This window comes from Macaca mulatta, chromosome 12 (genome assembly GCF_049350105.2).
Source record: "Macaca mulatta isolate MMU2019108-1 chromosome 12, T2T-MMU8v2.0, whole genome shotgun sequence".
Classification (NCBI taxonomy): Eukaryota; Metazoa; Chordata; class Mammalia; order Primates; family Cercopithecidae; genus Macaca; species Macaca mulatta.
The window spans coordinates 32,493,575-32,637,753 of NC_133417.1; positions in this window are offsets into that span (position 1 = coordinate 32,493,575).

Sequence of the window (144,179 nt, forward strand, 5' to 3'; positions counted from 1 at the left end):
ATATCACAGAGCAGTTTCTCAGAAAGCTTCTTTCCAGATTTCATCGGAGGATATTTCCTTTTTCACCGTAGCCCTCTAAGGGCTTCCAAATATCACTTTGCCAATTCCACAAGAACTGTCTTAGCGAAAGGCTTCTTGAGGGGAAAGCTGTAACTCTGTGAGATGATTTCACAGAACACAAAGAAGTTTCTCAGAAAGCTTCTTTCTCTTTGTTATGGGAGGATATTTCCTTTGGCCCTATATTCTTCAAAGGGATTCTTAATATCTGCTCTCAGATTCCACAGAAATAAGGCTAGCAAAGAGATCCACGAAATACAGATGTAACTCTGTGAGTGGAAGTCTCATATCCCAGAGCAGTTTCTCAGAAAGCTTCTTTCCAGATTTCATCGGAGGATATTTCCTTTTTCACCGTAGCCCTCTATGGGCTTCCAAATATCACTTTGCCAATTCCACAAGAACTGTCTTAGCGAAAGGCTTCTTGAGGGGAAAGCTGTAACTCTGTGAGATGATTTCACAGAACACAAAGAAGTTTCTCAGAAAGCTTTTTCTCTATGTTATCGGAGGATATTTCCTTTGGCCCTATAGTCTTCAAAGGGATCCGCAATATCTGTTCTCAGATTCCACAGAAATAAGGCTAGCAAAGAGATCCACGAAATACAGATGTAACTCTGTGAGTGGAAGTCACATATCACAGAGCAGTTTCTCAGAAAGCTTCTTTCCAGAATTCATCGGAGGATATTTCCTTTTTCACCGTAGCCCTCTAAGGGCTTCCAAATATCACTTTGCCAATTCCACAAAAACTGTCTTAGCGAAAGGCTTCTTGAGGGGAAAGCTGTAACTCTGTGAGATGATTTCACAGAACACAAAGAAGTTTCTCAGAAAGCTTCTTTCTCTTTGTTATGGGAGGATATTTCCTTTGGCCCTATATTCTTCAAAGGGATTCTAAATATCTGCTCTCAGATTCCACAGAAATAAGGCTAGCAAAGAGATCCACGATATACAGATGTAACTCTGTGAGTGGAAGTCACATATCCCAGAGCAGTCTCTCAGAAAGCTTCTTTCCAGATTTCATCGGAGGATATTTCCTTTTTCACCATAGCGCTCCATGGGCTTCCAAATATCACTTTGCCAATTCCACAAGAACTGTCTTAGCGAAAGGCTTCTTGAGGGGAAAGCTGTAACTCTGTGAGATGATTTCACAGAACACAAAGAAGTTTCTCAGAAAGCTTCTTTCTCTTTGTTATCGGAGGATATTTCCTTTGGCCCTATAGTCTTCAAAGGGATCCGAAATATCTGTTCTCAGATTCCACAGAAATAAGGCTAGCAAAGAGATCCACGAAATACAGATGTAACTCTGTGAGTGGAAGTCACATATCCCAGAGCTGTTTCTCAGAAAGCTTCTCTCCAGATTTCATCGGAGGATATTTCCTTTTTCACCGTAGCCCTCTAAGGGCTTCCAAATATCACTTTGCCAATTCCACAAGAACTGTCTTAGCGAAAGGCTTCTTGAGGGGAAAGCTGTAACTCTGTGAGATGATTTCACAGAACACAAAGAAGTTTCTCAGAAAGCTTCTTTCTCTTTGTTATGGGAGGATATTTCCTTTGGCCCTATATTCTTCAAAGGGATTCTAAATATCTGCTCTCAGATTCCACAGAAATAAGGCTAGCAAAGAGATCCACGAAATACAGATGTAACTCTGTGAGTGGAAGTCACATATCCCAGAGCAGTTTCTCAGAAAGCTTCTTTCCATATTTCATCGGAGGATATTTCCTTTTTCACCATACCCCTCTATGGGCTTCCAAATATCACTTTGCCAATTCCACAAGAACTGTTTTAGCGAAAGGCTTCTTGAGAGGAAAGCTGTAACTCTGTGATATGATTTCACAGAACACAAAGAAGTTTCTCAGAAAGCTTCTTTCTCTTTGTTATCGGAGGATATTTCCTTTGGCCCTATAGTCTTCAAAGGGATCCGAAATATCTGTTCTCAGATTCCACAGAAATAAGGCTAGCAAAGAGATCCACGAAATACAGATGTAACTCTGTGAGTGGAAGTCACATATCACAGAGCAGTTTCTCAGAAAGCTTCTTTCCAGATTTCATCGGAGGATATTTCCTTTTTCACCATAGCCCTCTATGGGCTTCCAAATATCACTTTGCCAATTCCACAAGAACTGTCTTAGCGAAAGGCTTCTTGAGGGGAAAGCTGTAACTCTGTGAGATGATTTCACAGAACACAAAGAAGTTTCTCAGAAAGCTTCTTTCTCTTTGTTATGGGAGGATATTTCCTTTGGCCCTATAGTCTTCAAGGGGATTCTAAATATCTGCTTTCAGATTCCACAGAAATAAGGCTAGCAAAGAGATCCACGAAATACAGATGTAACTCTGTGAGTGGAAGTCACATATCACAGAGCAGTTTCTCAGAAAGCTTCTTTCCAGATTTCATCGGAGGATATTTCCTTTTCCACCATAGCCCTCTATGGGGTTCCAAATATCACTTTGCCAATTCCACAAGAACTGTCTTAGCGAAAGGCTTCTTGAGGGGAAAGCTGTAATTCTGTGAGATGATTTCACAGAACACAAAGAAGTTTCTCAGAAAGCTTCTTTCTCTTTGTTATGGGAGGATATTTCCTTAGGCCCTATAGTCTTCAAGGGGATTCTAAATATCTGCTTTCAGATTCCACAGAAATAAGGCTAGCAAAGAGATCCACGAAATACAGATGTAACTCTGTGAGTGGAAGTCACATATCCCAGAGCAGTTTCTCAGAAAGCTTCTTTCCAGATTTCATCTGAGGATATTTCCTTTTTCACCATAGCCCTCTAAGGGCTTCCAAATATCACTTTGCCAATTCCACAAGAACTGTCTTAGCGAAAGGTTTCTTGAGGGGAAAGCTGTAACTCTGTGAGATGATTTCACAGAACACAAAGAAGTTTCTCAGAAAGCTTCTTTCTCTTTGTTATCGGAGGATATTTCCTTTGGCCCTATAGTCTTCAAAGGGATCCGAAATATCTGTTCTCAGATTCCACAGAAATAAGGCTAGCAAAGAGATCCACGAAATACAGATGTAACTCTGTAAGTGGAAGTCCCATATCACAGAGCAGTTTCTCAGAAAGCTTCTTTCCAGATTTCATCGGAGGATATTTCCTTTTTCACCGTAGCCCTCTAAGGGCTTCTAAATATCACTTTGCCAATTCCACAAGAACTGTCATAGCGAAAGGCTTCTTGAGGGGAAAGCTGTAACTCTGTGAGATGATTTCACAGAACACAAAGAAGTTTCTCAGAAAGCTTCTTTCTCTTTGTTATGGGAGGATATTTCCTTTGGCCCTATATTCTTCAAAGGGATTCTAAATATCTGCTCTCAGATTCCACAGAAATAAGGCTAGCAAAGAGATCCACGAAATACAGATGTAACTCTGGGAGTGGAAGTCACATATCCCAGAGCAGTTTCTCAGAAAGCTTCTTTCCATATTTCATCGGAGGATATTTCCTTTTTCACCATAGCCCTCTATGGGCTTCCAAATATCACTTTGCCAATTCCACAAGAACTGTCTTAGCGAAAGGCTTCTTGAGGGGAAAGCTGTAACTCTGTGATATGATTTCACAGAACACAAAGAAGTTTCTCAGAAAGCTTCTTTCTCTTTGTTATCGGAGGATATTTCCTTTGGCCCTATAGTCTTCAAAGGGATCCGAAATATCTGTTCTCAGATTCCACAGAAATAAGGCTAGCAAAGAGATCCACGAAATACAGATGTAACTCTGTGAGTGGAAGTCACATATCACAGAGCAGTTTCTCAGACAGCTTCTTTCCAGATTTCATCGGAGGATATTTCCTTTTTCACCGTAGCCCTCTAAGGCCTTCCAAATATCACTTTGCCAATTCCACAAGAACTGTCTTATCGAAAGGCTTCTTAAGGGGAAAGCTGTAACTCTGTGAGATGATTTCACAGAACACAAAGAAGTTTCTCAGAAAGCTTCTTTCTCTTTGTTATGGGAAGATATTTCCTTTGGCCCTATAGTCTTCAAAGAGATCCGAAATATCTGTTCTCAGATTCCACAGAAATAAGGGTAGCAAAGAGATCCACGAAATACAGATGTAACTCTGTGAGTGGAAGTCACATATCACAGAGCAGTTTCACAGAAAGCTTCTTTCCAGATTTCATCGGAGGATATTTCCTTTTTCAGCATAGCCGTCTATGGGCTTCCAAATATCACTTTGCCAATTCCACAAGAACTGTCTTAGCGAAAGGCTTCTTCAGGGGAAAGCTGTAACTCTGTGAGATGATTTCACAGAACACAAAGAAGTTTCTCAGAAAGCTTCTTTCTCTTTGGTATCGGAGGATATTTCCTTTGGCCCTGTAGTCTTCAAAGGGATCCGAAATATCTGTTCTCAGATTCCACAGAAATAAGGCTAGCAAAGAGATCCACGAAATACAGATGTAACTCTGTGAGTGGAAGTCACATATCACAGAGCAGTTTCTAAGAAAGCTTCCTTCCAGATTTCATCGGAGGATATTTCCTTTTTCACCATAGCCCTCTATGGGCTTCCAAATATCACTTTGCCAATTCCACAAGAACTGTCTTAGCGAAAGTCTTCTTGAGGGGAAAGCTGTAACTCTGTGAGATGATTTCACAGAACACAAAGAAGTTTCTCAGAAAGCTTCTTTCTCTTTGTTATCGGAGGATATTTCCTTTGGCCCTATAGTCTTCAAAGGGATCCGAAATATCTGTTCTCAGATTCCACAGAAATAAGGCTAGCAAAGAGATCCACGAAATACAGATGTAACTCTGTGAGTGGAAGTCACATATCACAGAGCAGTTTCTCAGAAAGCTTCTTTCCATATTTCATCGGAGGATATTTCCTTTTTCACCATAGCCCTCTATGGGCTTCCAAATATCACTTTGCCAATTCCACAAGAACTGTCTTAGCGAAAGTCTTCTTGAGGGGAAAGCTGTAACTCTGTGAGATGATTTCACAGAACACAAAGAAGTTTCTCAGAAAGCTTCTTTCTCTTTGTTATGGGAGGATATTTCCTTTGGCCCTATAGTCTTCAAGGGGATTCTAAATATCTGCTTTCAGATTCCACAGAAATAAGGCTAGCAAAGAGATCCACGAAATACAGATGTAACTCTGTGAGTGGAAGTCACATATCACAGAGCCGTTTCTCAGAAAGCTTCTTTCCAGATTTCATCGGAGGATATTTCCTTTTTCACCATAGCCCTCTATGGGGTTCCAAATATCACTTTGCCAATTCCACAAGAACTGTCTTAGCGAAAGGCTTCTTGAGGGGAAAGCTGTAATTCTGTGAGATGATTTCACAGAACACAAAGAAGTTTCTCAGAAAGCTTCTTACTCTTTGTTATGGGAGGATATTTCCTTAGGCCCTATAGTCTTCAAGGGGATTCTAAATATCTGCTTTCAGATTCCACAGAAATAAGGCTAGCAAAGAGATCCACGAAATACAGATGTAACTCTGTGAGTGGAAGTCACATATCCCAGAGCAGTTTCTCAGAAAGCTTCTTTCCAGATTTCATCTGAGGATATTTCCTTTTTCACCATAGCCCTCTAAGGGCTTCCAAATATCACTTTGCCAATTCCACAAGAACTGTCTTAGCGAAAGGCTTCTTGAGGGGAAAGCTGTAACTCTGTGAGATGATTTCACAGAACACAAAGAAGTTTCTCAGAAAGCTTCTTTCTCTTTGTTATCGGAGGATATTTCCTTTGGCCCTATAGTCTTCAAAGGGATCCGAAATATCTTTTCTCAGATTCCACAGAAATAAGGCTAGCAAAGAGATCCACGAAATACAGATGTAACTCTGTAAGTGGAAGTCCCATATCACAGAGCAGTTTCTCAGAAAGCTTCTTTCCAGATTTCATCGGAGGATATTTCCTTTTTCACCGTAGCCCTCTAAGGGCTTCCAAATATCACTTTGCCAATTCCACAAGAACTGTCTTAGCGAAAGGCTTCTTGAGGGGAAAGCTGTAACTCTGTGAGATGATTTCACAGAACACAAAGAAGTTTCTCAGAAAGCTTCTTTCTCTTTGTTATGGGAGGATATTTCCTTTGGCCCTATATTCTTCAAAGGGATTCTAAATATCTGCTCTCAGATTCCACAGAAATAAGGCTAGCAAAGAGATCCACGAAATACAGATGTAACTCTGTGAGTGGAAGTCACATATCCCAGAGCAGTTTCTCAGAAAGCTTCTTTCCATATTTCATCGGAGGATATTTCCTTTTTCACCATAGCCCTCTATGGGCTTCCAAATATCACTTTGCCAATTCCACAAGAACTGTCTTAGCGAAAGGCTTCTTGAGGGGAAAGCTGTAACTCTGTGATATGATTTCACAGAACACAAAGAAGTTTCTCAGAAAGCTTCTTTCTCTTTGTTATCGGAGGATATTTCCTTTGGCCCTATAGTCTTCAAAGGGATCCGAAATATCTGTTCTCAGATTCCACAGAAATAAGGCTAGCAAAGAGATCCACGAAATACAGATGTAACTCTGTGAGTGGAAGTCACATATCACAGAGCAGTTTCTCAGACAGCTTCTTTCCAGATTTCATCGGAGGATATTTCCTTTTTCACCGTAGCCCTCTAAGGGCTTCCAAATATCACTTTGCCAATTCCACAAGAACTGTCTTAGCGAAAGGCTTCTTAAGGGGAAAGCTGTAACTCTGTGAGATGATTTCACAGAACACAAAGAAGTTTCTCAGAAAGCTTCTTTCTCTTTGTTATGGGAAGATATTTCCTTTGGCCCTATAGTCTTCAAAGAGATCCGAAATATCTGTTCTCAGATTCCACAGAAAAAAGGCTAGCAAAGAGATCCACGAAATACAGATGTAACTCTGTGAGTGGAAGTCACATATCACAGAGCAGTTTCACAGAAAGCTTCTTTCCAGATTTCATCGGAGGATATTTCCTTTTTCACCATAGCCGTCTATGGGCTTCCAAATATCACTTTGCCAATTCCACAAGAACTGTCTTAGCGAAAGGCTTCTTCAGGGGAAAGCTGTAACTCTGTGAGATGATTTCCCAGAACTCAAAGAAGTTTCTCAGAAAGCTTCTTTCTCTTTGTTATCGGAGGATATTTCCTTTGGCCCTGTAGTCTTCAAAGGGATCCGAAATATCTGTTCTCAGATTCCACAGAAATAAGGCTAGCAAAGAGATCCACGAAATACAGATGTAACTCTGTGAGTGGAAGTCACATATCACAGAGCAGTTTCTCAGAAAGCTTCCTTCCAGATTTCATCGGAGGATATTTCCTTTTTCACCATAGCCCTCTATGGGCTTCCAAATATCACTTTGCCAATTCCACAAGAACTGTCTTAGCGAAAGGCTTCTTGAGGGGAAAGCTGTAACTCTGTGAGATGATTTCACAGAACACAAAGAAGTTTCTCAGAAAGCTTCTTTCTCTTTGTTATCGGAGGATATTTCCTTTGGCCCTATAGTCTTCAAAGGGATCCGAAATATCTGTTCTCAGATTCCACAGAAATAAGGCTAGCAAAGAGATCCACGAAATACAGATGTAACTCTGTGAGTGGAAGTCACATATCACAGAGCAGTTTCTCAGAAAGCTTCTTTCCATATTTCATCGGAGGATATTTCCTTTTTCACCATAGCCCTCTATGGGCTTCCAAATATCACTTTGCCAATTCCACAAGAACTGTCTTAGCGAAAGGCTTCTTGAGGGGAAAGCTGTAACTCTGTGAGATGATTTCACAGAACACAAAGAAGTTTCTCAGAAAGCTTCTTTCTCTTTGTTATGGGAGGATATTTCCTTTGGCCCTATAGTCTTCAAGGGGATTCTAAATATCTGCTTTCAGATTCCACAGAAATAAGACTAGCAAAGAGATCCACGAAATACAGATGTAACTCTGTGAGTGGAAGTCACATATCACAGAGCAGTTTCTCAGAAAGCTTCTTTCCAGATTTCATCGGAGGATATTTCCTTTTTCACCATAGCCCTCTATGGGGTTCCAAATATCACTTTGCCAATTCCACAAGAACTGTCTTAGCGAAAGGCTTCTTGAGGGGAAAGCTGTAATTCTGTGAGATGATTTCACAGAACACAAAGAAGTTTCTCAGAAAGCTTCTTTCTCTTTGTTATGGGAGGATATTTCCTTAGGCCCTATAGTCTTCAAGGGGATTCTAAATATCTGCTTTCAGATTCCACAGAAATAAGGCTAGCAAAGAGATCCACGAAATACAGATGTAACTCTGTGAGTGGAAGTCACATATCCCAGAGCAGTTTCTCAGAAAGCTTCTTTCCAGATTTCATCTGAGGATATTTCCTTTTTCACCATAGCCCTCTAAGGGCTTCCAAATATCACTTTGCCAATTCCACAAGAACTGTCTTAGCGAAAGGCTTCTTGAGGGGAAAGCTGTAACTCTGTGAGATGATTTCACAGAACACAAAGAAGTTTCTCAGAAAGCTTCTTTCTCTTTGTTATCGGAGGATATTTCCTTTGGCCCTATAGTCTTCAAAGGGATCCGAAATATCTGTTCTCAGATTCCACAGAAATAAGGCTAGCAAAGAGATCCACGAAATACAGATGTAACTCTGTGAGTGGAAGTCACATATCACAGAGCAGTTTCTCAGAAAGCTTCTTTCCAGATTTCATCGGAGGATATTTCCTTTTTCACCATAGCCCTCTATGGGCTTCCAAATATCACTTTGCCAATTCCACAAGAACTGTCTTAGCGAAAGGCTTCTTGAGGGGAAAGCTGTAACTCTGGGAGATGATTTCACAGAACACAAAGCAGTTTCTCAGAAAGCTTCTTTCTCTTTGTTATGGGAGGATATTTCCTTTGGCCCTATAGTCTTCAAAGGAATCCGAAATATCTGTTCTCAGATTCCACAGAAATAAGGCTAGCAAAGAGATCCACGAAATACAGATGTAACTCTGTGAGTGGAAGTCACGTATCACAGAGCAGTTTCTCAGAAAGCTTCTTTCCAGATTTCATCGGAGGATATTTCCTTTTTCACTGTAGCCCTCTAAGGGCTTCCAAATATCACTTTGCCAATTCCACAAGAACTGTCTTAGCGAAATGCTTCTTGAGGGGAAAGCTGTAACTCTGTGAGATGATTTCACAGAACACAAAGAAGTTTCTCAGAAAGCTTCTTTCTCTTTGTTTTGGGAGGATATTTCCTTTGGCCCTATAGTCTTCAAAGAGATCCGTAATATCTGTTCTCAGATTCCACAGAAATAAGGCTAGCAAAGAGATCCACGAAATACAGATGTAACTCTGTGAGTGGAAGTCATATATCACAGAGCAGTTTCTCAGAAAGCTTCTTTCCATATTTCATCGGAGGATATTTCCTTTTTCAGCATAGCCCTCTATGGGGTTCCAAATATCACTTTGCCAATTCCACAAGAACTGTCTTAGCGAAAGGCTTCTTGAAGGGAAAGCTGTAATTCTGTGAGATGATTTCAAAGAACACAAAGAAGTTTCTCAGAAAGCTTCTTTCTCTTTGTTATGGGAGGATATTTCCTTTGGCCCTATAGTCTTCAAGGGGATTCTAAATATCTGCTTTCAGATTCCACAGAAATAAGGCTAGCAAAGAGATCCACGAAATACAGATGTAACTCTGTGAGTGGAAGTCACATATCACAGAGCAGTTTCTCAGAAAGCTTCTTTCCAGATTTCATCGGAGGATATTTCCTTTTTCACCATAGCCCTCTATGGGCTTCCAAATATCACTTTGCCAATTCCACAAGAACTGTCTTAGCGAAAGGCTTCTTGAGGGGAAAGCTGTAACTCTGTGAGATGATTTCACAGAACACAAAGAAGTTTCTCAGAAAGCTTCCTTCTCTTTGTTATTGGAGGATATTTCCTTTGGCCCTATAGTCTTCAAAGGGTTCCGAAATATCTGTTCTCAGATTCCACAGAAATAAGGCTAGCAAAGAGATCCACGAAATACAGATGTAACTCTGTGAGTGGAAGTCACATATTACAGAGCAGTATCTCAGAAAGCTTCTTTCCAGATTTCATCGGAGGATATTTCCTTTTTCACCGTAGCCCTCTAAGGGCTTCCAAATATCACTTTGCCAATTCCACAAGAACTGTCTTAGCGAAAGGCTTCTTGAGGGGAAAGCTGTAACTCTGTGAGATGATTTCACAGAACACAAAGAAGTTTCTCAGAAAGCTTCATTCTCTTTGTTATCGGAGGATATTTCCTTTGGCCCTATAGTCTTCAAAGGGATCCGAAATATCTGTTCTCAGATTCCACAGAAATAAGGCTAGCAAAGAGATCCACGAAATACAGATGTAACTCTGTGAGTGGAAGTCACATATCACAGAGCAGTTTCTCAGAAAGCTTCTTTCCAGATTTCATCGGAGGATATTTCCTTTTTCACCGTAGCCCTCTAAGGGCTTCCAAATATTACTTTGCCAATTCCACAAGAACTGTCTTAGCGAAAGGCTTCTTGAGGGGAAAGCTGTAACTCTGTGAGATGATTTCACAGAACACAAAGAAGTTTCTCAGAAAGCTTCTTTCTCTTTGTTATGTGAGCATATTTCCTTTGGCCCTATATTCTTCAAAGGGATTCTAAATATCTGCTCTCAGATTCCACAGAAATAAGGCTAGCAAAGAGATCCACGAAATACAGATGTAACTCTGTGAGTGGAAGTCACATATCACAGAGCAGTTTCTCAGAAAGCTTCTTTCCAGATTTCATCGGAGGATATTTCCTTTTTCACCATAGCCCTCTATGGGCTTCCAAATATCACTTTGAAAATTCCACAAGAACTGTCTTAGCGAAAGGCTTCTTGAGGGGAAAGCTGTAACTCTGTGAGATGATTTCACAGAACACAAAGAAGATTCTCAGAGAACTTCTTTCTCTTTGTTATGGGAGGATATTTCCCTTGGCCCTATAGTCTTCAAAGGGATTCTAAATATCTGCTCTCAGATTCCACAGAAATAAGGCTAGCAAAGAGATGCACGAAATACCGATGTAACTCGGTGAGTGGAAGTCACATATCACAGAGCAGTTTCTCAGAAAGCTTCTTTCCAGATTTCATTGGAGGATATTTCCTTTTTCACCATAGCTCTCTAAGGGGTTCCAAATATCACTTTGCCAATTCCACAAGAACTGTCTTAGCGAAAGGCTTCTTGAGGGGAAAGCTGTAACTCTGTGAGATGATTTCACAGAACACAAAGAAGTTTCTCAGAAAGCTTCTTTCTCTTTGTTATCGGAGGATATTTCCTTTGGCCCTATAGTCTACAAGGGGATTCTAAATATCTGCTTTCAGATTCCACAGAAATAAGGCTGGCAAAGAGATCCACGAAATACAGATGTAACTCTGTGAGTGGAAGTCACATATCACAGAGCAGTTTCTCCGAAAGCTTCTTTCCAGATTTCATCGGAGGATATTTCCTTTTTCACCGTAGCCCTCTAGGGCAACCAAATATCACTTTGCCAATTCCACAAGAACTGTCTTAGCGAAAGGCTTCTTGAGGGGAATGCTGTAACTCTGTGAGATGATTTCACAGAACACAAAGAAGTTTCTCAGAAAGCTTCTTTCTCTTTGTTATCGGAGGATATTTCCTTTGGCCCTATATTCTTCAAAGGGATTCTAAATATCTGCTCTCAGATTCCACAGAAATAAGGCTAGCAAAGAGATCCACGAAATACAGATGTAACTCTGTGAGTGGAAGTCACATATCACAGAGCAGTTTCTCAGAAAGCTTCTTTCCAGATTTCCTCTGAGGATATTTCCTTTTTCACCATAGCCCTCTATGGGCTTCCAAATATCACTTTGCCAATTCCACAAGAACTGTCTTAGTGAAAGGCTTCTTGAGGGGAAAGCTGTAACTCTGTGAGATGATTTCACAGAACACAAAGAAGTTTCTCAGAAAGATTTTTTCTCTTTGTTATCGTTGGATATTTCCTTTGGTCCTATAGTCTTCAAAGGGATCCGAAATATCTGTTCTCAGATTCCACAGAAATAAGGCTAGCAAAGAGATCCACGAAATACAGATGTAACTCTGTGAGTGGAAGTCACATATCCCAGAGCAGTTTCTCAGAAAGCTTCTTTCCAGATTTCATCTGAGGATATTTCCTTTTTCACCATAGCCCTCTATGGGCTTCCAAATATCACTTTGCCAATTCCACAAGAACTGTCTTAGCGAAAGGCTTCTTGAGGGGAAAGCTGTAACTCTGTGAGATGATTTCACAGAACACAAAGAAGTTTCTCAGAAAGCTTCTTTCTCTTTGTTATCGGAGGATATTTCCTTTGGCCCTATAGTCTTCAAAGGGATCCGAAATATCTGTTCTCAGATTCCACAGAAATAAGGCTAGCAAAGAGATCCACGAAATACAGATGTAACTCTGTGAGTGGAAGTCACATATCACAGAGCTGTTTCTCAGAAAGCTTCTTTCCAGATTTCATCGGAGGATATTTCCTTTTTCACCATAGCCCTCTAAGGGCTTCCAAATATCACTTTGCCAATTCCACAAGAACTGTCATAGCGAAAGGCTTCTTGAGGGGAAAGCTGTAACTCTGTGAGATGATTTCACAGAACACAAAGAAGTTTCTCAGAAAGCTTCTTTCTCTTTGTTATGGGAGGATATTTCCTTTGGCCCTATATTCTTCAAAGGGATTCTAAATATCTGCTCTCAGATTCCACAGAAATAAGGCTAGCAAAGAGATCCACGAAATACAGATGTAACTCTGTGAGTGGAAGTCACATATCCCAGAGCAGTTTCTCAGAAAGCTTCTTTCCATATTTCATCGGAGGATATTTCCTTTTTCACCATAGCCCTCTATGGGCTTCCAAATATCACTTTGCCAATTCCACAAGAACTGTCTTAGCGAAAGGCTTCTTGAGGGGAAAGCTGTAACTCTGTGATATGATTTCACAGAACACAAAGAAGTTTCTCAGAAAGCTTCTTTCTCTTTGTTATCGGAGGATATTTCCTTTGGCCCTATAGTCTTCAAAGGGATCCGAAATATCTGTTCTCAGATTCCACAGAAATAAGGCTAGCAAAGAGATCCACGAAATACAGATGTAACTCTGTGAGTGGAAGTCACATATCACAGAGCAGTTTCACAGAAAGCTTCTTTCCAGATTTCATCGGAGGATATTTCCTTTTTCACCATAGCCCTCTATGGGCTTCCAAATATCACTTTGCCAATTCCACAAGAACTGTCTTAGCGAAAGTCTTCTTGAGGGGAAAGCTGTAACTCTGTGAGATGATTTCACAGAACACAAAGAAGTTTCTCAGAAAGCTTCTTTCTCTTTGTTATCGGAGGATATTTCCTTTGGCCCTATAGTCTTCAAAGGGATCCGAAATATCTGTTCTCAGATTCCACAGAAATAAGGCTAGCAAAGAGATCCACGAAATACAGATGTAACTCTGTGAGTGGAAGTCACATATCACAGAGCAGTTTCTCAGAAAGCTTCTTTCCATATTTCATCGGAGGATATTTCCTTTTTCACCATAGCCCTCTATGGGCTTCCAAATATCACTTTGCCAATTCCACAAGAACTGTCTTAGCGAAAGGCTTCTTGAGGGGAAAGCTGTAACTCTGTGAGATGATTTCACAGAACACAAAGAAGTTTCTCAGAAAGCTTCTTTCTCTTTGTTATGGGAGGATATTTCCTTTGGCCCTATAGTCTTCAAGGGGATTCTAAATATCTGCTTTCAGATTCCACAGAAATAAGGCTAGCAAAGAGATCCACGAAATACAGATGTAACTCTGTGAGTGGAAGTCACATATCACAGAGCAGTTTCTCAGAAAGCTTCTTTCCAGATTTCATCGGAGGATATTTCCTTTTTCACCATAGCCCTCTATGGGGTTCCAAATATCACTTTGCCAATTCCACAAGAACTGTCTTAGCGAAAGGCTTCTTGAGGGGAAAGCTGTAATTCTGTGAGATGATTTCACAGAACACAAAGAAGTTTCTCAGAAAGCTTCTTTCTCTTTGTTATGGGAGGATATTTCCTTAGGCCCTATAGTCTTCAAGGGGATTCTAAATATCTGCTTTCAGATTCCACAGAAATAAGGCTAGCAAAGAGATCCACGAAATACAGATGTAACTCTGTGAGTGGAAGTCACAAATCCCAGAGCAGTTTCTCAGAAAGCTTCTTTCCAGATTTCATCGGAGGATATTTCCTTTTTCACCATAGCCCTCTAAGGGCTTCCAAATATCACTTTGCCAATTCCACAAGAACTGTCTTAGCGAAAGGCTTCTTGAGGGGAAAGCTGTAACTCTGTGAGATGATTTCACAGAACACAAAGAAGTTTCTCAGAAAGCTTCTTTCTCTTTGTTATCGGAGGATATTTCCTTTGGCCCTATAGGCTTCAAAGGGATCCGAAATATCTTTTCTCAGATTCCACAGAAATAAGGCTAGCAAAGAGATCCACGAAATACAGATGTAACTCTGTAAGTGGAAGTCCCATATCACAGAGCAGTTTCTCAGAAAGCTTCTTTCCAGATTTCATCGGAGGATATTTCCTTTTTCACCGTAGCCCTCTAAGGGCTTCCAAATATCACTTTGCCAATTCCACAAGAACTGTCTTAGCGAAAGGCTTCTTGAGGGGAAAGCTGTAACTCTGTGAGATGATTTCACAGAACACAAAGAAGTTTCTCAGAAAGCTTCTTTCTCTTTGTTATGGGAGGATATTTCCTTTGGCCCTATATTCTTCAAAGGGATTCTAAATATCTGCTCTCAGATTCCACAGAAATAAGGCTAGCAAAGAGATCCACGAAATACAGATGTAACTCTGTGAGTGGAAGTCACATATCCCAGAGCAGTTTCTCAGAAAGCTTCTTTCCATATTTCATCGGAGGATATTTCCTTTTTCACCATAGCCCTCTATGGGCTTCCAAATATCACTTTGCCAATTCCACAAGAACTGTCTTAGCGAAAGGCTTCTTGAGGGGAAAGCTGTAACTCTGTGATATGATTTCACAGAACACAAAGAAGTTTCTCAGAAAGCTTCTTTCTCTTTGTTATCGGAGGATATTTCCTTTGGCCCTATAGTCTTCAAAGGGATCCGAAATATCTGTTCTCAGATTCCACAGAAATAAGGCTAGCAAAGAGATCCACGAAATACAGATGTAACTCTGTGAGTGGAAGTCACATATCACAGAGCAGTTTCTCAGACAGCTTCTTTCCAGATTTCATCGGAGGATATTTCCTTTTTCACCGTAGCCCTCTAAGGGCTTCCAAATATCACTTTGCCAATTCCACAAGAACTGTCTTAGCGAAAGGCTTCTTAAGGGGAAAGCTGTAACTCTGTGAGATGATTTCACAGAACACAAAGAAGTTTCTCAGAAAGCTTCTTTCTCTTTGTTATGGGAAGATATTTCCTTTGGCCCTATAGTCTTCAAAGAGATCCGAAATATCTGTTCTCAGATTCCACAGAAAAAAGGCTAGCAAAGAGATCCACGAAATACAGATGTAACTCTGTGAGTGGAAGTCACATATCACAGAGCAGTTTCACAGAAAGCTTCTTTCCAGATTTCATCGGAGGATATTTCCTTTTTCACCATAGCCGTCTATGGGCTTCCAAATATCACTTTGCCAATTCCACAAGAACTGTCTTAGCGAAAGGCTTCTTCAGGGGAAAGCTGTAACTCTGTGAGATGATTTCCCAGAACTCAAAGAAGTTTCTCAGAAAGCTTCTTTCTCTTTGTTATCGGAGGATATTTCCTTTGGCCCTGTAGTCTTCAAAGGGATCCGAAATATCTGTTCTCAGATTCCACAGAAATAAGGCTAGCAAAGAGATCCACGAAATACAGATGTAACTCTGTGAGTGGAAGTCACATATCACAGAGCAGTTTCTCAGAAAGCTTCCTTCCAGATTTCATCGGAGGATATTTCCTTTTTCACCATAGCCCTCTATGGGCTTCCAAATATCACTTTGCCAATTCCACAAGAACTGTCTTAGCGAAAGGCTTCTTGAGGGGAAAGCTGTAACTCTGTGAGATGATTTCACAGAACACAAAGAAGTTTCTCAGAAAGCTTCTTTCTCTTTGTTATCGGAGGATATTTCCTTTGGCCCTATAGTCTTCAAAGGGATCCGAAATATCTGTTCTCAGATTCCACAGAAATAAGGCTAGCAAAGAGATCCACGAAATACAGATGTAACTCTGTGAGTGGAAGTCACATATCACAGAGCAGTTTCTCAGAAAGCTTCTTTCCATATTTCATCGGAGGATATTTCCTTTTTCACCATAGCCCTCTATGGGCTTCCAAATATCACTTTGCCAATTCCACAAGAACTGTCTTAGCGAAAGGCTTCTTGAGGGGAAAGCTGTAACTCTGTGAGATGATTTCACAGAACACAAAGAAGTTTCTCAGAAAGCTTCTTTCTCTTTGTTATGGGAGGATATTTCCTTTGGCCCTATAGTCTTCAAGGGGATTCTAAATATCTGCTTTCAGATTCCACAGAAATAAGACTAGCAAAGAGATCCACGAAATACAGATGTAACTCTGTGAGTGGAAGTCACATATCACAGAGCAGTTTCTCAGAAAGCTTCTTTCCAGATTTCATCGGAGGATATTTCCTTTTTCACCATAGCCCTCTATGGGGTTCCAAATATCACTTTGCCAATTCCACAAGAACTGTCTTAGCGAAAGGCTTCTTGAGGGGAAAGCTGTAATTCTGTGAGATGATTTCACAGAACACAAAGAAGTTTCTCAGAAAGCTTCTTTCTCTTTGTTATGGGAGGATATTTCCTTAGGCCCTATAGTCTTCAAGGGGATTCTAAATATCTGCTTTCAGATTCCACAGAAATAAGGCTAGCAAAGAGATCCACGAAATACAGATGTAACTCTGTGAGTGGAAGTCACATATCCCAGAGCAGTTTCTCAGAAAGCTTCTTTCCAGATTTCATCTGAGGATATTTCCTTTTTCACCATAGCCCTCTAAGGGCTTCCAAATATCACTTTGCCAATTCCACAAGAACTGTCTTAGCGAAAGGCTTCTTGAGGGGAAAGCTGTAACTCTGTGAGATGATTTCACAGAACACAAAGAAGTTTCTCAGAAAGCTTCTTTCTCTTTGTTATCGGAGGATATTTCCTTTGGCCCTATAGTCTTCAAAGGGATCCGAAATATCTGTTCTCAGATTCCACAGAAATAAGGCTAGCAAAGAGATCCACGAAATACAGATGTAACTCTGTGAGTGGAAGTCACATATCACAGAGCAGTTTCTCAGAAAGCTTCTTTCCAGATTTCATCGGAGGATATTTCCTTTTTCACCATAGCCCTCTATGGGCTTCCAAATATCACTTTGCCAATTCCACAAGAACTGTCTTAGCGAAAGGCTTCTTGAGGGGAAAGCTGTAACTCTGGGAGATGATTTCACAGAACACAAAGCAGTTTCTCAGAAAGCTTCTTTCTCTTTGTTATGGGAGGATATTTCCTTTGGCCCTATAGTCTTCAAAGGAATCCGAAATATCTGTTCTCAGATTCCACAGAAATAAGGCTAGCAAAGAGATCCACGAAATACAGATGTAACTCTGTGAGTGGAAGTCACGTATCACAGAGCAGTTTCTCAGAAAGCTTCTTTCCAGATTTCATCGGAGGATATTTCCTTTTTCACTGTAGCCCTCTAAGGGCTTCCAAATATCACTTTGCCAATTCCACAAGAACTGTCTTAGCGAAATGCTTCTTGAGGGGAAAGCTGTAACTCTGTGAGATGATTTCACAGAACACAAAGAAGTTTCTCAGAAAGCTTCTTTCTCTTTGTTTTGGGAGGATATTTCCTTTGGCCCTATAGTCTTCAAAGAGATCCGTAATATCTGTTCTCAGATTCCACAGAAATAAGGCTAGCAAAGAGATCCACGAAATACAGATGTAACTCTGTGAGTGGAAGTCATATATCACAGAGCAGTTTCTCAGAAAGCTTCTTTCCATATTTCATCGGAGGATATTTCCTTTTTCAGCATAGCCCTCTATGGGGTTCCAAATATCACTTTGCCAATTCCACAAGAACTGTCTTAGCGAAAGGCTTCTTGAAGGGAAAGCTGTAATTCTGTGAGATGATTTCAAAGAACACAAAGAAGTTTCTCAGAAAGCTTCTTTCTCTTTGTTATGGGAGGATATTTCCTTTGGCCCTATAGTCTTCAAGGGGATTCTAAATATCTGCTTTCAGATTCCACAGAAATAAGGCTAGCAAAGAGATCCACGAAATACAGATGTAACTCTGTGAGTGGAAGTCACATATCACAGAGCAGTTTCTCAGAAAGCTTCTTTCCAGATTTCATCGGAGGATATTTCCTTTTTCACCATAGCCCTCTATGGGCTTCCAAATATCACTTTGCCAATTCCACAAGAACTGTCTTAGCGAAAGGCTTCTTGAGGGGAAAGCTGTAACTCTGTGAGATGATTTCACAGAACACAAAGAAGTTTCTCAGAAAGCTTCCTTCTCTTTGTTATTGGAGGATATTTCCTTTGGCCCTATAGTCTTCAAAGGGTTCCGAAATATCTGTTCTCAGATTCCACAGAAATAAGGCTAGCAAAGAGATCCACGAAATACAGATGTAACTCTGTGAGTGGAAGTCACATATTACAGAGCAGTATCTCAGAAAGCTTCTTTCCAGATTTCATCGGAGGATATTTCCTTTTTCACCGTAGCCCTCTAAGGGCTTCCAAATATCACTTTGCCAATTCCACAAGAACTGTCTTAGCGAAAGGCTTCTTGAGGGGAAAGCTGTAACTCTGTGAGATGATTTCACAGAACACAAAGAAGTTTCTCAGAAAGCTTCATTCTCTTTGTTATCGGAGGATATTTCCTTTGGCCCTATAGTCTTCAAAGGGATCCGAAATATCTGTTCTCAGATTCCACAGAAATAAGGCTAGCAAAGAGATCCACGAAATACAGATGTAACTCTGTGAGTGGAAGTCACATATCACAGAGCAGTTTCTCAGAAAGCTTCTTTCCAGATTTCATCGGAGGATATTTCCTTTTTCACCGTAGCCCTCTAAGGGCTTCCAAATATTACTTTGCCAATTCCACAAGAACTGTCTTAGCGAAAGGCTTCTTGAGGGGAAAGCTGTAACTCTGTGAGATGATTTCACAGAACACAAAGAAGTTTCTCAGAAAGCTTCTTTCTCTTTGTTATGTGAGCATATTTCCTTTGGCCCTATATTCTTCAAAGGGATTCTAAATATCTGCTCTCAGATTCCACAGAAATAAGGCTAGCAAAGAGATCCACGAAATACAGATGTAACTCTGTGAGTGGAAGTCACATATCACAGAGCAGTTTCTCAGAAAGCTTCTTTCCAGATTTCATCGGAGGATATTTCCTTTTTCACCATAGCCCTCTATGGGCTTCCAAATATCACTTTGAAAATTCCACAAGAACTGTCTTAGCGAAAGGCTTCTTGAGGGGAAAGCTGTAACTCTGTGAGATGATTTCACAGAACACAAAGAAGATTCTCAGAGAACTTCTTTCTCTTTGTTATGGGAGGATATTTCCCTTGGCCCTATAGTCTTCAAAGGGATTCTAAATATCTGCTCTCAGATTCCACAGAAATAAGGCTAGCAAAGAGATGCACGAAATACCGATGTAACTCGGTGAGTGGAAGTCACATATCACAGAGCAGTTTCTCAGAAAGCTTCTTTCCAGATTTCATTGGAGGATATTTCCTTTTTCACCATAGCTCTCTAAGGGGTTCCAAATATCACTTTGCCAATTCCACAAGAACTGTCTTAGCGAAAGGCTTCTTGAGGGGAAAGCTGTAACTCTGTGAGATGATTTCACAGAACACAAAGAAGTTTCTCAGAAAGCTTCTTTCTCTTTGTTATCGGAGGATATTTCCTTTGGCCCTATAGTCTACAAGGGGATTCTAAATATCTGCTTTCAGATTCCACAGAAATAAGGCTGGCAAAGAGATCCACGAAATACAGATGTAACTCTGTGAGTGGAAGTCACATATCACAGAGCAGTTTCTCCGAAAGCTTCTTTCCAGATTTCATCGGAGGATATTTCCTTTTTCACCGTAGCCCTCTAGGGCAACCAAATATCACTTTGCCAATTCCACAAGAACTGTCTTAGCGAAAGGCTTCTTGAGGGGAATGCTGTAACTCTGTGAGATGATTTCACAGAACACAAAGAAGTTTCTCAGAAAGCTTCTTTCTCTTTGTTATCGGAGGATATTTCCTTTGGCCCTATATTCTTCAAAGGGATTCTAAATATCTGCTCTCAGATTCCACAGAAATAAGGCTAGCAAAGAGATCCACGAAATACAGATGTAACTCTGTGAGTGGAAGTCACATATCACAGAGCAGTTTCTCAGAAAGCTTCTTTCCAGATTTCCTCTGAGGATATTTCCTTTTTCACCATAGCCCTCTATGGGCTTCCAAATATCACTTTGCCAATTCCACAAGAACTGTCTTAGTGAAAGGCTTCTTGAGGGGAAAGCTGTAACTCTGTGAGATGATTTCACAGAACACAAAGAAGTTTCTCAGAAAGATTTTTTCTCTTTGTTATCGTTGGATATTTCCTTTGGTCCTATAGTCTTCAAAGGGATCCGAAATATCTGTTCTCAGATTCCACAGAAATAAGGCTAGCAAAGAGATCCACGAAATACAGATGTAACTCTGTGAGTGGAAGTCACATATCCCAGAGCAGTTTCTCAGAAAGCTTCTTTCCAGATTTCATCTGAGGATATTTCCTTTTTCACCATAGCCCTCTATGGGCTTCCAAATATCACTTTGCCAATTCCACAAGAACTGTCTTAGCGAAAGGCTTCTTGAGGGGAAAGCTGTAACTCTGTGAGATGATTTCACAGAACACAAAGAAGTTTCTCAGAAAGCTTCTTTCTCTTTGTTATCGGAGGATATTTCCTTTGGCCCTATAGTCTTCAAAGGGATCCGAAATATCTGTTCTCAGATTCCACAGAAATAAGGCTAGCAAAGAGATCCACGAAATACAGATGTAACTCTGTGAGTGGAAGTCACATATCACAGAGCAGTTTCTCAGAAAGCTTCTTTCCAGATTTCATCGGAGGATATTTCCTTTTTCACCATAGCCCTCTAAGGGCTTCCAAATATCACTTTGCCAATTCCACAAGAACTGTCATAGCGAAAGGCTTCTTGAGGGGAAAGCTGTAACTCTGTGAGATGATTTCACAGAACACAAAGAAGTTTCTCAGAAAGCTTCTTTCTCTTTGTTATGGGAGGATATTTCCTTTGGCCCTATATTCTTCAAAGGGATTCTAAATATCTGCTCTCAGATTCCACAGAAATAAGGCTAGCAAAGAGATCCACGAAATACAGATGTAACTCTGTGAGTGGAAGTCACATATCCCAGAGCAGTTTCTCAGAAAGCTTCTTTCCATATTTCATCGGAGGATATTTCCTTTTTCACCATAGCCCTCTATGGGCTTCCAAATATCACTTTGCCAATTCCACAAGAACTGTCTTAGCGAAAGGCTTCTTGAGGGGAAAGCTGTAACTCTGTGATATGATTTCACAGAACACAAAGAAGTTTCTCAGAAAGCTTCTTTCTCTTTGTTATCGGAGGATATTTCCTTTGGCCCTATAGTCTTCAAAGGGATCCGAAATATCTGTTCTCAGATTCCACAGAAATAAGGCTAGCAAAGAGATCCACGAAATACAGATGTAACTCTGTGAGTGGAAGTCACATATCACAGAGCAGTTTCACAGAAAGCTTCTTTCCAGATTTCATCGGAGGATATTTCCTTTTTCACCATAGCCCTCTATGGGCTTCCAAATATCACTTTGCCAATTCCACAAGAACTGTCTTAGCGAAAGTCTTCTTGAGGGGAAAGCTGTAACTCTGTGAGATGATTTCACAGAACACAAAGAAGTTTCTCAGAAAGCTTCTTTCTCTTTGTTATCGGAGGATATTTCCTTTGGCCCTATAGTCTTCAAAGGGATCCGAAATATCTGTTCTCAGATTCCACAGAAATAAGGCTAGCAAAGAGATCCACGAAATACAGATGTAACTCTGTGAGTGGAAGTCACATATCACAGAGCAGTTTCTCAGAAAGCTTCTTTCCATATTTCATCGGAGGATATTTCCTTTTTCACCATAGCCCTCTATGGGCTTCCAAATATCACTTTGCCAATTCCACAAGAACTGTCTTAGCGAAAGGCTTCTTGAGGGGAAAGCTGTAACTCTGTGAGATGATTTCACAGAACACAAAGAAGTTTCTCAGAAAGCTTCTTTCTCTTTGTTATGGGAGGATATTTCCTTTGGCCCTATAGTCTTCAAGGGGATTCTAAATATCTGCTTTCAGATTCCACAGAAATAAGGCTAGCAAAGAGATCCACGAAATACAGATGTAACTCTGTGAGTGGAAGTCACATATCACAGAGCAGTTTCTCAGAAAGCTTCTTTCCAGATTTCATCGGAGGATATTTCCTTTTTCACCATAGCCCTCTATGGGGTTCCAAATATCACTTTGCCAATTCCACAAGAACTGTCTTAGCGAAAGGCTTCTTGAGGGGAAAGCTGTAATTCTGTGAGATGATTTCACAGAACACAAAGAAGTTTCTCAGAAAGCTTCTTTCTCTTTGTTATGGGAGGATATTTCCTTAGGCCCTATAGTCTTCAAGGGGATTCTAAATATCTGCTTTCAGATTCCACAGAAATAAGGCTAGCAAAGAGATCCACGAAATACAGATGTAACTCTGTGAGTGGAAGTCACAAATCCCAGAGCAGTTTCTCAGAAAGCTTCTTTCCAGATTTCATCGGAGGATATTTCCTTTTTCACCATAGCCCTCTAAGGGCTTCCAAATATCACTTTGCCAATTCCACAAGAACTGTCTTAGCGAAAGGCTTCTTGAGGGGAAAGCTGTAACTCTGTGAGATGATTTCACAGAACACAAAGAAGTTTCTCAGAAAGCTTCTTTCTCTTTGTTATCGGAGGATATTTCCTTTGGCCCTATAGTCTTCAAAGGGATCCGAAATATCTTTTCTCAGATTCCACAGAAATAAGGCTAGCAAAGAGATCCACGAAATACAGATGTAACTCTGTAAGTGGAAGTCCCATATCACAGAGCAGTTTCTCAGAAAGCTTCTTTCCAGATTTCATCGGAGGATATTTCCTTTTTCACCGTAGCCCTCTAAGGGCTTCCAAATATCACTTTGCCAATTCCACAAGAACTGTCTTAGCGAAAGGCTTCTTGAGGGGAAAGCTGTAACTCTGTGAGATGATTTCACAGAACACAAAGAAGTTTCTCAGAAAGCTTCTTTCTCTTTGTTATGGGAGGATATTTCCTTTGGCCCTATATTCTTCAAAGGGATTCTAAATATCTGCTCTCAGATTCCACAGAAATAAGGCTAGCAAAGAGATCCACGAAATACAGATGTAACTCTGTGAGTGGAAGTCACATATCCCAGAGCAGTTTCTCAGAAAGCTTCTTTCCATATTTCATCGGAGGATATATCCTTTTTCACCATAGCACTCTATGGGCTTCCAAATATCACTTTGCCAATTCCACAAGAACTGTCTTAGCGAAAGGCTTCTTGAGGGGAAAGCTGTAACTCTGTGAGATGATTTCACAGAACACAAAGAAGTTTCTCAGAAAGCTTCTTTCTCTTTGTTATCGGAGGATATTTCCTTTGGCCCTATAGTCTTCAAAGGGATCCGAAATATCTGTTCTCAGATTCCACAGAAATAAGGCTAGCAAAGAGATCCACGAAATACAGATGTAACTCTGTGAGTGGAAGTCACATATCACAGAGCAGTTTCTCAGACAGCTTCTTTCCAGATTTCATCGGAGGATATTTCCTTTTTCACCGTAGCCCTCTAAGGGCTTCCAAATATCACTTTGCCAATTCCACAAGAACTGTCTTAGCGAAAGGCTTCTTAAGGGGAAAGCTGTAACTCTGTGAGGTGATTTCACAGAACACAAAGAAGTTTCTCAGAAAGCTTCTTTCTCTTTGTTATGGGAAGATATTTCCTTTGGCCCTATAGTCTTCAAAGAGATCCGAAATATCTGTTCTCAGATTCCACAGAAAAAAGGGTAGCAAAGAGATCCACGAAATACAGATGTAACTCTGTGAGTGGAAGTCACATATCACAGAGCAGTTTCACAGAAAGCTTCTTTCCAGATTTCATCGGAGGATATTTCCTTTTTCACCATAGCCGTCTATGGGCTTCCAAATATCACTTTGCCAATTCCACAAGAACTGTCTTAGCGAAAGGCTTCTTCAGGGGAAAGCTGTAACTCTGTGAGATGATTTCACAGAACCCAAAGAAGTTTCTCAGAAAGCTTCTTTCTCTTTGTTATCGGAGGATATTTCCTTTGGCCCTGTAGTCTTCAAAGGGATCCGAAATATCTGTTCTCAGATTCCACAGAAATAAGGCTAGCAAAGAGATCCACGAAATACAGATGTAACTCTGTGAGTGGAAGTCACATATCACAGAGCAGTTTCTCAGAAAGCTTCCTTCCAGATTTCATCGGAGGATATTTCCTTTTTCACCATAGCCCTCTATGGGCTTCCAAATATCACTTTGCCAATTCCACAAGAACTGTCTTAGCGAAAGGCTTCTTGAGGGGAAAGCTGTAACTCTGTGAGATGATTTCACAGAACACAAAGAAGTTTCTCAGAAAGCTTCTTTCTCTTTGTTATCGGAGGATATTTCCTTTGGCCCTATAGTCTTCAAAGGGATCCGAAATATCTGTTCTCAGATTCCACAGAAATAAGGCTAGCAAAGAGATCCACGAAATACAGATGTAACTCTGTGAGTGGAAGTCACATATCACAGAGCAGTTTCTCAGAAAGCTTCTTTCCATATTTCATCGCAGGATATTTCCTTTTTCACCATAGCCCTCTATGGGCTTCCAAATATCACTTTGCCAATTCCACAAGAACTGTCTTAGCGAAAGGCTTCTTGAGGGGAAAGCTGTAACTCTGTGAGATGATTTCACAGAACACAAAGAAGTTTCTCAGAAAGCTTCTTTCTCTTTGTTATGGGAGGATATTTCCTTTGGCCCTATAGTCTTCAAGGGGATTCTAAATATCTGCTTTCAGATTCCACAGAAATAAGGCTAGCAAAGAGATCCACGAAATACAGATGTAACTCTGTGAGTGGAAGTCACATATCACAGAGCAGTTTCTCAGAAAGCTTCTTTCCAGATTTCATCGGAGGATATTTCCTTTTTCACCATAGCCCTCTATGGGGTTCCAAATATCACTTTGCCAATTCCACAAGAACTGTCTTAGCGAAAGGCTTCTTGAGGGGAAAGCTGTAATTCTGTGAGATGATTTCACAGAACACAAAGAAGTTTCTCAGAAAGCTTCTTTCTCTTTGTTATGGGAGGATATTTCCTTAGGCCCTATAGTCTTCAAGGGGATTCTAAATATCTGCTTTCAGATTCCACAGAAATAAGGCTAGCAAAGAGATCCACGAAATACAGATGTAACTCTGTGAGTGGAAGTCACATATCCCAGAGCAGTTTCTCAGAAAGCTTCTTTCCAGATTTCATCTGAGGATATTTCCTTTTTCACCATAGCCCTCTAAGGGCTTCCAAATATCACTTTGCCAATTCCACAAGAACTGTCTTAGCGAAAGGCTTCTTGAGGGGAAAGCTGAAACTCTGTGAGATGATTTCACAGAACACAAAGAAGTTTCTCAGAAAGCTTCTTTCTCTTTGTTATCGGAGGATATTTCCTTTGGCCCTATAGTCTTCAAAGGGATCCGAAATATCTGTTCTCAGATTCCACAGAAATAAGGCTAGCAAAGAGATCCACGAAATACAGATGTAACTCTGTGAGTGGAAGTCACATATCACAGAGCAGTTTCTCAGAAAGCTTCTTTCCAGATTTCATCGGAGGATATTTCCTTTTTCACCATAGCCCTCTATGGGCTTCCAAATATCACTTTGCCAATTCCACAAGAACTGTCTTAGCGAAAGGCTTCTTGAGGGGAAAGCTGTAATTCTGTGAGATGATTTCACAGAACACAAAGAAGTTTCTCAGAAAGCTTCTTTCTCTTTGTTATGGGAGGATATTTCCTTAGGCCCTATAGTCTTCAAGGGGATTCTAAATATCTGCTTTCAGATTCCACAGAAATAAGGCTAGCAAAGAGATCCACGAAATACAGATGTAACTCTGTGAGTGGAAGTCACATATCCCAGAGCAGTTTCTCAGAAAGCTTCTTTCCAGATTTCATCGGAGGATATTTCCTTTTTCACCATAGCCCTCTAAGGGCTTCCAAATATCACTTTGCCAATTCCACAAGAACTGTCTTAGCGAAAGGCTTCTTGAGGGGAAAGCTGTAACTCTGTGAGATGATTTCACAGAACACAAAGAAGTTTCTCAGAAAGCTTCTTTCTCTTTGTTATCGGAGGATATTTCCTTTGGCCCTATAGTCTTCAAAGGGATCCGAAATATCTTTTCTCAGATTCCACAGAAATAAGGCTAGCAAAGAGATCCACGAAATACAGATGTAACTCTGTAAGTGGAAGTCCCATATCACAGAGCAGTTTCTCAGAAAGCTTCTTTCCAGATTTCATCGGAGGATATTTCCTTTTTCACCGTAGCCCTCTAAGGGCTTCCAAATATCACTTTGCCAATTCCACAAGAACTGTCTTAGCGAAAGGCTTCTTGAGGGGAAAGCTGTAACTCTGTGAGATGATTTCACAGAACACAAAGAAGTTTCTCAGAAAGCTTCTTTCTCTTTGTTATGGGAGGATATTTCCTTTGGCCCTATATTCTTCAAAGGGATTCTAAATATCTGCTCTCAGATTCCACAGAAATAAGGCTAGCAAAGAGATCCACGAAATACAGATGTAACTCTGTGAGTGGAAGTCACATATCCCAGAGCAGTTTCTCAGAAAGCTTCTTTCCATATTTCATCGGAGGATATTTCCTTTTTCACCATAGCCCTCTATGGGCTTCCAAATATCACTTTGCCAATTCCACAAGAACTGTCTTAGCGAAAGGCTTCTTGAGGGGAAAGCTGTAACTCTGTGATATGATTTCACAGAACACAAAGAAGTTTCTCAGAAAGCTTCTTTCTCTTTGTTATCGGAGGATATTTCCTTTGGCCCTATAGTCTTCAAAGGGATCCGAAATATCTGTTCTCAGATTCCACAGAAATAAGGCTAGCAAAGAGATCCACGAAATACAGATGTAACTCTGTGAGTGGAAGTCACATATCACAGAGCAGTTTCTCAGACAGCTTCTTTCCAGATTTCATCGGAGGATATTTCCTTTTTCACCGTAGCCCTCTAAGGGCTTCCAAATATCACTTTGCCAATTCCACAAGAACTGTCTTAGCGAAAGGCTTCTTAAGGGGAAAGCTGTAACTCTGTGAGGTGATTTCACAGAACACAAAGAAGTTTCTCAGAAAGCTTCTTTCTCTTTGTTATGGGAAGATATTTCCTTTGGCCCTATAGTCTTCAAAGAGATCCGAAATATCTGTTCTCAGATTCCACAGAAAAAAGGGTAGCAAAGAGATCCACGAAATACAGATGTAACTCTGTGAGTGGAAGTCACATATCACAGAGCAGTTTCACAGAAAGCTTCTTTCCAGATTTCATCGGAGGATATTTCCTTTTTCACCATAGCCGTCTATGGGCTTCCAAATATCACTTTGCCAATTCCACAAGAACTGTCTTAGCGAAAGGCTTCTTCAGGGGAAAGCTGTAACTCTGTGAGATGATTTCACAGAACCCAAAGAAGTTTCTCAGAAAGCTTCTTTCTCTTTGTTATCGGAGGATATTTCCTTTGGCCCTGTAGTCTTCAAAGGGATCCGAAATATCTGTTCTCAGATTCCACAGAAATAAGGCTAGCAAAGAGATCCACGAAATACAGATGTAACTCTGTGAGTGGAAGTCACATATCACAGAGCAGTTTCTCAGAAAGCTTCCTTCCAGATTTCATCGGAGGATATTTCCTTTTTCACCATAGCCCTCTATGGGCTTCCAAATATCACTTTGCCAATTCCACAAGAACTGTCTTAGCGAAAGGCTTCTTGAGGGGAAAGCTGTAACTCTGTGAGATGATTTCACAGAACACAAAGAAGTTTCTCAGAAAGCTTCTTTCTCTTTGTTATCGGAGGATATTTCCTTTGGCCCTATAGTCTTCAAAGGGATCCGAAATATCTGTTCTCAGATTCCACAGAAATAAGGCTAGCAAAGAGATCCACGAAATACAGATGTAACTCTGTGAGTGGAAGTCACATATCACAGAGCAGTTTCTCAGAAAGCTTCTTTCCATATTTCATCGCAGGATATTTCCTTTTTCACCATAGCCCTCTATGGGCTTCCAAATATCACTTTGCCAATTCCACAAGAACTGTCTTAGCGAAAGGCTTCTTGAGGGGAAAGCTGTAACTCTGTGAGATGATTTCACAGAACACAAAGAAGTTTCTCAGAAAGCTTCTTTCTCTTTGTTATGGGAGGATATTTCCTTTGGCCCTATAGTCTTCAAGGGGATTCTAAATATCTGCTTTCAGATTCCACAGAAATAAGGCTAGCAAAGAGATCCACGAAATACAGATGTAACTCTGTGAGTGGAAGTCACATATCACAGAGCAGTTTCTCAGAAAGCTTCTTTCCAGATTTCATCGGAGGATATTTCCTTTTTCACCATAGCCCTCTATGGGGTTCCAAATATCACTTTGCCAATTCCACAAGAACTGTCTTAGCGAAAGGCTTCTTGAGGGGAAAGCTGTAATTCTGTGAGATGATTTCACAGAACACAAAGAAGTTTCTCAGAAAGCTTCTTTCTCTTTGTTATGGGAGGATATTTCCTTAGGCCCTATAGTCTTCAAGGGGATTCTAAATATCTGCTTTCAGATTCCACAGAAATAAGGCTAGCAAAGAGATCCACGAAATACAGATGTAACTCTGTGAGTGGAAGTCACATATCCCAGAGCAGTTTCTCAGAAAGCTTCTTTCCAGATTTCATCTGAGGATATTTCCTTTTTCACCATAGCCCTCTAAGGGCTTCCAAATATCACTTTGCCAATTCCACAAGAACTGTCTTAGCGAAAGGCTTCTTGAGGGGAAAGCTGAAACTCTGTGAGATGATTTCACAGAACACAAAGAAGTTTCTCAGAAAGCTTCTTTCTCTTTGTTATCGGAGGATATTTCCTTTGGCCCTATAGTCTTCAAAGGGATCCGAAATATCTGTTCTCAGATTCCACAGAAATAAGGCTAGCAAAGAGATCCACGAAATACAGATGTAACTCTGTGAGTGGAAGTCACATATCACAGAGCAGTTTCTCAGAAAGCTTCTTTCCAGATTTCATCGGAGGATATTTCCTTTTTCACCATAGCCCTCTATGGGCTTCCAAATATCACTTTGCCAATTCCACAAGAACTGTCTTAGCGAAAGGCTTCTTGAGGGGAAAGCTGTAACTCTGGGAGATGATTTCACAGAACACAAAGCAGTTTCTCAGAAAGCTTCTTTCTCTTTGTTATGGGAGGATATTTCCTTTGGCCCTATAGTCTTCAAAGGGATCCGAAATATCTGTTCTCAGATTCCACAGAAATAAGGCTAGCAAAGAGATCCACGAAATACAGATGTAACTCTGTGAGTGGAAGTCACGTATCACAGAGCAGTTTCTCAGAAAGCTTCTTTCCAGATTTCATCGGAGGATATTTCCTTTTTCACTGTAGCCCTCTAAGGGCTTCCAAATATCACTTTGCCAATTCCACAAGAACTGTCTTAGCGAAATGCTTCTTGAGGGGAAAGCTGTAACTCTGTGAGATGATTTCACAGAACACAAAGAAGTTTCTCAGAAAGCTTCTTTCTCTTTGTTTTGGGAGGATATTTCCTTTGGCCCTATAGTCTTCAAAGAGATCCGTAATATCTGTTCTCAGATTCCACAGAAATAAGGCTAGCAAAGAGATCCACGAAATACAGATGTAACTCTGTGAGTGGAAGTCACATATCACAGAGCAGTTTCTCAGAAAGCTTCTTTCCATATTTCATCGGAGGATATTTCCTTTTTCAGCATAGCCCTCTATGGGGTTCCAAATATCACTTTGCCAATTCCACAAGAACTGTCTTAGCGAAAGGCTTCTTGAAGGGAAAGCTGTAATTCTGTGAGATGATTTCAAAGAACACAAAGAAGTTTCTCAGAAAGCTTCTTTCTCTTTGTTATGGGAGGATATTTCCTTTGGCCCTATAGTCTTCAAGGGGATTCTAAATATCTGCTTTCAGATTCCACAGAAATAAGGCTAGCAAAGAGATCCACGAAATACAGATGTAACTCTGTGAGTGGAAGTCACATATCACAGAGCAGTTTCTCAGAAAGCTTCTTTCCAGATTTCATCGGAGGATATTTCCTTTTTCACCATAGCCCTCTATGGGCTTCCAAATATCACTTTGCCAATTCCACAAGAACTGTCTTAACGAAAGGCTTCTTGAGGGGAAAGCTGTAACTCTGTGAGATGATTTCACAGAACACAAAGAAGTTTCTCAGAAAGCTTCCTTCTCTTTGTTATTGGAGGATATTTCCTTTGGCCCTATAGTCTTCAAAGGGTTCCGAAATATCTGTTCTCAGATTCCACAGAAACAAGGCTAGCAAAGAGATCCACGAAATACAGATGTAACTCTGTGAGTGGAAGTCACATATCACAGAGCAGTATCTCAGAAAGCTTCTTTCCAGATTTCATCGGAGGATATTTCCTTTTTCACCGTAGCCCTCTAAGGGCTTCCAAATATCACTTTGCCAATTCCACAAGAACTGTCTTAGCGAAAGGCTTCTTGAGGGGAAAGCTGTAACTCTGTGAGATGATTTCACAGAACACAAAGAAGTTTCTCAGAAAGCTTCTTTCTCTTTGTTTTGGGAGGATATTTCCTTTGGCCCTATAGTCTTCAAAGAGATCCGTAATATCTGTTCTCAGATTCCACAGAAATAAGGCTAGCAAAGAGATCCACGAAATACAGATGTAACTCTGTGAGTGGAAGTCATATATCACAGAGCAGTTTCTCAGAAAGCTTCTTTCCATATTTCATCGGAGGATATTTCCTTTTTCACCATAGCCCTCTATGCGCTTCCAAATATCACTTTGCCAATTCCACAAGAACTGTCTTAGCGAAAGGCTTCTTGAGGGGAAAGCTGTAACTCTGGGAGTTGATTTCACAGAACACAAAGAAGTTTCTCAGAAAGCTTCTTTCTCTTTGTTATCGGAGGATATTTCCTTTGGCCCTATATTCTTCAAAGGGATACTAAATATCTGCTCTCAGATTCCACAGAAATAAGGCTAGCAAAGAGATCCACGAAATACAGATGTAACTCTGTGAGTGGAAGTCACATATCACAGAGCAGTTTCTCAGAAAGCTTCTTTCCAGATTTCATCGGAGGATAATTCCTTTTTCACCGTAGCCCTCTAAGGGCTTCCAAATATCACTTTGCCAATTCCACAAGAACTGTCTTAGCGAAAGGCTTCTTGAGGGGAAAGCTGTAACTCTGTGAGATGATTTCACAGAACACAAAGAAGTTTCTCAGAAAGCTTCTTTCTCTTTGTTATGGGAGGATATTTCCTTTGGCCCTATATTCTTCAAAGGGATTCTAAATATCTGCTCTCAGATTCCACAGAAATAAGGCTAGCAAAGAGATCCACGAAATACAGATGTAACTCTGTGAGTGGAAGTCACATATCCCAGAGCAGTTTCTCAGAAAGCTTCTTTCCAGATTTCATCGGAGGATATTTCCTTTTTCACCATAGCCCTCTATGGGCTTCCAAATATCACTTTGCCAATTCCAGAAGAACTGTCTTAGCGAAAGGCTTCTTGAGGGGAAAGCTGTAACTCTGTGAGATGATTTCACAGAACACAAAGAAGTTTCTCAGAAAGCTTCTTTCTCTTTGTTATCGGAGGATATTTCCTTTGGCACTATAGTCTTCAAAGGGATCCGAAATATCTGTTCTCAGATTCCACAGAAATAAGGCTAGCAAAGAGATCCACGAAATACAGATGTAACTCTGTGAGTGGAAGTCACATATCACAGAGCAGTTTCTCAGAAAGCTTCTTTCCAGATTTCATCGGAGGATATTTCCTTTTTCACCGTAGCCCTCTAAGGGCTTCCAAATATCACTTTGCCAATTCCACAAGAACTGTCTTAGCGAAAGGCTTCTTGAGGGGAAAGCTGTAACTCTGTGAGATGATTTCACAGAACACAAAGAAGTTTCTCAGAAAGCTTCTTTCTCTTTGTTATCGGAGGATATTTCCTTTGGCCCTATATTCTTCAAAGATTTCTAAATATCTGCTCTCAGATTCCACAGAAATAAGGCTAGCAAAGAGTTCCACGAAATACAGATGTAACTCTGTGAGTGGAAGTCACATATCCCAGAGCAGTTTCTCAGAAAGCTTCTTTCCAGATTTCATCGGAGGATATTTCCTTTTTCACCATAGCCCTCTATGCGCTTCCAAATATCACTTTGCCAATTCCACAAGAACTGTCTTAGCGAAAGGCTTCTTGAGGGGAAAGCTGTAACTCTGTTAGATGATTTCACAGAACACAAAGAAGTTTCTCAGAAAACTTCTTTCTCTTTGTTATGGGAGGATATTTCCTTTGGCCCTATAGTCTTCAAAGGGATTCTAATTATCTGCTCTCAGATTCCACAGAAATAAGGCTAGCAAAGAGATCCACGAAATACAGATGTAACTCTGTGAGTGGAAGTCACATATCCCAGAGCAGTTTCTCAGAAATCTTCTTTCCAGATTTCATTGGAGGATATTTCCTTTTTCACCATAGCACTCTAAGGGGTTCCAAATATCACTTTGCCAATTCCACAAGAACTGTCTTAGCGAAAGGCTTCTTGAGGGGAAAGCTGTAACTCTGTGAGATGATTTCACAGAACACAAAGAAGTTTCTCAGAAAGCTTCTTCCTCTTTGTTATCGGAGGATATTTCCTTTGGCCCTATAGTCTACAAGGGGATTCTAAATATCTGCTTTCAGATTCCACAGAAATAAGGCTAGCAAAGAGATCCACGAAATACAGATGTAACTCTGTGAGTGGAAGTCACATATCACAGAGCAGTTTCTCAGAAAGCTTCTTTCCAGATTTCATTGGAGGATATTTCCTTTTTCACCATAGTCCTCTATGGGCTTCCAAATATCACTTTGCCAATTCCACAAGAACTGTCTTAGCGCAAGGCTTCTTGAGGCGAAAGCTGTAACTCTGTGAGATGATTTCACAGAACACAAAGAAGTTTCTCAGAAACCTTCTTTCTCTTTGTTATGGGAGGATATTTCCTTTGGCCCTATAGTCTTCAAAGGGATCCGAAATATCTGTTCTCAGATTCCACAGAAATAAGGCTAGCAAAGAGATCCACGAAATACAGATGTAACTCTGTGAGTGGAAGTCACATATCACAGAGCAGTTTCTCAGACAGCTTCTTTCCAGATTTCATCGGAGGATATTTCCTTTTTCACCGTAGCCCTCTAAGTGCTTCCAAATATCACTTTGCCAATTCCACAAGAACTGTCTTAGCGAAAGGCTTCTTAAGGGGAAAGCTGTAACTCTGTGAGATGATTTCACAGAACACAAAGAAGTTTCTCAGAAAGCTTCTTTCTCTTTGTTATGGGAAGATATTTCCTTTGGCCCTATAGTCTTCAAAGAGATCCGAAATATCTGTTCTCAGATTCCACAGAAAAAAGGGTAGCAAAGAGATCCACGAAATACAGATGTAACTCTGTGAGTGGAAGTCACATATCACAGAGCAGTTTCACAGAAAGCTTCTTTCCAGATTTCATCGGAGGATATTTCCTTTTTCACCATAGCCGTCTATGGGCTTCCAAATATCACTTTGCCAATTCCACAAGAACTGTCTTAGCGAAAGGCTTCTTCAGGGGAAAGCTGTAACTCTGTGAGATGATTTCACAGAACCCAAAGAAGTTTCTCAGAAAGCTTCTTTCTCTTTGTTATCGGAGGATATTTCCTTTGGCCCTGTAGTCTTCAAAGGGATCCGAAATATCTGTTCTCAGATTCCACAGAAATAAGGCTAGCAAAGAGATCCACGAAATACAGATGTAACTCTGTGAGTGGAAGTCACATATCACAGAGCAGTTTCTCAGAAAGCTTCCTTCCAGATTTCATCGGAGGATATTTCCTTTTTCACCATAGCCCTCTATGGGCTTCCAAATATCACTTTGCCAATTCCACAAGAACTGTCTTAGCGAAAGGCTTCTTGAGGGGAAAGCTGTAACTCTGTGAGATGATTTCACAGAACACAAAGAAGTTTCTCAGAAAGCTTCTTTCTCTTTGTTATCGGAGGATATTTCCTTTGGCCCTATAGTCTTCAAAGGGATCCGAAATATCTGTTCTCAGATTCCACAGAAATAAGGCTAGCAAAGAGATCCACGAAATACAGATGTAACTCTGTGAGTGGAAGTCACATATCACAGAGCAGTTTCTCAGAAAGCTTCTTTCCAGATTTCATCGGAGGATATTTCCTTTTTCACCATAGCCCTCTATGGGCTTCCAAATATCACTTTGCCAATTCCACAAGAACTGTCTTAGCGAAAGGCTTCTTGAGGGGAAAGCTGTAACTCTGTGAGATGATTTCACAGAACACAAAGAAGTTTCTCAGAAAGCTTCTTTCTCTTTGTTATGGGAGGATATTTCCTTTGGCCCTATAGTCTTCAAGGGGATTCTAAATATCTGCTTTCAGATTCCACAGAAATAAGGCTAGCAAAGAGATCCACGAAATACAGATGTAACTCTGTGAGTGGAAGTCACATATCACAGAGCAGTTTCTCAGAAAGCTTCTTTCCAGATTTCATCGGAGGATATTTCCTTTTTCACCATAGCCCTCTATGGGGTTCCAAATATCACTTTGCCAATTCCACAAGAACTGTCTTAGCGAAAGGCTTCTTGAGGGGAAAGCTGTAATTCTGTGAGATGATTTCACAGAACACAAAGAAGTTTCTCAGAAACCTTCTTTCTCTTTGTTATGGGAGGATATTTCCTTAGGCCCTATAGTCTTCAAGGGGATTCTAAATATCTGCTTTCAGATTCCACAGAAATAAGGCTAGCAAAGAGATCCACGAAATACAGATGTAACTCTGTGAGTGGAAGTCACATATCCCAGAGCAGTTTCTCAGAAAGCTTCTTTCCAGATTTCATCTGAGGATATTTCCTTTTTCACCATAGCCCTCTAAGGGCTTCCAAATATCACTTTGCCAATTCCACAAGAACTGTCTTAGCGAAAGGCTTCTTGAGGGGAAAGCTGTAACTCTGTGAGATGATTTCACAGAACACAAAGAAGTTTCTCAGAAAGCTTCTTTCTCTTTGTTATCGGAGGATATTTCCTTTGGCCCTATAGTCTTCAAAGGGATCCGAAATATCTGTTCTCAGATTCCACAGAAATAAGGCTAGCAAAGAGATCCACGAAATACAGATGTAACTCTGTGAGTGGAAGTCACATATCACAGAGCAGTTTCTCAGAAAGCTTCTTTCCAGATTTCATCGGAGGATATTTCCTTTTTCACCATAGCCCTCTATGGGCTTCCAAATATCACTTTGCCAATTCCACAAGAACTGTCTTAGCGAAAGGCTTCTTGAGGGGAAAGCTGTAACTCTGGGAGATGATTTCACAGAACACAAAGCAGTTTCTCAGAAAGCTTCTTTCTCTTTGTTATGGGAGGATATTTCCTTTGGCCCTATAGTCTTCAAAGGGATCCGAAATATCTGTTCTCAGATTCCACAGAAATAAGGCTAGCAAAGAGATCCACGAAATACAGATGTAACTCTGTGAGTGGAAGTCACGTATCACAGAGCAGTTTCTCAGAAAGCTTCTTTCCAGATTTCATCGGAGGATATTTCCTTTTTCACTGTAGCCCTCTAAGGGCTTCCAAATATCACTTTGCCAATTCCACAAGAACTGTCTTAGCGAAATGCTTCTTGAGGGGAAAGCTGTAACTCTGTGAGATGATTTCACAGAACACAAAGAAGTTTCTCAGAAAGCTTCTTTCTCTTTGTTTTGGGAGGATATTTCCTTTGGCCCTATAGTCTTCAAAGAGATCCGTAATATCTGTTCTCAGATTCCACAGAAATAAGGCTAGCAAAGAGATCCACGAAATACAGATGTAACTCTGTGAGTGGAAGTCACATATCACAGAGCAGTTTCTCAGAAAGCTTCTTTCCATATTTCATCGGAGGATATTTCCTTTTTCAGCATAGCCCTCTATGGGGTTCCAAATATCACTTTGCCAATTCCACAAGAACTGTCTTAGCGAAAGGCTTCTTGAAGGGAAAGCTGTAATTCTGTGAGATGATTTCAAAGAACACAAAGAAGTTTCTCAGAAAGCTTCTTTCTCTTTGTTATGGGAGGATATTTCCTTTGGCCCTATAGTCTTCAAGGGGATTCTAAATATCTGCTTTCAGATTCCACAGAAATAAGGCTAGCAAAGAGATCCACGAAATACAGATGTAACTCTGTGAGTGGAAGTCACATATCACAGAGCAGTTTCTCAGAAAGCTTCTTTCCAGATTTCATCGGAGGATATTTCCTTTTTCACCATAGCCCTCTATGGGCTTCCAAATATCACTTTGCCAATTCCACAAGAACTGTCTTAGCGAAAGGCTTCTTGAGGGGAAAGCTGTAACTCTGTGAGATGATTTCACAGAACACAAAGAAGTTTCTCAGAAAGCTTCCTTCTCTTTGTTATTGGAGGATATTTCCTTTGGCCCTATAGTCTTCAAAGGGTTCCGAAATATCTGTTCTCAGATTCCACAGAAATAAGGCTAGCAAAGAGATCCACGAAATGCAGATGTAACTCTGTGAGTGGAAGTCACATATCACAGAGCAGTATCTCAGAAAGCTTCTTTCCAGATTTCATCGGAGGATATTTCCTTTTTCACCGTAGCCCTCTAAGGGCTTCCAAATATCACTTTGCCAATTCCACAAGAACTGTCTTAGCGAAAGGCTTCTTGAGGGGAAAGCTGTAACTCTGTGAGATGATTTCACAGAACACAAAGAAGTTTCTCAGAAAGCTTCTTTCTCCTTGTTTTGGGAGGATATTTCCTTTGGCCCTATAGTCTTCAAAGAGATCCGTAATATCTGTTCTCAGATTCCACTGAAAAAGGCTAGCAAAGAGATCCACGAAATACAGATGTAACTCTGTGAGTGGAAGTCATATATCACAGAGCAGTTTCTCAGAAAGCTTCTTTCCATATTTCATCGGAGGATATTTCCTTTTTCACCATAGCCCTCTATGCGCTTCCAAATATCACTTTGCCAATTCCACAAGAACTGTCTTAGCGAAAGGCTTCTTGAGGGGAAAGCTGTAACTCTGGGAGTTGATTTCACAGAACACAAAGAAGTTTCTCAGAAAGCTTCTTTCTCTTTGTTATCGGAGGATATTTCCTTTGGCCCTATATTCTTCAAAGGGATACTAAATATCTGCTCTCAGATTCCACAGAAATAAGGCTAGCAAAGAGATCCACGAAATACAGATGTAACTCTGTGAGTGGAAGTCACATATCACAGAGCAGTTTCTCAGAAAGCTTCTTTCCAGATTTCATCGGAGGATAATTCCTTTTTCACCGTAGCCCTCTAAGGGCTTCCAAATATCACTTTGCCAATTCCACAAGAACTGTCTTAGCGAAAGGCTTCTTGAGGGGAAAGCTGTAACTCTGTGAGATGATTTCACAGAACACAAAGAAGTTTCTCAGAAAGCTTCTTTCTCTTTGTTATGGGAGGATATTTCCTTTGGCCCTATATTCTTCAAAGGGATTCTAAATATCTGCTCTCAGATTCCACAGAAATAAGGCTAGCAAAGAGATCCACGAAATACAGATGTAACTCTGTGAGTGGAAGTCACATATCCCAGAGCAGTTTCTCAGAAAGCTTCTTTCCAGATTTCATCGGAGGATATTTCCTTTTTCACCATAGCCCTCTATGGGCTTCCAAATATCACTTTGCCAATTCCAGAAGAACTGTCTTAGCGAAAGGCTTCTTGAGGGGAAAGCTGTAACCCTGTGAGATGATTTCACAGAACACAAAGAAGTTTCTCAGAAAGCTTCTTTCTCTTTGTTATCGGAGGATATTTCCTTTGGCACTATAGTCTTCAAAGGGATCCGAAATATCTGTTCTCAGATTCCACAGAAATAAGGCTAGCAAAGAGATCCACGAAATACAGATGTAACTCTGTGAGTGGAAGTCACATATCACAGAGCAGTTTCTCAGAAAGCTTCTTTCCAGATTTCATCGGAGGATATTTCCTTTTTCACCGTAGCCCTCTAAGGGCTTCCAAATATCACTTTGCCAATTCCACAAGAACTGTCTTAGCGAAAGGCTTCTTGAGGGGAAAGCTGTAACTCTGTGAGATGATTTCACAGAACACAAAGAAGTTTCTCAGAAAGCTTCTTTCTCTTTGTTATCGGAGGATATTTCCTTTGGCCCTATATTCTTCAAAGGGATTCTAAATATCTGCTCTCAGATTCCACAGAAATAAGGCTAGCAAAGAGTTCCACGAAATACAGATGTAACTCTGTGAGTGGAAGTCACATATCCCAGAGCAGTTTCTCAGAAAGCTTCTTTCCAGATTTCATCGGAGGATATTTCCTTTTTCACCATAGCCCTCTATGCGCTTCCAAATATCACTTTGCCAATTCCACAAGAACTGTCTTAGCGAAAGGCTTCTTGAGGGGAAAGCTGTAACTCTGTTAGATGATTTCACAGAACACAAAGAAGTTTCTCAGAAAACTTCTTTCTCTTTGTTATGGGAGGATATTTCCTTTGGCCCTATAGTCTTCAAAGGGATTCTAATTATCTGCTCTCAGATTCCACAGAAATAAGGCTAGCAAAGAGATCCACGAAATACAGATGTAACACTGTGAGTGGAAGTCACATATCACAGAGCAGTTTCTCAGAAATCTTCTTTCCAGATTTCATTGGAGGATATTTCCTTTTTCACCATAGCACTCTAAGGGGTTCCAAATATCACTTTGCCAATTCCACAAGAACTGTCTTAGCGAAAGGCTTCTTGAGGGGAAAGCTGTAACTCTGTGAGATGATTTCACAGAACACAAAGAAGTTTCTCAGAAAGCTTCTTCCTCTTTGTTATCGGAGGATATTTCCTTTGGCCCTATAGTCTACAAGGGGATAATAAATATCTGCTTTCAGATTCCACAGAAATAAGGCTAGCAAAGAGATCCACGAAATACAGATGTAACTCTGTGAGTGGAAGTCGCATATCACAAAGCAGTTTCTCAGAAAGCTTCTTTCCAGATTTCATTGGAGGATATTTCCTTTTTCACCATAGCCCTCTATGGGCTTCCAAATATCACTTTGCCAATTCCACAAGAACTGTCTTAGCGCAAGGCTTCTTGAGGCGAAAGCTGTAACTCTGTGAGATGATTTCACAGAACACAAAGAAGTTTCTCAGAAACCTTCTTTCTCTTTGTTATGGGAGGATATTTCCTTTGGCCCTATAGTCTTCAAAGGGATCCGAAATATCTGTTCTCAGATTCCACAGAAATAAGGCTAGCAAAGAGATCCACGAAATACAGATGTAACTCACTGAGTGGAAGTCACATATCACAGAGCAGTTTCTCAGAAAGCTTCTTTCCAGATTTCATCGGAGGATATTTCCTTTTTCACCGTAGCCCTCTAAGGGCTTCCACATATCACATTGCCAATTCCACAAGAACTGTCTTAGCGAAAGGCTTCTTGAGGTTAAAGCTGTAACTCTGTCAGATGATTTCATAGAACACAAAGAAGTTTCTCAGAAAGCTTCTTTCTCTTTGTTATGGGAGGATATTTCCTTTGGCCCTGTAGTCTTCAAAGAGATCCGAAATATCTGTTCTCAGATTCCACAGAAATAAGGCTAGCAAAGAGATCCACGAAATACAGATGTAACTCTGTGAGTGGAAGTCACATATCACAGAGCAGTTTCTCAGAAAGCTTCTTTCCAGATTTCATCGGAGGATATTTCCTTTTTCACCATAGCCCTCTAAGGGCTTCCAAATATCACTTTGCCAATTCCAGAAGAACTGTCTTAGCGAAAGGCTTCTTGAGGGGAAAGCTGTAACCCTGTGAGATGATTTCACAGAACACAAAGAAGTTTCTCAGAAAGCTTCTTTCTCTTTGTTATCGGAGGATATTTCCTTTGGCACTATAGTCTTCAAAGGGATCCGAAATATCTGTTCTCAGATTCCACAGAAATAAGGCTAGCAAAGAGATCCACGAAATACAGATGTAACTCTGTGAGTGGAAGTCACATATCACAGAGCAGTTTCTCAGAAAGCTTCTTTCCAGATTTCATCGGAGGATATTTCCTTTTTCACCGTAGCCCTCTAAGGGCTTCCAAATATCACTTTGCCAATTCCACAAGAACTGTCTTAGCGAAAGGCTTCTTGAGGGGAAAGCTGTAACTCTGTGAGATGATTTCACAGAACACAAAGAAGTTTCTCAGAAAGCTTCTTTCTCTTTGTTATCGGAGGATATTTCCTTTGGCCCTATATTCTTCAAAGGGATTCTAAATATCTGCTGTCAGATTCCACAGAAATAAGGCTAGCAAAGAGTTCCACGAAATACAGATGTAACTCTGTGAGTGGAAGTCACATATCCCAGAGCAGTTTCTCAGAAAGCTTCTTTCCAGATTTCATCGGAGGATATTTCCTTTTTCACCATAGCCCTCTATGCGCTTCCAAATATCACTTTGCCAATTCCACAAGAACTGTCTTAGCGAAAGGCTTCTTGAGGGGAAAGCTGTAACTCTGTTAGATGATTTCACAGAACACAAAGAAGTTTCTCAGAAAACTTCTTTCTCTTTGTTATGGGAGGATATTTCCTTTGGCCCTATAGTCTTCAAAGGGATTCTAATTATCTGCTCTCAGATTCCACAGAAATAAGGCTAGCAAAGAGACCAAGAAATACAGATGTAACTCTGTGAGTGGAAGTCACATATCACAGAGCAGTTTCTCAGAAAGCTTCTTTCCAGATTTCCTCTGAGGATATTTCCTTTTTCACCATAGCCCTCTATGGGCTTCCAAATATCACTTTGCCAACTCCACAAGATCTGTCTTAGCGAAAGGCTTCTTGAGGGGAAAGCTGTAACTCTGTGAGATGATTTCACAGAACACAAAGAAGTTTCTCAGAAAGCTTTTTTCTCTTTGTTATCGTTGGATATTTCCTTTGGTCCTATAGTCTTCAAAGGGATCCGAAATATCTGTTCTCAGATTCCACAGAAATAAGGCTAGCAAAGAGATCCACGAAATACAGATGTAACTCTGTGAGTGGAAGTCACATATCACAGAGCACTTTCTCAGAAAGCTTCTCTCCAGATTTCATCAGAGGATATTTCCTTTTTCACCATAGCCGTCTATGGGCTTCCAAATATCACTTTGCCAATTCCACAAGAACTGTCTTAGCGAAAGGCTTCTTGAGGGGAAAGCTGCAACTCTGGGAGATGATTTCACAGAACACAAAGAAGTTTCTCAGAAAGCTTCTTTCTCTTTGTTATCGGAGGATATTTCCTTTGGCAATATAGTCTTCAAAGGGATCCGAAATATCTGTTCTCAGATTCCACAGAAATAAGGATAGCAAAGAGATCCACGAAATACAGATTTAACTCTGTGAGTGGAAGTCACATATCACAGAGCAGTTTCTCAGAAAGCTTCTTTCCAGATTTCATCGGAGGATATTTCCTTTTTCACCATAGCCCTCTATGGGCTTCCAAATATCACTTTGCCAATTCCACAAGAACTGTCTTAGCGAAAGGCTTCTTGAGGGGAAAGCTGTAACTCTATGAGATGATTTCACAGAACACAAAGGAGTTTCTCAGAAAGCTTTTTTCTCTTTGTTATCGTTGGATATTTCCTTTGGTCCTATAGTCTTCAAAGGGATCCGAAATATCTGTTCTCAGATTCCACAGAAATAAGGCTAGCAAAGAGATCCACGAAATACAGATGTAACTCTGTGAGTGGAAGTCACATATCCCAGAGCAGTTTCTCAGAAAGCTTCTTTCCAGATTTCATCGGAGGATATTTCCTTTTTCACCATAGCCCTCTATGGGCTTCCAAATATCACTTTGCCAATTCCACAAGAACTGTCTTAGCGAAAGGCTTCTTGAGGGGAAAGCTGTAACTCTGTGAGATGATTTCACAGAACACAAAGAAGTTTCTCAGAAAGCTTCTTTCTCTTTGTTATCGGAGGATATTTCCTTTGGCCCTATAGTCTTCAAAGGGATCCGAAATATCTGTTCTCAGATTCCACAGAAATAAGGCTAGCAAAGAGATCCACGAAATACAGATGTAACTCTGTGAGTGGAAGTCACATATCACAGAGCAGTTTCTCAGAAAGCTTCTTTCCAGATTTCATCGGAGGATATTTCCTTTTTCACCGTAGCCCTCTAAGGGCTTCCAAATATCACTTTACCAATTCCACAAGAACTGTCTTAGCGAAAGGCTTCTTTAGGGGAAAGCTGTAACTCTGTGAGATGATTTCACAGAACACAAAGAAGTTTCTCAGAAAGCTTCTTTCTCTTTGTTATGGGAGGATATTTCCTTTGGCCCTATATTCTTCAAAGGGATTCTAAATATCTGCTCTCAGATTCCACAGAAATAAGGGTAGCAAAGAGATCCACGAAATACAGATGTAACTCTGTGAGTGGAAGTCACATATCCCAGAGCAGTTTCTCAGAAAGCTTCTTTCCAGATTTCATCGGAGGATATTTCCTTTTTCACCATAGCCCTCTATGGGCTTCCAAATATCACTTTGCCAATTCCACAAGAACTGTCTTAGCGAAAGGCTTCTTGAGGGGAAAGCTGTAACTCTGTGAGATGATTTCACAGAACACAAAGAAGTTTCTCAGAAAACTTCTTTCTCTTTGTTATGGGAGGATATTTCCTTTGGCCCTATAGTCTTCAAAGGGATTCTAAATATCTGCTCTCAGATTCCACAGAAATAAGGCTAGCAAAGAGATCCACGAAATACAGATGTAACTCTGTGAGTGGAAGTCACATATCACAGAGCAGTTTTTCAGAAAGCTTCTTTCCAGATTTCATCGGAGGATATTTCCTTTTTCACCATAGCCCTGTAAGGGGTTCCAAATATCACTTTGCCAATTCCACAAGAACTGTATTAGCGAAAGGCTTCTTGAGGGGAAAGCTGTAACTCTCTGAGATGATTTCACAGAACACAAAGAAGTTTCTCAGAAAGCTTCTTCCTCTTTGTTATCGGAGGATATTTCCTTTGGCCCTATAGTCTACAAGGGGATTCTAAATATCTGCTTTCAGATTCCACAGAAATAAGGCTAGCAAAGAGATCCACGAAATACAGATGTAACTCTGTGAGTGGAAGTCACATATCACAGAGCAGTTTCTCAGAAAGCTTCTTTCCAGATTTCATTGGAGGATATTTCCTTTTTCACCATTGCCCTCTATGGGCTTCCAAATATCACTTTGCCAATTCCACAAGAACTCTCTTAGCGCAAGGCTTCTTGAGGCGAAAGCTGTAACTCTGTGAGATGATTTCACAGAACACAAAGAAGTTTCTCAGAAAGCTTCTTTCTCTTTGTTATGGGAGGATATTTCCTTTGGCCCTATAGTCTTCAAAGGGATCCGAAATATCTGTTCTCAGATTCCACAGAAATAAGGCTAGCAAAGAGATCCACGAAATACAGATGTAACTCTGTGAGTGGAAGTCACATATCACAGAGCAGTTTCTCAGAAAGCTTCTTTCCAGATTTCATCGGAGGATATTTCCTTTTTCACCGTAGCCCTCTAAGGGCTTCCAAATATCACTTTGCCAATTCCACAAGAACTGTCTTAGCGAAAGGCTTCTTGAGGTTAAAGCTGTAACTCTGTGAGATGATTTCACAGAACACAAAGAAGTTTCTCAGAAAGCTTCTTTCTCTTTGTTATGGGAGGATATTTCCTTTGGCCCTGTAGTCTTCAAAGAGATCCGAAATATCTGTTCTCAGATTCCACAGAAATAAGGATAGCAAAGAGATCCACGAAATACAGATTTAACTCTGTGAGTGGAAGTCACATATCACAGAGCAGTTTCTCAGAAAGCTTCTTTCCAGATTTCATCGGAGGATATTTCCTTTTTCACCATAGCCCTCTATGGGCTTCCAAATATCACTTTGCCAATTCCACAAGAACTGTCTTAGCGAAAGGCTTCTTGAGGGGAAAGCTGTAACTCTATGAGATGATTTCACAGAACACAAAGAAGTTTCTCAGAAAGCTTTTTTCTCTTTGTTATCGTTGGATATTTCCTTTGGTCCTATAGTCTTCAAAGGGATCCGAAATATCTGTTCTCAGATTCCACAGAAATAAGGCTAGCAAAGAGATCCACGAAATACAGATGTAACTCTGTGAGTGGAAGTCACATATCCCAGAGCAGTTTCTCAGAAAGCTTCTTTCCAGATTTCATCGGAGGATATTTCCTTTTTCACCATAGCCCTCTATGGGCTTCCTAATATCACTTTGCCAATTCCACAAGAACTGTCTTAGCGAAAGGCTTCTTGAGGGGAAAGCTGCAACTCTGGGAGATGATTTCACAGAACACAATGAAGTTTCTCAGAAAGCTTCTTTCTCTTTGTTATCGGAGGATATTTCCTTTGGCCCTATAGTCTTCAAAGGGATCCGAAATATCTGTTCTCAGATTCCACAGAAATAAGGCTAGCAAAGAGATCCACGAAATACAGATGTAACTCTGTGAGTGGAAGTCACATATCACAAGCAGTTTCTCAGAAAGATTCTTTCCAGATTTCATCTGAGGATATTTCCTTTTTCACCATAGCTCTCTATGGGCTTCCAAATATCACTTTGCCAATTCCACAAGAACTGTGTTAGCGAAAGGCTTCTTGAGGGGAAAGCTGTAACTCTGTGAGATCATTTCACAGAACACAAAGAACTTTCTCAGAAAGCTTCTATCTCTTTGTTATCTGAGGATATTTCCTTTGGCCCTATAGTCTTCAAAGGGATCCGAAATATCTGTTCTCAGATTCCACAGAAATAAGACTAGCAAAGAGATCCACGAAATACAGATGTAACTCTGTGAGTGGAAGTCTCATATCACAGAGCAGTTTCTCAGAAAGCTTCTTTCCAGATTTCATCGGAGGATATTTCCTTTTTCACCATAGCCGTCTATGGGCTTCCAAATATCACTTTGCCAATTCCACAAGAACTGTCTTAGCGAAAGGCTTCTTGAGGGGAAAGCTGTAACTCTGGGAGATGATTTCACAGAACACAAAGAAGTTTCTCAGAAAGCTTCTTTCTCTTTGTTATGGGAGGATATTTTCTTTGGCCCTATAGTCTTCAAAGGGATTCTAAATATCTGCTCTCAGATTCCACAGAAATAAGGCTAGCAAAGAGATCCACGAAATACAGATGTAACTCTGTGAGTGGAAGTAACATATCACAGAGCAGTTTCTCAGAAAGCTTCTTTCCAGATTTCATCTGAGGATATTTCCTTTTTCACCATAGCCCTCTATGGGCTTCCAAATATCACTTTGCCAATTCCACAAGAACTGTCTTAGCGAAAGGCTTCTTGAGGGGAAAGCTGTAACTCTGTGAGATGATTTCACAGAACACAAAGGAGTTTCTCAGAAAGCTTCTTTCTCTTTGTTATCGGAGGATATTTCCTTTGGCCCTATAGTATTCAATAGGATCCGAAATATCTGTTCTCAGATTCCACAGAAATAAGGCTAGCAAAGAGATCCACGAAATACAGATGTAACTCTGTGAGTGGAAGTCACATATCCCAGAGCAGTTTCTCAGAAAGCTTCTTTGCAGATTTCATCGGAGGATATTTCCTTTTTCACCATAGCCCTCTATGGGCTTCCAAATATCACTTTGCCAATTCCACAAGAACTGTCTTAGCGAAAGGCTTCTTGAGGGGAAAGCTCTAACTCTGTGAGTTGATTTCACAGAACACAAAGAAGTTTCTCAGAAAGCTTCTTTCTCTTTGTTATCGGAGGATATTTCCTTTGGCCCTATAGTCTTCAAAGGGATCCGAAGTATCTGTTCTCAGATTCCACAGAAATAAGGCTAGCAAAGAGATCCACGAAATACAGATGTAACTCTGTGAGTGGAAGTCACATATCACAGAGCAGTTTCTCAGAAAGCTTCTTTCCAGATTTCATCGGAGGATATTTCCTTTTTCACCATAGCCCTCTAGGGGCTTCCAAATATCACTTTGCCAATTCCAGAAGAACTGTCTTAGCGAAAGGCTTCCTGAGGGGAAAGCTGTAACTCTGTGAGATGATTTCACAGAACACAAAGAAGTTTTTCAGGAAGCTTCTTTCTCTTTGTTATGGGAGGATATTTCCTTTGGCCCTATAGACTTAAAGGGATTCTAAATATCTTCTCTCAGATTCCACAGAAATAAGGCTAGCAAAGAGATCCACGAAATGCTGATGTAACTCTGTGAGTGGAAATCACATATCACAGAGCAGTTTCTCAGAAAGCTTCTTTCCAGATTTCATCGGAGGATATTTCCTTTTTCACCACAGCCCTCTATGGGCTTCCAAATATCACTTTGCCAATTCCACAAGAACTGTCTTAGCGAAAGGCTTCTTGAGGGGAAAGCTGTAACTCTGTGAGATGATTTCACAGAACACAAAGAATTTTCTCAGAAAGCTTCTTTCTCTTTGTTATGGGAGGATATTTCCTTTGGCCCTATAGTCTTCAAAGGGATTCTAAATATCTGCTCTCAGATTCCACAGAAATAAGGCTAGCAAAGAGATCCACGAAATACAGATGTAACTCTGTGAGTGGAAGTCACATATCACAGAGCAGTTTCTCAGAAAGCTTCTTTCCAGATTTCATCTGAGGATATTTCCTTTTTCACCATAGCCCTCTAGGGGCTTCCAAATATCACTTTGCCAATTCCACAAGAACTGTCTTAGCGAAAGGCTTCTTGAGGGGAAAGCTGTAACTCTGTGAGATGATTTCACAGAACACAAAAAAAAGTTTCTCAGAAAGCTTCTTTCTCTTTGTTATCGTTGGATATTTCATTTGGCCCTATAGTCTTCAAAGGGATCCGAAATATCTGTTCTCAGATTCCACAGAAATAAGGCTAGCAAAGAGATCCACGAAATACAGATGTAACTCTGTGAGTGGAAGTCACATATCACAGAGCAGTTTCTCAGAAAGCTTCTTTCCAGATTTCATCTGAAGATATTTCCTTTTTCACCATAGCCCTCTATGGGCTTCCAAATATCACTTTGCCATTTCCACAAGAACTGTCTTAGCGAAAGGCTTCTTGAGGGGAAAGCTGTAACTCTGTGAGATGATTTCACAGAACACAAAGGAGTTTCTCAGAAAGCTTCTTTCTCTTTGTTATCGGAGGATATTTCCTTTGGCCCTATAGTCTTCAATAGGATCCGAAATATCTGTTCTCAGATTCCACAGAAATAAGGCTAGCAAAGAGATCCACGAAATACAGATGTAACTCTGTGAGTGGAAGTCACATATCACAGAGCAGTTTCTCAGAAAGCTTCTTTGCAGATTTCATCGGAGGATATTTCCTTTTTCACCATAGCCCTCTATGGGCTTCCAAATATCACTTTGCCAATTCCACAAGAACTGTCTTAGCGAAAGGCTTCTTGAGGGGAAAGCTCTAACTCTGTGAGTTGATTTCACAGAACACAAAGAAGTTTCTCCGAAAGCTTCTTTCTCTTAGTTATCGGAGGATATTTCCTTTGGCCATATAGTCTTCAAAGGGATCCGAAGTATCTGTTCTCAGATTCCACAGAAATAAGGCTAGCAAAGAGATCCACGAAATACAGATGTAACTCTGTGAGTGGAAGTCACATATCACAGAGCAGTTTCTCAGAAAGCTTCTTTCCAGATTTCATCGGAGGATATTTCCTTTTTCACCATAGCCCTCTAGGGGCTTCCAAATATCACTTTGCCAATTCCAGAAGAACTGTCTTAGCGAAAGGCTTCCTGAGGGGAAAGCTGTAACTCTGTGAGATGATTTCACAGAACACAAAAAAAAGTTTCTCAGAAAGCTTCTTTCTCTTTGTTATCGTTGGATATTTCATTTGGCCCTATAGTCTTCAAAGGGATCCGAAATATCTGTTCTCAGATTCCACAGAAATAAGGCTAGCAAAGAGATCCACGAAATACAGATGTAACTCTGTGAGTGGAAGTCACATATCACAGAGCAGTTTCTCAGAAAGCTTCTTTCCAGATTTCATCTGAAGATATTTCCTTTTTCACCATAGCCCTCTATGGGCTTCCAAATATCACTTTGCCAATTCCACAAGAACTGTCTTAGCGAAAGGCTTCTTGAGGGGAAAGCTGTAACTCTGTGAGATGATTTCACAGAACACAAAGGAGTTTCTCAGAAAGCTTCTTTCTCTTTGTTATCGGAGGATATTTCCTTTGGCCCTATAGTCTTCAAAGGGATTCTAAATATCTGCTCTCAGATTCCACAGAAATAAGGATAGCAAAGAGATCCACGAAATACAGATGTAACTCTGTGAGTGGAAGTCACATATCACAGAGCAGTTTCTCAGAATGCTTCTTTCCAGATTTCATCGGAGGATATTTCCTTTTTCACCATAGCCGTCTATGGCCTTCCAAATATCACTTTGCCAATTCCACAAGAACTGTCTTAGCGAAAGGCTTCTTGAGGGGAAAGCTGTAACTCTGTGAGATCATTTCACAGAACACAAAGAACTTTCTCAGAAAGCTTCTATCTCTTTGTTATCGGAGGATATTTCCTTTGGCCCTATAGTCTTCAAAGGGATCCGAAATATCTGTTCTCAGATTCCACAGAAATAAGACTAGCAAAGAGATCCACGAAATACAGATGTAACTCTGTGAGTGGAAGTCTCATATCACAGAGCAGTTTCTCAGAAAGCTTCTTTCCAGATTTCATCGGAGGATATTTCCTTTTTCACCATAGCCGTCTATGGGCTTCCAAATATCACTTTGCCAATTCGACAAGAACTGTCTTAGCGAAAGGCTTCTTGAGTGGAAAGCTGCAACTCTGGGAGATGATTTCACAGAACACAAAGAAGTTTCTCAGAAAGCTTCTTTCTCTTTGTTATCGGAGGATATTTCCTTTGGCCCTATAGTGTTCAAAGGGATTCTAAATATCTGCTTTCAGATTCCACAGAAATAAGGCTAGCAAAGAGATCCACGAAATACAGATGTAACTCTGTGAGTGGAAGTCACATATCCCAGAGCAGTTTCTCAGAAAGCTTCTTTCCAGATTTCATCGGAGGATATTTCCTTTTTCACCATAGCCCTCTATGGGCTTCCAAATATCACTTTGCCAATTCCACAAGAACTGTCTTAGCGAAAGGCTTCTTGAGGGGAAAGCTGTAACTCTGTGAGATGATTTCACAGAACACAAAGAAGTTTCTCAGAAAGCTTCTTTCTCTTTGTTATGGGAGGATATTTTCTTTGGCCCTATAGTCTTCAAAGGGATTCTAAATATCTGCTCTCAGATTCCACAGAAATAAGGCTAGCAAAGAGATCCACGAAATACAGATGTAACTCTGTGAGTGGAAGTAACATATCACAGAGCAGTTTCTCAGAAAGCTTCTTTCCAGATTTCATCTGAGGATATTTCCTTTTTCACCATAGCCCTCTATGGGCTTCCAAATATCACTTTGCCAATTCCACAAGAACTGTCTTAGCGAAAGGCTTCTTGAGGGGAAAGCTGTAACTCTGTGAGATGATTTCACAGAACACAAAGGAGTTTCTCAGAAAGCTTCTTTCTCTTTGTTATCGGAGGATATTTCCTTTGGCCCTATAGTCTTCAATAGGATCCGAAATATCTGTTCTCAGATTCCACAGAAATAAGGCTAGCAAAGAGATCCACGAAATACAGATGTAACTCTGTGAGTGGAAGTCACATATCCCAGAGCAGTTTCTCAGAAAGCTTCTTTGCAGATTTCATCGGAGGATATTTCCTTTTTCACCATAGCCCTCTATGGGCTTCCAAATATCACTTTGCCAATTCCACAAGAACTGTCTTAGCGAAAGGCTTCTTGAGGGGAAAGCTCTAACTCTGTGAGTTGATTTCACAGAACACAAAGAAGTTTCTCAGAAAGCTTCCTTCTCTTTGTTATCGGAGGATATTTCCTTTGGCCCTATAGTCTTCAAAGGGATCCGAAGTATCTGTTCTCAGATTCCACAGAAATAAGGCTAGCAAAGAGATCCACGAAATACAGATGTAACTCTGTGAGTGGAAGTCACATATCACAGAGCAGTTTCTCAGAAAGCTTCTTTCCAGATTTCATCGGAGGATATTTCCTTTTTCACCATAGCCCTCTAGGGGCTTCCAAATATCACTTTGCCAATTCCAGAAGAACTGTCTTAGCGAAAGGCTTCCTGAGGGGAAAGCTGTAACTCTGTGAGATGATTTCACAGAACACAAAGAAGTTTTTCAGGAAGCTTCTTTCTCTTTGTTATGGGAGGATATTTCCTTTGGCCCTATAGACTTAAAGGGATTCTAAATATCTTCTCTCAGATTCCACAGAAATAAGGCTAGCAAAGAGATCCACGAAATGCTGATGTAACTCTGTGAGTGGAAATCACATATCACAGAGCAGTTTCTCAGAAAGCTTCTTTCCAGATTTCATCGGAGGATATTTCCTTTTTCACCACAGCCCTCTATGGGCTTCCAAATATCACTTTGCCAATTCCACAAGAACTGTCTTAGCGAAAGGCTTCTTGAGGGGAAAGCTGTAACTCTGTGAGATGATTTCACAGAACACAAAGAAGTTTCTCAGAAAGCTTCTTTCTCTTTGTTATGGGAGGATATTTCCTTTGGCCCTATAGTCTTCAAAGGGATTCTAAATATCTGCTCTCAGATTCCACAGAAATAAGGCTAGCAAAGAGATCCACGAAATACAGATGTAACTCTGTGAGTGGAAGTCACATATCACAGAGCAGTTTCTCAGAAAGCTTCTTTCCAGATTTCATCTGAGGATATTTCCTTTTTCACCATAGCCCTCTAGGGGCTTCCAAATATCACTTTGCCAATTCCACAAGAACTGTCTTAGCGAAAGGCTTCTTGAGGGGAAAGCTGTAACTCTGTGAGATGATTTCACAGAACACAAAAAAAAGTTTCTCAGAAAGCTTCTTTCTCTTTGTTATCGTTGGATATTTCATTTGGCCCTATAGTCTTCAAAGGGATCCGAAATATCTGTTCTCAGATTCCACAGAAATAAGGCTAGCAAAGAGATCCACGAAATACAGATGTAACTCTGTGAGTGGAAGTCACATATCACAGAGCAGTTTCTCAGAAAGCTTCTTTCCAGATTTCATCTGAAGATATTTCCTTTTTCACCATAGCCCTCTATGGGCTTCCAAATATCACTTTGCCATTTCCACAAGAACTGTCTTAGCGAAAGGCTTCTGGAGGGGAAAGCTGTAACTCTGTGAGATGATTTCACAGAACACAAAGGAGTTTCTCAGAAAGCTTCTTTCTCTTTGTTATCGGAGGATATTTCCTTTGGCCCTATAGTCTTCAATAGGATCCGAAATATCTGTTCTCAGATTCCACAGAAATAAGGCTAGCAAAGAGATCCACGAAATACAGATGTAACTCTGTGAGTGGAAGTCACATATCACAGAGCAGTTTCTCAGAAAGCTTCTTTGCAGATTTCATCGGAGGATATTTCCTTTTTCACCATAGCCCTCTATGGGCTTCCAAATATCACTTTGCCAATTCCACAAGAACTGTCTTAGCGAAAGGCTTCTTGAGGGGAAAGCTCTAACTCTGTGAGTTGATTTCACAGAACACAAAGAAGTTTCTCCGAAAGCTTCTTTCTCTTAGTTATCGGAGGATATTTCCTTTGGCCATATAGTCTTCAAAGGGATCCGAAGTATCTGTTCTCAGATTCCACAGAAATAAGGCTAGCAAAGAGATCCACGAAATACAGATGTAACTCTGTGAGTGGAAGTCACATATCACAGAGCAGTTTCTCAGAAAGCTTCTTTCCAGATTTCATCGGAGGATATTTCCTTTTTCACCATAGCCCTCTAGGGGCTTCCAAATATCACTTTGCCAATTCCAGAAGAACTGTCTTAGCGAAAGGCTTCCTGAGGGGAAAGCTGTAACTCTGTGAGATGATTTCACAGAACACAAAAAAAAGTTTCTCAGAAAGCTTCTTTCTCTTTGTTATCGTTGGATATTTCATTTGGCCCTATAGTCTTCAAAGGGATCCGAAATATCTGTTCTCAGATTCCACAGAAATAAGGCTAGCAAAGAGATCCACGAAATACAGATGTAACTCTGTGAGTGGAAGTCACATATCACGGAGCAGTTTCTCAGAAAGCTTCTTTCCAGATTTCATCTGAAGATATTTCCTTTTTCACCATAGCCCTCTATGGGCTTCCAAATATCACTTTGCCAATTCCACAAGAACTGTCTTAGCGAAAGGCTTCTTGAGGGGAAAGCTGTAACTCTGTGAGATGATTTCACAGAACACAAAGGAGTTTCTCAGAAAGCTTCTTTCTCTTTGTTATCGGAGGATATTTCCTTTGGCCCTATAGTCTTCAATAGGATCCGAAATATCTGTTCTCAGATTCCACAGAAATAAGGATAGCAAAGAGATCCACGAAATACAGATGTAACTCTGTGAGTGGAAGTCACATATCACAGAGCAGTTTCTCAGAAAGCTTCTTTCCAGATTTCATCGGAGGATATTTCCTTTTTCACCATAGCCCTCTATGGGCTTCCAAATATCACTTTGCCAATTCCACAAGAACTGTCTTAGCGAAAGGCTTCTTGAGGGGAAAGCTGTAACTCTGTGAGATGATTTCACAGAACACAAAGAAGTTTCTCAGAAAGCTTCTTTCTCTTTGTTATCGGAGGATATTTCCTTTGGCCCTATAGTCTTCAAAGGGATCAGAAATATCTGTTCTCAGATTCCACAGAAATAAGGCTAGCAAAGAGATCCATAAAATACAGATGTAACTCTGTGAGTGGAAGTCACATATCACAGAGCAGTTTCTCAGAAAGCTTCTTTCCAGATTTCATTGGAGGGTATTTCCTTTATCACAATAGCCCTCTACGGGCTTCCAAATATCACTTTGCCAATTCCACAAAAACTGTCTTAGCGAAAGGCTTCTTCAGGGGAAAGCTGTAACTCTGGGAGATGATTTCACAGAACACAAAGAAGTTTCTCAGAAAGCTTCTTTCTCTTTGTTATCGGAGGATATTTCCTTTGGCCCTATAGTCTTCAAAGGGATCCGAAATATCTGTTCTCAGATTCCACAGAAATAAGGCTAGCAAAGAGATCCACGAAATACAGATGTAACTCTGTGAGAGGAAGTCTCATATCACAGAGCAGTTTCTCAGAAAGCTTCTTTGCAGATTTCATCGGAGGATATTTCCTTTTTCACCATAGCCCTCTATGGGCTTCCAAATATCACTTTGCCAATTCCACAAGAACTGTCTTAGCGAAAGGCTTCTTGAGGGGAAAGCTCTAACTCTGTGAGTTGATTTCACAGAACACAAAGAAGTTTCTCAGAAAGCTTCTTTCTCTTTGTTATCGGAGGATATTTCCTTTGGCCCTATAGTCTTCAAAGGGATCCGAAGTATCTGTTCTCAGATTCCACAGAAATAAGGCTAGCAAAGAGATCCACGAAATACAGATGTAACTCTGTGAGTGGAAGTCACATATCACAGAGCAGTTTCTCAGAAAGCTTCTTTCCAGATTTCATCGGAGGATGTTTCCTTTTTCACCATAGCCCTCTAGGGGCTTCCAAATATCACTTTGCCAATTCCAGAAGAACTGTCTTAGCGAAAGGCTCCTGAGGGGAAAGCTGTAACTCTGTGAGATGATTTCACAGAACACAAAGAAGTTTTTCAGGAAGCTTCTTTCTCTTTGTTATGGGAGGATATTTCCTTTGGCCCTATAGACTTAAAGGGATTCTAAATATCTGCTCTCAGATTCCACAGAAATAAGGCTAGCCAAGAGATCCAGGAAATGCTGATGTAACTCTGTGAGTGGAAATCACATATCACAGAGCAGTTTCTCAGAAAGCTTCTTTCCAGATTTCATCGGAGGATATTTCCTTTTTCACCATAGCCCTCTATGGGCTTCCAAATATCACTTTGCCAATTCCACAAGAACTGTCTTAGCGAAAGGCTTCTTGAGGGGAAAGCTGTAACTCTATGAGATGATTTCACAGAACACAAAGAAGTTTCTCAGAAAGCTTCTTTCTCTTTGTTATGGGAGGATATTTCCTTTGGCCCTATAGTCTTCAAAGGGATTCTAAATATCTGCTCTCAGATTCCACAGAAATAAGGCTAGCAAAGAGATTCACGAAATACAGATGTAACTCTGTGAGTGGAAGTCACATATCACAGAGCAGTTTCTCAGAAAGCTTCTTTCCAGATTTCATCTGAGGATATTTCCTTTTTCACCATAGCCCTCTATGGGCTTCCAAATATCACTTTGCCAATTCCACAAGAACTGTCTTAGCGAAAGGCTTCTTGAGGGGAAAGCTGTAACTCTGTGAGATGATTTCACAGAACACAAAAAAAAGTTTCTCAGAAAGCTTCTTTCTCTTTGTTATCGTTGGATATTTCATTTGGCCCTATAGTCTTCAAAGGGATCCGAAATATCTGTTCTCAGATTCCACAGAAATAAGGCTAGCAAAGAGATCCACGAAATACAGATGTAACTCTGTGAGTGGAAGTCACATATCACAGAGCAGTTTCTCAGAAAGCTTCTTTCCAGATTTCATCTGAAGATATTTCCTTTTTCACCATAGCCCTCTATGGGCTTCCAAATATCACTTTGCCAATTCCACAAGAACTGTCTTAGCGAAAGGCTTCTTGAGGGGAAAGCTGTAACTCTGTGAGATGATTTCACAGAACACAAAGGAGTTTCTCAGAAAGCTTCTTTCTCTTTGTTATCGGAGGATATTTCCTTTGGCCCTATAGTCTTCAATAGGATCCGAAATATCTGTTCTCAGATTCCACAGAAATAAGGCTAGCAAAGAGATCCACGAAATACAGATGTAACTCTGTGAGTGGAAGTCACATATCCCAGAGCAGTTTCTCAGAAAGCTTCTTTGCAGATTTCATCGGAGGATATTTCCTTTTTCACCATAGCCCTCTATGGGCTTCCAAATATCACTTTGCCAATTCCACAAGAACTGTCTTAGCGAAAGGCTTCTTGAGGGGAAAGCTCTAACTCTGTGAGTTGATTTCACAGAACACAAAGAAGTTTCTCAGAAAGCTTCTTTCTCTTTGTTATCGGAGGTTATTTCCTTTGGCCCTATAGTCTTCAAAGGGATCCGAAGTATCTGTTCTCAGATTCCACAGAAATAAGGCTAGCAAAGAGATCCACGAAATACAGATGTAACTCTGTGAGTGGAAGTCACATATCACAGAGCAGTTTCTCAGAAAGCTTCTTTCCAGATTTCATCTGAGGATATTTCCTTTTTCACCATAGCCCTCTATGGGCTTCCAAATATCACTTTGCCAATTCCACAAGAACTGTCTTAGCGAAAGGCTTCTTGAGGGGAAAGCTGTAACTCTGTGAGATGATTTCACAGAACACAAAGAAGTTTCTCAGAAAGCTTCTTTCTCTTTGTTATGGGAGGATATTTCCTTTGGCCCTATAGTCTTCAAAGGGATTCTAAATATCTGCTCTCAGATTCCACAGAAATAAGGCTAGCAAAGAGATTCACGAAATACAGATGTAACTCTGTGAGTGGAAGTCACATATCACAGAGCAGTTTCTCAGAAAGCTTCTTTCCAGATTTCATCTGAGGATATTTCCTTTTTCACCATAGCCCTCTATGGGCTTCCAAATATCACTTTGCCAATTCCACAAGAACTGTCTTAGCGAAAGGCTTCTTGAGGGGAAAGCTGTAACTCTGTGAGATGATTTCACAGAACACAAAAAAAAGTTTCTCAGAAAGCTTCTTTCTCTTTGTTATCGTTGGATATTTCATTTGGCCCTATAGTCTTCAAAGGGATCCGAAATATCTGTTCTCAGATTCCACAGAAATAAGGCTAGCAAAGAGATCCACGAAATACAGATGTAACTCTGTGAGTGGAAGTCACATATCACAGAGCAGTTTCTCAGAAAGCTTCTTTCCAGATTTCATCTGAAGATATTTCCTTTTTCACCATAGCCCTCTATGGGCTTCCAAATATCACTTTGCCAATTCCACAAGAACTGTCTTAGCGAAAGGCTTCTTGAGGGGAAAGCTGTAACTCTGTGAGATGATTTCACAGAACACAAAGGAGTTTCTCAGAAAGCTTCTTTCTCTTTGTTATCGGAGGATATTTCCTTTGGCCCTATAGTCTTCAATAGGATCCGAAATATCTGTTCTCAGATTCCACAGAAATAAGGCTAGCAAAGAGATCCACGAAATACAGATGTAACTCTGTGAGTGGAAGTCACATATCCCAGAGCAGTTTCTCAGAAAGCTTCTTTGCAGATTTCATCGGAGGATATTTCCTTTTTCACCATAGCCCTCTATGGGCTTCCAAATATCACTTTGCCAATTCCACAAGAACTGTCTTAGCGAAAGGCTTCTTGAGGGGAAAGCTCTAACTCTGTGAGTTGATTTCACAGAACACAAAGAAGTTTCTCAGAAAGCTTCTTTCTCTTTGTTATCGGAGGTTATTTCCTTTGGCCCTATAGTCTTCAAAGGGATCCGAAGTATCTGTTCTCAGATTCCACAGAAATAAGGCTAGCAAAGAGATCCACGAAATACAGATGTAACTCTGTGAGTGGAAGTCACATATCACAGAGCAGTTTCTCAGAAAGCTTCTTTCCAGATTTCATCGGAGGATATTTCCTTTTTCACCATAGCCCTCTATGGGCTTCCAAATATCACTTTGCTAATTCCAGAAGAACTGTCTTAGCGAACGGCTTCCTGAGGGGAAAGCTGTAACTCTGTGAGATGATTTCACAGAACACAAAGAAGTTTTTCAGGAAGCTTCTTTCTCTTTGTTATGGGAGGATATTTCCTTTGGCCCTATAGACTTAAAGGGATTCTAAATATCTGCTCTCAGATTCCACAGAAATAAGGCTAGCAAAGTGATCCACGAAATGCTGATGTAACTCTGTGAGTGGAAATCACATATCACAGAGCAGTTTCTCAGAAAGCTTCTTTCCAGATTTCATCTGAAGATAATTCCTTTTTCACCATAGCCCTCTATGGGCTTCCAAATATCACTTTGCCAATTCCACAAGAACTGTCTTAGCGATAGGCTTCTTGAGGGGAAAGCTGTAACTCTGTGAGATGATTTCACAGAACACAAAGGAGTTTCTCAGAAAGCTTCTTTCTCTTTGTTATCGGAGGATATTTCCTTTGGCCCTATAGTCTTCAATAGGATCCGAAATATCTGTTCTCAGATTCCACAGAAATAAGGCTAGCAAAGAGATCCACGAAATACAGATGTAACTCTGTGAGTGGAAGTCACATATCACAGAGCAGTTTCTCAGAAAGCTTCTTTCCAGATTTCATCGGAGGATATTTCCTTTTTCACCATAGCCCTCTATGGGCTTCCAAATATCACTTTGCCAATTCCACAAGAACTGTCTTAGCGAAAGGCTTCTTGAGGGGAAAGCTGTAACTCTGTGAGATGATTTCACAGAACACAAAGAAGTTTCTCAGAAAGCTTCTTTCTCTTTGTTATGGGAGGATATTTCCTTTGGCCCTATAGTCTTCAAAGGGATTCTAAATATCTGCTCTCAGATTCCACAGAAATAAGGCTAGCAAAGAGATCCACGAAATACAGATGTAACTCTGTGAGTGGAAGTCACATATCACAGAGCAGTTTCTCAGAAAGCTTCTTTCCAGATTTCATCTGAGGATATTTCCTTTTTCACCATAGCCCTCTATGGGCTTCCAAATATCACTTTGCCAATTCCACAAGAACTGTCTTAGCGAAAGGCTTCTTGAGGGGAAAGCTGTAACTCTGTGAGATGATTTCACAGAACACAAAAAAAAGTTTCTCAGAAAGCTTCTTTCTCTTTGTTATCGTTGGATATTTCATTTGGCCCTATAGTCTTCAAAGGGATCCGAAATATCTGTTCTCAGATTCCACAGAAAAAAGGCTAGCAAAGAGATCCACGAAATACAGATGTAACTCTGTGAGTGGAAGTCACATATCACAGAGCAGTTTCTCAGAAAGCTTCTTTCCAGATTTCATCTGAAGATATTTCCTTTTTCACCATAGCCCTCTATGGGCTTCCAAATATCACTTTGCCAATTCCACAAGAACTGTCTTAGCGAAAGGCTTCTTGAGGGGAAAGCTGTAACTCTGTGAGATGATTTCACAGAACACAAAGGAGTTTCTCAGAAAGCTTCTTTCTCTTTGTTATCGGAGGATATTTCCTTTGGCCCTATAGTCTTCAATAGGATCCGAAATATCTGTTCTCAGATTCCACAGAAATAAGGCTAGCAACGAGATCCACGAAATACAGATGTAACTCTGTGAGTGGAAGTCACATATCCCAGAGCAGTTTCTCAGAAAGCTTCTTTGCAGATTTCATCGGAGGATATATCCTTTTTCACCACAGCCCTCTATGGGCTTCCAAATATCACTTTGCCAATTCCACAAGAACTGTCTTACCGAAAGGCTTCTTGAGGGGGAAGCTCTAACTCTGTGAGTTGATTTCACAGAACACAAAGAAGTTTCTCCGAAAGCTTCTTTCTCTTAGTTATCGGAGGATATTTCCTTTGGCCCTATAGTCTTCAAAGGGATCCGAAGTATCTGTTCTCAGATTCCACAGAAATAAGGCTAGCAAAGAGATCCACGAAATACAGATGTAACTCTGTGAGTGGAAGTCACATATCACAGAGCAGTTTCTCAGAAAGCTTCTTTCCAGATTTCATCGGAGGATATTTCCTTTTTCACCATAGCCCTCTAGGGGCTTCCAAATATCACTTTGCCAATTCCAGAAGAACTGTCTTAGCGAAAGGCTTCCTGAGGGGAAAGCTGTAACTCTGTGAGATGATTTCACAGAACACAAAGAAGTTTTTCAGGAAGCTTCTTTCTCTTTGTTATGGGAGGATATTTCCTTTGGCCCTATAGACTTAAAGGGATTCCAAATATCTGCTCTCAGATTCCACAGAAATAAGGCTAGCAAAGAGATCCACGAAATGCTGATGTAACTCTGTGAGTGGAAATCACATATCACAGAGCAGTTTCTCAGAAAGCTTCTTTCCAGATTTCATCTGAAGATAATTCCTTTTTCACCATAGCCCTCTATGGGCTTCCAAATATCACTTTGCCAATTCCACAAGAACTGTCTTAGCGAAAGGCTTCTTGAGGGGAAAGCTGTAACTCTGTGAGATGATTTCACAGAACACAAAGGAGTTTCTCAGAAAGCTTCTTTCTCTTTGTTATCGGAGGATATTTCCTTTGGCCCTATAGTCTTCAATAGGATCCGAAATATCTGTTCTCAGATTCCACAGAAATAAGGCTAGCAAAGAGATCCACGAAATACAGATGTAACTCTGTGAGTGGAAGTCACATATCACAGAGCAGTTTCTCAGAAAGCTTCTTTCCAGATTTCATCGGAGGATATTTCCTTTTTCACCATAGCCCTCTATGGGCTTCCAAATATCACTTTGCCAATTCCACAAGAACTGTCTTAGCGAAAGGCTTCTTGAGGGCAAAGCTGTAACTCTGTGAGATGATTTCACAGAACACAAAAAAAAGTTTCTCATAAAGCTTCTTTCTCTTTGTTATCGTTGGATATTTCATTTGGCCCTATAGTCTTCAAAGGGATCAGAAATATCTGTTCTCAGATTCCACAGAAATAAGGCTAGCAAAGAGATCCACGAAATACAGATGTAACTCTGTGAGTGGAAGTCACATATCACAGAGCAGTTTCTCAGAAAGCTTCTTTCCAGATTTCATCTGAAGATATTTCCTTTTTCACCATAGCCCTCTATGGGCTTCCAAATATCACTTTGCCAATTCCACAAGAACTGTCTTAGCGAAAGGCTTCTTGAGGGGAAAGCTGTAACTCTGTGAGATGATTTCACAGAACACAAAGGAGTTTCTCAGAAAGCTTCTTTCTCTTTGTTATCGGAGGATATTTCCTTTGGCCCTATAGTCTTCAATAGGATCCGAAATATCTGTTCTCAGATTCCACAGAAATAAGGATAGCAAAGAGATCCACGAAATACAGATGTAACTCTGTGAGTGGAAGTCACATATCACAGAGCAGTTTCTCAGAAAGCTTCTTTCCAGATTTCATCGGAGGATATTTCCTTTTTCACCATAGCCCTCTATGGGCTTCCAAATATCACTTTGCCAATTCCACAAGAACTGTCTTAGCGAAAGGCTTCTTGAGGGGAAAGCTGTAACTCTGTGAGATGATTTCACAGAACACAAAGAAGTTTCTCAGAAAGCTTCTTTCTCTTTGTTATCGGAGGATATTTCCTTTGGCCCTATAGTCTTCAAAGGGATCAGAAATATCTGTTCTCAGATTCCACAGAAATAAGGCTAGCAAAGAGATCCATAAAATACAGATGTAACTCTGTGAGTGGAAGTCACATATCACAGAGCAGTTTCTCAGAAAGCTTCTTTCCAGATTTCATTGGAAGGTATTTCCTTTATCACAATAGCCCTCTACGGGCTTCCAAATATCACTTTGCCAATTCCACAAAAACTGTCTTAGCGAAAGGCTTCTTCAGGGGAAAGCTGTAACTCTGGGAGATGATTTCACAGAACACAAAGAAGTTTCTCAGAAAGCTTCTTTCTCTTTGTTATCGGAGGATATTTCCTTTGGCCGTATAGTCTTCAAAGGGATCCGAAATATCTGTTCTCAGATTCCACAGAAATAAGGCTAGCAAAGAGATCCACGAAATACAGATGTAACTCTGTGAGAGGAAGTCTCATATCACAGAGCAGTTTCTCAGAAAGCTTCTTTGCAGATTTCATCGGAGGATATTTCCTTTTTCACCATAGCCCTCTATGGGCTTCCAAATATCACTTTGCCAATTCCACAAGAACTGTCTTAGCGAAAGGCTTCTTGAGGGGAAAGCTCTAACTCTGTGAGTTGATTTCACAGAACACAAAGAAGTTTCTCAGAAAGCTTCTCTCTCTTTGTTATCGGAGGATATTTCCTTTGGCCCTATAGTCTTCAAAGGGATCCGAAGTATCTGTTCTCAGATTCCACAGAAATAAGGCTAGCAAAGAGATCCACGAAATACAGATGTAACTCTGTGAGTGGAAGTCACATATCACAGAGCAGTTTCTCAGAAAGCTTCTTTCCAGATTTCATCGGAGGATATTTCCTTTTTCACCATAGCCCTCTAGGGGCTTCCAAATATCACTTTGCCAATTCCAGAAGAACTGTCTTAGCGAAAGGCTTCCTGAGGGGAAAGCTGTAACTCTGTGAGATGATTTCACAGAACACAAAGAAGTTTTTCAGGAAGCTTCTTTCTCTTTGTTATGGGAGGATATTTCCTTTGGCCCTATAGTCTTCAAAGGGATCCGAAATATCTGTTCTCAGATTCCACAGAAATAAGGCTAGCAAAGAGATCCACGAAATACAGATGTAACTCTGTGAGTGGAAGTCACATATCACAGAGCAGTTTCTCAGAAAGCTTCTTTCCAGATTTCATCTGAAGATATTTCCTTTTTCACCATAGCCCTCTATGGGCTTCCAAATATCACTTTGCCAATTCCACAAGAACTGTCTTAGCGAAAGGCTTCTTGAGGGGAAAGCTGTAACTCTGTGAGATGATTTCACAGAAAAAAAGGAGTTTCTCAGAAAGCTTCTTTCTCTTTGTTATCGGAGGATATTTCCTTTGGCCCTATAGTCTTCAATAGGATCCGAAATATCTGTTCTCAGATTCCACAGAAATAAGGCTAGCAAAGAGATCCACGAAATACAGATGTAACTCTGTGAGTGGAAGTCACATATCACAGAGCAGTTTCTCAGAAAGCTTCTTTGCAGATTTCATCGGAGGATATTTCCTTTTTCACCATAGCCCTCTATGGGCTTCCAAATATCACTTTGCCAATTCCACAAGAACTGTCTTAGCGAAAGGCTTCTTGAGGGGAAAGCTCTAACTCTGTGAGTTGATTTCACAGAACACAAAGAAGTTTCTCCGAAAGCTTCTTTCTCTTAGTTATCGGAGGATATTTCCATTGGCCCTATAGTCTTCAAAGGGATCCGAAGTATCTGTTCTCAGATTCCACAGAAATAAGGCTAGCAAAGAGTTCCACGAAATACAGATGTAACTCTGTGAGTGGAAGTCACATATCACAGAGCAGTTTCTCAGAAAGCTTCTTTCCAGATTTCATCGGAGGATATTTCCTTTTTCACCATAGCCCTCTAGGGGCTTCCAAATATCACTTTGCCAATTCCAGAAGAACTGTCTTAGCGAAAGGCTTCCTGAGGGGAAAGCTGTAACTCTGTGAGATGATTTCACAGAACACAAAGAAGTTTTTCAGGAAGCTTCTTTCTCTTTGTTATGGGAGGATATTTCCTTTGGCCCTATAGACTTAAAGGGATTCTAAATATCTGCTCTCAGATTCCACAGAAATAAGGCTAGCAAAGAGATCCACGAAATGCTGATGTAACTCTGTGAGTGGAAATCACATATCACAGAGCAGTTTCTCAGAAAGCTTCTTTCCAGATTTCATCTGAAGATAATTCCTTTTTCACCATAGCCCTCTATGGGCTTCCAAATATCACTTTGCCAATTCCACAAGAACTGTCTTAGCGAAAGGCTTCTTGAGGGGAAAGCTGTAACTCTGTGAGATGATTTCACAGAACACAAAGGAGTTTCTCAGAAAGCTTCTTTCTCTTTGTTATCGGAGGATATTTCCTTTGGCCCTATAGTCTAAAATAGGATCCGAAATATCTGTTCTCAGATTCCACAGAAATAAGGCTAGCAAAGAGATCCACGAAATACAGATGTAACTCTGTGAGTGGAAGTCACATATCACAGAGCAGTTTCTCAGAAAGCTTCTTTCCAGATTTCATCGGAGGATATTTCCTTTTTCACCATAGCCCTCTATGGGCTTCCAAATATCACTTTGCCAATTCCACAAGAACTGTCTTAGCGAAAGGCTTCTTGAGGGGAAAGCTGTAACTCTGTGAGATGATTTCACAGAACACAAAAAAAAGTTTCTCAGAAAGCTTCTTTCTCTTTGTTATCGTTGGATATTTCATTTGGCCCTATAGTCTTCAAAGGGATCCGAAATATCTGTTCTCAGATTCCACAGAAATAAGGCTAGCAAAGAGATCCACGAAATACAGATGTAACTCTGTGAGTGGAAGTCACATATCACAGAGCAGTTTCTCAGAAAGCTTCTTTCCAGATTTCATCTGAAGATATTTCCTTTTTCACCATAGCCCTCTATGGGCTTCCAAATATCACTTTGCCAATTCCACAAGAACTGTCTTAGCGAAAGGCTTCTTGAGGGGAAAGCTGTAACTCTGGGAGATGATTTCACAGAACACAAAGGAGTTTCTCAGAAAGCTTCTTTCTCTTTGTTATCGGAGGATATTTCCTTTGGCCCTATAGTCTTCAATAGGATCCGAAATATCTGTTCTCAGATTCCACAGAAATAAGGATAGCAAAGAGATCCACGAAATACAGATGTAACTCTGTGAGTGGAAGTCACATATCACAGAGCAGTTTCTCAGAAAGCTTCTTTCCAGATTTCATCGGAGGATATTTCCTTTTTCACCATAGCCCTCTATGGGCTTCCAAATATCACTTTGCCAATTCCACAAGAACTGTCTTAGCGAAAGGCTTCTTGAGGGGAAAGCTGTAACTCTGTGAGATGATTTCACAGAACACAAAGAAGTTTCTCAGAAAGCTTCTTTCTCTTTGTTATCGGAGGATATTTCCTTTGGCCCTATAGTCTTCAAAGGGATCAGAAATATCTGTTCTCAGATTCCACAGAAATAAGGCTAGCAAAGAGATCCATAAAATACAGATGTAACTCTGTGAGTGGAAGTCACATATCACAGAGCAGTTTCTCAGAAAGCTTCTTTCCAGATTTCATTGGAGGGTATTTCCTTTATCACAATAGCCCTCTACGGGCTTCCAAATATCACTTTGCCAATTCCACAAAAACTGTCTTAGCGAAAGGCTTCTTCAGGGGAAAGCTGTAACTCTGGGAGATGATTTCACAGAACACAAAGAAGTTTCTCAGAAAGCTTCTTTCTCTTTGTTATCGGAGGATATTTCCTTTGGCCCTATAGTCTTCAAAGGGATCCGAAATATCTGTTCTCAGATTCCACAGAAATAAGGCTAGCAAAGAGATCCACGAAATACAGATGTAACTCTGTGAGAGGAAGTCTCATATCACAGAGCAGTTTCTCAGAAAGCTTCTTTCCAGATTTCATCGGAGGATATTTCCTTTTTCACCATAGCCCTCTATGGGCTTCCAAATATCTCTTTGCCAATTCCACAAGAACTGTCTTAGCGAAAGGCTTCTTGAGGGGAAAGCTGTAACTCTGGGAGATGATTTCACAGAACACAAAGAAGTTTCTCAGAAAGCTTCTTTCTCTTTGTTATCGGAGGATATTTCCTTTGGCCCTATAGTCTTCAAAGGGATCCGAAATATCTGTTCTCAGATTCCACAGAAATAAGCCTAGCAAAGAGATCCACGAAATACAGATGTAACTCTGTGAGTGGAAGTCTCATATCACAGAGCAGTTTCTCAGAATGCTTCTTTCCAGATTTCATCGGAGGATATTTCCTTTTTCACCATAGCCCTCTATGGGCTTCCAAATATCACTTTGCCAATTCCACAAGAACTGTCTTAGCGAAAGGCTTCTTGAGGGGAAAGCTGTAACTCTGTGAGATGATTTCACAGAACACAAAGAAGTTTCTCAGAAAGCTTCTTTCTCTTTGTTATCGGAGGATATTTCCTTTGGCCCTATACTATTCAAAGGGATCCGAAATATCTGTTCTCAGATTTCACAGAAATAAGGCTAGCAAAGAGATCCACGAAATACAGATGTAACTCTGTGAGTGGAAGTCACATATCACAGAGCAGTTTCTCAGAAAGCTTCTTTCCAGATTTCATCTGAGGATATTTCCTTTTTCACCATAGCCCTCTATGGGCTTCCAAATATCACTTTGCCAATTCCACAAGAACTGTCTTAGCGAAAGGCTTCTTGAGGCGACAGCTGTAACTCTATGAGATGATTTCACAGAACACAAAGAAGTTTCTCAGAAAGCTTCTTTCTCTTTGTTATCGGAGGATATTTCCTTTGGCCCTATAGTCTTCAAAGGGATCCGAAATATCTGTTCTCAAATTCCACAGAAATAAGGCTAGCAAAGAGATCCACGAAATACAGATGTAACTCTGTGAGTGGAAGTCACATATCACAGAGCAGTTTCTCAGAAAGCTTCTTTGCAGATTTCATCGGAGGATATTTCCTTTTTCACCATAGCCCTCTATGGGCTTCCAAATATCACTTTGCCAATTCCACAAGAACTGTCTTAGCGAAAGGCTTCTTGAGGGGAAAGCTCTAACTCTGTGAGATGATTTCACAGAACACAAAGAAGTTTCTCAGAAAGCTTCTTTCTCTTTGTTATCGGAGGATATTTCCTTTGGCCCTATAGTCTTCAAAGGGATCCGAAATATCTATTCTCAGATTCCACAGAAATAAGGCTAGAAAAGAGATCTACGAAAAACAGATATGACTCTGTGAGTGGAAGTCACATATCACAGAGCAGTTTCTCAGAAAGCTTCTTTCCAGATTTCATCGGAGGATATTTCCTTTTTCAAGATAGCCCTCTATGGGCTTCCAAATATCACTTTGCCAATTCCACAAGAACTGTCTTAGCGAAAGGCTTCTTGAGAGGAAAGCTGTAACTCTGGGAGATGATTTCACAGAACACAATGAAGTTTCTCAGAAAGCTTCTTTCTCTTTTTTATCGGAGGATATTTCCTTTGGCCCTGTAGTCTTCAAAGTTATCCGAAATATCTGTTCTCAGATTCCACAGAAATAAGGCTAGCAAAGAGATCCACGAAATACAGATGTAACTCTGTGAGTGGAAGTCACATATCACAGAGCAGTTTCTCAGAAAGCTTCTTTCCAGATTTCATCGGAGGATATTTCCTTTTTCACCGTAGCCCTCTAAGGACTTCCAAGTATCACTTTGCCAATTCCACAAGAACTGTCTTAGCGAAAGGCTTCTTGAGGGGAAAGCTGTAACTCTGTGAGATGATTTCACAGAACACAAAGAAGTTTCTCAGAAAGCTTCTTTCTCTTTGTTATGGGAGGATATTTCCTTTGGCCCTATAGTCTTCAAGGGGATTCTAAATATCTGCTTTCAGATTCCACAGACATAAGGCTAGCAAAGAGATCCATGAAATACAGATGTAACTCTGTGAGTGGAAGTCACATATCAAAGAGCAGTTTCTCAGAGAGCTTCTTTCCAGATTTCATCTGAGGATATTTCCTTTTACACCATAGCCCTCTATGGGCTTCCAAATATCCCTTTGCCAATTCCACAACAACTGTCTTAGCGAAAGGCTTCTTGAGGGGAAAGCTGTAACTCTGTGAGATGATTTCACAGAACACAAAGAAGTTTCTCAGAAAGCTTCTTTCTCTTTGTTATCGGAGGATATTTCCTTTGGCCCTATAGTCTTCAAAGGGATCCGAAATATCTGTTCTCAGATTCCACAGAAATAAGGCTAGCAAAGACATCCACGAAATACAGATGTAACTCTGTGAGTGGAAGTCACATATCACAGAGCAGTTTCTCAGAAAGCTTCTTTCCAGATTTCATCGGAGGATATTTCCTTTTTCACCGTAGCCCTCTATGGGCTTCCAAATATCACTTTGCCAATTCCACAAGAAGTGTCTTAGCGAAAGGCTTCTTGATGGGAAAGCTGTAACTCTGTGAGATGATTTCACAGAACACAAAGAAGTTTCTCAGAAAGCTTCTTTCTCTTTGTTATGGGAGGATATTTCCTTTGGCCCTATATTCTTCAAAGGGATTCTAAATATCTGCTCTCAGATTCCACAGAAATAAGGCTAGCAAAGAGATCCATGAAATACAGATGTAACTCTGTGAGTGGAAGTCACATATCACAGAGCAGTTTCTCAGAAAGCTTCTTTCCAGATTTCATCGGAGGATATTTCCTTTTTCCCCATAGCCCTCTATGGGCTTCCAAATATCACTTTGCCAATTCCACAAGAACTGTCTTAGCGAAAGGCTTCTTGAGGGGAAAGCTGTAACTCTGTGAGATGATTTCACAGAACACAAAGAAGTTTCTCAGAAAACTTCTTTCTCTTTGTTATGGGAGGATATTTCTTTTGGCCCTATAGTCTTCAAAGGGATTCTAAATATCTGCTTTCAGATTCCACAGAAATAAGGCTAGCAAAGAGATCCACGAAATACAGATGTAACTCTGTGAGTGGAAGTCACATATCACAGAGCAGTTTCTCAGAAGGCTTCTTTCCAGATTTCATTGGAGGATATTTCATTTTTCACCATAGCCCTGTAAGGGGTTCCAAATATCACTTTGCCAATTCCACAAGAACTGTCTTAGCGAAAGGCTTCTTGAGGGGAAAGCTGTAACTTTGTGAGATGATTTCACAGAACACAAAGAAGTTTCTCAGAAAGCTTCTTTCTCTTTGTTATCGGAGGATATTTCCTTTGGCCCTATAGTCTACAAGGGGATTCTAAATATCTGCTTTCAGATTCCACAGAAATAAGGCTAGCAAAGAGATCCACGAAATACAGATGTAACTCTGTGAGTGGAAGTCACATATCACAGAGCAGTTTCTCAGAAAGCTTCTTTCCAGATTTCATTGGAGGATATTTCCTTTATCACCATAGCCCTCTATGGGCTTCCAAATATCACTTTGCCAATTCCACAAGAACTGTCTTAGCGAAAGGCTTCTTGAGGGGAAAGCTGTAACTCTGTGAGATGATTTCACAGAACACAAAGAAGTTTCTCAGAAAGCTTCTTTCTCTTTGTTATCGGAGGATATTTCCTTTGGCCCTATAGTCTTCAAAGGGATCCGAAATATCTGTTCTCAGATTCCACAGAAATAAGGCTAGCAAAGAGATCCACGAAATACAGATGTAACTCTGTGAGAGGAAGTCACATATCCCAGAGCAGTTTCTCAGAAAGCTTCTTTCCAGATTTCATCGGAGGATATTTCCTTTTTCACCGTAGCCCTCTAAGGGCTTCCAAATATCACTTTGCCAATTCCACAAGAACTGTCTTAGCGAGAGGCTTCTTGAGGGGAAAGCTGTAACTCTGTGAGATGATTTCACAGAACACAAAGAAGTTTCTCAGAAAGCTTCTTTCTCTTTGTTATCGGAGGATATTTCCTTTGGCCCTATAGTCTTCAAAGGGATCCGAAATATCTGTTCTCAGATTCCACAGAAATAAGGCTAGCAAAGAGATCCACGAAATAGAGATGTAACTCTGTGAGTGGAAGTCACATATCACAGAGCAGTTTCTCAGAAAGCTTCTTTCCAGATTTCATCGGAGGATATTTCCTTTTTCACCGTAGCCCTCTAAGGGCTTCCAAATATCACTTTGCCAATTCCACAAGAACTGTCTTAGCGAAAGGCTTCTTGAGGTTAAAGCTGTAACTGTGTGAGATGATTTCACAGAACACAAAGAAGTTTCTCAGAAAGCTTCTTTCTCTTTGTTATGGGAGGATATTTCCTTTGGCCCTATATTCTTCAAAGGGATTCTAAATATCTACTCTCAGATTCCACAGAAATAAGGCTAGCAAAGAGATCCACGAAATACAGATGTAACTGTGTGAGTGGAAGTCACATATCCCAGAGCAGTTTCTCAGAAAGCTTCTTTCCAGATTTCATCGGAGGATATTTCCTTTTTCACCATAGCCCTCTATGGGCTTCCAAATATCACTTTGCCAATTCCACAAGAACTGTCTTAGCGAAAGGCTTCTTGAGGGGAAAGCTGTAACTCTGTGAGATGATTTCACAGAACACAAAGAAGTTTCTCAGAAAGCTTCTTTCTCTTTGTTATTGGAGGATATTTTCTTTGGCCCTATAGTCTTCAAAGGGATCCGAAATATCTGTTCTCAGATTCCACAGAAATAAGGATAGCAAAGAGATCCACGAAATACAGATGTAACTCTGTGAGTGGAAGTCACATATCACAGAGCAGTTTCTCAGAAAGCTTCTTTCCAGATTTCATCGGAGGATATTTCCTTTTTCACCGTAGCCCTCTAAGGGCTTCCAAATATCACTTTGCCAATTCCACAAGAACTGTCTTAGCGAAAGGCTTCTTAAGGGGAAAGCTGTAACTCCGTGAGATGATTTCACAGAACACAAAGAAGTTTCTCAGAAAGCTTCTTTCTCTTTGTTATGGGAGGATATTTCCTTTGGCCCTATAGTCTTCAAAGAGATCCGAAATATCTGATCTCAGATTCCACAGAAATAAGGCTAGCAAAGAGATCCACGAAATACAGATGTAACTCTGTGAGTGGAAGTCACATATAACAGAACAGTTTCTCAGAAAGCTTCTTTCCAGATTTCATCGGAGGATATTTCTTTTTCACCATACCCGTCTATGGGCTTCCAAATATCACTTTGCCAATTCCACAAGAACTGTCTTAGCGAAAGGCTTCTTCAGGAGAAAGCTGTAACTCTGTGAGATGATTTCACAGAACACAAAGAAGTTTCTCAGAAAGCTTCTTTCTCTTTGTTATCGGAGGATATTTCCTTTGGCCCTATAGTCTTCAAAGGGATCCGAAATATCTGTTCTCAGATTCCACAGAAATAAGGCTAGCAAAGAGATCCACGAAATACAGATGTAACTCTGTGAGTGGAAGTCACATATCACAGAGCAGTTTCTCAGAAAGCTTCCTTCCAGATTTCATCGGAGGATATTTCCTCTTTCACCATAGCCCTCTATGGGCTTCCAAATATCACTTTGCCAATTCCACAAGAACTGTCTAAGCGAAAGGCTTCTTGAGGGGAAAGCTGTAACTCTGTGAGAGGATTTCACATAACACAAAGAAGTTTCTCAGAAAGCTTCTATCTCTTTGTTATCGGAGGATATTTCCTTTGGCCCTATAGTCTTCAAAGGGATCCGAAATATCTGTTCTCAGATTCCACAGAAATAAGGCTAGCAAAGAGATCCACGAAATGCAGATGTAACTCTGTGAGTGGAAGTCACATATCACAGAGCAGTTTCTCAGAAAGCTTCTTTCCATATTTCATCGGAGGATATTTCCTTTTTCACCATAGCCCTCTATGGGCTTCCAAATATCACTTTGCCAATTCCACAAGAACTGTCTTAGCGAAAGGCTTCTTGAGGGGAAAGCTGTAACTCTGTGAGATGATTTCACAGAACACAAAGAAGTTTCTCAGAAAGCTTCTTTCTCTTTGTTATGGGAGGATATTTCCTTTGGCCCTATAGTCTTTAAGGGGATTCTAAATATCTGCTTTCAGATTCCACAGAAATAAGGCTAGCAAAGAGATCCACGAAATACAGATGTAACTCTGTGAGTGGAAGTCACATATCACAGAGCAGTTTCTCAGAAAGCTTCTTTCCAGATTTCATCGGAGGATATTTCCTTTTTCACCATAGCCCTCTATGGGGTTCCAAATATCACTTTGCCAATTCCACAAGAACTGTCTTAGCGAAAGGCTTCTTGAGGGGAAAGCTGTAATTCTGTGAGATGATTTCACAGAACACAAAGAAGTTTCTCAGAAAGCTTCTTTCTCTTTGTTATGGGAGGATATTTCCTTTGGCCCTATAGTCTTCAAGGGGATTCTAAATATCTGCTTTCAGATTCCACAGAAATAAGGCTAGCAAAGAGATCCACGAAATACAGATGTAACTCTGTGAGTGGAAGTCACATATCCCAGAGCAGTTTCTCAGAAAGCTTCTTTCCAGATTTCATCTGAGGATATTTCCTTTTTCACCATAGCCCTCTATGGGCTTCCAAATATCACTTTCCCAATTCCACAAGAACTGTCTTAGCGAAAGGCTTCTTGAGGGGAAAGCTGTAACTCTGTGAGATGATTTCACAGAACACAAAGAAGTTTCTCAGAAAGCTTCTTTCTATTTGTTATCGGAGGATATTTCCTTTGGCCCTATAGTCTTCAAAGGGATCCGAAATATCTGTTCTCAGATTCCACAGAAATAAGGCTAGCAAAGAGATCCACGAAATACAGATGTAACTCTGTGAGTGGAAGTCACATATCCCGGAGCAGTTTCTCAGAAAGCTTCTTTCCAGATTTCATCGGAGGACATTTCCTTTTTCACCATAGCCCTCTATGGGCTTCCAAATATCACTTTGACAATTCCACAAGAACTGTCTTAGCGAAAGGCTTATTGAGGGGAAAGCTGTAACTTTGTGAGATGATTTCACAGAACACAAAGAAGTTTTCAGAAAGCTTCTTTCTCTTTGTTATGGGAGGATATTTCCTTTGTACCTACAGTCTTCTAAGGGATCCGAAATATCTATTCTCAGATTCCACAGAAATAAGGCTAGCAAAGAGATCCACGAAATACAGATGTAACTCTGTGAGTGGAAGTCACATATCACAGAGCAGTTTCTCAGAAAACTTCTTTCCAGATTTCATCGGAGGATATTTCCTTTTTCACCATAGCCCTCTATGGCCTTCCAAATATCACTTTGCCAATTCCACAAGAACTGTCTTAGCGAAAGGCTTCTTGATGGGAAAGCTGTAACTCTGTGAGATGATTTCACAGAACACAAAGAAGTTTCTCAGAAAGCTTCTTTCTCTTTGTTATGGGAGGATATTTCCTTTGGCCTTATAGTCTTCAATGGGATCCGAAATATCTGTTCTCAGATTCCACAGAAATAAGGCTAGCAAAGAGATCCACGAAATACACATGTAACTCTGTGAGTGGAAGTCACATATCACAGAGCAGTTTCTCAGAAAGTTTCTTTGCAGATTTCATCGGAGGATATTTCCTTTATCACCATAGCCCTCTATGGGCTTCGAAATATCACTTTGCCAATTCCACAAGAACTGTCTTAGCGAAAAGCTTCTTGAGGGGAAAGCTGTAACTCTGTGAGATGATTTCACAGAACACAGTGAAGTTTCTCAGAAAGCTGCTTTCTCTTGGTAATCGGAGGATATTTCCTATGGCCCTATAGTCTTCAAAAGGATCCGAAATATCTGTTCTCAGATTCCACAGAAATAAGGCTAGCAAAGAGATCCACGAAATACAGATGTAACTCTGTGAGTGGAAGTCACATATCTCAGAGCAGTTTCTCAGAAAGCTTCTTTCCAGAATTCATCTGAGGATATTTCCTTTTTCACCATAGCCCTGTATTGGCTTCCAAATATCACTTTGCCAATTCCACAAGAACTGTCTTAGCGAAAGGCTTCTTGAGGGATAAGCTGTAACTCTGTGAGGTGATTTCACAGAACACAAAGAAGTTTCTCAGAAAGCTTCTTTCTCTTTGTTATCGGAGGGTATTTACTTTGTCCCTATAGCCTTCAAAGGGATCCGAAATATCTGTTCTCAGATTCCACAGAAATAAGGCTAGCAAAGAGATCCACGAAATATAGATGTAACTCTGTGAGTGGAAGTGACATATCACAGAGCAGTGTCTCAGAAAGCTTCTTTCCAGATTTCATCGGAGGATATTTCCTTTTTCACCATAGCCCTCTATGGGTTTCCAAGTATCACTTTTCAAATTCCACAAGAACTGTCTTAGCGAAAGGCTTCTTGAGGGGAAAGCTGTAACTCTGTGCGATGATTTCACAGAACACAAAGAAGTTTCTCAGAAAGCTTCTTTCTCTTTGTTATCGGAGAATATTTCCTTTGGCCCTATAGTCTTCAAAGGGATCCGAAATATCTGTTGTCAGATTCCACAGAAATAAGGCTAGCAAAGAGATCCACGAAATACAGATGTAACTCTGTGAGTGGAAGTCACATATCACAGAGCAGTTTCGCAGAAAGCTTCTTTCCAGATTTCATCTGAGGATATTTCCGTTTTCACCATAGCCCTCTATGGGCTTCCAAATATCACTTTGCCAATTCCACAAGAACTGTCTTAGCGAAAGGCTTCTTGAGGGGAAAGCTGTAACTCTGTGAGATGATTTCACAGAACACAAAGAAGTTTCTCAGAAAGTTTCTTTCTCTTTGTTATCGGAGGATATTTCCTTTGGCCCTACAGTCTTCAAAGGGATCCGAAATATCTGTTCTCAGATACCACAGAAATAAGGCTAGCAAAGAGATCCACGAAATACACATGTAACTCTGTGAGTGGAAGTCACATATCACAGAGGAGTTTCTCAGAAAGCTTCTTTCCAGATTTCATCTGAGGATATTTCCTTTTTCACCATTGCTATCTAAGGGCTTCCAAATATCACTTTGCCAATTCCACAAGAACTGTCTTAGCGAAAGGCTTCTTGAGGGGAAAGCTGTAACTCTGTGAGATGATTTCAGAGAACACAAAGACGTTTTTCAGAAAGCTTCTTTCTCTTTGTTATCGGAGGATATTTCCTTTGGCCCTATAGTCTTCAAAGGGATCCGAAATAACTGTTCTCAGATTCCACAGAAATAAGGCTAGCAAAGAGATCCACGAAATACAGATGTAACTCTGTGAGTGGAAGTCACATATCACAGAGCAGTTTCTCAGAAAGCTTCTTTCCAGATTTCATCTGAGGATATTTCCTTTTTCACCATAGCCCTCTATGGGCTTCCAAATATCACTTTGCCAATTCCACAAGAACTGTCTTTGCGAAAGGCTTCTTGAGGGGAAAGCTGTAACTCTATGAGATGATTTCACAGAACACAAAGAAGTTTCTCAGAAAGCTTCTTTCTCTTTCTTATCGGATGATATTTCCTTTGGCCCTATAGTCTTCAAAGGGATCCGAAATATCTGTTCTCAGATTCCACAGAAATAAGGCTAGCAAAGAGATCCACGAAATACAGATGTAACTCTGTGAGTGGAAGTCACATATCCCAGAGCAGTTTCTCAGAAAGCTTCTTTCCAGATTTCATCGGAGGATATTTCCTTTTTCACCATAGCCCTCTATGGGCTTCCAAATATCACTTTGCCAATTCCACAAGAACTGTCTTAGCGAAAGGCTTCTTGAGGGGAAAGCTGTAACTCTGTGAGATGATTTCACAGAACACAAAGAAGTTTCTCAGAAAGCTTCTTTCTCTTTGTTATCGGAGGATATTTCCTTTGGCCCTATAGTCTTCAAAGGGATCCGAAATATCTGTTCTCAGATTCCACAGAAATAAGGCTAGCAAAGAGATCCACAAAATACAGATGTAACTCTGTGAGTGGAAGTCACATATCACAGAGCAGTTTCTCAGAAAGCTTCTTTCCAGATTTCATTGGAGGGTATTTCCTTTATCACAATAGCCCTCTATGGGCTTCCAAATATCACTTTGCCAATTCCACAAAAACTGTCTTAGCGAAAGGCTTCTTCAGGGGAAAGCTGTAACTCTGGGAGATGATTTCACAGAACACAAAGAAGTTTCTCAGAAAGCTTCTTTCTCTTTGTTATCGGAGGATATTTCCTTTGGCCCTATAGTTTTCAAAGGGATCCTAAATATCTGTTCTCAGACTCCACAGAAATAAGGCTAGCAAAGACATCCACGAAATACAGATGAAACTCTGTGAGTGGAAGTCTCATATCACAGAGCAGTTTCTCAGAATGCTTGTTTCCAGATTTCATCGGAGGATATTTCCTTTTTCAACATAGCCCTCTAAGGGCTTCCAAATATCACTTTGCCAATTCCACAAGAACTGCCTTAGCGAAAGGCTTCTTGAGGGGAAAGCTGTAACTCTGGGAGATGATTTCACAGAACACAAAGAAGTTTCTCAGAAACCTTCTTTCTCTTTGTTATCGGAGTTTATATCCTTTTGTCCTATAGTCTTCAAAGGGATCCTAAATATCTGTTCTCAGACTCCACAGAAATAAGGCTAGCAAAGAGAACCACGAAATACAGATGAAACTCTGTGAGTGGAAGTCTCATATCACAGAGCAGTTTCTCAGAATGCTTCTTTCCAGATTTCATCGGAGGATATTTCCTTTTTCACCATAGCCCTCTATGGGCTTCCAAATATCACTTTGCCAATTCCACAAGAACTGTCTTAGCGAAAGGCTTCTTGAGGGGAAAGCTGTAACTCTGAGAGATGATTTCACAGAACACAAAGAAGTTTCTCAGAAATCTTCTTTCTCTTTCTTATCGGAGGATATTTCCTTTGGCCCTATAGTCTTCAAAGGGATCCGAAATATCTGTTGTCAGATTCCACAGAAATAAGGCTAGCAAAGAGATCCACGAAATACAGATGTAACTCTGTGAGTGGAAGTCACATATCACAGAGCAGTTTCTCAGAAAGCTTCTTTCCAAATTTCATCGTAGGATATTTCCTTTTTCACCATAGCCCTCTATGGGCTTCCAAATATCACTTTGCCAATTCCACAAGAACTGTCTTAGCGAAAGGCTTCTTGAGGGGAAAGCTGTAACTCTGGGAGATGATTTCACAGAACACAAAGAAGTTTCTCAGAAATCTTCTTTCTCTTAGTTATCGGAGGATATTTCCTTTGGCCCTATAGTCTTCAAAGGGATCCGAAATATCTGTTCTCAGATTCCACAGAAATAAGGCTAGCAAAGAGTTCCACGAGATACAGATGTAACTCTGTGAGTGGAAGTCTCATATCACAGAGCAGTTTCCCAGAATGCTTCCTTCCAGATTTCATCGGAGGATATTTCCTTTTTCACCATAGCCCTCTATGGGCTTCCAAATATCACTTTGCCAATTCCACAAGAACTGTCTTAGAGAAAGGCTTCTTGAGGGGAAAACTGTAACTCTGTGAGATGATTTCACAGAACACAAAGAAGTTTCTTAGAAAGCTTCTTTCTCTTTGTTATCGGAGGATATTTCCTTTGGCCCTATAGTCTTCAAAGGGATCCGAAATATCTGTTCTCAGATTCCACAGAAATAAGGCTAGCAAAGAGATCCACGAAATACAGATGTAACTCTGTGAGTGGAAGTCACATATCACAGAGCAGTTTCTCAGAAAGCTTCTTTGCAGATTTCATCGGAGGATACTTCCTTTTTCACCATAGCCCTCTAGGGGCTTCCAAATATCACTTTGCCAATTCCAGAAGAACTGTCTTAGCGAAAGGCTTCTTGAGGGGAAAGCTGTAACTCTGTGAGATGATTTCACAGAACACAAAGAAGTTTTTCAGGAAGCTTCTTTCTCTTTGTTATGGGAGGATATTTCCTTTGGACCTATAGTCTTCAAAGGGATTCTAAATATCTGCTCTCAGATTCCACAGAAATAAGGCTAGCAAAGAGATCCACGAAATGCTGATGTAACTCTGTGAGTGGAAATCACATATCACAGAGCAGTTTCTCAGAAAGCTTCTTTCCAGATTTCATTCGAGGATATATTCTTTTTCACCATAGCCCTCTATGGGCTTCCAAATATCACTTTGCCAATTCCACAAGAACTGTCTTAGCGAAAGGCTTCTTGAGGCGAAAGCTGTAACTCTGTGAGATGATTTCACAGAACACATAGAAGTTTCTCAGAAAGCTTCTTTCTCTTTGTTATCGGAGGATATTTCCTTTGGCCCTATAGTTTTCAAAGGGATCCGAAATATCTGTTCTCAGATTCCACAGAAATAAGGCTAGCAAAGAGATCCACGAAATGCTGATGTAACTCTGTGAGTGGAAATCACATATCACAGAGCAGTTTCTCAGAAAGCTTCTTTCCAGATTTCATTCGAGGATATTTCCTTTTTCACCATAGCCCTCTATGGGCTTCCAAATATCACTTTGCCAATTCCACAAGAACTGTCTTAGCGAAAGGCTTCTTGAGGGGAAAGGTGTAACTCTGGGAGATGATTTCACAGAACACAAAGAAGTTTCTCAGAAAGCTTCTTTCTCTTTGTTATCGGAGGATATTTCCTTTGGCCCTATAGTCTTCAAAGGGATCTGAAATATCTGTTCTCAGATTCCACAGAAATAAGGCTAGCAAAGAGATCCACGAAATACAGATGTAACTCTGTGAGTGGAAGTCACATATCACAGAGCAGTTTCTCAGAAAGCTTCTTTCCAGATTTCATCTGAATATATTTCCTTTTTCACCCTAGCCCTCTATGGGCTTCCAAATATCACTTTGCCAATTCCACAAGAACTGTCTTAGCGAAAGGCTTCTTGAGGGGAAAGCTGTAACTCTATGAGATGATTTCACAGAACACAAAGAAGTTTCTCAGAAAGCTTCTTTCTCTTTCTTATCGGAGGATATTTCCTTTGGCCCTATAGTCTTCAAAGGGATCCGAAATATCTGTTCTCAGATTCCACAGAAATAAGGCTAGCAAAGAGATCCACGAAATACAGATGTAACTCTGTGAGTGGAAGTCACATATCACAGAGCAGTTTCTCAGAAAGCTTCTTTCCAGATTTCATCGGAGGATATTTCCTTTTTCACCATAGCCCTCTATGGGCTTCCAAATATCACTTTGCCAATTCCACAAGAACTGTCTTAGCGAAAGGCTTCTTGAGGGGAAAGCTGTAACTCTGTGAGATGATTTCACAGAACATAAAGAAGTTTCTCAGAAAGCTTCTTTCTCTTTGTTATCGGAGGATATTTCCTTTGGCCCTATACTCTTCAAAGGGATCAGAAATATCTGTTCTCAGATTCCACAGAAATAAGGCTAGCAAAGAGATCCACAAAATACAGATGTAACTCTGGGAGTGGAAGTCACATATCACAGAGCAGTTTCTCAGAAAGCTTCTTTCCAGATTTCATTGGAGGGTATTTCCTTTATCACAATAGCCCTCTATGAACTTCCAAATATCACTTTGCCAATTCCACAAAAACTGTCTTAGCGAAAGGTTTCTTCAGGGGAAAGCTGTAACTCTGGGAGATGATTTCACAGAACACAAAGGAGTTTCTCAGAAAGCTTCTTTCTCTTTGTTATCGGAGTTTATATACTTTTGCCCTATTGTCTTCAAAGGGATCCTAAATATCTGTTCTCAGACTCCACAGAAATAAGGCTAGCAAAGACATCCACGAAATACAGATGAAACTCTGTGAGTGGAAGTCTCATATCACAGAGCAGTTTCTCAGAATGCTTCTTTCCAGATTTCATCGGAGGATATTTCCTTTTTCACCATAGCCCTCTATGGGCTTCCAAATATCACTTTGCCAATTCCACAAGAACTGTCTTAGCGAAAGGCTTCTTGAGGGGAAAGCTGTAACTCTGGGAGATGATTTCACAGAACACAAAGAAGTTTCTCAGAAAGCTTCTTTCTCTTTGTTATCGGAGGATATTTCCTTTGGCCCTATAGTCTTCAAAGGGATCCGAAATATCTGTTCTCAGATTCCACAGAAATAAGCCTAGCAAAGAGATCCACGAAATACAGATGTAACTCTGTGAGTGGAAGTCTCATATCACAGAGCAGTTTCTCAGAATGCTTCTTTCCAGATTTCATCGGAGGATATTTCCTTTTTCACCATAGCCCTCTATGGGCTTCCAAATATCACTTTGCCAATTCCACAAGAACTGTCTTAGCGAAAGGTTTCTTGAGGGGAAAGCTGTAACTCTGTGAGATGATTTCACAGAACACAAAGAAGTTTCTCAGAAAGCTTCTTTCTCTTTGTTATCGGAGGATATTTCCTTTGGCCCCATAGTCTTCAAAGGGATCCGAAATATCTGTTCTCAGATTAGACAGAAATAAGGCTAGCAAAGAGATCCACGAAATACAGATGTAACTCTGTGAGTGGAAGTCACATATCCCAGAGCAGTTTCTCAGAAAGCTTCTTTCCAGATTTCATCGGAGGATATTTCCTTTTTCACCATAGCCCTCTATGGGCTTCCAAATATCACTTTGCCAATTCCACAAGAACTGTCTTAGCGAAAGGCTTCTTGAGGGGAAAGCTGTAACTCTGTGAGATGATTTCACAGAACACAAAGAAGTTTCTCAGAAAGCTTCTTTCTCTTTGTTATGGGAGGATATTTCCTTTGGCCCTATAGTCTTCAAAGGGATTCTAAATATCTGCTCTCAGATTCCACAGAAATAAGGCTAGCAAAGAGATCCACGAAATACAGATGTAACTCTGTGAGTGGAAGTCACATATCACAGAGCAGTTTCTCAGAAAGCTTCTTTCCAGATTTCATCTGAGGATATTTCCTTTTTCACCATAGCCCTCTATGGGCTTCCAAATATCACTTTGCCAATTCCACAAGAACTGTCTTAGCGAAAGGCTTCTTGAGGGGAAAGCTGTAACTCTGTGAGATGATTTCACAGAACACAAAAAAAAGTTTCTCAGAAAGCTTCTTTCTCTTTGTTATCGTTGGATATTTCATTTGGCCCTATAGTCTTCAAAGGGATCCGAAATATCTGTTCTCAGATTCCACAGAAAAAGGCTAGCAAAGAGATCCACGAAATACAGATGTAACTCTGTGAGTGGAAGTCACATATCACAGAGCAGTTTCTCAGAAAGCTTCTTTCCAGATTTCATCTGAAGATATTTCCTTTTTCACCATAGCCCTCTATGGGCTTCCAAATATCACTTTGCCAATTCCACAAGAACTGTCTTAGCGAAAGGCTTCTTGAGGGGAAAGCTGTAACTCTGTGAGATGATTTCACAGAACACAAAGGAGTTTCTCAGAAAGCTTCTTTCTCTTTGTTATCGGAGGATATTTCCTTTGGCCCTATTGTCTTCAATAGGATCCGAAATATCTGTTCTCAGATTCCACAGAAATAAGGCTAGCAAAGAGATCCACGAAATACAGATGTAACTCTGTGAGTGGAAGTCACATATCACAGAGAAGTTTCTCAGAAAGCTTCTTTGCAGATTTCATCGGAGGATATTTCCTTTTTCACCATAGCCCTCTAGGGGCTTCCAAATATCACTTTGCCAATTCCAGAAGAACTGTCTTAGCGAAAGGCTTCCTGAGGGGAAAGCTGTAACTCTGTGAGATGATTTCACAGAACACAAAGAAGTTTTTCAGGAAGCTTCTTTCTCTTTGTTATGGGAGGATATTTCCTTTGGCCCCATAGACTTAAAGGGATTCTAAATATCTGCTCTCAGATTCCACAGAAATAAGGCTAGCAAAGAGATCCACGAAATACACATGTAACTCTGTGAGTGGAAGTCACATATCACAGAGCAGTTTCTCAGAAAGCTTCTTTCCAGATTTCATCAGAGGATATTTCCTTTTTCACCATAGCACTCTATGGGCTTCCAAATATCACTTTGCCAATTCCACAAGAACTGTCTTAGCGAAAGGCTTCTTGAGGGGAAAGCTGTAACTCTGTGAGATGATTTCACAGAACACAAAGAAGTTTCTCAGAAAGCTTCTATCTCTTTGTTATCGGAGGATATTTCCTTTGGCCCTATAGTCTTCAAAGGGATCCGAAATATCTGTTCTCAGATTCCACAGAAATAAGACTAGCAAAGAGATCCACGAAATACAGATGTAACTCTGTGAGTGGAAGTCTCATATCACAGAGCAGTTTCTCAGAAAGCTTCTTTCCAGATTTCATCGGAGGATATTTCCTTTTTCACCATAGCCGTCTATGGGCTTCCAAATATCACTTTGCCAATTCGACAAGAACTGTCTTAGCGAAAGGCTTCTTGAGGGGAAAGCTGCAACTCTGGGAGATGATTTCACAGAACACAAAGAAGTTTCTCAGAAAGCTTCTTTCTCTTTGTTATCGGAGGATATTTCCTTTGGCCCTATAGTCTTCAAAGGGATCCGAAATATCTGCTTTCAGATTCCACAGAAATAAGGCTAGCAAAGAGATGCACGAAATACAGATGTAACTCTGTGAGTGGAAGTCACATATCCCAGAGCAGTTTCTAAGAAAGCTTCTTTCCATATTTCATGTGAGGATATTTCCTTTTTCACCATAGCCCTCTATGGGCTTCCAAATATCACTTTGCCAATTCCACAAGAACTGTCTTAGCGAAAGGTTTCTTGAGGGGAAAGCTGTAACTCTGTGAGATGATTTCACAGAACACAAAGGAGTTTCTCAGAAAGCTTCTTTCTCTTTGTTATCGGAGGATATTTCCTTTGGCCCTATAGTCTTCAAAGGGATCCGAAGTATCTGTTCTCAGATTCCACAGAAATAAGGCTAGCAAAGAGATCCACGAAATAAAGATGTAACTCTCTGAGTGGAAGTCACATATCACAGAGCAGTTTCTCAGAAAGCTTCTTTCCAGATTTCATCGGAGGATATTTCCTTTTTCACCATAGCCCTCTAGGGGCTTCCTTAAATCACTTTGCCAATTCCAGAAGAACTGTCTTAGCGAAAGGCTTCCTGAGGGGAAAGCTGTAACTCTGTGAGATGATTTCACAGAACACAAAGAAGTTTTTCAGGAAGCTTCTTTCTCTTTGTTATGGGAGGATATTTCCTTTGGCCCTATAGTCTTAAAGGGATTCTAAATATCTGCTCTCAGATTCCACAGAAATAAGGCTAGCAAAGAGATCCACGAAATGCTGATGTAACTCTGTGAGTGGAAATCACATATCACAGAGCAGTTTCTCAGAAAGCTTCTTTCCAGATTTCATTCGAGGATATTTCCTTTTTCACCATAGTCCTCTATGGGCTTCCAAATATCACTTTGACAATTCCACAAGAACTGTCTTAGCGAAAGGCTTCTTGAGGGGAAAGCTGTAACTCTGTGAGATGATTTCACAGAACACAAAGAAGTTTCTCAGAAAACTTCTTTCTCTTTGTTATCGGAGGATATTTCCTTTGGCCCTATAGTCTTCAAAGGGATCCGAAATATCTGTTCTCAGATTCCACAGAAATAAGGCTAGCAAAGAGTTCCACGAGATACAGATGTAACTCTGTGAGTGGAAGTCTCATATCACAGAGCTGTTTCTCAGAATGCTTCTTTCCAGATTTCATCGGAGGATATTTCCTTTTTCACCATAGCCCTCTATGGGCTTCCAAATATCACTTTGCCAATTCCACAAGAACTGTCTTAGCGAAAGGCTTCTTGAGGGGAAAACTGTAACTCTGTGAGATGATTTCACAGAACACAAAGAAGTTTCTTAGAAAGCTTCTTTCTCTTTGTTATCGGAGGATATTTCCTTTGGCCCTATAGTCTTCAAAGGGATCCGAAATATCTGTTCTCAGATTCCACAGAAATAAGGCTAGCAAAGAGATCCACGAAATACAGATGTAACTCTGTGAGTGGAAGTCACATATCACAGAGCAGTTTCTCAGAAAGCTTCTTTCCAGATTTCATCGGAGGATATTTCCTTTTTCACCATAGCCCTCTAGGGGCTTCCAAATATCACTTTGCCAATTCCAGAAGAACTGTCTTAGCGAAAGGCTTCTTGAGGGGAAAGCTGTAACTCTGTGAGATGATTTCACAGAACACAAAGAAGTTTTTCAGGAAGCTTCTTTCTCTTTGTTATGGGAGGATATTTCCTTTGGCCCTATAGTCTTCAAAGGGATTCTAAATATCTGCTCTCAGATTCCACAGAAATAAGGCTAGCAAAGAGATCCACGAAATGCTGATGTAACTCTGTGAGTGGAAATCACATATCACAGAGCAGTTTCTCAGAAAGCTTCTTTCCAGATTTCATTCGAGGATATATTCTTTTTCACCATAGCCCTCTATGGGCTTCCAAATATCACTTTGCCAATTCCACAAGAACTGTCTTAGCGAAAGGCTTCTTGAGGCGAAAGCTGTAACTCTGTGAGATGATTTCACAGAACACATAGAAGTTTCTCAGAAAGCTTCTTTCTCTTTGTTATCGGAGGATATTTCCTTTTGCCCTATAGTTTTCAAAGGGATCCGAAATATCTGTTCTCAGATTCCACAGAAATAAGGCTAGCAAAGAGATCCACGAAATGCTGATGTAACTCTGTGAGTGGAAATCACATATCACAGAGCAGTTTCTCAGAAAGCTTCTTTCCAGATTTCATTCGAGGATATTTCCTTTTTCACCATAGCCCTCTATGGGCTTCCAAATATCACTTTGCCAATTCCACAAGAACTGTCTTAGCGAAAGGCTTCTTGAGGGGAAAGGTGTAACTCTGTGAGATGATTTCACAGAACACAAAGAAGTTTCTCAGAAAGCTTCTTTCTCTTTGTTATCGGAGGATATTTCCTTTGGCCCTATAGTCTTCAAAGGGATCTGAAATATCTGTTCTCAGATTCCACAGAAATAAGGCTAGCAAAGAGATCCACGAAATACAGATGTAACTCTGTGATTGGAAGTAACATATCACAGAGCAGTTTCTCAGAAAGCTTCTTTCAAGATTTCATCTGAAGATATTTCCTTTTTCACCATAGCCCTCTATGGGCTTCCAAATATCACTTTGCCAATTCCAGAAGAACTGTCTTAGCGAAAGGCTTCTTGAGGGGAAAGCTGTAACTCTGTGAGATGATATCACAGAACACAAAGAAGTTTTTCTGGAAGCTTCTTTCTCTTTGTTATGGGAGGATATTTCCTTTGGCCCTATAGTCTTCAAAGGGATTTTAAATATCTGCTCTGAGATTACACAGAAATAAGGCTAGCAAAGAGATCCACGAAATACAGATGTAACTCTGTGATTGGAAGTAACATATCACAGAGCAGTTTCTCAGAAAGCTTCTTTCCAGATTTCATCGGAGGATATTTCCTTTTTCACCATAGCCCTCTATGGGCTTCCAAATATCACTTTGCCAATTCCACAAGAACTGTCTTAGCGAAAGGCTTCTTGAGGGGAAAGCTGTAACTCTATGAGATGATTTCACAGAACACAAAGAAGTTTCTCAGAAAGCTTCTTTCTCTTTCTTATCGGAGGATATTTCCTTTGGCCCTATAGTCTTCAAAGGGATCCGAAATATCTGTTCTCAGATTCCACAGAAATAAGGCTAGCAAAGAGATCCACGAAATACAGATGTAACTCTGTGAGTGGAAGTCACATATCACAGAGCAGTTTCTCAGAAAGCTTCTTTCCAGATTTCATCGGAGGATATTTCCTTTTTCACCATTGCCCTCTAAGGGCTTCCAAATATCACTTTGCCAATTCCACAAGAACTGTCTTAGCGAAAGGCTTCTTGAGGGGAAAGCTGTAACTCTGTGAGATGATTTCACAGAACATAAAGAAGTTTCTCAGAAAGCTTCCTTCTATTTGTTATCGGAGGATATTTCCTTTGGCCCTATAGTCTTCAAAGGGATCAGAAATATCTGTTCTCAGATTCCACAGAATTAAGGCTAGCAAAGAGATCCAAAAAATACAGATGTAACTCTGTGAGTGGAAGTCACATATCACAGAGCAGTTTCTCAGAAAGCTTCTTTCCAGATTTCATTGGAGGGTATTTCCTTTATCACAATAGCCCTCTATGAACTTCCAAATATCACTTTGCCAATTCCACAAAAACTGTCTTAGCGAAAGGTTTCTTCAGGGGAAAGCTGTAACTCTGGGAGATGATTTCACAGAACACAAAGGAGTTTCTCAGAAAGCTTCTTTCTCTTTGTTATCGGAGTTTATATACTTTTGCCCTATTGTCTTCAAAGGGATCCTAAATATCTGTTCTCAGACTCCACAGAAATAAGGCTAGCAAAGACATCCAGGAAATACAGATGAAACTCTGTGAGTGGAAGTCTCATATCACAGAGCAGTTTCTCAGAAAGCTTCTTTCCAGATTTCATCGGAGGATATTTCCTTTTTCACCATAGCCCTCTGTGAGCTTCCAAATATCACTTTGCCAATTCCACAAGAACTGTCTTAGCGAAAGGCTTCTTGAGGGGAAAACTGTAACTCTGTGAGATGATTTCACAGAACACAAAGAAGTTTCTTAGAAAGCTTCTTTCTCTTTGTTATCGGAGGATATTTCCTTTGGCCCTATAGTCTTCAAAGGGATCCGAAATATCTGTTCTCAGATTCCACAGAAATAAGGCTAGCAAAGAGATCCACGAAATACAGATGTAACTCTGTGAGTGGAAGTCACATATCACAGAGCAGTTTCTCAGAAAGCTTCTTTCCAGATTTCATCGGAGGATATTTCCTTTTTCACCATAGCCCTCTAGGGGCTTCCAAATATCACTTTGCCAATTCCAGAAGAACTGTCTTAGCGAAAGGCTTCTTGAGGGGAAAGCTGTAACTCTGTGAGATGATTTCACAGAACACAAAGAAGTTTTTCAGGAAGCTTCTTTCTCTTTGTTATGGGAGGATATTTCCTTTGGCCCTATAGTCTTCAAAGGGATTCTAAATATCTGCTCTCAGATTCCACAGAAATAAGGCTAGCAAAGAGATCCACGAAATGCTGATGTAACTCTGTGAGTGGAAATCACATATCACAGAGCAGTTTCTCAGAAAGCTTCTTTCCAGATTTCATTCGAGGATATATTCTTTTTCACCATAGCCCTCTATGGGCTTCCAAATATCACTTTGCCAATTCCACAAGAACTGTCTTAGCGAAAGGCTTCTTGAGGCGAAAGCTGTAACTCTGTGAGATGATTTCACAGAACACATAGAAGTTTCTCAGAAAGCTTCTTTCTCTTTGTTATCGGAGGATATTTCCTTTTGCCCTATAGTTTTCAAAGGGATCCGAAATATCTGTTCTCAGATTCCACAGAAATAAGGCTAGCAAAGAGATCCACGAAATGCTGATGTAACTCTGTGAGTGGAAATCACATATCACAGAGCAGTTTCTCAGAAAGCTTCTTTCCAGATTTCATTCGAGGATATTTCCTTTTTCACCATAGCCCTCTATGGGCTTCCAAATATCACTTTGCCAATTCCACAAGAACTGTCTTAGCGAAAGGCTTCTTGAGGGGAAAGGTGTAACTCTGTGAGATGATTTCACAGAACACAAAGAAGTTTCTCAGAAAGCTTCTTTCTCTTTGTTATCGGAGGATATTTCCTTTGGCCCTATAGTCTTCAAAGGGATCTGAAATATCTGTTCTCAGATTCCACAGAAATAAGGCTAGCAAAGAGATCCACGAAATACAGATGTAACTCTGTGATTGGAAGTAACATATCACAGAGCAGTTTCTCAGAAAGCTTCTTTCAAGATTTCATCTGAAGATATTTCCTTTTTCACCATAGCCCTCTATGGGCTTCCAAATATCACTTTGCCAATTCCAGAAGAACTGTCTTAGCGAAAGGCTTCTTGAGGGGAAAGCTGTAACTCTGTGAGATGATATCACAGAACACAAAGAAGTTTTTCTGGAAGCTTCTTTCTCTTTGTTATGGGAGGATATTTCCTTTGGCCCTATAGTCTTCAAAGGGATTTTAAATATCTGCTCTGAGATTACACAGAAATAAGGCTAGCAAAGAGATCCACGAAATACAGATGTAACTCTGTGATTGGAAGTAACATATCACAGAGCAGTTTCTCAGAAAGCTTCTTTCCAGATTTCATCGGAGGATATTTCCTTTTTCACCATAGCCCTCTATGGGCTTCCAAATATCACTTTGCCAATTCCACAAGAACTGTCTTAGCGAAAGGCTTCTTGAGGGGAAAGCTGTAACTCTATGAGATGATTTCACAGAACACAAAGAAGTTTCTCAGAAAGCTTCTTTCTCTTTCTTATCGGAGGATATTTCCTTTGGCCCTATAGTCTTCAAAGGGATCCGAAATATCTGTTCTCAGATTCCACAGAAATAAGGCTAGCAAAGAGATCCACGAAATACAGATGTAACTCTGTGAGTGGAAGTCACATATCACAGAGCAGTTTCTCAGAAAGCTTCTTTCCAGATTTCATCGGAGGATATTTCCTTTTTCACCATTGCCCTCTAAGGGCTTCCAAATATCACTTTGCCAATTCCACAAGAACTGTCTTAGCGAAAGGCTTCTTGAGGGGAAAGCTGTAACTCTGTGAGATGATTTCACAGAACATAAAGAAGTTTCTCAGAAAGCTTCCTTCTATTTGTTATCGGAGGATATTTCCTTTGGCCCTATAGTCTTCAAAGGGATCAGAAATATCTGTTCTCAGATTCCACAGAATTAAGGCTAGCAAAGAGATCCAAAAAATACAGATGTAACTCTGTGAGTGGAAGTCACATATCACAGAGCAGTTTCTCAGAAAGCTTCTTTCCAGATTTCATTGGAGGGTATTTCCTTTATCACAATAGCCCTCTATGAACTTCCAAATATCACTTTGCCAATTCCACAAAAACTGTCTTAGCGAAAGGTTTCTTCAGGGGAAAGCTGTAACTCTGGGAGATGATTTCACAGAACACAAAGGAGTTTCTCAGAAAGCTTCTTTCTCTTTGTTATCGGAGTTTATATACTTTTGCCCTATTGTCTTCAAAGGGATCCTAAATATCTGTTCTCAGACTCCACAGAAATAAGGCTAGCAAAGACATCCAGGAAATACAGATGAAACTCTGTGAGTGGAAGTCTCATATCACAGAGCAGTTTCTCAGAAAGCTTCTTTCCAGATTTCATCGGAGGATATTTCCTTTTTCACCATAGCCCTCTGTGAGCTTCCAAATATCACTTTGCCAATTCCACAAGAACTGTCTTAGCGAAAGGCTTCTTGAGGGGAAAGCTGTAACTCTGGGAGATGATTTCACAGAACACAAAGAAGTTTCTCAGAAAGCTTCTTTCTCTTTGTTATCGGAGGATATTTCCTTTGGCCCTATAGTCTTCAAAGGGATCCGAAATATCTGTTCTCAGATTCCACAGAAATAAGCCTAGCAAAGAGATCCACGAAATACAGATGTAACTCTGTGAGTGGAAGTCTCATATCACAGAGCAGTTTCTCAGAATGCTTCTTTCCAGATTTCATCGGAGGATATTTCCTTTTTCACCATAGCCCTCTATGGGCTTCCAAATATCACTTTGCCAATTCCACAAGAACTGTCTTAGCGAAAGGCTTCTTGAGGGGAAAGCTGTAACTCTGTGAGATGATTTCACAGAACACAAAGAAGTTTCTTAGAAAGCTTCTTTTTCTTTTTTAACGGAGGATATTTCCTTTGGCCCTATAGTCTTCAAAGGGATCCGAAATATCTGTTCTCAGATTCCACAGAAATAAGGCTAGCAAAGAGATCCACGAGATACTGATGTAACTCTGTGAGTGGAAGTCACATATCACAGAGCAGTTTCTCAGAAAGCTTCTTTGCAGATTTCATCGTAGGATATTTCCTTTTTCACCATAGCCGTCTATGGGCTTCCAAATATCACTTTGCCAATTGCACAAGAAGTTTCTTAGCCAAAGGCTTCTTGAGGGGAAAGCTGTAACTCTGGGAGGTGATTTCACAGAACACAAAGAAGTTTCTCAGAAAGCTTCTTTCTCTTTGTTATCGGAGGATATTTCCTTTGGCCCTATAGTATTCAAAGGGATCCGAAATATCTGTTCTCAGATTTCACAGAAATAAGGCTAGCAAAGAGATCCACGAAATACAGATGTAACTCTGTGAGTGGAAGTCACATATCACAGAGCAGTTTCTCAGAAAGCTTCTTTCCAGATTTCATCTGAGGATATTTCCTTTTTCACCATAGCCCTCTATGGGCTTCCAAATATCACTTTGCCAATTCCACAAGAACTGTCTTAGCGAAAGGCTTCTTGAGGCGAAAGCTGTAACTCTATGAGATGATTTCACAGAACACAAAGAAGTTTCTCAGAAAGCTTCTTTCTCTTTGTTATCGGAGGATATTTCCTTTGGCCCTATAGTCTTCAAAGGGATCCGAAATATCTGTTCTCAGATTCCACAGAAATAAGGCTAGCAAAGAGATCCACGAAATACAGATGTAACTCTGTGAGTGGAAGTCACATATCACAGAGCAGTTTCTCAGAAAGCTTCTTTGCAGATTTCATCGGAGGATATTTCCTTTTTCACCATAGCCCTCTATGGGCTTCCAAATATCACTTTGCCAATTCCACAAGAACTGTCTTAGCGAAAGGCTTCTTGAGGGGAAAGCTCTAACTCTGTGAGATGATTTCACAGAACACAAAGAAGTTTCTCAGAAAGCTTCTTTCTCTTTGTTATCGGAGGATATTTCCTTTGGCCCTGTAGTCTTCAAAGGGATCCGAAGTATCTGTTCTCAGATTCCACAGAAATAAGGCTAGCAAAGAGATCCACGAAATACAGATGTAACTCTGTGAGTGGAAGGCACATATCACAGAGCAGTTTCTCAGAAATCTTCTTTCCAGATTTCATCGGAGGATATTTCCTTTTTCACCATAGCCCTCTAGGGGCTTCCAAATATCACTTTGCCAATTCCAGAAGAACTGTCTTAGCGAAAGGCTTCTTGAGGGGAAAGCTGTAACTCTGTGAGATGATTTCACAGAACACAAAGAAGTTTCTCAGGAAGCTTCTTTCTCTTTGTTATGGGAGGATATTTCCTTTGGCCCTATAGTTTTCAAAGGGATTCTAAATATCTGCTCTCAGATTCCACAGAAATAAGGCTAGCAAAGAGATCCACGAAATGCTGATGTAACTCTGTGAGTGGAAATCACATATCACAGAGCAGTTTCCCAGAAAGCTTCTTTCCAGATTTCATTCGAGGATATTTCCTTTTTCACCATAGCCCTCTATGGGCTTCCAAATATCACTTTGCCAATTCCACAAGAACTGTCTTAGCGAAAGGCTTCTTGAGGGGAAAGCTGTAACTCTGGGAGATGATTTCACAGAACACAAAGAAGTTTCTCAGAAAGCTTCTTTCTCTTTGTTATCGGAAGATATTTCCTTTGGCCCTATAGACTTCAAAGGGATCCGAAATATCTGTTCTCAGATTCCACAGATATAAGGCTAGCAAAGAGATCCATGAAATACAGATGTAACTCTGTGAGTGGAAGACACATATCACAGAGCAGTTTCTCAGAAAGCTTCTTTCCAGAATTCATCTGAAGATATTTCCTTTTTCACCATAGCCCTCTAAGGGCTTCCAAATATCACTTTGCCAATTCCAGAAGAACTGTCTTAGCGAAAGGATTCTTGAGGGGAAAGCTGTAACTCTGTGAGATGATTTCACAGAACACAAAGAAGTTTCTCAGGAAGCTTCTTTCTCTTTGTTATGGGAGGATATTTCCTTTGGCCCTATAGTCTTCAAAGGGATTCTAAATATCTGCTCTGAGATTCCACAGAAATAAGGCTAGCAAAGAGATGCACGAAATACAGATGTAACTCTGTGAGTGGAAATCACATATCACAGAGCAGTTTCTCAGAAAGCTTCTTTCCAGATTTCATTCGAGGATATTTCCTTTTTCACCATAGCCCTCTATGGGCTTCCAAATATCACTTTGCCAATTGCAGAAGAACTGTCTTAGCGAAAGGCTTCTTGAGGGGAAAGCTGTAACTCTGTGAGATGATTTCACAGAACACAAAGAAGTTTCTCAGAAAGCTTCTTTCTCTTTGTTATCGGAGGATATTTCCTTTGGCCCTATAGTGTTCAAAGGGATCCGAAATATCTATTCTCAGATTCCACAGAAATAAGGCTAGAAAAGAGATCCACGAAAAACAGATATGACTCTGTGAGTGGAAGTCACATATCACAGAGCAGTTTCTCAGAAAGCTTCTTTCCAGATTTCATCGGAGGATATTTCCTTTTTCAAGATAGCCCTCTATGGGCTTCGAAATATCACTTTGCCAATTCCACAAGAACTGTCTTAGCGAAAGGCTTCTTGAGAGGAAAGCTGTAACTCTGGGAGATGATTTCACAGAACACAATGAAGTTTCTCAGAAAGCTTCTTTCTCTTTGTTATCGGAGGATATTTCCTTTGGCCCTGTAGCCTTCAAAGGCATCCCAAATATCTGTTCTCAGATTCCACAGAAATAAGGCTAGCAAAGAGATCCACGAAATACAGATGTAACTCTGTGAGTGGAAGTCACATATCACAGAGCAGTTTCTCAGAAAGCTTCTTTCCAGATTTCATCGGAGGATATTTCCTTTTTCACCGTAGCCCTCTAAGGACTTCCAAGTATCACTTTGCCAATTCCACAAGAACTGTCTTAGCGAAAGGCTTCTTGAGGGGAAAGCTGTAACTCTGTGAGATGATTTCACAGAACACAAAGAAGTTTCTCAGAAAGCTTCTTTCTCTTTGTTATGGGAGGATATTTCCTTTGGCCCTATAGTCTTCAAGGGGATTCTAAATATCTGCTTTCAGATTCCACAGAAATAAGGCTAGCAAAGAGATCCACGAAATACAGATGTAACTCTGTGAGTGGAAGTCACATATCACAGAGCAGTTTCTCAGAAAGCTTCTTTCCAGATTTCATCTGAGGATATTTCCTTTTTCACCATAGCCCTCTATGGGCTTCCAAATATCCCTTTGCCAATTCCACAACAACTGTCTTAGCGAAAGGCTTCTTGAGGGGAAAGCTGTAACTCTGTGAGATGGTTTCACAGAACACAAAGAAGTTTCTCAGAAAGCTTCTTTCTCTTTGTTATCGGAGGATATTTCCTTTGGCCCTATAGTCTTCAAAGGGATCCGAAATATCTGTTCTCAGATTCCACAGAAATAAGGCTAGCAAAGATATCCACGAAATACAGATGTAACTCTGTGAGTGGAAGTCACATATCACAGAGCAGTTTCTCAGAAAGCTTCTTTCCAGATTTCATCGGAGGATATTTCCTTTTTCACCGTAGCCCTCTATGGGCTTCCAAATATCACTTTGCCAATTCCACAAGAAGTGTCTTAGCGAAAGGCTTCTTGAGGGGAAAGCTGTAACTCTGTGAGATGATTTCACAGAACACAAAGAAGTTTCTCAGAAAGCTTCTTTCTCTTTGTTATGCGAGGATATTTCCTTTGGCCCTATATTCTTCAAAGGGATTCTAAATATCTGCTCTCAGATTCCACAGAAATAAGGCTAGCAAAGAGATCCACGAAATACAGATGTAACTCTGTGAGTGGAAGTCACATATCACAGAGCAGTTTCTCAGAAAGCTTCTTTCCAGATTTCATCGGAGGATATTTCCTTTTTCCCCATAGCCCTCTATGGGCTTCCAAATATCACTTTGCCAATTCCACAAGAACTGTCTTAGCGAAAGGCTTCTTGAGGGGAAAGCTGTAACTCTGTGAGATGATTTCACAGAACACAAAGAAGTTTCTCAGAAAACTTCTTTCTCTTTGTTATGGGAGGATATTTCCTTTGGCCCTATAGTCTTCAAAGGGATTCTAAATATCTGCTTTCAGATTCCACAGAAATAAGGCTAGCAAAGAGATCCACGAAATACAGATGTAACTCTGTGAGTGGAAGTCACATATCACAGAGCAGTTTCTCAGAAAGCTTCTTTCCAGATTTCATTGGAGGATATTTCATTTTTCACCATAGCCCTGTAAGGGGTTCCAAATATCACTTTGCCAATTCCACAAGAACTGTCTTAGCGAAAGGCTTCTTGAGGGGAAAGCTGTAACTTTGTGAGATGATTTCACAGAACACAAAGAAGTTTCTCAGAAAGCTTCTTTCTCTTTGTTATCGGAGGATATTTCCTTTGGCCCTATAGTCTACAAGGGGATTCTAAATATCTGCTTTCAGATTCCACAGAAATAAGGCTAGCAAAGAGATCCACGAAATACAGATGTAACTCTGTGAGTGGAAGTCACATATCACAGAGCAGTTTCTCAGAAAGCTTCTTTCCAGATTTCATTGGAGGATATTTCCTTTATCAACATAGCCCTCAATGGGCTTCCAAATATCACTTTGCCAATTCCACAACAACTGTCTTAGCGAAAGGCTTCTTGAGGGGAAAGCTGTAACTCTGTGAGATGATTTCACAGAACACAAAGAAGTTTCTCAGAAAGCTTCTTTCTCTTTGTTATCGGAGGATATTTCCTTTGGCCCTATAGTCTTCAAAGGGATCCGAAATATCTGTTCTCAGATTCCACAGAAATAAGGCTAGCAAAGAGATCCACGAAATACAGATGTAACTCTGTGAGAGGAAGTCACATATCCCAGAGCAGTTTCTCAGAAAGCTTCTTTCCAGATTTCATCGGAGGATATTTCCTTTTTCACCGTAGCCCTCTAAGGGCTTCCAAATATCACTTTGCCAATTCCACAAGAACTGTCTTAGCGAAAGGCTTCTTGAGGGGAAAGCTGTAACTCTGTGAGATGATTTCACAGAACACAAAGAAGTTTCTCAGAAAGCTTCTTTCTCTTTGTTATGGGAGGATATTTCCTTTGGCCCTATATTCTTCAAAGGGATTCTAAATATCTGCTCTCACATTCCACAGAAATAAGGCTAGCAAGGAGATCCACGATATACAGATGTAACTCTGTGAGTGGAAGTCACATATCCCAGAGCAGTTTCTCAGAAAGCTTCTTTCCAGATTTCATCGGAGGATATTTCCTTTTTCACCATAGCCCTCTATGGGCTTCCAAATATCACTTTGCCAATTCCACAAGAACTGTCTTAGCGAAAGGCTTCTTGAGGGGAAAGCTGTAACTCTGTGAGATGATTTCACAGAACACAAAGAAGTTTCTCAGAAAGCTTCTTTCTCTTTGTTATTGGAGGATATTTTCTTTGGCCCTATAGTCTTCAAAGGGATCCGAAATATCTGTTCTCAGATTCCACAGAAATAAGGATAGCAAAGAGATCCACGAAATACAGATGTAACTCTGTGAGTGGAAGTCACATATCACAGAGCAGTTTCTCAGAAAGCTTCTTTCCAGATTTCATCGGAGGATATTTCCTTTTTCACCGTAGCCCTCTAAGGGCTTCCAAATATCACTTTGCCAATTCCACAAGAACTGTCTTAGCGAAAAGCTTCTTAAGGGGAAAGCTGTAACTCCGTGAGATGATTTCACAGAACACAAAGAAGTTTCTAAGAAAGCTTCTTTCTCTTTGTTATGGGAGGATATTTCCTTTGGCCCTATAGTCTTCAAAGAGATCCGAAATATCTGTTCTCAGATTCCACAGAAATAAGGCTAGCAAAGAGATCCACGAAATACAGATGTAACTCTGTGAGTGGAAGTCACATATAACAGAACAGTTTCTCAGAAAGCTTCTTTCCAGATTTCATCGGAGGATATTTCCTTTTTCACCATACCCGTCTATGGGCTTCCAAATATCACTTTGCCAATTCCACAAGAACTGTCTTAGCGAAAGGCTTCTTCAGGGGAAAGCTGTAACTCTGTGAGATGATTTCACAGAACACAAAGAAGTTTCTCAGAAAGCTTCTTTCTCTTTGTTATCGGAGGATATTTCCTTTGGCCCTGTAGTCTTCAAAGGGATCCGAAATATCTGTTCTCAGATTCCACATAAATAAGGCTAGCAAAGAGATCCACGAAATACAGATGTAACTCTGTGAGTGGAAGTCACATATCACAGAGCAGTTTCTCAGAAAGCTTCCTTCCAGATTGCATCGGAGGATATTTCCTCTTTCACCATAGCCCTCTATGGGCTTCCAAATATCACTTTGCCAATTCCACAAGAACTGTCTTAGCGAAAGGTTTCTTGAGGGGAAAGCTGTAACTCTGTGAGAGGATTTCACAGAACACAAAGAAGTTTCTCAGAAAGCTTCTTTCTCTTTGTTATCGGAGGATATTTCCTTTGGCCCTATAGTCTTCAAAGGGATCCGAAATATCTGTTCTCAGATTCCACAGAAATAAGGCTAGCAAAGAGATCCACGAAATACAGATGTAACTCTGTGAGTGGAAGTCACATATCACAGAGCAGTTTCTCAGAAAGCTTCTTTCCATATTTCATCGGAGGATATTTCCTTTTTCACCATTGCCGTCTATGGGCTTCCAAATATCACTTTGCCAATTCCACAAGAACTGTCTTAGCGAAAGGCTTCTTGAGGGGAAAGCTGTAACTCTGTGAGATGATTTCACAGAACACAAAGAAGTTTCTCCGAAAGCTTCTTTCTCTTTGTTATGGGAGGATATTTCCTTTGGCCCTATAGTCTTTAAGGGGATTCTAAATATCTGCTTTCAGATTCCACAGAAATAAGGCTAGCAAAGAGATCCACGAAATACAGATGTAACTCTGTGAGTGGAAGTCACATATCACAGAGCAGTTTCTCAGAAAGCTTCTTTCCAGATTTCATCGGAGGATATTTCCTTTTTCACCATAGCCCTCTATGGGGTTCCAAATATCACTTTGCCAATTCCACAAGAACTGTCTTAGCGAAAGGCTTCTTGAGGGGAAAGCTGTAATTCTGTGAGATGATTTCACAGAACACAAAGAGGTTTCTCAGAAAGCTTCTTTCTCTTTGTTATGGGAGGATATTTCCTTTGGCCCTATAGTCTTCAAGGGGATTCTAAATATCTGCTTTCAGATTCCACAGAAATAAGGCTAGCAAAGAGATCCACGAAATACAGATGTAACTCTGTGAGTGGAAGTCACATATCCCAGAGCAGTTTCTCAGAAAGCTTCTTTCCAGATTTCATCTGAGGATACTTCCTTTTTCACCATAGCCCTCTATGGGCTTCCAAATATCACTTTGCCAATTCCACAAGAACTGTCTCAGCGAAAGGCTTCTTGAGGGGAAAGCTGTAACTCTGTGAGATGATTTCACAGAACACAAAGAAGTTTCTCAGAAAGCTTCTTTCTCTTTGTTATCGGAGGATATTTCCTTTGGCCCTATAGTCTTCAAAGGGATCCGAAATATCTGTTCTCAGATTCCACAGAAATAAGGCTAGCAAAGAGATCCACGAAATACAGATGTAACTCTGTGAGGGGAAGTCACATATCACAGAGCAGTTTCTCAGAAAGCTTCTTTCCAGATTTCATCGGAGGATGTTTCCTTTTTCACCGTAGCCCTCTAAGGTCTTCCAAATATCACTTTGCCAATTCCACAAGAACTGTCTTAGCGAAAGGCTTCTTAAGGGGAAAGCTGTAACTCTGTGAGATGATTTCACAGAACACAAAGAAGTTTCTCAGAAAGCTTCTTTCTCTTTGTTATGGGAGGATATTTCCTTTGGCCCCATAGTCTTCAAAGAGATCCGAAATATCTGTTCTCAGATTCCACAGAAATAAGGCTAGCAAAGAGATCCACGAAATACAGATGTAACTCTGAGAGTGGAAGTCACATATAACAGAACAGTTTCTCAGAAAGCTTCTTTCCAGATTTCATCGGAGGATATTTCCTTTTTCACCATAGCCGTCTATGGGCTTCCAAATATCACTTTGCCAATTCCACAAGAACTGTCTTAGCGAAAGGCTTCTTCAGGGGAAAGCTGTAACTCTGTGAGATGATTTCACAGAACACAAAGAAGTTTCTCAGAAAGCTTCTTTCTCTTTGTTATCGGAGGATATTTCCTTTGGCCCTGTAGTCTTCAAAGGGATCCGAAATATCTGTTCTCAGATTCCACAGAAATAAGGCGAGCAAAGAGATCCACGAAATACAGATGTAACTCTGTGAGTGGAAGTCACATATCACAGAGCAGTTTCTCAGAAAGCTTCCTTCCAGATTTCATCGGAGGATATTTCCTCTTTCACCATAGCCCTCTATGGGCTTCCAAATATCACTTTGCCAATTCCACAAGAACTGTCTTAGCGAAAGGCTTCTTGAGGGGAAAGCTGTAACTCTGTGAGATGATTTCACAGAACACAAAGAAGTTTCTCAGAAAGCTTCTTTCTCTTTGTTATCGGAGGATATTTCCTTTGGCCCTATAGTCTTCAAAGGGATCCGAAATATCTGTTCTCAGATTCCACAGAAATAAGGCTAGCAAAGAGATCCACGAAATACAGATGTAACTCTGTGAGTGGAAGTCACATATCACAGAGCAGTTTCTCAGAAAGCTTCTTTCCATATTTCATCGGAGGATATTTCCTTTTTCACCATAGCCCTCTATGGGCTTCCAAATATCACTTTGCCAATTCCACAAGAACTGTCTTAGCGAAAGGCTTCTTGAGGGGAAAGCTGTAACTCTGTGAGATGATTTCACAGAACACAAAGAAGTTTCTCAGAAAGCTTCTTTCTCTTTGTTATGGGAGGACATTTCCTTTGGCCCTATAGTCTTTAAGGGGATTCTAAATATCTGCTTTCAGATTCCACAGAAATAAGGCTAGCAAAGAGATCCACGAAATACAGATGTAACTCTGTGAGTGGAAGTCACATATCACAGAGCAGTTTCTCAGAAAGCTTCTTTCCAGATTTCATCGGAGGATATTTCCTTTTTCACCATAGCCCTCAATGGGCTTCCAAATATCACTTTGCCAATTCCACAAGAACTGTCTTAGCGAAAGGCTTCTTGAGGGGAAAGCTGTAATTCTGTGAGATGATTTCACAGAACACAAAGAAGTTTCTCAGAAAGCTTCTTTCTCTTTGTTATGGGAGGATATTTCCTTTGGCCCTATAGTCTTCAAGGGGATTCTAAATATCTGCTTTCAGATTCCACAGAAATAAGGCTAGCAAAGAGATCCACGAAATACAGATGTAACTCTGTGAGTGGAAGTCACATATCCCAGAGCAGTTTCTCAGAAAGCTTCTTTCCAGATTTCATCTGAGGATATTTCCTTTTTCACCATAGCCGTCTATGGGCTTCCAAATATCACTTTCCCAATTCCACAAGAACTGTCTTAGCGAAAGGCTTCTTGAGGGGAAAGCTGTAACTCTGTGAGATGATTTCACAGAACACAAAGAAGTTTCTCAGAAAGCTTCTTTCTCTTTGTTATCGGAGGATATTTCCTTTGGCCCTATAGTCTTCAAAGGGATCCGAAATATCTGTTCTCAGATTCCACAGAAATAAGGCTAGCAAAGAGATCCACGAAATACAGATGTAACTCTGTGAGTGGAAGTCACATATCACAGAGCAGTTTCTCAGAAAGCTTCTTTGCAGATTTCATCGGAGGATATTTCCTTTTTCACCGTAGCCCTCTAAGGGCTTCCAAATATCACTTTGCCAATTCCACAAGGACTGTCTTAGCGAAAGGCTTCTTGAGGGGAAAGCTGTAACTCTGTGAGATGATTTCACAGAACACAAACAAGTTTCTCAGAAAGCTTCTTTCTCTTTGTTATGGGAGGATATTTCCTTTGGCCCTATATTCTTCAAAGGGATCCGAAATATCTGTTCTCAGATTCCACAGAAATAAGGCTAGCAAAGAGATCCACGAAATACAGATGTAACTCTGTGAGTGGAAGTCACATATCACAGAGCAGTTTCTCAGAAAGCTTCTTTCCATATTTCATCGGAGGATATTTCCTTTTTCACCATAGCCCTCTATGGGTTTCCAAATATCACTTTGCCAATTCCACAAGAACTGTCTTAGCGAAAGGCTTCTTGAGGGGAAAGCTGTAACTCTGTGAGATGATTTCACAGAACACAAAGAAGTTTCTCAGAAAGTTTCTTTGTCTTTGTTATCGGAGGATATTTCCTTTGGCCGTATAGTCTTCAAAGGGATCCGAAATATCTGTTCTCAGATTCCACAGAAATAAGGCTAGCAAAGAGATCCACGAAATACAGATGTAACTCTGTGAGTGGAAGTCACATATCACAGAGCAGTTTCTCAGAAAATGTTTTCCAGATTTCATCTGAGGATATTTCCTTTTTCACCATAGCCCTCAATGGGCTTCCAAATATCACTTTGCCAATTCCACAAGAACTGTCTTAGCGAAAGGCTTCTTGAGGGGAAAGCTGTAACTCTGTGAGATGATTTCACAGAACACAAAGAAGTTTTCAGAAAGCTTCTTTCTCTTTGTTATGGGAGGATATTTCCTTTGTACCTACAGTCTTCTAAGGGATCCGAAATATCTATTCTCACATTCCACAGAAATAAGGCTAGCAAAGAGATCCACGAAATACAGATGTAACTCTGTGAGTGGAAGTCACATATCACAGAGCAGTTTCTCAGAAAACTTCTTTCCAGATTTCATCGGAGGATATTTCCTTTTTCACCATAGCCCTTTATGGCCTTCCAAATATCACTTCGCCAGTTCCACAAGAACTGTCTTAGCGAAAGGCTTCTTGATGGGAAAGCTGTAACTCTGTGAGATGATTTCACAGAAGACAAAGAAGTTTCTCAGAAAGCTTCTTTCTCTTTGTTATGGGAGGATATTTCCTTTGGCCTTATAGTCTTCAATGGGATCCGAAATATCTGTTCTCAGATTCCACAGAAATAAGGCTAGCAAAGAGATCCAAGAAATACACATGTAACTCTGTGAGTGGAAGTCACATATCACAGAGCAGTTTCTCAGAAAGTTTCTTTGCAGATTTCATCGGAGGATATTTCCTTTATCACCATAGCCCTCTATGGGCTTCGAAATATCACTTTGCCAATTCCACAAGAACTGTCTTAGCGAAAAGCTTCTTGAGGGGAAAGCTGTAACTCTGTGAGATGATTTCACAGAACACAATGAAGTTTCTCAGAAAGCTGCTTTCTCTTTGTAATCGGAGGATATTTCCTATGGCCCTATAGTCTTCAAAAGGATCCGAAATATCTGTTCTCAGATTCCACAGAAATAAGGCTAGCAAAGAGATCCACGAAATACAGATGTAACTCTGTGAGTGGAAGTCACATATCTCAGAGCAGTTTCTCAGAAAGCTTCTTTCCAGATTTCATCTGAGGATATTTCCTTTTTCACCATAGCCCTGTATGGGCTTCCAAATATCACTTTGCCAATTCCACAAGAACTGTCTTAGCGAAAGGCTTCTTGAGGGATAAGCTGTAACTCTGTGAGGTGATTTCACAGAACACAAAGAAGTTTCTCAGAAAGCTTCTTTCTCTTTGTTATCGGAGGGTATTTACTTTGTCCCTATAGCCTTCAAAGGGATCCGAAATATCTGTTCTCAGATTCCACAGAAATAAGGCTAGCAAAGAGATCCACAAAATATAGATGTAACTCTGTGAGTGGAAGTGACATATCACAGAGCAGTGTCTCAGAAAGCTTCTTTCCAGATTTCATCGGAGGATATTTCCTTTTTCACCATAGCCCTCTATGGGTTTCCAAGTATCACTTTTCAAATTCCACAAGAACTGTCTTAGCGAAAGGCTTCTTGAGGAGAAAGCTGTAACTCTGTGCGATGATTTCACAGAACACAAAGAAGTTTCTCAGAAAGCTTCTTTCTCTTTGTTATCGGAGAATATTTCCTTTGGCCCTATAGTCTTCAAAGGGATCCGAAATATCTGTTGTCAGATTCCACAGAAATAAGGCTAGCAAAGAGATCCACGAAATACAGATGTAACTCTGTGAGTGGAAGTCACATATCACAGAGCAGTTTCGCAGAAACTTCTTTCCAGATTTCATCTGAGGATATTTCCGTTTTCACCATAGCCCTCTATGGGCTTCCAAATATCACTTTGCCAATTCCACAAGAACTGTCTTAGCGAAAGGCTTCTTGAGGGGAAAGCTGTAACTCTGTGAGATGATTTCACAGAACACAAAGAAGTTTCTCAGAAAGTTTCTTTCTCTTTGTTATCGGAGGATATTTCCTTTGGCCCTGTAGTCTTCAAAGGGATCCGAAATATCTGTTCTCAGATACCACAGAAATATTGCTAGCAAAGAGATCCACGAAATACACATGTAACTCTGTGAGTGGAAGTCACATATCACAGAGGAGTTTCTCAGAAAGCTTCTTTCCAGATTTCATCTGAGGATATTTCCTTTTTCACCATTGCTATCTAAGGGCTTCCAAATATCACTTTGCCAATTCCACAAGAACTGTCTTAGCGAAAGGCTTCTTGAGGGGAAAGCTGTAACTCTGTGAGATGATTTCAGAGAACACAAAGACGTTTCTCAGAAAGCTTCTTTCTCTTTGTTATCGGAGGATATTTCCTTTGGCCCTATAGTCTTCAAAGGGATCCGAAATAACTGTTCTCAGATTCCACAGAAATAAGGCTAGCAAAGAGATCCACGAAATACAGATGTAACTCTGTGAGTGGAAGTCACATATCACAGAGCAGTTTCTCAGAAATCTTCTTTCCAGATTTCATCTTAGGATATTTCCTTTTTCACCATAGCCCTCTATGGGCTTCCAAATATCACTTTGCCAATTCCACAAGAACTGTCTTAGCGAAAGGCTTCTTGAGGGGAAAGCTGTAACTCTGTGAGATGATTTCACAGAACACAAAGAAGTTTCTCAGAAAGCTTCTTTCTATTTGTTATCGGAGGATATTTCCTTTGGCCCTATAGTCTTCAAAGGGATCTGAAATATCTGTTCACAGATTCCACAGAAATAAGGCTAGCAAAGAGATCCACGAAATACAGATGTAACTCTGTGAGTGGAAGTCACATATCACAGAGCAGTTTCTCAGAAAGCTTCTTTCCATATTTCATCTGAGGATAATTCCTTTTTCACCATAGCCCTCTATGGGCTTCAAAATATCACTTTGACAATTCCACAAGAACTGTCTTAGCGAAAGGCTTCTTGAGGGGAAAGCTGTAACTCTGTGAGATGATTTCACAGAACACAAAGAAGTTTTCAGAAAGCTTCTTTCTCTTTTTTAAGGGAGGATATTTCCTTTGTACCTACAGTCTTCTAAGGGATCCGAAATGTCTATTCTCAGATTTCACAGAAATAAGGCTAGCAAAGAGATCCACGAAATACAGATGTAACTCTGTGAGTGGAAGTCACATATCACAGAGCAGTTTCTCAGAAAGCTTCTTTCCAGATTTCATCGGAGGATATTTCCTTTTTCACCATAGCCCTCTATAGCCTTCCAAATATCACTTTGCCAGTTCCACAAGAACTGTCTTAGCGAAAGGCTTCTTGAGGGGAAAGCTGTAACTCTGTGATATGATTACACAGAACACAAAGAAGTTTCTCAGAAAGCTTCTTTCTCTTTGTTATGGGAGGATATTTACTTTGGCCCTATAGTCTTCAAAGGGATCCGAAGTATCTGTTCTCAGATTCCACAGAAATAAGGCTAGCAAAGAGATCCACGAAATACAGATGTAACTCTGTGAGTGGAAGTCACATATCTCAGAGCAGTTTCTCAGAAAGCTTCTTTCCAGATTTCATCGGAGGATACTTCCTTTTTCACCATAGCCCTCTATGGGCTTCCAAATATCACTTTGCCAATTCCACAAGAACTGTCTTTACGAAAGGCTTCTTGAGGCGAAAGCTGTAACTCTGTGAGATGATTTCACAGAACACAAAGAAGTTTCTCAGAAAGCTTCTTTCTCTTTGTTATCGGAGGATATTTCCTTTGGCCCAATAGTCTTCAAAGGGATCCGAAATATCTGTTCTCATATTCCACAGAAAAAAGGCTAGCAAAGAGATCCACGAAATACAGATGTAACTCTGTGAGTGGAAGTCACATATCACAGAGCAGTTTCTCAGAAAGCTTCTTTCCAGATTTCATCTGAGGATATTTCCTTTTTCAACATAGCCCTCTATGGGCTTCCAAATATCACTTTGCCAATTCCACAAGAACTGTCTTAGCGAAAGGCTTCTTGAGGGGAAAGCTGTAACTCTGTGAGATGATTTCACAGAACACAAAGAGGTTTCTCAGAAAGCTTCTTTCTCTTTGTTATCGGAGGATATTTCCTTTGGCCCTATAGTCTTCAAAGGGATCCGAAATATCTGTTCTCAGATTCCACAGAAATAAGGCTAGCAAAGAGATCCACGAAATACAGATGTAACTCTGTGAGTGGAAGTCACATATCCCAAGGCAGTTTCTCAGAAAGCTTCTTTCCAGATCATCTGAGGATATTTCCTTTTTCACCAGAGCCCTCTATGGGCTTCCAAATATCCCTTTGACAATTCCACAAGAACTGTCTTAGCGAAAGCTTCGTGAGGGGAAAGCTGTAACTCTGTGAGATGATTTCACAGAACACAAAGAAGTTTTCAGAAAGCTTCTTTCTCTTTGTTATCGGAGGATATTTCCTTTGGCCCTATAGTCTTCAAAGGGATCCGAAATATCTGTTCTCAGATTCCACAGAAATAAGGCTAGCAAAGAGATCCACGAAATACAGATGTAACTCTGTGAGTGGAAGTCACATATCCCAGAGCAGTTTCTCAGAAACCTTCTTTCCAGATTTCATCGGAGGATATTTCCTTTTTCAACGTAGCCCTCTAAGGGCTTCCAAATATCACTTTGCCAATTCCACAAGAACTGTCTTAGCGAAAGGCTTCTTGAGGTTAAAGCTGTAACTCTGTGAGATGATTTCACAGAACACAAAGAAGTTTCTCAGAAAGCTTCTTTCTCTTTGTTATCGGAGGATATTTCCTTTGGCCCTGTAGTCTTCAAAGGGATCCGAAATATCTGTTCTCAGATTCCACAGAAATAAGGCTAGCAAAGAGATCCACGAAATACAGATGTAACTCTGTGAGTGGAAGTCACATATCACAGAGCAGTTTCTCAGAAAGCTTCTTTCCATATTTCATCGGAGGATATTTCCTTTTTCACCATTGCCGTCTATGGGCTTCCAAATATCACTTTGCCAATTCCACAAGAACTGTCTTAGCGAAAGGCTTCTTGAGGGGAAAGCTGTAACTCTGTGAGATGATTTCACAGAACACAAAGAAGTTTCTCCGAAAGCTTCTTTCTCTTTGTTATGGGAGGATATTTCCTTTGGCCCTATAGTCTTTAAGGGGATTCTAAATATCTGCTTTCAGATTCCACAGAAATAAGGCTAGCAAAGAGATCCACGAAATACAGATGTAACTCTGTGAGTGGAAGTCACATATCACAGAGCAGTTTCTCAGAAAGCTTCTTTCCAGATTTCATCGGAGGATATTTCCTTTTTCACCATAGCCCTCTATGGGGTTCCAAATATCACTTTGCCAATTCCACAAGAACTGTCTTAGCGAAAGGCTTCTTGAGGGGAAAGCTGTAATTCTGTGAGATGATTTCACAGAACACAAAGAGGTTTCTCAGAAAGCTTCTTTCTCTTTGTTATGGGAGGATATTTCCTTTGGCCCTATAGTCTTCAAGGGGATTCTAAATATCTGCTTTCAGATTCCACAGAAATAAGGCTAGCAAAGAGATCCACGAAATACAGATGTAACTCTGTGAGTGGAAGTCACATATCCCAGAGCAGTTTCTCAGAAAGCTTCTTTCCAGATTTCATCTGAGGATACTTCCTTTTTCACCATAGCCCTCTATGGGCTTCCAAATATCACTTTGCCAATTCCACAAGAACTGTCTCAGCGAAAGGCTTCTTGAGGGGAAAGCTGTAACTCTGTGAGATGATTTCACAGAACACAAAGAAGTTTCTCAGAAAGCTTCTTTCTCTTTGTTATCGGAGGATATTTCCTTTGGCCCTATAGTCTTCAAAGGGATCCGAAATATCTGTTCTCAGATTCCACAGAAATAAGGCTAGCAAAGAGATCCACGAAATACAGATGTAACTCTGTGAGGGGAAGTCACATATCACAGAGCAGTTTCTCAGAAAGCTTCTTTCCAGATTTCATCGGAGGATGTTTCCTTTTTCACCGTAGCCCTCTAAGGTCTTCCAAATATCACTTTGCCAATTCCACAAGAACTGTCTTAGCGAAAGGCTTCTTAAGGGGAAAGCTGTAACTCTGTGAGATGATTTCACAGAACACAAAGAAGTTTCTCAGAAAGCTTCTTTCTCTTTGTTATGGGAGGATATTTCCTTTGGCCCCATAGTCTTCAAAGAGATCCGAAATATCTGTTCTCAGATTCCACAGAAATAAGGCTAGCAAAGAGATCCACGAAATACAGATGTAACTCTGAGAGTGGAAGTCACATATAACAGAACAGTTTCTCAGAAAGCTTCTTTCCAGATTTCATCGGAGGATATTTCCTTTTTCACCATAGCCGTCTATGGGCTTCCAAATATCACTTTGCCAATTCCACAAGAACTGTCTTAGCGAAAGGCTTCTTCAGGGGAAAGCTGTAACTCTGTGAGATGATTTCACAGAACACAAAGAAGTTTCTCAGAAAGCTTCTTTCTCTTTGTTATCGGAGGATATTTCCTTTGGCCCTGTAGTCTTCAAAGGGATCCGAAATATCTGTTCTCAGATTCCACAGAAATAAGGCGAGCAAAGAGATCCACGAAATACAGATGTAACTCTGTGAGTGGAAGTCACATATCACAGAGCAGTTTCTCAGAAAGCTTCCTTCCAGATTTCATCGGAGGATATTTCCTCTTTCACCATAGCCCTCTATGGGCTTCCAAATATCACTTTGCCAATTCCACAAGAACTGTCTTAGCGAAAGGCTTCTTGAGGGGAAAGCTGTAACTCTGTGAGATGATTTCACAGAACACAAAGAAGTTTCTCAGAAAGCTTCTTTCTCTTTGTTATCGGAGGATATTTCCTTTGGCCCTATAGTCTTCAAAGGGATCCGAAATATCTGTTCTCAGATTCCACAGAAATAAGGCTAGCAAAGAGATCCACGAAATACAGATGTAACTCTGTGAGTGGAAGTCACATATCACAGAGCAGTTTCTCAGAAAGCTTCTTTCCATATTTCATCGGAGGATATTTCCTTTTTCACCATAGCCCTCTATGGGCTTCCAAATATCACTTTGCCAATTCCACAAGAACTGTCTTAGCGAAAGGCTTCTTGAGGGGAAAGCTGTAACTCTGTGAGATGATTTCACAGAACACAAAGAAGTTTCTCAGAAAGCTTCTTTCTCTTTGTTATGGGAGGACATTTCCTTTGGCCCTATAGTCTTTAAGGGGATTCTAAATATCTGCTTTCAGATTCCACAGAAATAAGGCTAGCAAAGAGATCCACGAAATACAGATGTAACTCTGTGAGTGGAAGTCACATATCACAGAGCAGTTTCTCAGAAAGCTTCTTTCCAGATTTCATCGGAGGATATTTCCTTTTTCACCATAGCCCTCAATGGGCTTCCAAATATCACTTTGCCAATTCCACAAGAACTGTCTTAGCGAAAGGCTTCTTGAGGGGAAAGCTGTAATTCTGTGAGATGATTTCACAGAACACAAAGAAGTTTCTCAGAAAGCTTCTTTCTCTTTGTTATGGGAGGATATTTCCTTTGGCCCTATAGTCTTCAAGGGGATTCTAAATATCTGCTTTCAGATTCCACAGAAATAAGGCTAGCAAAGAGATCCACGAAATACAGATGTAACTCTGTGAGTGGAAGTCACATATCCCAGAGCAGTTTCTCAGAAAGCTTCTTTCCAGATTTCATCTGAGGATATTTCCTTTTTCACCATAGCCGTCTATGGGCTTCCAAATATCACTTTGCCAATTCCACAAGAACTGTCTTAGCGAAAGGCTTCTTGAGGGGAAAGCTGTAACTCTGTGAGATGATTTCACAGAACACAAAGAAGTTTCTCAGAAAGCTTCTTTCTCTTTGTTATCGGAGGATATTTCCTTTGGCCCTATAGTCTTCAAAGGGATCCGAAATATCTGTTCTCAGATTCCACAGAAATAAGGCTAGCAAAGAGATCCACGAAATACAGATGTAACTCTGTGAGTGGAAGTCACATATCACAGAGCAGTTTCTCAGAAAGCTTCTTTGCAGATTTCATCGGAGGATATTTCCTTTTTCACCGTAGCCCTCTAAGGGCTTCCAAATATCACTTTGCCAATTCCACAAGGACTGTCTTAGCGAAAGGCTTCTTGAGGGGAAAGCTGTAACTCTGTGAGATGATTTCACAGAACACAAACAAGTTTCTCAGAAAGCTTCTTTCTCTTTGTTATGGGAGGATATTTCCTTTGGCCCTATATTCTTCAAAGGGATCCGAAATATCTGTTCTCAGATTCCACAGAAATAAGGCTAGCAAAGAGATCCACGAAATACAGATGTAACTCTGTGAGTGGAAGTCACATATCACAGAGCAGTTTCTCAGAAAGCTTCTTTCCATATTTCATCGGAGGATATTTCCTTTTTCACCATAGCCCTCTATGGGTTTCCAAATATCACTTTGCCAATTCCACAAGAACTGTCTTAGCGAAAGGCTTCTTGAGGGGAAAGCTGTAACTCTGTGAGATGATTTCACAGAACACAAAGAAGTTTCTCAGAAAGTTTCTTTGTCTTTGTTATCGGAGGATATTTCCTTTGGCCGTATAGTCTTCAAAGGGATCCGAAATATCTGTTCTCAGATTCCACAGAAATAAGGCTAGCAAAGAGATCCACGAAATACAGATGTAACTCTGTGAGTGGAAGTCACATATCACAGAGCAGTTTCTCAGAAAATGTTTTCCAGATTTCATCTGAGGATATTTCCTTTTTCACCATAGCCCTCAATGGGCTTCCAAATATCACTTTGCCAATTCCACAAGAACTGTCTTAGCGAAAGGCTTCTTGAGGGGAAAGCTGTAACTCTGTGAGATGATTTCACAGAACACAAAGAAGTTTTCAGAAAGCTTCTTTCTCTTTGTTATGGGAGGATATTTCCTTTGTACCTACAGTCTTCTAAGGGATCCGAAATATCTATTCTCACATTCCACAGAAATAAGGCTAGCAAAGAGATCCACGAAATACAGATGTAACTCTGTGAGTGGAAGTCACATATCACAGAGCAGTTTCTCAGAAAACTTCTTTCCAGATTTCATCGGAGGATATTTCCTTTTTCACCATAGCCCTTTATGGCCTTCCAAATATCACTTCGCCAGTTCCACAAGAACTGTCTTAGCGAAAGGCTTCTTGATGGGAAAGCTGTAACTCTGTGAGATGATTTCACAGAAGACAAAGAAGTTTCTCAGAAAGCTTCTTTCTCTTTGTTATGGGAGGATATTTCCTTTGGCCTTATAGTCTTCAATGGGATCCGAAATATCTGTTCTCAGATTCCACAGAAATAAGGCTAGCAAAGAGATCCAAGAAATACACATGTAACTCTGTGAGTGGAAGTCACATATCACAGAGCAGTTTCTCAGAAAGTTTCTTTGCAGATTTCATCGGAGGATATTTCCTTTATCACCATAGCCCTCTATGGGCTTCGAAATATCACTTTGCCAATTCCACAAGAACTGTCTTAGCGAAAAGCTTCTTGAGGGGAAAGCTGTAACTCTGTGAGATGATTTCACAGAACACAATGAAGTTTCTCAGAAAGCTGCTTTCTCTTTGTAATCGGAGGATATTTCCTATGGCCCTATAGTCTTCAAAAGGATCCGAAATATCTGTTCTCAGATTCCACAGAAATAAGGCTAGCAAAGAGATCCACGAAATACAGATGTAACTCTGTGAGTGGAAGTCACATATCTCAGAGCAGTTTCTCAGAAAGCTTCTTTCCAGATTTCATCTGAGGATATTTCCTTTTTCACCATAGCCCTGTATGGGCTTCCAAATATCACTTTGCCAATTCCACAAGAACTGTCTTAGCGAAAGGCTTCTTGAGGGATAAGCTGTAACTCTGTGAGGTGATTTCACAGAACACAAAGAAGTTTCTCAGAAAGCTTCTTTCTCTTTGTTATCGGAGGGTATTTACTTTGTCCCTATAGCCTTCAAAGGGATCCGAAATATCTGTTCTCAGATTCCACAGAAATAAGGCTAGCAAAGAGATCCACAAAATATAGATGTAACTCTGTGAGTGGAAGTGACATATCACAGAGCAGTGTCTCAGAAAGCTTCTTTCCAGATTTCATCGGAGGATATTTCCTTTTTCACCATAGCCCTCTATGGGTTTCCAAGTATCACTTTTCAAATTCCACAAGAACTGTCTTAGCGAAAGGCTTCTTGAGGAGAAAGCTGTAACTCTGTGCGATGATTTCACAGAACACAAAGAAGTTTCTCAGAAAGCTTCTTTCTCTTTGTTATCGGAGAATATTTCCTTTGGCCCTATAGTCTTCAAAGGGATCCGAAATATCTGTTGTCAGATTCCACAGAAATAAGGCTAGCAAAGAGATCCACGAAATACAGATGTAACTCTGTGAGTGGAAGTCACATATCACAGAGCAGTTTCGCAGAAACTTCTTTCCAGATTTCATCTGAGGATATTTCCGTTTTCACCATAGCCCTCTATGGGCTTCCAAATATCACTTTGCCAATTCCACAAGAACTGTCTTAGCGAAAGGCTTCTTGAGGGGAAAGCTGTAACTCTGTGAGATGATTTCACAGAACACAAAGAAGTTTCTCAGAAAGTTTCTTTCTCTTTGTTATCGGAGGATATTTCCTTTGGCCCTGTAGTCTTCAAAGGGATCCGAAATATCTGTTCTCAGATACCACAGAAATATTGCTAGCAAAGAGATCCACGAAATACACATGTAACTCTGTGAGTGGAAGTCACATATCACAGAGGAGTTTCTCAGAAAGCTTCTTTCCAGATTTCATCTGAGGATATTTCCTTTTTCACCATTGCTATCTAAGGGCTTCCAAATATCACTTTGCCAATTCCACAAGAACTGTCTTAGCGAAAGGCTTCTTGAGGGGAAAGCTGTAACTCTGTGAGATGATTTCAGAGAACACAAAGACGTTTCTCAGAAAGCTTCTTTCTCTTTGTTATCGGAGGATATTTCCTTTGGCCCTATAGTCTTCAAAGGGATCCGAAATAACTGTTCTCAGATTCCACAGAAATAAGGCTAGCAAAGAGATCCACGAAATACAGATGTAACTCTGTGAGTGGAAGTCACATATCACAGAGCAGTTTCTCAGAAATCTTCTTTCCAGATTTCATCTTAGGATATTTCCTTTTTCACCATAGCCCTCTATGGGCTTCCAAATATCACTTTGCCAATTCCACAAGAACTGTCTTAGCGAAAGGCTTCTTGAGGGGAAAGCTGTAACTCTGTGAGATGATTTCACAGAACACAAAGAAGTTTCTCAGAAAGCTTCTTTCTATTTGTTATCGGAGGATATTTCCTTTGGCCCTATAGTCTTCAAAGGGATCTGAAATATCTGTTCACAGATTCCACAGAAATAAGGCTAGCAAAGAGATCCACGAAATACAGATGTAACTCTGTGAGTGGAAGTCACATATCACAGAGCAGTTTCTCAGAAAGCTTCTTTCCATATTTCATCTGAGGATAATTCCTTTTTCACCATAGCCCTCTATGGGCTTCAAAATATCACTTTGACAATTCCACAAGAACTGTCTTAGCGAAAGGCTTCTTGAGGGGAAAGCTGTAACTCTGTGAGATGATTTCACAGAACACAAAGAAGTTTTCAGAAAGCTTCTTTCTCTTTTTTAAGGGAGGATATTTCCTTTGTACCTACAGTCTTCTAAGGGATCCGAAATATCTATTCTCAGATTTCACAGAAATAAGGCTAGCAAAGAGATCCACGAAATACAGATGTAACTCTGTGAGTGGAAGTCACATATCACAGAGCAGTTTCTCAGAAAGCTTCTTTCCAGATTTCATCGGAGGATATTTCCTTTTTCACCATAGCCCTCTATAGCCTTCCAAATATCACTTTGCCAGTTCCACAAGAACTGTCTTAGCGAAAGGCTTCTTGAGGGGAAAGCTGTAACTCTGTGATATGATTACACAGAACACAAAGAAGTTTCTCAGAAAGCTTCTTTCTCTTTGTTATGGGAGGATATTTACTTTGGCCCTATAGTCTTCAAAGGGATCCGAAGTATCTGTTCTCAGATTCCACAGAAATAAGGCTAGCAAAGAGATCCACGAAATACAGATGTAACTCTGTGAGTGGAAGTCACATATCTCAGAGCAGTTTCTCAGAAAGCTTCTTTCCAGATTTCATCGGAGGATACTTCCTTTTTCACCATAGCCCTCTATGGGCTTCCAAATATCACTTTGCCAATTCCACAAGAACTGTCTTTACGAAAGGCTTCTTGAGGCGAAAGCTGTAACTCTGTGAGATGATTTCACAGAACACAAAGAAGTTTCTCAGAAAGCTTCTTTCTCTTTGTTATCGGAGGATATTTCCTTTGGCCCAATAGTCTTCAAAGGGATCCGAAATATCTGTTCTCATATTCCACAGAAAAAAGGCTAGCAAAGAGATCCACGAAATACAGATGTAACTCTGTGAGTGGAAGTCACATATCACAGAGCAGTTTCTCAGAAAGCTTCTTTCCAGATTTCATCTGAGGATATTTCCTTTTTCAACATAGCCCTCTATGGGCTTCCAAATATCACTTTGCCAATTCCACAAGAACTGTCTTAGCGAAAGGCTTCTTGAGGGGAAAGCTGTAACTCTGTGAGATGATTTCACAGAACACAAAGAGGTTTCTCAGAAAGCTTCTTTCTCTTTGTTATCGGAGGATATTTCCTTTGGCCCTATAGTCTTCAAAGGGATCCGAAATATCTGTTCTCAGATTCCACAGAAATAAGGCTAGCAAAGAGATCCACGAAATACAGATGTAACTCTGTGAGTGGAAGTCACATATCCCAAGGCAGTTTCTCAGAAAGCTTCTTTCCAGATCATCTGAGGATATTTCCTTTTTCACCAGAGCCCTCTATGGGCTTCCAAATATCCCTTTGACAATTCCACAAGAACTGTCTTAGCGAAAGCTTCGTGAGGGGAAAGCTGTAACTCTGTGAGATGATTTCACAGAACACAAAGAAGTTTTCAGAAAGCTTCTTTCTCTTTGTTATCGGAGGATATTTCCTTTGGCCCTATAGTCTTCAAAGGGATCCGAAATATCTGTTCTCAGATTCCACAGAAATAAGGCTAGCAAAGAGATCCACGAAATACAGATGTAACTCTGTGAGTGGAAGTCACATATCCCAGAGCAGTTTCTCAGAAACCTTCTTTCCAGATTTCATCGGAGGATATTTCCTTTTTCAACGTAGCCCTCTAAGGGCTTCCAAATATCACTTTGCCAATTCCACAAGAACTGTCTTAGCGAAAGGCTTCTTGAGGTTAAAGCTGTAACTCTGTGAGATGATTTCACAGAACACAAAGAAGTTTCTCAGAAAGCTTCTTTCTCTTTGTTATCGGAGGATATTTCCTTTGGCCCTGTAGTCTTCAAAGGGATCCGAAATATCTGTTCTCAGATTCCACAGAAATAAGGCTAGCAAAGAGATCCACGAAATACAGATGTAACTCTGTGAGTGGAAGTCACATATCACAGAGCAGTTTCTCAGAAAGCTTCTTTCCAGATTTCATCGGAGGATATTTCCTTTTTCACCGTAGCCCTCTAAGGGCTTCCAAATATCACTTTGCCAATTCCACAAGAACTGTCTTAGCGAAAGGCTTCTTGAGGGGAAAGCTGTAACTCTGTGACATGATTTCACAGAACACAAAGAAGTTTCTCAGAAAGCTTCTTTCTCTTTGTTATGGGAGGATATTTCCTTTGGCCCTATATTCTTCAAAGGGATCCGAAATATCTGTTCTCAGATTCCACAGAAATAAGGCTAGCAAAGAGACCCACGATATACAGATGTAACTCTGTGAGTGGAAGTCACATATCCCAGAGCAGTTTCTCAGAAAGCTTCTTTCCAGATTTCATCTGAGGATATTTCCTTTTTCACCATAGCCCTCTATGGGCTTCCAAATATCACTTTGCCAATTCCACAAGAACTGTCTTAGCGAAAGGCTTCTTGAGGGGAAAGCTGTAACTCTGTGAGATGATTTCACAGAACACAAAGAAGTTTCTCAGAAAGCTTCTTTCTCTTTGTTATCGGAGGATATTTCCTTTGGCCCTATAGTCTTCAAAGGGATCCGAAATATCTGTTCTCAGATTCCACAGAAATAAGGCGAGCAAAGAGATCCACGAAATACACATGTAACTCTGTGAGTGGAAGTCACATATCACAGAGCAGTTTCTCAGAAAGTTTCTTTGCAGATTTCATCGGAGGATATTTCCTTTATCACCCTAGCCCTCTATGGGCTTCGAAATATCACTTTGCCAATTCCACAAGAACTGTCTTAGCGAAAAGCTTCTTGAGGGGAAAGCTGTAACTCTGTGAGATGATTTCACAGAACACAATGAAGTTTCTCAGAAAGCTGCTTTCTCTTTGTAATCGGAGGATATTTCCTATGGCCCTATAGTCTTCAAAAGGATCCGAAATATCTGTTCTCAGATTCCACAGAAATAAGGCTAGCAAAGAGATCCACGAAATACAGATGTAACTCTGTGAGTGGAAGTCACATATCTCAGAGCAGTTTCTCAGAAAGCTTCTTTCCAGATTTCATCTGAGGATATTTCCTTTTTCACCATAGCCCTGTATGGGATTCCAAATATCACTTTGCCTATTCCACAAGAACTGTCTTAGCGAAAGGCTTCTTGAGGGATAAGCTGTAACTCTGTGAGGTGATTTCACAGAACACAAAGAAGTTTCTCAGAAAGCTTCTTTCTCCTTGTTATCGGAGGGTATTTACTTTGTCCCTATAGCCTTCAAAGGGATCCGAAATATCTGTTCTCAGATTCCACAGAAATAAGGCTAGCAAAGAGATCCACGAAATATAGATGTAACTCTGTGAGTGGAAGTGACATATCACAGAGCAGTGTCTCAGAAAGCTTCTTTCCAGATTTCATCGGAGGATATTTCCTTTTTCACCATAGCCCTCTATGGGTTTCCAAGTATCACTTTTCAAATTCCACAAGAACTGTCTTAGCGAAAGGCTTCTTGAGGGGAAAGCTGTAACTCTGTGCGATGATTTCACAGAACACAAAGAAGTTTCTCAGAAAGCTTCTTTCTCTTTGTTATCGGAGAATATTTCCTTTGGCCCTATAGTCTTCAAAGGGATCCGAAATATCTGTTGTCAGATTCCACAGAAATAAGGCTAGCAAAGAGATCCACGAAATACAGATGTAACTCTGTGAGTGGAAGTCACATATCACAGAGCAGTTTCTCAGAAAGCTTCTTTCCAGATTTCATCGGAGGATATTTCCGTTTTCACCATAGCCCTCTATGGGCTTCCAAATATCACTTTGCGAATTCCACAAGAACTGTCTTAGCGAAAGGCTTCTTGAGGGGAAAGCTGTAACTCTGTGAGATGATTTCACAGAACACAAAGAAGTTTCTCAGAAAGCTTCTTTCTCTTTGTTATCGGAGGATATTTCCTTTGGCCCTATAGTCTTCAAAGAGATCCGAAATATCTGTTCTCAGATTCCACAGAAATAAGGCTAGCAAAGAGATCCACGAAATACAGATGTAACTCTGTGAGTGGAAGTCACATATCACAGAGCAGTTTCTCAGAAAGCTTCTTTCGAGATTTCATCGGAGGATATTTCCTTTTTCACCGTAGCCCTCTAAGGGCTTCCAAATATCACTTTGCCAATTCCACAAGAACTGTCTTAGCGAAAGGCTTCTTGAGGGGAAAGCTGTAACTCTGTGACATGATTTCACAGAACACAAAGAAGTTTCTCAGAAAGCTTCTTTCTCTTTGTTATGGGAGGATATTTCCTTTGGCCCTATATTCTTCAAAGGGATCCGAAATATCTGTTCTGAGATTCCACAGAAATAAGGCTAGCAAAGAGACCCACGATATACAGATGTAACTCTGTGAGTGGAAGTCACATATCCCAGAGCAGTTTCTCAGAAAGCTTCTTTCCAGATTTCATCTGAGGATATTTCCTTTTTCACCATAGCCCTCTATGGGCTTCCAAATATCACTTTGCCAATTCCACAAGAACTGTCTTAGCGAAAGGCTTCTTGAGGGGAAAGCTGTAACTCTGTGAGATGATTTCACAGAACACAAAGAAGTTTCTCAGAAAGCTTCTTTCTATTTGTTATCGGAGGATATTTCCTTTGGCCCTATAGTCTTCAAAGGGATCCGAAATATCTGTTCTCAGATTCCACAGAAATAAGGCTAGCAAAGAGATCCACGAAATACAGATGTAACTCTGTGAGTGGAAGTCACATATCCCAGAGCAGTTTCTCAGAAAGCTTCTTTCCAGATTTCATCGGAGGATATTTCCTTTTTCACCATAGCCCTCTATGGGCTTCCAAATATCACTTTTACAATTCCACAAGAACTGTCTTAGCGAAAGGCTTCTTGAGGGGAAAGCTGTAACTCTGTGAGATGATTTCACAGAACACAAAGAGGTTTCTCAGAAAGCTTCTTTCTCTTTGTTATCGGAGGATATTTCCTTTGGCCCTATAGTCTTCAAAGGGATCCGAAATATCTGTTCTCAGATTCCACAGAAATAAGGCTAGCAAAGAGATCCACGAAATACAGATGTAACTCTGTGAGTGGAAGTCACATATCCCAAGGCAGTTTCTCAGAAAGCTTCTTTCCAGATCATCTGAGGATATTTCCTTTTTCACCAGAGCCCTCTATGGGCTTCCAAATATCCCTTTGACAATTCCACAAGAACTGTCTTAGCGAAAGCTTCGTGAGGGGAAAGCTGTAACTCTGTGAGATGATTTCACAGAACACAAAGAAGTTTTCAGAAAGCTTCTTTCTCTTTGTTATCGGAGGATATTTCCTTTGGCCCTATAGTCTTCAAAGGGATCCGAAATATCTGTTCTCAGATTCCACAGAAATAAGGCTAGCAAAGAGATCCACGAAATACAGATGTAACTCTGTGAGTGGAAGTCACATATCCCAGAGCAGTTTCTCAGAAACCTTCTTTCCAGATTTCATCGGAGGATATTTCCTTTTTCAACGTAGCCCTCTAAGGGCTTCCAAATATCACTTTGCCAATTCCACAAGAACTGTCTTAGCGAAAGGCTTCTTGAGGTTAAAGCTGTAACTCTGTGAGATGATTTCACAGAACACAAAGAAGTTTCTCAGAAAGCTTCTTTCTCTTTGTTATCGGAGGATATTTCCTTTGGCCCTGTAGTCTTCAAAGGGATCCGAAATATCTGTTCTCAGATTCCACAGAAATAAGGCTAGCAAAGAGATCCACGAAATACAGATGTAACTCTGTGAGTGGAAGTCACATATCACAGAGCAGTTTCTCAGAAAGCTTCTTTCCAGATTTCATCGGAGGATATTTCCTTTTTCACCGTAGCCCTCTAAGGGCTTCCAAATATCACTTTGCCAATTCCACAAGAACTGTCTTAGCGAAAGGCTTCTTGAGGGGAAAGCTGTAACTCTGTGACATGATTTCACAGAACACAAAGAAGTTTCTCAGAAAGCTTCTTTCTCTTTGTTATGGGAGGATATTTCCTTTGGCCCTATATTCTTCAAAGGGATCCGAAATATCTGTTCTCAGATTCCACAGAAATAAGGCGAGCAAAGAGATCCACGAAATACAGATGTAACTCTGTGAGTGGAAGTCACATATCGCAGAGCAGTTTCTCAGAAAATGTTTTCCAGATTTCATCTGAGGATATTTCCTTTTTCACCATAGCCCTCTATGGGCTTCCAAATATCACTTTGCCAATTCCACAAGAACTGTCTTAGCGAAAGGCTTCTTGAGGGGAAAGCTGTAACTCTGTGAGATGATTTCACAGAACACAAAGAAGTTTCTCAGAAAGCTTCTTTCTATTTGTTATCGGAGGATATTTCCTTTGGCCCTATAGTCTTCAAAGGGATCCGAAATATCTGTTCTCAGATTCCACAGAAATAAGGCTAGCAAAGAGATCCACGAAATACAGATGTAACTCTGTGAGTGGAAGTCACATATCCCAGAGCAGTTTCTCAGAAAGCTTCTTTCCAGATTTCATCGGAGGATATTTCCTTTTTCACCATAGCCCTCTATGGGCTTCCAAATATCACTTTTACAATTCCACAAGAACTGTCTTAGCGAAAGGCTTATTGAGGGGAAAGCTGTAACTCTGTGAGATGATTTCGCAGAACACAAAGAAGTTTTCAGAAAGCTTCTTTCTCTTTGTTATGGGAGGATATTTCCTTTGTACCTACAGTCTTCTAAGAGATCCGAAATATCTATTCTCAGATTCCACAGAAATAAGGCTAGCAAAGAGATCCACGAAATACAGATGTAACTCTGTGAGTGGAAGTCACATATCACAGAGCAGTTTCTCAGAAAGCTTCTTTCCAGATTTCATCGGAGGATATTTCCTTTTTCACCATAGCCCTCTATGGCCTTCCAAATATCACTTTGCCAATTCCACAAGAACTGTCTTAGCGAAAGGCTTCTTGATGGGAAAGCTGTAACTCTGTGAGATGATTTCACAGAACACAAAGAAGTTTCTCAGAAAGCTTCTTTCTCTTTGTTATGGGAGGATATTTCCTTTGGCCTTATAGTCTTCAATGGGATCCGAAATATCTGTTCTCAGATTCCACAGAAATAAGGCTAGCAAAGAGATCCACGAAATACACATGTAACTCTGTGAGTGGAAGTCACATATCACAGAGCAGTTTCTCAGAAAGTTTCTTTGCAGATTTCATCGGAGGATATTTCCTTTATCACCCTAGCCCTCTATGGGCTTCGAAATATCACTTTGCCAATTCCACAAGAACTGTCTTAGCGAAAAGCTTCTTGAGGGGAAAGCTGTAACTCTGTGAGATGATTTCACAGAACACAATGAAGTTTCTCAGAAAGCTGCTTTCTCTTTGTAATCGGAGGATATTTCCTATGGCCCTATAGTCTTCAAAAGGATCCGAAATATCTGTTCTCAGATTCCACAGAAATAAGGCTAGCAAAGAGATCCACGAAATACAGATGTAACTCTGTGAGTGGAAGTCACATATCTCAGAGCAGTTTCTCAGAAAGCTTCTTTCCAGATTTCATCTGAGGATATTTCCTTTTTCACCATAGCCCTGTATGGGATTCCAAATATCACTTTGCCTATTCCACAAGAACTGTCTTAGCGAAAGGCTTCTTGAGGGATAAGCTGTAACTCTGTGAGGTGATTTCACAGAACACAAAGAAGTTTCTCAGAAAGCTTCTTTCTCCTTGTTATCGGAGGGTATTTACTTTGTCCCTATAGCCTTCAAAGGGATCCGAAATATCTGTTCTCAGATTCCACAGAAATAAGGCTAGCAAAGAGATCCACGAAATATAGATGTAACTCTGTGAGTGGAAGTGACATATCACAGAGCAGTGTCTCAGAAAGCTTCTTTCCAGATTTCATCGGAGGATATTTCCTTTTTCACCATAGCCCTCTATGGGTTTCCAAGTATCACTTTTCAAATTCCACAAGAACTGTCTTAGCGAAAGGCTTCTTGAGGGGAAAGCTGTAACTCTGTGCGATGATTTCACAGAACACAAAGAAGTTTCTCAGAAAGCTTCTTTCTCTTTGTTATCGGAGAATATTTCCTTTGGCCCTATAGTCTTCAAAGGGATCCGAAATATCTGTTGTCAGATTCCACAGAAATAAGGCTAGCAAAGAGATCCACGAAATACAGATGTAACTCTGTGAGTGGAAGTCACATATCACAGAGCAGTTTCTCAGAAAGCTTCTTTCCAGATTTCATCGGAGGATATTTCCGTTTTCACCATAGCCCTCTATGGGCTTCCAAATATCACTTTGCGAATTCCACAAGAACTGTCTTAGCGAAAGGCTTCTTGAGGGGAAAGCTGTAACTCTGTGAGATGATTTCACAGAACACAAAGAAGTTTCTCAGAAAGCTTCTTTCTCTTTGTTATCGGAGGATATTTCCTTTGGCCCTATAGTCTTCAAAGAGATCCGAAATATCTGTTCTCAGATTCCACAGAAATAAGGCTAGCAAAGAGATCCACGAAATACAGATGTAACTCTGTGAGTGGAAGTCACATATCACAGAGCAGTTTCTCAGAAAGCTTCTTTCGAGATTTCATCGGAGGATATTTCCTTTTTCACCGTAGCCCTCTAAGGGCTTCCAAATATCACTTTGCCAATTCCACAAGAACTGTCTTAGCGAAAGGCTTCTTGAGGGGAAAGCTGTAACTCTGTGACATGATTTCACAGAACACAAAGAAGTTTCTCAGAAAGCTTCTTTCTCTTTGTTATGGGAGGATATTTCCTTTGGCCCTATATTCTTCAAAGGGATCCGAAATATCTGTTCTGAGATTCCACAGAAATAAGGCTAGCAAAGAGACCCACGATATACAGATGTAACTCTGTGAGTGGAAGTCACATATCCCAGAGCAGTTTCTCAGAAAGCTTCTTTCCAGATTTCATCTGAGGATATTTCCTTTTTCACCATAGCCCTCTATGGGCTTCCAAATATCACTTTGCCAATTCCACAAGAACTGTCTTAGCGAAAGGCTTCTTGAGGGGAAAGCTGTAACTCTGTGAGATGATTTCACAGAACACAAAGAAGTTTCTCAGAAAGCTTCTTTCTATTTGTTATCGGAGGATATTTCCTTTGGCCCTATAGTCTTCAAAGGGATCCGAAATATCTGTTCTCAGATTCCACAGAAATAAGGCTAGCAAAGAGATCCACGAAATACAGATGTAACTCTGTGAGTGGAAGTCACATATCCCAGAGCAGTTTCTCAGAAAGCTTCTTTCCAGATTTCATCGGAGGATATTTCCTTTTTCACCATAGCCCTCTATGGGCTTCCAAATATCACTTTTACAATTCCACAAGAACTGTCTTAGCGAAAGGCTTCTTGAGGGGAAAGCTGTAACTCTGTGAGATGATTTCACAGAACACAAAGAGGTTTCTCAGAAAGCTTCTTTCTCTTTGTTATCGGAGGATATTTCCTTTGGCCCTATAGTCTTCAAAGGGATCCGAAATATCTGTTCTCAGATTCCACAGAAATAAGGCTAGCAAAGAGATCCACGAAATACAGATGTAACTCTGTGAGTGGAAGTCACATATCCCAAGGCAGTTTCTCAGAAAGCTTCTTTCCAGATCATCTGAGGATATTTCCTTTTTCACCAGAGCCCTCTATGGGCTTCCAAATATCCCTTTGACAATTCCACAAGAACTGTCTTAGCGAAAGCTTCGTGAGGGGAAAGCTGTAACTCTGTGAGATGATTTCACAGAACACAAAGAAGTTTTCAGAAAGCTTCTTTCTCTTTGTTATCGGAGGATATTTCCTTTGGCCCTATAGTCTTCAAAGGGATCCGAAATATCTGTTCTCAGATTCCACAGAAATAAGGCTAGCAAAGAGATCCACGAAATACAGATGTAACTCTGTGAGTGGAAGTCACATATCCCAGAGCAGTTTCTCAGAAACCTTCTTTCCAGATTTCATCGGAGGATATTTCCTTTTTCAACGTAGCCCTCTAAGGGCTTCCAAATATCACTTTGCCAATTCCACAAGAACTGTCTTAGCGAAAGGCTTCTTGAGGTTAAAGCTGTAACTCTGTGAGATGATTTCACAGAACACAAAGAAGTTTCTCAGAAAGCTTCTTTCTCTTTGTTATCGGAGGATATTTCCTTTGGCCCTGTAGTCTTCAAAGGGATCCGAAATATCTGTTCTCAGATTCCACAGAAATAAGGCTAGCAAAGAGATCCACGAAATACAGATGTAACTCTGTGAGTGGAAGTCACATATCACAGAGCAGTTTCTCAGAAAGCTTCTTTCCAGATTTCATCGGAGGATATTTCCTTTTTCACCGTAGCCCTCTAAGGGCTTCCAAATATCACTTTGCCAATTCCACAAGAACTGTCTTAGCGAAAGGCTTCTTGAGGGGAAAGCTGTAACTCTGTGACATGATTTCACAGAACACAAAGAAGTTTCTCAGAAAGCTTCTTTCTCTTTGTTATGGGAGGATATTTCCTTTGGCCCTATATTCTTCAAAGGGATCCGAAATATCTGTTCTCAGATTCCACAGAAATAAGGCTAGCAAAGAGACCCACGATATACAGATGTAACTCTGTGAGTGGAAGTCACATATCCCAGAGCAGTTTCTCAGAAAGCTTCTTTCCAGATTTCATCTGAGGATATTTCCTTTTTCACCATAGCCCTCTATGGGCTTCCAAATATCACTTTGCCAATTCCACAAGAACTGTCTTAGCGAAAGGCTTCTTGAGGGGAAAGCTGTAACTCTGTGAGATGATTTCACAGAACACAAAGAAGTTTCTCAGAAAGCTTCTTTCTCTTTGTTATCGGAGGATATTTCCTTTGGCCCTATAGTCTTCAAAGGGATCCGAAATATCTGTTCTCAGATTCCACAGAAATAAGGCGAGCAAAGAGATCCACGAAATACAGATGTAACTCTGTGAGTGGAAGTCACATATCGCAGAGCAGTTTCTCAGAAAATGTTTTCCAGATTTCATCTGAGGATATTTCCTTTTTCACCATAGCCCTCTATGGGCTTCCAAATATCACTTTGCCAATTCCACAAGAACTGTCTTAGCGAAAGGCTTCTTGAGGGGAAAGCTGTAACTCTGTGAGATGATTTCACAGAACACAAAGAAGTTTCTCAGAAAGCTTCTTTCTATTTGTTATCGGAGGATATTTCCTTTGGCCCTATAGTCTTCAAAGGGATCCGAAATATCTGTTCTCAGATTCCACAGAAATAAGGCTAGCAAAGAGATCCACGAAATACAGATGTAACTCTGTGAGTGGAAGTCACATATCCCAGAGCAGTTTCTCAGAAAGCTTCTTTCCAGATTTCATCGGAGGATATTTCCTTTTTCACCATAGCCCTCTACGGGCTTCCAAATATCACTTTTACAATTCCACAAGAACTGTCTTAGCGAAAGGCTTATTGAGGGGAAAGCTGTAACTCTGTGAGATGATTTCGCAGAACACAAAGAAGTTTTCAGAAAGCTTCTTTCTCTTTGTTATGGGAGGATATTTCCTTTGTACCTACAGTCTTCTAAGAGATCCGAAATATCTATTCTCAGATTCCACAGAAATAAGGCTAGCAAAGAGATCCACGAAATACAGATGTAACTCTGTGAGTGGAAGTCACATATCACAGAGCAGTTTCTCAGAAAGCTTCTTTCCAGATTTCATCGGAGGATATTTCCTTTTTCACCATAGCCCTCTATGGCCTTCCAAATATCACTTTGCCAATTCCACAAGAACTGTCTTAGCGAAAGGCTTCTTGATGGGAAAGCTGTAACTCTGTGAGATGATTTCACAGAACACAAAGAAGTTTCTCAGAAAGCTTCTTTCTCTTTGTTATGGGAGGATATTTCCTTTGGCCTTATAGTCTTCAATGGGATCCGAAATATCTGTTCTCAGATTCCACAGAAATAAGGCTAGCAAAGAGATCCACGAAATACACATGTAACTCTGTGAGTGGAAGTCACATATCACAGAGCAGTTTCTCAGAAAGTTTCTTTGCAGATTTCATCGGAGGATATTTCCTTTATCACCCTAGCCCTCTATGGGCTTCGAAATATCACTTTGCCAATTCCACAAGAACTGTCTTAGCGAAAAGCTTCTTGAGGGGAAAGCTGTAACTCTGTGAGATGATTTCACAGAACACAATGAAGTTTCTCAGAAAGCTGCTTTCTCTTTGTAATCGGAGGATATTTCCTATGGCCCTATAGTCTTCAAAAGGATCCGAAATATCTGTTCTCAGATTCCACAGAAATAAGGCTAGCAAAGAGATCCACGAAATACAGATGTAACTCTGTGAGTGGAAGTCACATATCTCAGAGCAGTTTCTCAGAAAGCTTCTTTCCAGATTTCATCTGAGGATATTTCCTTTTTCACCATAGCCCTGTATGGGATTCCAAATATCACTTTGCCTATTCCACAAGAACTGTCTTAGCGAAAGGCTTCTTGAGGGATAAGCTGTAACTCTGTGAGGTGATTTCACAGAACACAAAGAAGTTTCTCAGAAAGCTTCTTTCTCCTTGTTATCGGAGGGTATTTACTTTGTCCCTATAGCCTTCAAAGGGATCCGAAATATCTGTTCTCAGATTCCACAGAAATAAGGCTAGCAAAGAGATCCACGAAATATAGATGTAACTCTGTGAGTGGAAGTGACATATCACAGAGCAGTGTCTCAGAAAGCTTCTTTCCAGATTTCATCGGAGGATATTTCCTTTTTCACCATAGCCCTCTATGGGTTTCCAAGTATCACTTTTCAAATTCCACAAGAACTGTCTTAGCGAAAGGCTTCTTGAGGGGAAAGCTGTAACTCTGTGCGATGATTTCACAGAACACAAAGAAGTTTCTCAGAAAGCTTCTTTCTCTTTGTTATCGGAGAATATTTCCTTTGGCCCTATAGTCTTCAAAGGGATCCGAAATATCTGTTGTCAGATTCCACAGAAATAAGGCTAGCAAAGAGATCCACGAAATACAGATGTAACTCTGTGAGTGGAAGTCACATATCACAGAGCAGTTTCTCAGAAAGCTTCTTTCCAGATTTCATCGGAGGATATTTCCGTTTTCACCATAGCCCTCTATGGGCTTCCAAATATCACTTTGCGAATTCCACAAGAACTGTCTTAGCGAAAGGCTTCTTGAGGGGAAAGCTGTAACTCTGTGAGATGATTTCACAGAACACAAAGAAGTTTCTCAGAAAGCTTCTTTCTCTTTGTTATCGGAGGATATTTCCTTTGGCCCTATAGTCTTCAAAGAGATCCGAAATATCTGTTCTCAGATTCCACAGAAATAAGGCTAGCAAAGAGATCCACGAAATACAGATGTAACTCTGTGAGTGGAAGTCACATATCCCAGAGCAGTTTCTCAGAAAGCTTCTTTCCAGATTTCATCGGAGGATATTTCCTTTTTCACCATAGCCCTCTATGGGCTTCCAAATATCACTTTTACAATTCCACAAGAACTGTCTTAGCGAAAGGATTCTTCAGGGGAAAGCTGTAACTCTGTGAGATGATTTCAGAGAACACAAAGACGTTTCTCAGAAAGCTTCTTTCTCTTTGTTATCGGAGGATATTTCCTTTGGCCCTATAGTCTTCAAAGGGATCCGAAATATCTGTTCTCAGATTCCACAGAAATAAGGCTAGCAAAGAGATCCACGAAATACAGATGTAACTCTGTGAGTGGAAGTCACATATCCCAAGGCAGTTTCTCAGAAAGCTTCTTTCCAGATCATCTGAGGATATTTCCTTTTTCACCAGAGCCCTCTATGGGCTTCCAAATATCCCTTTGACAATTCCACAAGAACTGTCTTAGCGAAAGCTTCTTGAGGGGAAAGCTGTAACTCTGTGAGATGATTTCACAGAACACAAAGAAGTTTTCAGAAAGCTTCTTTCTCTTTGTTATCGGAGGATATTTCCTTTGGCCCTATAGTCTTCAAAGGGATCCGAAATATCTGTTCTCAGATTCCACAGAAATAAGGCTAGCAAAGAGATCCACGAAATACAGATGTAACTCTGTGAGTGGAAGTCACATATCACAGAGCAGTTTCTCAGAAACCTTCTTTCCAGATTTCATCGGAGGATATTTCCTTTTTCAACGTAGCCCTCTAAGGGCTTCCAAATATCACTTTGCCAATTCCACAAGAACTGTCTTAGCGAAAGGCTTCTTGAGGTTAAAGCTGTAACTCTGTGAGATGATTTCACAGAACACAAAGAAGTTTCTCAGAAAGCTTCTTTCTCTTTGTTATGGGAGGATATTTCCTTTGGCCCTATAGTCTTCAAAGAGATCCGAAATATCTGTTCTCAGATTCCACAGAAATAAGGCTAGCAAAGGGATCCACGAAATACAGATGTAACTCTGTGAGTGGAAGTCACATATAACAGAACAGTTTCGCAGAAAGCTTCTTTCCAGATTTCATCGGAGGATATTTCCTTTTTCACCATAGCCCTCCATGGGCTTCCAAATATCACTTTGCCAATTCCACAAGAACTGTCTTAGCGAAAGGCTTCTTGAGGGGAAAGCTGTAACTCTGTGAGATGATTTCACAGAACACAAATAAGTTTCTCCGAAAGCTTCTTTCTCTTTGTTATGGGAGGATATTTCCTTTGGCCCTATAGTCTTTAAGGGGATTCTAAATATCTGCTTTCAGATTCCACAGAAATAAGGCTAGCAAAGAGATCCACGAAATACAGATGTAACTCTGTGAGTGGAAGTCACATATCACAGAGCAGTTTCTCAGAAAGCTTCTTTCCAGATTTCATCGGAGGATATTTCCTTTTTCACCATAGCCCTCTATGGGGTTCCAAATATCACTTTGCCAATTCCACAAGAACTGTCTTAGCGAAAGGCTTCTTGAGAGGAAAGCTGTAATTCGGTGAGATGATTTCACAGAACACAAAGAAGTTTCTCAGAAAGCTTCTTTCTCTTTGTTATGGGAGGATATTTCCTTTGGCCCTATAGTCTTCAAGGGGATTCTAAATATCTGCTTTCAGATTCCACAGAAATAAGGCTAGCAAAGAGATCCACGAAATACAGATGTAACTCTGTGAGTGGAAGTCACATATCCCAGAGCAGTTTCTCAGAAAGCTTCTTTCCAGATTTCATCTGAGGATATTTCCGTTTTCACCATAGCCCTCTATGGGCTTCCAAATATCACTTTGCCAATTCCACAAGAACTGTCTCAGCGAAAGGCTTCTTGAGGGGAAAGCTGTAACTCTGTGAGATGATTTCACAGAACACAAAGAAGTTTCTCAGAAAGCTTCTTTCTCTTTGTTATGGGAGGATATTTCCTTTGGCCCTATAGTCTTCAAAGAGATCCGAAATATCTGTTCTCAGATTCCACAGAAATAAGGCTAGCAAAGAGATCCACGAAATACAGATGTAACTCTGTGAGTGGAAGTCACATATAACAGAACAGTTTCTCAGAAAGCTTCTTTCCAGATTTCATCGGAGGATATTTCCTTTTTCACCATAGCCGTCTAAGGGCTTCCAAATATCACTTTGCCAATTCCACAAGAACTGTCTTAGCGAAAGGCTTCTTCAGGGGAAAGGTGTAACTCTGTGAGATGATTTCACAGAACACAAAGAAGTTTCTCAGAAAGCTTCTTTCTCTTTGTTATCGGAGGATATTTCCTTTGGCCCTGTAGTCTTCAAAGGGATCCGAAATATCTGTTCTCAGATTCCACAGAAATAAGGCTAGCAAAGAGATCCACGAAATACAGATGTAACTCTGTGAGTGGAAGTCACATATCACAGAGCAGTTTCTCAGAAAGCTTCCTTCCAGATTTCATCGGAGGATATTTCCTCTTTCACCATAGCCCTCTATGGGCTTCCAAATATCACTTTGCCAATTCCACAAGAACTCTCTTAGCGAAAGGCTTCTTGAGGGGAAAGCTGTAACTCTGTGAGATGATTTCACAGAACACAAAGAAGTTTCTCAGAAAGCTTCTTTCTCTTTGTTATCGGAGGATATTTCCTTTGGCCCTATAGTCTTCAAAGGGATCCGAAATATCTGTTCTCAGATTCCACAGAAATAAGGCTAGCAAAGAGATCCACGAAATACAGATGTAACTCTGTGAGTGGAAGTCACATATCACAGAGCAGTTTCTCAGAAAGCTTCTTTCCATATTTCATCGGAGGATATTTCCTTTTTCACCATAGCCCTCTATGGGCTTCCAAATATCACTTTGCCAATTCCACAAGAACTGTCTTAGCGAAAGGCTTCTTGAAGGGAAAGCTGTAACTCTGTGAGATGATTTCACAGAACACAAAGAAGTTTCTCAGAAAGCTTCTTTCTCTTTGTTATCGGAGGATATTTCCTTTGGCCCTATAGTCTTCAAAGGGATCCGAAATATCTCTTCTCAGATTCCACAGAAATAAGGCTAGCAAAGAGATCCACGAAATACAGATGGAACTCTGTGAGTGGAAGTCACATATCACAGAGCAGTTTCTCAGAAAGCTTCTTTCCACATTTCATCGGAGGATATTTCCTTTTTCACAATAGCCCTCAATGGGCTTCCAAATATCACTTTGCCAATTCCACAAGAACTGTCTTAGCGAAAGGCTTCTTGAGGGGAAAGCTGTAACTCTGTGAGATGATTTCACAGAACACAAAGAAGTTTCTCAGAAAGCTTCTTTCTCTTTGCTATGGGAGGATATTTCCTTTGGCCCTATATTCTTCAAAGGGATTCTAAATATCTGCTCTCAGATTCCACAGAAATAAGGCTAGCAAAGAGATCCACGAAATACAGATGTAACTCTGTGAGTGGAAGTCACATATCACAGAGCAGTTTCTCAGAAAGCTTCTTTCCAGATTTCATCAGAGGATATTTCCTTTTTTACCATAACCCTCTATGGGCTTCCAAATATCACTTTGCCAATTCCACAAGAACTGTCTTAGCGAAAGGCTTCTTGAGGGGAAAGCTGTAACTCTGTGAGATGATTTCACAGAACACAAAGAAGTTTCTCAGAAAACTTCTTTCTCTTTGTTATGGGAGGATATTTCCTTTGGCCCTATAGTCTTCAAAGGGATTCTAAATATCTGCTCTCAGATTCCACAGAAATAAGGCTAGCAAAGAGATCCACGAAATACAGATGTAACTCTGTGAGTGGAAGTCACATATCACAGAGCAGTTTCTCAGAAAGCTTCTTTCCAGATTTCATTGGAGGATATTTCCTTTTTCACCATAGCCCTCTGTGAGCTTCCAAATATCACTTTGCCAATTCCACAAGAACTGTCTTAGCGAAAGGCTTCTTGAGGGGAAAGCTGTAACTCTGTGAGATGATTTCACAGAACACAAATAAGTTTCTCCGAAAGCTTCTTTCTCTTTGTTATGGGAGGATATTTCCTTTGGCCCTATAGTCTTTAAGGGGATTCTAAATATCTGCTTTCAGATTCCACAGAAATAAGGCTAGCAAAGAGATCCACGAAATACAGATGTAACTCTGTGAGTGGAAGTCACATATCACAGAGCAGTTTCTCAGAAAGCTTCTTTCCAGATTTCATCGGAGGATATTTCCTTTTTCACCATAGCCCGCTATGGGGTTCCAAATATCACTTTGCCAATTCCACAAGAACTGTCTTAGCGAAAGGCTTCTTGAGAGGAAAGCTGTAATTCTGTGAGATGATTTCACAGAACACAAAGAAGTTTCTCAGAAAGCTTCTTTCTCTTTGTTATGGGAGGATATTTCCTTTGGCCCTATAGTCTTCAAGGGGATTCTAAATATCTGCTTTCAGATTCCACAGAAATAAGGCTAGCAAAGAGATCCACGAAATACAGATGTAACTCTGTTAGTGGAAGTCACATATCCCAGAGCAGTTTCTCAGAAAGCTTCTTTCCAGATTTCATCTGAGGATATTTCCTTTTTCACCATAGCCCTCTATGGGCATCAAAATATCACTTTGCCAATTCCACAAGAACTGTCTCAGCGAAAGGCTTCTTGAGGGGAAAGCTGTAACTCTGTGAGATGATTTCACAGAACACAAAGAAGTTTCTCAGAAAGCTTCTTTCTCTTTGTTATCGGAGGATATTTCCTTTCGCCCTATAGTCTTCAAAGGGATCCGAAATATCTGTTCTCAGATTCCACAGAAATAAGGCTAGCAAAGAGATCCACGAAATACAGATGTAACTCTGTGAGTGGAAGTCACATATCACAGAGCAGTTTCTCAGAAAGCTTCTTTCCAGATTTCATCGGAGGATATTTCCTTTTTCACCGTAGCCCTCTAAGGTCTTCCAAATATCACTTTGCCAATTCCACAAGAACTGTCTTAGCGAAAGGCTTCTTAAGGGGAAAGCTGTAACTCTGTGAGATGATTTCACAGAACACAAAGAAGTTTCTCAGAAAGCTTCTTTCTCTTTGTTATGGGAGGATATTTCCTTTGGCCCTATAGTCTTCAAAGAGATCCGAAATATCTGTTCTCAGATTCCACAGAAATAAGGCTAGCAAAGAGATCCACGAAATACAGATGTAACTCTGTGAGTGGAAGTCACATATAACAGAACAGTTTCTCAGAAAGCTTCTTTCCAGATTTCATCGGAGGATATTTCCTTTTTCACCATAGCCGTCTACGGGCTTCCAAATATCACTTTGCCAATTCCACAAGAACTGTCTTAGCAAAAGGCTTCTTCAGGGGAAAGGTGTAACTCTGTGAGATGATTTCACAGAACACAAAGAAGTTTCTCAGAAAGCTTCTTTCTCTTTGTTATCGGAGGATATTTCCTTTGGCCCTGTAGTCTTCAAAGGGATCCGAAATATCTGTTCTCAGATTCCACAGAAATAAGGCTAGCAAAGAGATCCACGAAATACAGATGTAACTCTGTGAGTGGAAGTCACATATCACAGAGCAGTTTCTCAGAAAGCTTCCTTCCAGATTTCATCGGAGGATATTTCCTCTTTCACCATAGCCCTCTATGGGCTTCCAAATATCACTTTGCCAATTCCACAAGAACTCTCTTAGCGAAAGGCTTCTTGAGGGGAAAGCTGTAACTCTGTGAGATGATTTCACAGAACACAAAGAAGTTTCTCAGAAAGCTTCTTTCTCTTTGTTATCGGAGGATATTTCCTTTGGCCCTATAGTCTTCAAAGGGATCCGAAATATCTGTTCTCAGATTCCACAGAAATAAGGCTAGCAAAGAGATCCACGAAATACAGATGTAACTCTGTGAGTCGAAGTCACATATCACAGAGCAGTTTCTCAGAAAGCTTCTTTCCATATTTCATCGGAGGATATTTCCTTTTTCACCATAGCCCTCTATGGGCTTCCAAATATCACTTTGCCAATTCCACAAGAACTGTCTTAGCGAAAGGCTTCTTGAAGGGAAAGCTGTAACTCTGTGAGATGATTTCACAGAACACAAAGAAGTTTCTGAGAAAGCTTCTTTCTCTTTGTTATCGGAGGATATTTCCTTTGGCCCTATAGTCTTCAAAGGGATCCGAAATATCTCTTCTCAGATTCCACAGAAATAAGGCTAGCAAAGAGATCCACGAAATACAGATGGAACTCTGTGAGTGGAAGTCACATATCACAGAGCAGTTTCTCAGAAAGCTTCTTTCCACATTTCATCGGAGGATATTTCCTTTTTCACAATAGCCCTCAATGGGCTTCCAAATATCACTTTGCCAATTCCACAAGAACTGTCTTAGCGAAAGGCTTCTTGAGGGGAAAGCTGTAACTCTGTGAGATGATTTCACAGAACACAAAGAAGTTTCTCAGAAAGCTTCTTTCTCTTTGCTATGGGAGGATATTTCCTTTGGCCCTATATTCTTCAAAGGGATTCTAAATATCTGCTCTCAGATTCCACAGAAATAAGGCTAGCAAAGAGATCCACGAAATACAGATGTAACTCTGTGAGTGGAAGTCACATATCACAGAGCAGTTTCTCAGAAAGCTTCTTTCCAGATTTCATCAGAGGATATTTCCTTTTTTACCATAACCCTCTATGGGCTTCCAAATATCACTTTGCCAATTCCACAAGAACTGTCTTAGCGAAAGGCTTCTTGAGGGGAAAGCTGTAACTCTGTGAGATGATTTCACAGAACACAAAGAAGTTTCTCAGAAAACTTCTTTCTCTTTGTTATGGGAGGATATTTCCTTTGGCCCTATAGTCTTCAAAGGGATTCTAAATATCTGTTCTCAGATTCCACAGAAATAAGGCTAGCAAAGAGATCCACGAAATACAGATGTAACTCTGTGAGTGGAAGTCACATATCACAGAGCAGTTTCTCAGAAAGCTTCTTTCCAGATTTCATTGGAGGATATTTCCTTTTTCACCATAGCCCTCTGTGAGCTTCCAAATATCACTTTGCCAATTCCACAAGAACTGTCTTAGCGAAAGGCTTCTTGAGGGGAAAGCTGTAACTCTGTGAGATGATTTCACAGAACACAAACAAGTTTCTCCGAAAGCTTCTTTCTCTTTGTTATGGGAGGATATTTCCTTTGGCCCTATAGTCTTTAAGGGGATTCTAAATATCTGCTTTCAGATTCCACAGAAATAAGGCTAGCAAAGAGATCCACGAAATACAGATGTAACTCTGTGAGTGGAAGTCACATATCACAGAGCAGTTTCTCAGAAAGCTTCTTTCCAGATTTCATCGGAGGATATTTCCTTTTTCACCATAGCCCTCTATGGGGTTCCAAATATCACTTTGCCAATTCCACAAGAACTGTCTTAGCGAAAGGCTTCTTGAGAGGAAAGCTGTAATTCTGTGAGATGATTTCACAGAACACAAAGAAGTTTCTCAGAAAGCTTCTTTCTCTTTGTTATGGGAGGATATTTCCTTTGGCCCTATAGTCTTCAAGGGGATTCTAAATATCTGCTTTCAGATTCCACAGAAATAAGGCTAGCAAAGAGATCCACGAAATACAGATGTAACTCTGTGAGTGGAAGTCACATATCCCAGAGCAGTTTCTCAGAAAGCTTCTTTCCAGATTTCATCTGAGGATATTTCCTTTTTCACCATAGCCCTCTATGGGCATCAAAATATCACTTTGCCAATTCCACAAGAACTGTCTCAGCGAAAGGCTTCTTGAGGGGAAAGCTGTAACTCTGTGAGATGATTTCACAGAACACAAAGAAGTTTCTCAGAAAGCTTCTTTCTCTTTGTTATCGGAGGATATTTCCTTTCGCCCTATAGTCTTCAAAGGGATCCGAAATATCTGTTCTCAGATTCCACAGAAATAAGGCTAGCAAAGAGATCCACGAAATACAGATGTAACTCTGTGAGTGGAAGTCACATATCACAGAGCAGTTTCTCAGAAAGCTTCTTTCCAGATTTCATCGGAGGATATTTCCTTTTTCACCGTAGCCCTCTAAGGTCTTCCAAATATCACTTTGCCAATTCCACAAGAACTGTCTTAGCGAAAGGCTTCTTAAGGGGAAAGCTGTAACTCTGTGAGATGATTTCACAGAACACAAAGAAGTTTCTCAGAAAGCTTCTTTCTCTTTGTTATGGGAGGATATTTCCTTTGGCCCTATAGTCTTCAAAGAGATCCGAAATATCTGTTCTCAGATTCCACAGAAATAAGGCTAGCAAAGAGATCCACGAAATACAGATGTAACTCTGTGAGTGGAAGTCACATATAACAGAACAGTTTCTCAGAAAGCTTCTTTCCAGATTTCATCGGAGGATATTTCCTTTTTCACCATAGCCGTCTAAGGGCTTCCAAATATCACTTTGCCAATTCCACAAGAACTGTCTTAGCAAAAGGCTTCTTCAGGGGAAAGGTGTAACTCTGTGAGATGATTTCACAGAACACAAAGAAGTTTCTCAGAAAGCTTCTTTCTCTTTGTTATCGGAGGATATTTCCTTTGGCCCTGTAGTCTTCAAAGGGATCCGAAATATCTGTTCTCAGATTCCACAGAAATAAGGCTAGCAAAGAGATCCACGAAATACAGATGTAACTCTGTGAGTGGAAGTCACATATCACAGAGCAGTTTCTCAGAAAGCTTCCTTCCAGATTTCATCGGAGGATATTTCCTCTTTCACCATAGCCCTCTATGGGCTTCCAAATATCACTTTGCCAATTCCACAAGAACTCTCTTAGCGAAAGGCTTCTTGAGGGGAAAGCTGTAACTCTGTGAGATGATTTCACAGAACACAAAGAAGTTTCTCAGAAAGCTTCTTTCTCTTTGTTATCGGAGGATATTTCCTTTGGCCCTATAGTCTTCAAAGGGATCCGAAATATCTGTTCTCAGATTCCACAGAAATAAGGCTAGCAAAGAGATCCACGAAATACAGATGTAACTCTGTGAGTGGAAGTCACATATCACAGAGCAGTTTCTCAGAAAGCTTCTTTCCATATTTCATCGGAGGATATTTCCTTTTTCACCATAGCCCTCTATGGGCTTCCAAATATCACTTTGCCAATTCCACAAGAACTGTCTTAGCGAAAGGCTTCTTGAAGGGAAAGCTGTAACTCTGTGAGATGATTTCACAGAACACAAAGAAGTTTCTGAGAAAGCTTCTTTCTCTTTGTTATCGGAGGATAATTCCTTTGGCCCTATAGTCTTCAAAGGGATCCGAAATATCTCTTCTCAGATTCCACAGAAATAAGGCTAGCAAAGAGATCCACGAAATACAGATGGAACTCTGTGAGTGGAAGTCACATATCACAGAGCAGTTTCTCAGAAAGCTTCTTTCCACATTTCATCGGAGGATATTTCCGTTTTCACCGTAGCCCTCTAAGGGCTTCCAAATATCACTTTGCCAATTCCACAAGAACTGTCTTAGCGAAAGGCTGCTTGAGGGGAAAGCTGTAACTCTGTGAGATGATTTCACAGAACACAAAGAAGTTTCTCAGAAAGCTTCTTTCTCTTTGTTATGGGAGGATATTTCCTTTGGCCCTATATTCTTCAAAGGGATTCTAAATATCTGCTCTCAGATTCCACAGAAATAAGGCTAGCAAAGAGATCCACGAAATACAGATGTAACTCTGTGAGTGGAAGTCACATATCACAGAGCAGTTTCTGAGAAAGCTTCTTTCCAGATTTCATCAGAGGATATTTCCTTTTTTACCATAACCCTCTATGGGCTTCCAAATATCACTTTGCCAATTCCACAAGAACTGTCTTAGCGAAAGGCTTCTTGAGGGGAAAGCTGTAACTCTGTGAGATGATTTCACAGAACACAAAGAAGTTTCTCAGAAAACTTCTTTCTCTTTGTTATGGGAGGATATTTCCTTTGGCCCTATAGTCTTCAAAGGGATTCTAAATATCTGCTCTCAGATTCCACAGAAATAAGGCTAGCAAAGAGATCCACGAAATACAGATGTAACTCTGTGAGTGGAAGTCACATATCACAGAGCAGTTTCTCAGAAAGCTTCTTTCCAGATTTCATTGGAGGATATTTCCTTTTTCACCATAGCCCTCTGTGAGCTTCCAAATATCACTTTGCCAATTCCACAAGAACTGTCTTAGCGAATGGCTTCTTGAGGGGAAAGCTGTAACTCTGTGAGATGATTTCACAGAACACAAAGAAGTTTCTCAGAAAGCTTCTTTCTCTTTGTTATCGGAGGGTATTTCCTTTGGCCCTATAGTCTTCAAAGGTATCCGAAATATCTGTTCTCAGATTCCACAGAAATAAGGCTAGCAAAGAGATCCACGAAATACAGATGTAACTCTGTGAGTGGAAGTCACATATCACAGAGCAGTTTCTCAGAAAGCTTCTTTCCAGATTTCATCGCAGGATATTTCCTTTTTCAACGTAGCCCTCTAAGGGCTTCCAAATATCACTTTGCCAATTCCACAAAAACTGTCTTAGCGAAAGGCTTCTTGAGGGGAAAGCTGTAACTCTGTGACATGATTTCACAGAACACAAAGAAGTTTCTCAGAAAGCTTCTTTCTCTTTGTTATGGGAGGATATTTCCTTTGGCCCTATATTCTTCAAAGGGATCCGAAATATCTGTTCTCAGATTCCACAGAAATAAGGCTAGCAAAGAGACCCACGATATACAGATGTAACTCTGTGAGTGGAAGTCACATATCCCAGAGCAGTTTCTCAGAAAGCTTCTTTCCAGATTTCATCTGAGGATATTTCCTTTTTCACCATAGCCCTCTATGGGCTTCCAAATATCACTTTGCCAATTCCACAAGAACTGTCTTAGCGAAAGGCTTCTTGAGGGGAAAGCTGTAACTCTGTGAGATGATTTCACAGAACACAATGAAGTTTCTCAGAAAGCTTCTTTCTCTTTGTTATCGGAGGATATTTCCTTTGGCCCTATAGTCTTCAAAGGGATCCGAAATATCTGCTCTCAGATTCCACAGAAATAAGGCTAGCAAAGAGATCCACGAAATACAGATGTAACTCTGTGAGTGGAAGTCACATATCACAGAGCAGTTTCTCAGAAAGCTTCTTCCCAGATTTCATCTGAGGATATTTCCTTTTTCACCATAGCCCTCTATGGGCTTCCAAATATCACTTTGCCAATTCCACAAGAACTGTCTTAGCGAAAGGCTTCTTGAGGGGAAAGCTGTAACTCTGTGAGATGATTTCACAGAACACAAAGAAGTTTCTCAGAAAGTTTCTTTCTCTTTGTTATCGGAGGATATTTCCTTTGGCCGTATAGTCTTCAAAGGGATCCGAAATATCTGTTCTCAGATTCCACAGAAATAAGGCGAGCAAAGAGATCCACGAAATACAGATGTAACTCTGTGAGTGGAAGTCACATATCACAGAGCAGTTTCTCAGAAAATGTTTTCCAGATTTCATCTGAGGATATTTCCTTTTTCACCATAGCCCTCTCTGGGCTTCCAAATATCACTTTGCCAATTCCACAAGAACTGTCTTAGCGAAAGGCTTCTTGCGGGGAAAGCAGTAACTCTGTGAGATGATTTCACAGAACACAAAGAAGTTTCTCAGAAAGCTTCTTTCTCTTTGTTATCGGAGGATATTTCCTTTGGCCCTATAGTCTTCAAAGGGATCCGAAATATCTGTTCTCAGATTCCACAGAAATAAGGCTAACAAAGAGATCCACGAAATACAGATGTAACTCTGTGAGTGGAAGTCACATATCACAGAGCAGTTTCTCAGAAAGCTTCTTTCCAGATTTCATCGGAGGATATTTCCTTTTTCACCATAGCCCTCTTTGGGCTTCCAAATATCACTTTGACAATTCCACAAGAACTGTCTTAGCGAAAGGCTTATTGAGGGGAAAGCTGTAACTCTGTGAGATGATTTCGCAGAACACAAAGAAGTTTTCAGAAAGCTTCTTTCTCTTTGTTATGGGAGGATATTTCCTTTGTACCTACAGTCTTCTAAGGGATCCGAAATATCTATTCTCAGATTCCACAGAAATAAGGCTAGCAAAGAGATCCACGAAATACAGATGTAACTCTGTGAGTGGAAGTCACATATCACAGAGCAGTTTCTCAGAAAGCTTCTTTCCAGATTTCATCGGAGGATATTTCCTTTTTCACCATAGCCGTCTAAGGGCTTCCAAATATCACTTTGCCAATTCCACAAGAACTGTCTTAGCGAAAGGCTTCTTCAGGGGAAAGGTGTAACTCTGTGAGATGATTTCACAGAACACAAAGAAGTTTCTCAGAAAGCTTCTTTCTCTTTGTTATCGGAGGATATTTCCTTTGGCCCTGTAGTCTTCAAAGGGATCCGAAATATCTGTTCTCAGATTCCACAGAAATAAGGCTAGCAAAGAGATCCACGAAATACAGATGTAACTCTGTGAGTGGAAGTCACATATCACAGAGCAGTTTCTCAGAAAGCTTCCTTCCAGATTTCATCGGAGGATATTTCCTCTTTCACCATAGCCCTCTATGGGCTTCCAAATATCACTTTGCCAATTCCACAAGAACTCTCTTAGCGAAAGGCTTCTTGAGGGGAAAGCTGTAACTCTGTGAGATGATTTCACAGAACACAAAGAAGTTTCTCAGAAAGCTTCTTTCTCTTTGTTATCGGAGGATATTTCCTTTGGCCCTATAGTCTTCAAAGGGATCCGAAATATCTGTTCTCAGATTCCACAGAAATAAGGCTAGCAAAGAGATCCACGAAATACAGATGTAACTCTGTGAGTGGAAGTCACATATCACAGAGCAGTTTCTCAGAAAGCTTCTTTCCATATTTCATCGGAGGATATTTCCTTTTTCACCATAGCCCTCTATGGGCTTCCAAATATCACTTTGCCAATTCCACAAGAACTGTCTTAGCGAAAGGCTTCTTGAAGGGAAAGCTGTAACTCTGTGAGATGATTTCACAGAACACAAAGAAGTTTCTCAGAAAGCTTCTTTCTCTTTGTTATCGGAGGATATTTCCTTTGGCCCTATAGTCTTCAAAGGGATCCGAAATATCTCTTCTCAGATTCCACAGAAATAAGGCTAGCAAAGAGATCCACGAAATACAGATGTAACTCTGTGAGTGGAAGTCACATATCACAGAGCAGATTCTCAGAAAGCGTCTTTCCAGATTTCGTCTGAGGATATTTCCTTTTTCACCATAGCCCTCTATGGGCTTCCAAATATCACTTTGCCAATTCCACAAGAACTGTCTTAGCGAAAGGCTTCTTGAGGGGAAAGCTGTAACTCTGTGAGATGATTTCACAGAACACAAAGAAGTTTCTCAGAAAGTTTCTTTCTCTTTGTTATCGGAGGATATTTCCTTTGGCTGTATAGTCTTCAAAGGGATCCGAAATATCTGTTCTCAGATTCCACAGAAATAAGGCGAGCAAAGAGATCCACGAAATACAGATGTAACTCTGTGAGTGGAAGTCACATATCACAGAGCAGTTTCTCAGAAAATGTTTTCCAGATTTCATCTGAGGATATTTCCTTTTTCACCATAGCCCTCTCTGGGCTTCCAAATATCACTTTGCCAATTCCACAAGAACTGTCTTAGCGAAAGGCTTCTTGAGGGGAAAGCTGTAACTCTGTGAGATGATTTCACAGAACACAAAGAAGTTTCTCAGAAAGCTTCTTTCTATTTGTTATCGGAGGATATTTCCTTTGGCCCTATAGTCTTCAAAGGGATCCGAAATATCTGTTCTCAGATTCCACAGAAATAAGGCTAACAAAGAGATCCACGAAATACAGATGTAACTCTGTGAGTGGAAGTCACATATCACAGAGCAGTTTCTCAGAAAGCTTCTTTCCAGATTTCATCGGAGGATATTTCCTTTTTCACCATAGCCCTCTTTGGGCTTCCAAATATCACTTTGACAATTCCACAAGAACTGTCTTAGCGAAAGGCTTATTGAGGGGAAAGCTGTAACTCTGTGAGATGATTTCGCAGAACACAAAGAAGTTTTCAGAAAGCTTCTTTCTCTTTGTTATGGGAGGATATTTCCTTTGTACCTACAGTCTTCTAAGGGATCCGAAATATCTATTCTCAGATTCCACAGAAATAAGGCTAGCAAAGAGATCCACGAAATACAGATGTAACTCTGTGAGTGGAAGTCACATATCACAGAGCAGTTTCTCAGAAAGCTTCTTTCCAGATTTCATCGGAGGATATTTCCTTTTTCACCATAGCCGTCTAAGGGCTTCCAAATATCACTTTGCCAATTCCACAAGAACTGTCTTAGCGAAAGGCTTCTTCAGGGGAAAGGTGTAACTCTGTGAGATGATTTCACAGAACACAAAGAAGTTTCTCAGAAAGCTTCTTTCTCTTTGTTATCGGAGGATATTTCCTTTGGCCCTGTAGTCTTCAAAGGGATCCGAAATATCTGTTCTCAGATTCCACAGAAATAAGGCTAGCAAAGAGATCCACGAAATACAGATGTAACTCTGTGAGTGGAAGTCACATATCACAGAGCAGTTTCTCAGAAAGCTTCCTTCCAGATTTCATCGGAGGATATTTTCTCTTTCACCATAGCCCTCTATGGGCTTCCAAATATCACTTTGCCAATTCCACAAGAACTCTCTTAGCGAAAGGCTTCTTGAGGGGAAAGCTGTAACTCTGTGAGATGATTTCACAGAACACAAAGAAGTTTCTCAGAAAGCTTCTTTCTCTTTGTTATCGGAGGATATTTCCTTTGGCCCTATAGTCTTCAAAGGGATCCGAAATATCTGTTCTCAGATTCCACAGAAATAAGGCTAGCAAAGAGATCCACGAAATACAGATGTAACTCTGTGAGTGGAAGTCACATATCACAGAGCAGTTTCTCAGAAAGCTTCTTTCCATATTTCATCGGAGGATATTTCCTTTTTCACCATAGCCCTCTATGGGCTTCCAAATATCACTTTGCCAATTCCACAAGAACTGTCTTAGCGAAAGGCTTCTTGAAGGGAAAGCTGTAACTCTGTGAGATGATTTCACAGAACACAAAGAAGTTTCTCAGAAAGCTTCTTTCTCTTTGTTATCGGAGGATATTTCCTTTGGCCCTATAGTCTTCAAAGGGATCCGAAATATCTCTTCTCAGATTCCACAGAAATAAGGCTAGCAAAGAGATCCACGAAATACAGATGGAACTCTGTGAGTGGAAGTCACATATCACAGAGCAGTTTTTCAGAAAGCTTCTTTCCAGATTTCATCGGAGGATATTTCCTTTTTCACCGTAGCCCTCTAAGGGCTTCCAAATATCACTTTGCCAATTCCACAAGAACTGTCTTAGCGAAAGGCTTCTTGAGGGGAAAGCTGTAACTCTGTGAGATGATTTCACAGAACACAAAGAAGTTTCTCAGAAAGCTTCTTTCTCTTTGTTATGGGAGGATATTTCCTTTGGCCCTATATTCTTCAAAGGGATTCTAAATATCTGCTCTCAGATTCCACAGAAATAAGGCTAGCAAAGAGATCCACGAAATACAGATGTAACTCTGTGAGTGGAAGTCACATATCACAGAGCAGTTTCTCAGAAAGCTTCTTTCCAGATTTCATTGGAGGATATTTCCTTTTTCACCATAGCCCTCTGTGAGCTTCCAAATATCACTTTGCCAATTCCACAAGAACTGTCTTAGCGAAAGGCTTCTTGAGGGGAAAGCTGTAACTCTGTGAGATGATTTCACAGAACACAAAGAAGTTTCTCAGAAAGCTTCTTTCTCTTTGTTATCGGAGGATATTTCCTTTGGCCCTATAGTCTTCAAAGGGATCCGAAATATCTGTTCTCAGATTCCACAGAAATAAGGCTAGCAAAGAGATCCACGAAATACAGATGTAACTCTGTGAGTGGAAGTCACATATCACAGAGCAGTTTCTCAGAAAGCTTCTTTCCAGATTTCATCGGAGGATATTTCCTTTTTCAACGTAGCCCTCTAAGGGCTTCCAAATATCACTTTGCCAATTCCACAAGAACTGTCTTAGCGAAAGGCTTCTTGAGGGGAAAGCTGTAACTCTGTGACATGATTTCACAGAACACAAAGAAGTTTCTCAGAAAGCTTCTTTCTCTTTGTTATGGGAGGATATTTCCTTTGGCCCTATATTCTTCAAAGGGATCCGAAATATCTGTTCTCAGATTCCACAGAAATAAGGCTAGCAAAGAGACCCACGATATACAGATGTAACTCTGTGAGTGGAAGTCACATATCCCAGAGCAGTTTCTCAGAAAGCTTCTTTCCAGATTTCATCTGAGGATATTTCCTTTTTCACCATAGCCCTCTATGGGCTTCCAAATATCACTTTGCCAATTCCACAAGAACTGTCTTAGCGAAAGGCTTCTTGAGGGGAAAGCTGTAACTCTGTGAGATGATTTCACAGAACACAATGAAGTTTCTCAGAAAGCTTCTTTCTCTTTGTTATCGGAGGATATTTCCTTTGGCCCTATAGTTTTCAAAGGGATCCGAAATATCTGCTCTCAGATTCCACAGAAATAAGGCTAGCAAAGAGATCCACGAAATACAGATGTAACTCTGTGAGTGGAAGTCACATATCACAGAGCAGTTTCTCAGAAAGCTTCTTCCCAGATTTCATCTGAGGATATTTCCTTTTTCACCATAGCCCTCTATGGGCTTCCAAATATCACTTTGCCAATTCCACAAGAACTGTCTTAGCGAAAGGCTTCTTGAGGGGAAAGCTGTAACTCTGTGAGATGATTTCACAGAACACAAAGAAGTTTCTCAGAAAGTTTCTTTCTCTTTGTTATCGGAGGATATTTCCTTTGGCCCTATAGTCTTCAAAGGGATCCGAAATATCTGTTCTCAGATTCCACAGAAATAAGGCTAACAAAGAGATCCACGAAATACAGATGTAACTCTGTGAGTGGAAGTCACATATCACAGAGCAGTTTCTCAGAAAGCTTCTTTCCAGATTTCATCGGAGGATATTTCCTTTTTCACCATAGCCCTATTTGGGCTTCCAAATATCACTTTGACAATTCCACAAGAACTGTCTTAGCGAAAGGCTTATTGAGGGGAAAGCTGTAACACTGTGAGATGATTTCGCAGAACACAAAGAAGTTTTCAGAAAGCTTCTTTCTCTTTGTTATGGGAGGATATTTCCTTTGTACCTACAGTCTTCTAAGGGATCCGAAATATCTATTCTCAGATTCCACAGAAATAAGGCTAGCAAAGAGATCCACGAAATACATATGTAACTCTGTGAGTGGAAGTCACATATCACAGAGCAGTTTCTCAGAAAGCTTCTTTCCAGATTTCATCGGAGGATATTTCCTTTTTCACCATAGCCGTCTAAGGGCTTCCAAATATCACTTTGCCAATTCCACAAGAACTGTCTTAGCGAAAGGCTTCTTCAGGGGAAAGGTGTAACTCTGTGAGATGATTTCACAGAACACAAAGAAGTTTCTCAGAAAGCTTCTTTCTCTTTGTTATCGGAGGATATTTCCTTTGGCCCTGTAGTCTTCAAAGGGATCCGAAATATCTGTTCTCAGATTCCACAGAAATAAGGCTAGCAAAGAGATCCACGAAATACAGATGTAACTCTGTGAGTGGAAGTCACATATCACAGAGCAGTTTCTCAGAAAGCTTCCTTCCAGATTTCATCGGAGGATATTTCCTCTTTCACCATAGCCCTCTATGGGCTTCCAAATATCACTTTGCCAATTCCACAAGAACTCTCTTAGCGAAAGGCTTCTTGAGGGGAAAGCTGTAACTCTGTGAGATGATTTCACAGAACACAAAGAAGTTTCTCAGAAAGCTTCTTTCTCTTTGTTATCGGAGGATATTTCCTTTGGCCCTATAGTCTTCAAAGGGATCCGAAATATCTGTTCTCAGATTCCACAGAAATAAGGCTAGCAAAGAGATCCACGAAATACAGATGTAACTCTGTGAGTGGAAGTCACATATCACAGAGCAGTTTCTCATAAAGCTTCTTTCCATATTTCATCGGAGGATATTTCCTTTTTCACCATAGCCCTCTATGGGCTTCCAAATATCACTTTGCCAATTCCACAAGAACTGTCTTAGCGAAAGGCTTCTTGAAGGGAAAGCTGTAACTCTGTGAGATGATTTCACAGAACACAAAGAAGTTTCTCAGAAAGCTTCTTTCTCTTTGTTATCGGAGGATATTTCCTTTGGCCCTATAGTCTTCAAAGGGATCCGAAAAATCTCTTCTCAGATTCCACAGAAATAAGGCTAGCAAAGAGATCCACGAAATACAGATGTAACTCTGTGAGTGGAAGTCACATATCACAGAGCAGATTCTCAGAAAGCGTCTTTCCAGATTTCATCTGAGGATATTTCCTTTTTCACTATAGCCCTCTATGGGCTTCCAAATATCACTTTGCCAATTCCACAAGAACTGTCTTAGCGAAAGGCTTCTTGAGGGGAAAGCTGTAACTCTGTGAGATGATTTCACAGAACACAAAGAAGTTTCTCAGAAAGTTTCTTTCTCTTTGTTATCGGAGGATATTTCCTTTGGCCGTATAGTCTTCAAAGGGATCCGAAATATCTGTTCTCAGATTCCACAGAAATAAGGCGAGCAAAGAGATCCACGAAATACAGATGTAACTCTGTGAGTGGAAGTCACATATCACAGAGCAGTTTCTCAGAAAATGTTTTCCAGATTTCATCTGAGGATATTTCCTTTTTCACCATAGCCCTCTCTGGGCTTCCAAATATCACTTTGCCAATTCCACAAGAACTGTCTTAGCGAAAGGCTTCTTGAGGGGAAAGCTGTAACTCTGTGAGATGATTTCACAGAACACAAAGAAGTTTCTCAGAAAGCTTCTTTCTATTTGTTATCGGAGGATATTTCCTTTGGCCCTATAGTCTTCAAAGGGATCCGAAATATCTGTTCTCAGATTCCACAGAAATAAGGCTAACAAAGAGATCCACGAAATACAGATGTAACTCTGTGAGTGGAAGTCACATATCACAGAGCAGTTTCTCAGAAAGCTTCTTTCCAGATTTCATCGGAGGATATTTCCTTTTTCACCATAGCCCTCTTTGGGCTTCCAAATATCACTTTGACAATTCCACAAGAACTGTCTTAGCGAAAGGCTTATTGAGGGGAAAGCTGTAACTCTGTGAGATGATTTCGCAGAACACAAAGAAGTTTTCAGAAAGCTTCTTTCTCTTTGTTATGGGAGGATATTTCCTTTGTACCTACAGTCTTCTAAGGGATCCGAAATATCTATTCTCAGATTCCACAGAAATAAGGCTAGCAAAGAGATCCACGAAATACAGATGTAACTCTGTGAGTGGAAGTCACATATCACAGAGCAGTTTCTCAGAAAGCTTCTTTCCAGATTTCATCGGAGGATATTTCCTTTTTCACCATAGCCGTCTAAGGGCTTCCAAATATCACTTTGCCAATTCCACAAGAACTGTCTTAGCGAAAGGCTTCTTCAGGGGAAAGGTGTAACTCTGTGAGATGATTTCACAGAACACAAAGAAGTTTCTCAGAAAGCTTCTTTCTCTTTGTTATCGGAGGATATTTCCTTTGGCCCTGTAGTCTTCAAAGGGATCCGAAATATCTGTTCTCAGATTCCACAGAAATAAGGCTAGCAAAGAGATCCACGAAATACAGATGTAACTCTGTGAGTGGAAGTCACATATCACAGAGCAGTTTCTCAGAAAGCTTCCTTCCAGATTTCATCGGAGGATATTTCCTCTTTCACCATAGCCCTCTATGGGCTTCCAAATATCACTTTGCCAATTCCACAAGAACTCTCTTAGCGAAAGGCTTCTTGAGGGGAAAGCTGTAACTCTGTGAGATGATTTCACAGAACACAAAGAAGTTTCTCAGAAAGCTTCTTTCTCTTTGTTATCGGAGGATATTTCCTTTGGCCCTATAGTCTTCAAAGGGATCCGAAATATCTGTTCTCAGATTCCACAGAAATAAGGCTAGCAAAGAGATCCACGAAATACAGATGTAACTCTGTGAGTGGAAGTCACATATCACAGAGCAGTTTCTCAGAAAGCTTCTTTCCATATTTCATCGGAGGATATTTCCTTTTTCACCATAGCCCTCTATGGGCTTCCAAATATCACTTTGCCAATTCCACAAGAACTGTCTTAGCGAAAGGCTTCTTGAAGGGAAAGCTGTAACTCTGTGAGATGATTTCACAGAACACAAAGAAGTTTCTCAGAAAGCTTCTTTCTCTTTGTTATCGGAGGATATTTCCTTTGGCCCTATAGTCTTCAAAGGGATCCGAAATATCTCTTCTCAGATTCCACAGAAATAAGGCTAGCAAAGAGATCCACGAAATACAGATGGAACTCTGTGAGTGGAAGTCACATATCACAGAGCAGTTTTTCAGAAAGCTTCTTTCCAGATTTCATCGGAGGATATTTCCTTTTTCACCGTAGCCCTCTAAGGGCTTCCAAATATCACTTTGCCAATTCCACAAGAACTGTCTTAGCGAAAGGCTTCTTGAGGGGAAAGCTGTAACTCTGTGAGATGATTTCACAGAACACAAAGAAGTTTCTCAGAAAGCTTCTTTCTCTTTGTTATGGGAGGATATTTCCTTTGGCCCTATATTCTTCAAAGGGATTCTAAATATCTGCTCTCAGATTCCACAGAAATAAGGCTAGCAAAGAGATCCACGAAATACAGATGTAACTCTGTGAGTGGAAGTCACATATCACAGAGCAGTTTCTCAGAAAGCTTCTTTCCAGATTTCATCAGAGGATATTTCCTTTTTTACCATAACCCTCTATGGGCTTCCAAATATCACTTTGCCAATTCCACAAGAACTGTCTTAGCGAAAGGCTTCTTGAGGGGAAAGCTGTAACTCTGTGAGATGATTTCACAGAACACAAAGAAGTTTCTCAGAAAACTTCTTTCTCTTTGTTATGGGAGGATATTTCCTTTGGCCCTATAGTCTTCAAAGGGATTCTAAATATCTGCTCTCAGATTCCACAGAAATAAGGCTAGCAAAGAGATCCACGAAATACAGATGTAACTCTGTGAGTGGAAGTCACATATCACAGAGCAGTTTCTCAGAAAGCTTCTTTCCAGATTTCATTGGAGGATATTTCCTTTTTCACCATAGCCCTCTGTGAGCTTCCAAATATCACTTTGCCAATTCCACAAGAACTGTCTTAGCGAAAGGCTTCTTGAGGGGAAAGCTGTAACTCTGTGAGATGATTTCACAGAACACAAAGAAGTTTCTCAGAAAGCTTCTTTCTCTTTGTTATCGGAGGATATTTCCTTTGGCCCTATAGTCTTCAAAGGGATCCGAAATATCTGTTCTCAGATTCCACAGAAATAAGGCTAGCAAAGAGATCCACGAAATACAGATGTAACTCTGTGAGTGGAAGTCACATATCACAGAGCAGTTTCTCAGAAAGCTTCTTTCCAGATTTCATCGGAGGATATTTCCTTTTTCAACGTAGCCCTCTAAGGGCTTCCAAATATCACTTTGCCAATTCCACAAGAACTGTCTTAGCGAAAGGCTTCTTGAGGGGAAAGCTGTAACTCTG